The sequence below is a fragment of the Mercenaria mercenaria genome, chromosome 2, assembly GCF_021730395.1.
Source record: "Mercenaria mercenaria strain notata chromosome 2, MADL_Memer_1, whole genome shotgun sequence".
Lineage (NCBI taxonomy): Eukaryota > Metazoa > Mollusca > Bivalvia > Venerida > Veneridae > Mercenaria > Mercenaria mercenaria.
Genome location: NC_069362.1, coordinates 56966600 through 57099945, shown reverse-complemented (window position 1 = coordinate 57099945; position 133346 = coordinate 56966600). Strand labels below are relative to the sequence as shown.

Here is a 133346-nt window from a genome sequence, read left to right as displayed (position 1 = left end):
ATATCACTTGTTACACTTACTATCCATTAAGGTCATATCTTTTGTGTTTTATATTTTCTTATGACAAATATAAATAACAATTTTTAGCCTTTTTATCAATGATGGTACAATATCAAGCTAGTATGCTTAATAACACAATCTCATATTCATCGCATTTCAACTTTCAACAGATTCTTTTAAACGGACAGATGTGCATTTATAAGGAATTTTCAAGAGCTCTAAAAAGGGCAAGGTACCGCATTGTTAAAAGTGGGGCAGGGTACATATTGCGTGTTGCACACCTTTTGTCTACAACAATCAAAGATATATTTCCATGGTTTGGGGTTATAAATGTATCTTTTGTAAGTTACTGCGTAGTGTATTATGGTGTGCAAACAATCTTTATGCAGAACATGCAAACAATCTTTATGCAGAACTTAACATTTTATGATATTTCTAATCAAGAAAACTTGTAAGACAAAAATAATGACTGCAATCATAAATCAAACAGTATTTATTAATCATAAGCATGTTATATAAACAAACAGAATTTTGTTTGGTTTGTTTGTTTTTCATCTGAACAGGCCTGGGATTCAGTCAAAATCCAAAAGCCTGAAAATCTACCTTCTACAGCCTGAAATCCCCATTTTAAATAGAGTTTATACAAGTAGGGAAATTCTGGCAGTCAAAAGCCTGAAATCAGGACCAGTCCTGAAAAATCACAGGCCTGTCTGAATTCACAGGGAATTTCTTCTAGTGCAAAATTTTCATGAAATTCAGACTGAATACATTTTCAATAAATGTCATTATACTTTCATAATATTACTGCCCATATCGTTGATACTCATGTAAAATGCGCAGTTTTATGACCTCCCGGACCAACCCCTAATCGTTAGCACGTAGTATTCACAGGTATACCCAATTTTTCAACTTCAAAATAAATTTATTTATGATTTTCGGCATTATGTGAAAGGGAAACTACTCTCAGCGCTAATTGTCTACAATAAAATTTAAGATTGCCGTTACATTCCGTAAAAGATCGAATGTTTGTTTGTTGTTGTTTTTGTCCTTAAACAATTCCAATTTCATGTAAATTTAACATTATTTTGATGAAAGAAATAAAAAAATCATAGAAATAACGATACTAAGTAATTAAATATCGAGTATCATCTCCAACCGAGATATAACTGTGAACAGCAAAACTGACACCTTGCTAAAATCATAATTAAAAACAGTATTACTCAAAATACGGCGGCAATTGAAAGAAAAGTTTGAAATAAATTAAAAATGTCGAATAACTATCGCAATTACCGTTAATATTATTTGATAATGTTAATCTCATTAAACGTCTGGAGAATAGCCATTTAAAACAAATGGGTCGCTGATATTGAAAAATTTGTTGTCATCGATAATTGGAGCAATTAAAATAAACATCAGTGGATTTCCATTGAAAATGTGCTTTCTTTAATAACTGATCGCATCTGTCTCCCCGCTCCAATTAACTTGCACGCGCGTCATAACATTATGTAATATACACACCTGTCAAAACATGCGTCATCATATCAGCTGATTACTTTCTATCGTTTTTTTCTAGCGTGAGAATATCCGAGACACGCGAAACGGAAACCACGCTTCCGGATCAAATACACAACTCCGTGGGGGAAAAAATGAAAATATATGTGGAGCCATAATGTTTCGCAACTCGAGATTTTTTGGAGCCACTTTAATCAAAGTTTGAGCCAGTGGCTCCAAATGCGATAGGCAGCAGACGCCGTGGTTCAAGTTCAGGCTAGTGAAATTGGTGTCGGGCTTGGAAAATTTCCTATCAGGTAGCCCGAACGGGCAAGTGGATTCAAATCTGAATTTTGTACACTTCTAATTTGTGACTTTTCTGGGACCTGTGGAATGCACTAACGGACTATTTTAATAGTATATTAAAATATTTAATTAATGACGACAGCGCCTTGTATTTAGTTCGTCCATACCTTCTAATTTATTTCTTTCATCGAGGTTCATTGGTCAAGCTTCATGTATAATACGGTCAATTTCATTGGTCATCATTATGTATTTAAGAGGCCCGCCGGGGTTTTCGCGCCAATTAGTAGTTTCTTTGTCAGAAGTGTCACAAGCAGAAAAGTTTTATAGTAGTAGTTAATCAAATTAAGAAAAAATTATAAAGGATTTTTAACTGGTTGCATTTATAAAACGAAGATAATGTAGTACAAAACAGGAGGAAATTGTGGAGTGTTATTTAGGGAACGAACATTGATGTCCCAAGAACTGTAAGAACTTTGTTTTAAATTTGTACGTTGTGCAATATCTGTTGAAAAGCACTCAACGATGAATAGTGATAAGTTGAGAAAAGGCACCAGAAAGATTATAAACGTATGCAAGAAGGCACCGCAGAAGACGAGTTGTCGTCTAGCAGTATGCAAATGGCTACCGGCGAAAACGAAGGACGGGCCTTACCGGCTTTTACATCACCAGGAAAAATCGGTTTGATAGAAGAAATTCCTGAAGGTCCAGAAATCGCTTCAGGATATGAATCTGACGATGCGGAGACGATGAAAAAAGAACTAGCGCTATTAGAGCAAGAAGAGAGTAGACTGCGAAAGTTGAACGAGAAGGCAGTGCTACGCCAGAAACTGGAGGAGAAACGAGCGGAAGTGAAGAAATTACAAGGTTTGTCAATTTCTAAACACATTAACGTTCCAGATATCAGTGTCAGCTCCAGTAAATTAACTTTAAACGACTTGAGACAATCTAAACCTCTTAAAAAGATAGTCAAGAAAGAAAATCAGGCCTTAGGCTTAGACGAGACAAGTGAGAGTGACACTGATTCGGACAGTTCAAGTAGTTCGGACAGTACAACATCTAGTGGTGAAGAAGAAACAGAAAGTATGCAAGTGGGTACAGTTAATGTTAAGAAAAATAAGAAAAAGAAAAAACATAAAAAACACTCAAAAAAATCTGGTATTGCAATAAAATCATCAGATAAAGTAAAAAATCGGCAAAAATATCCACATTCGCAGTTACGTTATGAGTTTGTCAACCAACACATGTCTTTTCACAGTTTAGATTTACATTTATTTGTAGCAGGGGAACTTGAAATAATTTCTGACAAAAAGATAAAGACTGAAGAGAAAGCTGGTCGTCTTGCACTTCTTAAAAGAATGATGTATTTACATGCTACACATGATTTTAAGCTGTTAAAATCATATTATGCAGCAGTATTAAGAGAAATAGAGCTAGGAAGTAAGTCATGGGCAGATGATTTTACGTATTTAGAGATTGTTATACTAAATAATAGCTCTTCAGCAAACAAGGGCTTCATACATCAGAGCGCCAGGCTCCAAAAAACTCAAATGTCAGCCGCAAACAAAAGTCCGAAACAATCAATCGAACAAAACGAAGAGGCTCAAGTCTGGTTTTGCTCGCTTTATCAGCGAAATAGATGTAATCACAAAAATGCTCATACTACAGTAGTTAAAGGTAAACTTAAGTATGCTCAGCATATTTGTGCTACATGCTGGCAAAAGGACAAGGTTAAATTACAACATCCTGAAAGCTCCACATCTTGCCCACATACTTTAGCCTGACTTGGTCAATTAGATATACAAATGACAAAGGGGGATAGTGTAGTAGACATTTTCTTACCAAAATATTGCGTACAAAGAGAAAAACAGAAAGTTGTATTAAATAACACAGAGTCTCATATATGCAATCATGCGCAATCCTGTCAAATTTGCAGTGAAATAAAACATTGCAAATCCTTTGCACAAGTAAAGGAAAAAATCAGGTTACACGAGACAGTAAAAAAATCTGGAAAATATAATTTCGAAAAATGTCGAATCAGGGTAAATGAACGTATTAATACTAAATATATGCGCACTATGTTGAAGTTATTCAGTTATTCTGATTTGATAGTTTGTGATTTCCTAGAGTTTGGTTTTCCTTTAGGCTTCTCAGGGAATGAAAATTCTTTTTCGCCAACCAAAACTAATCTGAAAATTTCCTATCAGGTAGCCCGAACGGGCAAGTGGATTCAAATCTGAATTTTGTACACTTCTAATTTGTGACTTTTCTGGGACCTGTGGAATGCACTAACAAACACCATAAAAGTGGTTTTGATAGAGTTTATAAGGAGTTTTTACTGTGTTTATTAGGAAAAAAATGTTTGGGCTAGTATCAGCGAGACAGATTTTTTGGCATGAATTCTGGATGCATTGGCCGAGAGGGCTAAGATGCTTTCCTACAGAGGTGAAGGCCCCCAGTTCGAATCCTTGCTACTCCCATTGCGGTGTGTCCTTGGGCAAGGCACTTTATCAAGATAATTTGCCTCAATCAACCCAGCTGTAAATGGGTACCAGCAAACTGCTTGGGGGCGAGGTATAATTGGTTTTAACTGTTCTTAATATAGGGCCGCAGAAAAGCTCTAGAGAGCTTATGTAAATTGTTTCACCAAAGCGACGGTAAATAAAATTACCTTTTTAAATTTTACCGAAATTATTTTTTTTAGCTATGCCAGGGCACTTACTTGGTTCTTTGCCATAGTACCGTGAAGGGTCATATGGTCCGTGGATACGAGCGTTGTATTCTGGATGATACGGGTTGTATGGTGACGGATATTTATTTAAATTGATCTTAAATTTCGGTTGAAGTGGGTCTGCAGACATCTTTCCCCGGTCACCTCCAAAGGGCTTGGATACACTTGATTTTTTATTGGTGTTGTTCCTAACTTTCGTGGCGTACCGTACCATACCGTACATGTTGGTAGCCAGCACTAATCTGAAAATGTCAGAATTATGCACCTCGTTAAAATTTGATAAATACTATTTATGCGAAAAGATTCCCTATCAATTGCTGTCAAGCTATTTACGTCATCTAATAGGAATTGTCGAGCCACTTAGTAACCAAACAGCTTTTCCTGGAATTGCACTGTGTGAGTGTTTCATGTACACCGCCGTTAAAATTCATCTGCGGATGTCTCTACATTTTTGGCGAGGGCGGAGTATACTTGTGCAAATGTTGACTTCTAGCCAATCCTGTGCTAGAGGACTCGAACGGTGACATGCATTTCCACTACCGTCAACGAACAGGCTTATTGAAACTGAGTCAGCAACATTAACATTTTTGTTAAGTTGGGCGACCTGTTGAGTTTCCACATTTTCTATTCTAGATTTAAGGCTAAGCTTACACATGTCCTTGAATCCTTGAACTTAAATAGATTTAATTTCTACAAACACCATTTCCCTTTGGTTTTAAATGATAACATCTATCAAGAGGGAAATATGTCAATTTTAAGATTCCAACTCTGATATTTTCTCTTCATATTCCTATATACATGTGTGTGCCTGTTTGTAGGTCTTGTGTGCGTTTGTATGCTATGGATTAAGGTTTGGGGAGGCTGTATTTTTCAAACATGTCAAGCATTTTATGCCATAAAATCTTTTAATTAACAAATATAACAGCGATCATATAATTTATGGTTTTATTTGGTTCTATTCTATTCTATAGTCAGAATGGATAAATAATTTGGTAAGCAAGATTTCTTCCCCTTTAATACTCTTCATAATGAAAGTCAAATAAATATTAAAATTTACACATGAATAACTTTGTATTCATCCGCCGATAGTTTAAATCAGCTGTTTTGCTGGGACTACTTTACAGTTTTTGTTTGACACGATACTATACACATCGTTTTAGAAAATCTTTATTAGTTAGTAATAATTGATTGAATATTACTGATTCATATAAAATAGTTTGATCTTTGGTATCGTGTCATGCATTTAGATCTAATAAAATTCATTTGATTATTTATTCTATTTGTTGTTTTGAGAACTGGTTATGAGATAATTTCCAAGTTAGATATTCATCCTTGTTTTTCAATCAATTGATGATAATGTTAGCAAATGGAATCAGAAAGAAAGTGCATAACCTACCTGACTTACTGAACAGAAAGAATATAGTTTTAAAATAATGCATGCTTCCATGAAATTCTATGTATCAAACCTTTCCTTGTCACATCCTTAACCCAAGTCGTCACTTCAAAAATTAAAGAAAGGTACACGAAAAAAAATCAAGGACAAATATCAAAAAGTTTACTGAACTGTACATAGATAAAGTTTCAAAAACATTTTTATAATATGATACATTAATACACAGATGGGTTGTATAATGAATAGAAAAAAAATATGAAAACTTATCAGTTATCGCCACTGGATGAAACAAATATTGTGAAACATCACGTAGGTCAGTGTTTCAATTTTCAAGTCAGAATTGGCGACAATAAATTAAAGCCTCCCCCCACCACCACCCGCTCCTCCCCTCTTTATTAAATCCCCAAAATGCACAAAAACAGCTATGAAGCTCGATACATTGCTAATTCAACGTTATGCACTACAATTTATATTTCATTTCTTTGACTTCGTTTCTAACCGCATGCAATGAATCAAAAGCATTTTTCTAACAATACATTTAACAAATACACCCTTGTGGACATGTGATCGGGCATTTGATGCGTTATGGCTTTTGATGGATAACATATTTTTAAGATTTGCCAGTAAAATACTGTTAAGTAATTGGCATCCCAATGGGGGCTAATTGTGGCCCACACATTGCTGATTTACTTTTATATTGTTTTGAATGAGATTTTATGCATAATTTGTCCACTGAGACAATTTGACATTATTAAAGCTTTAAATGGCACCTTAAGGTACCTTTATGATATTCTGAATATGGACAATCGATATTTTTCAGAAATGATGAAATTATATGCATTATAATGCAAAAACATCTGTGCTGATTTGTTGTTGTTTTTTTTTTGCATTACTGAATAACCAATTATCATGTCATACCTTTTGTTACGCCTAAGAGTAACAATTGCTGGTTACTTAAAACACTAAAGGTAATAGGAAAACAAACCAGCAACTATGAACAATAACATAACTGATTTTGAAATGTAACAATTTAGATTCCTTGAAAATGTTAACTAGCTGTAAAGTCCAATTATGATATTCAAGAACACTCAAAGTCCTGGCCTGGTCAAATTTAAATTCAGTCTGTATCAATTCCAAATTTATCATACAATCCAAACTGAATTTAGTATATCCAAAGAATATAAATCCTCTATTTGAAAATATATTTTAAGTCCACAATTTTAATGAAAACCCATCAAATATTAAATGTCCAAAGTGGTAATACTTTGTTAAGAAATACAGGAAAGTTTTTCAGTAAGATCTTACTTTTGAAGAAATACAATACAAACCTTAAAACATATCTTAAATTTAACCTTGGTCGTGTGTGCGTCTGCGTGCTGGGTTGGCGTTCGGAGCGTGGCTTTCCCTGTTGGATATTTATCCTTGTTTCTTAGACATCCGGTATATTTTGAGGATGTAATTTATTCTTTTAGTCAAAATATGTAAAACATGTTAGAAAATTTACTAAACATTTAAAACGCAATGCATGTTTGGTGACTGACACTTCCACAGTAAGTCACGTCACTTTCTTATTTGATAATGCAATGATGCGATGACTACTCTATAATATGCTTTCTTCCGCAATTTATATAGTTTTCTTTATACATAAGTGACAAAATGTCTGACTGTATACAGTTGTGTTTTTCTGTTCCTTTCGGGCATTTTGCATAAGCTGGTGCTAGGGTGGCGTCTATGGATGGATCTACAAAGTTGTCCTGAAGCATACTTATGAAGTCCTCTCTCGAATTTGTTTAAACAGGGACTCTTAATCCTTTGCCACTTAAGGACCGCTAGAGCTAAGAATAAAAGATAACCTTTTCTCATGAACTGCTTGATGGATCTTCATCAAACTTTCTGTAGCTTCGCTGTAAGATCCGCATCTTAAGTTATTATAATGGTGGTACTCAGTCACCCTTTGGAATCCCTAGAGCTTAAACCAGAATTATATTCTTTTTATGACTCCTTGATGGATCTTCACCAAACTTTCTTTGTAGCATAAGCCCCACTCCCTTCATCCAAAATTTGTTCAAACGTGGGAGAGGGGGTGCTTGATCTCTTTTAGGAACTGCTAGAGCTTGAGACAAAAAACAACAACAACGTAAAACGACTGCTTCTCATTAGCTGCATGAACCATTTTAATCAAACTTGGTCTACAACATCCTCACCAGGCCTTCTCTTCATTTTGTCAAATAGGGGCATTTAGCCTTTTTTTGGGACCACCAAAGCTAATAAAGGAGTACCCTTAAACAACTTCTCGTCATAAAGCGCTCGATCTTCATCAAACTTGATCTGAAACATTCTTATGAAGTCTTCCTTTAAACTGCTTCCAATTGAGCACTCGGCCTTTTAAGCGTACACTAGAACTAATAAGATAAATGTTTAAGATGACCCTTCCCCCCCCCCCCCCCCCCCCCCCCCCACACCCCTGAACTACTTAAACATGGTCTGTAGCATTCTTGTAAGTTCCTCTCTCAAGTTTGTTCAAATTTGGGCACTTGGCCTGTTATTTATGTTTTACACTAAACACAGATATGGCCAGTCATGAGTCAGTGTGTCACATGTACATTCAAGGTCATAGAGTCAAAGTCAGGTTAGCGACTTTGTGCCCTCTTGTTACTTGCCCTCCCCCTTCTCCTCCCTTGTATCCCATCTCACTTTTTAATATGCGTCATAGAATCAAAATGCATTTGTTGGTGGATATTTGAAGAAGGCAGTTTATTATATCTTTCCAATACAGTTTCTGTTTGTGGTTGTCTGCATTGGAATGTGAGGTCCCGGCTGTGTATTGACCGTGCTCAATGCTTTTAGGAAGTCTACCCTTACTTATTACCGTAATTCTAATATGTTGCTAAGCTATATCTGATGAATTTTTGTGTTCAGTAAATGCTACTGTTTTGTATGAAGTTACTGTTGCTATTTAAATGCATTCCGATGTTGTTGTTGTTGTTGATGATGATGATGTGTGGGCGTTGTGCCGACACAAATATTAAGAATAGCCGTTTCAAAGATGGCGACAAAGATGTAATTTTAAATTAGAGCATTTGGCGCACATGAATTAGTGACATATAACAGAAATTTCTCTTTCTCGTGCTTATGGCACGCCTAGATTTTATTAAACATGACTACTAAATTTTCTTTTTACTTGAAAAGACTTAAGATATATTTATACAAATATTATGGTATTAAAACAAACAAAATTATTTTTATCCTAAAACCATGTTCTGTGTATATGAGTATTTATCAAGCTTGTATAAGTATAGAAACGTTCACATTGAAGCACTGGCACCGGACCAGAAAGAAAATACCTCTGTACATGTTATACCTTTCTAACCTAAAACGCACAGTTCGGTGAATGGGTACCTAGCATATTGAATTAGCGGTAATTTATCTTCCAATCGTGCACCAGGCACATTGTCTCAATATTTCATATTGCAGAGGTACTCCACATATTTTATGCGTTCGTCAACGTTACAGAAAAAACTTGCGTGAACTTCCCTAATGAACACCCGGTCTAGAGGTCACAGCAGTGTGCACATGTTTGGCGAAATGTAAACAAACAAAAACAGAATGCAAAAAATTCACAGTTTTACAATAGAACTCGAAATGATCAATGAAATTCATCTTAGATATGATTTTGAATTTGAAGTCATACATTAATATAAATCTTTACTGTTTATTTAATTCATATTGCACTTTATACTGCATAATACACAATTTAGCGTACACGTGTAGTTAAACGACGACTGACATATATTTTCACATCAGCGAATCAGAATGGTTTTGTAATCTAGACCAGAACTTCAGTAGGGAAGTTCAAACAAGTGTTTTGTGTAACGTTGAAAAAACTATAAACTATGCGTTGTTTCTCTAAGATAAAAAATAATGAAGAAATGTGACCGGTACACGATGGAACATATAACATGCACAGAGGTATTTTATTTATCAATGTCAATACTCCATAATATTGCAACTCCACCATAACCCCGAGGCATTTGTATAGGAGGAATTGGATCAAAATAATCACAGCCTCTACCTACATATTTAACTTTCCCCCCAAGTTCACCCAGGAGATATTGCTCACACTGAAAAAGCCAAGTTTCTTGTAGTAATAAAATGTCTGATTTTAAACAGAGTTCGCGTATAGCTTCTACATTAGATTTCACATTTTTACAATTATACGAGCTAATTTGCAATACTTGATTGTTTAATTTCACTATGTCTTGTTTCTGAGTCCCTGGCCTATCTCTAAAAAAGAGTTCGAGCTCTTTCTTTCATTTCCGTTACTAATAACCTGGACGGAATGTTGATTTGTGATATATAATGGTGAGATGACATCCCGCGAGTTGTCATCACACTGCCTAATTGTATTAGCAGTTCTACAGTCAGATACATTTAAAGCGGTTGTTCTAGTCTGTAGATGGTCAGACCGATGAGTTTTCCCTTGTTGTGGTTGTGTCATAGGACGCGAAACGCGTTTTATTTCTTTTGGCCTTGTAATTGTTGTCACGTTGTATTTGAATCTATTGAATAAAATATGAAATCTAAATATCAGATGTACTACCTGTTATTCATTCTTGATCTTGACCAAAAGTCCCGTTATCGCCCTATTTACTTACTTCTACTTCTACTTGTTACTAACCTGTCACCCGTAACTAAATCTCCGATGTTCGGGTATGTTGTGCGATGCCCCATTGCACTTGATATCTTGACATTGGATTATATAGTTACATTATACGTCATAATATATATGATAATAAATATCTAGGATATTTACTTATTTGCAGGTTAGTTATACTTTTGTTACATTCTGTTAACCATAAAGTATCATTTCAGAGTTTAAGTCAGTAATATGGCTCAAACATAAGCTATTTTTCATATACTTACCTGTTTACCTGGAATCTGTACACAAAGCCTAGATTTGTTACGTCATTACCATATATACATGTATTTTAACCTTATGTATAATATTTTATATATTTTTTGATGGCACTTGATATCTTGACATTGGATTATATAGTTACATTATACGTCATAATATATATGATAATAAATATCTAGGATATTTACTTATTTGCAGTTATCTATACGGCCAGACGGCATCACGAACCCGAACAAATAATTGCCGACTGGGCTACGTCGACAGTTGACCATTCAGTTGATCCTTACTTGAACTAGATCCATGACCTGATTTAGTGCTTTGCTTCTTTGAATCCTGTTTATATAGTATTTAACCAGTTAATGCCACATCTAACTTGTCTTTTGGAACTGAAATCTCACCCAGCAATTTGTGCGGAATTGTCAGTTTTACATTCTCAGTGTTAGGAGTATCAGAAGTATTCATATCATTTGAACCACGCAAAAAAGTCTGATTACTTCTCGACTGGCTACTTATTTTTAAAGTTTCTTTATTCACAGAATACGCAAAATTTTGTTGAGTCACAGGGATTGGTTCATTATGTTCACTACAAGTGTTAACATTCACATTTGAGGCACCAGTACTATCTTCCTCATTCTGAGTCTCTGAATAGGTTTGTTCTTTATGGGTAGACTGTAAATCTGATGTTACTGCATCGCAATTCAGGATGTAATCAAGTTTACCTAATTGTTTATCAATCTGCATCATTACAAAGTCAGAAATTTTGTTGTGAATTCTCAGAACTAGATTACTCTTATCAATAGGTTGATGACCCTTATCAGACATAGATGGGGAATTTCCTGTCTTATACTGCTGTGCAGTTTCTAGCATCTCAACTCTTTTTACATATGTTTTCAAGGTGTTCTCTAATTCATTGTTCTTCATCTCTAATTGTAAAGCGTATATTTCTAGTTTATCCACCCGCCCTAATGTGTCTTTAAGCTCTTTTTGTTTCAATTTTACCTCATTTTCTAACTTCCGCAGTTGTGTATCTTTTTGTTTCAACTGACTTGATTTTAATTCATTAAGTTGATCAACAGTGCAGTCTGTTTGAGTTGCTAAAGACCATTTTTTGTTAGATTCACCATTACCATTTCCTATATTACGAGTTTGATTTTGATCTACAGCAGGAAACTGATTGTCATTTACATCACTAGCATTGTACAGAGAAGTATTCAGCGATCTGTTCAATGAAACCTGCACAGAGAAAGCAAGTCACTCTATTATCTGAAGTTTCTTCCATACAAGTGAAGTGGCAATCGGACTGGCAGTGATCACAAGTAGTATACTCATCAGCATCAACTGACTTATTACAAACGATACAGAGTAGTGGGCTTTCTACTTCTTCCATAAGAATGTCTTTAGCAGGATGCATCGAGATTGCTCTGCATGTGGGGATAAGTATTTCCTTAGCACATAATTTACAGTTGAAGGGTTTTTCAGAGGCAGCCTCAATTATTTCAATGCTTTCTTTAGAGAGCTTTGCACATCTATAGTGGATCCAATGTTTACCAGATTCACAGAACACACTCTTAGTTCTACAGTTTTTTCCACATTTAAAACACGCAATACTATAGTCATTGTTTGCATCTCTGTCACATGGCGAGGCGTATAATTCCGATGATTGCGATTAGGAATGGTACCTGATTTGGACGATGTCGAGTTCCTATGTAAAAATTTCTGGATTTCACAAGCTAACAGACTGTTTCATGCTATTTATATTTACTGGTCTACCTTCAAAAGTTGCAGACAATATAATATCTTGAATAACTTTCAAATGACTTTCAACAAATTCAACTGCATTTTTGCCATTGACAAGAAATCTACTAGATGTCGGATAGATATTGACTGTATAAGAACTGTCAGTTTTAATACAATAATGCACAATGTTCTTTTTAGTTTTATCTGTACCATGAGTAACACAAGCACCCGTATTACTAAAGAAAATCAAAATGGCTTCTTTCAAAAGTTCAAATGTGGTTGCGTCTGCTTCAATTACAATATCAAGACCATCATTTTTATAATCAATCACAAGACTTTCAGTTCGCTTTGCAGCCTCCAGCTTTTTGTACAAGGATTTCTCTACATTTAACTGATATTTGAAGGTTTTATCTCCCTCTGTCTGTAAACGCGTAGATTCCTTACTACTACTACTTCCCTTTGTCACAAGTGCCATCACTCAAGCTCTAGGTACTATCCGTGCAATATATCAAGTGCATCAATAAAATCAAAACAGCTAAAAGTCAGTAAAATTATGGCGGCACACAATCTAGTATTCAAAGTCACTACTGAAAAATTCAGTTAAAACTTGGTAGTTAAAAAGTCATAAAAGTTCTTCAAAAAGCCGATAGTAAGACTATAATACAAGGGAAGGATCTGACATCCGACCTTCCAGCAAGCAAACCAACTTTTCAATGTCGATTTCAATATGGCCGCCACGCGGCACGAGACAAGCTCAAATAAAAGTTGGAATTTTTGTCCTTTCTTTACATGATATTTCAATAAAAGTACATAGGCTGATAAAAGTAACTGTCAGGCATATAAAAAAACACTAAGAACAGTTTAAAACACTAATAAAACTCTTCAAATAAAATATTTTCCACGTCCCAATACTTTTCCACGGGTACCACTCACTTTATGTACCAGACACTTTATGTACCACTTTGACACTTAGTGTACCACCTATATATTATATAGTAATTGTATCTCATAGTGTAGCACTGTGAATATGTGATAATTACCTGTGAAAACAACTTTGATTTAATCAGCTTAAGTCCATAGAATGTTAACATTTCTATGGGAAAGAGTTAAATTTTACCTTATTAATTATGAAAATTAACTTTTAAATTTAGTAAAAAAAAATTTCAGGTAACATAAAATGTAACATTTTCATCAAATTTATACAAAAATGATCATCCACTATATCATATATGTGGTACATAAGGTGTCCAAAGTGGTACATAAAGTGCTGGTACATAAAGTGTCTGGTACATAAAGTGACACATTCCTTTTCCACCACCAGCCTTCACCAGCGCCCTCTTTCAACATGTGATTTGGCCAAATTCTCTCCTTCAAACAAGCGCGCAGACATGTTTATTTACACTAGCGAAACATTACGCTTCACCGGTAAAACAACAACACGGAAAGGAAAGGGATAGCTAGATAAGGATTTCTCCACGGAAAGAAGATGACAGATTCGTGGTAATTTATTAGAACTTTGATCCTTTCATATTGAAATTATTTATCGAAACATATATAACATCAATTATTCAAATAAATGTTATAATAATATTTTATCAACATTTCTATGTATGGCATACCCAATTTTTTTTGGAGGGCGGCTGTGGTCGGGGATATCTTGGTTGGTTACGGATTCAGCTGAACAGGAATCCCGTATGAAATGCCATCCAGGGCTCCACTTGTACATTAAAATATTTCTTATCCATTTTTCTCAAAATTGATCTGAAATAATATATAGGAAGTGTCTAGCCGTCCGGTAACCGGACGCCTAGCCTGCGTTGATTTACAGTCAACTCATCCCCTAGTCAACTCGTCCCCCAGTCAACTCATCCCCGATTTGGTCATTTCGTCCCCCTCTGCGATTTCAAATTGGTCATTTCGTCCCCCTTTTTCGGCCCCCATTTTTTAAACGTATTTTTGAAGAAAAAAAACTAAACATGATAAATTAAGTTGTTTTTTTTTCTTTCAAATAAGTATATTTAATGCTAAAAATATACATAAGTTTTCGTTTGTTTTAAGAACTTTTTGCATTAAAAATGATCGATTTAACAAGGAGGATTTTATGGGGTTTTTAATCGTTTTTTTTTTCTTTGTTTTTGTAAGTCTGTTATGTTGGACAACATGATTGTTGTTTAAATATCTGTATTTGATGCTGCTTATTTTGGAACTCTTGAATAAGATCAAACTTTTTATTAAACTTTTTTATAACAAATAATTTCCTCACTCCAATGAACTATAAACGGAAATTTTGACACATTTCATTCGGTCAGTCAACAACTTCTCATGCAATTAAATACCATTAACACCTTTCAATCATTCCAATCAACGACTTTAAATGTGATTAATAACCTTTAACACCTTTCGTATGTAGGTATAGAGTTATATGCTCATTCTACTTTTTTTTAGAAACTCCTGTCTCCCGACTTTTGTAGTTTTTCTTTTTATTATAATTTTAATGACAAAAATGAATATATAGCATGTTGGTTATCTTTAGTAATACATATGTGACAGATATTAGTTGTTTATTTATTTTTAATTGTATTTCTAATTAAAACTTTATTTTAGTATGACCAGGGATAAGGATTTATTGCTCTCTCTCTTTTTACTATAGTTTTTAAAAAGTTAATTAGATTTTCTATTAGATTATATTTTTATTACTAAGGGCGTATTGTATTTATGTTTTTTATTTCATTTCAGTTAATTGTCTTATATTTTCAGTATATTTCTTTTATTATTTTTTCAAACCTAATTATTTAAAATTAACACATTTCCAGCATAACTCCTTCAAAACTCAAGATGATTTTAAATACCAGTTTTCAAAGTCAAAGATATAAAAAAAGAGCAAAAATGCCTAAAATATTAAGGGGGACAAAATTACCAAAGGGGGACGAATTGACCAAAAGGGGGACGAGTTGACTAAAATGGGGACGAGTTGACCAAATTTAAGATCAATAACTTGAGAACCACTTAACCCAGAATGTTGAAAGGCATCTTCTAGTTTTTAGCTCACCTGTCACATAGTGACAAGGTGAGCTTTTGTGATCACCCTTCATCCGTCGTCCGTCCGTCCCTCAACAATTTCTTGTCTGCACGATAGTGGTTTCATTTATGATTTTATTTTTACCAAACTTGCGCACAACTTATATCACCATAAGATCTCGGTTGCTTTCTTGAACTGGCCAGGTCCCATTATGGGTTCCAGAGTTACGGCCCCTGAAAGGGCCAAAATTAGCTATTTTGACCTTGTCTGCACAATAGCAGCTTTATTTATGATTTGATTTTTACCAAACTTGCACACAACTTGTATCACCATAAGATCTTGGTTCGTTTCTGGAACTGGCCAGATTCCATTATGGGTTCCAGAGTTATGGCCCCTGAAGGGGTCAAAATTAGCTATTTTGACCTTGTCTGCACAATAGCAGCTTCATTTATGATTTGATTTTAACCAAACTTGCACAAAACTTGCGTCACCATAAGATCTTGGTTCCTTTGTTGAACAGGCTAGATCCCATAATGGGTTCCAGAGTTATGGCCCCTGATAGGGCCGTAATTAGCTGTTTTGACCTTGTCTGGACAATAGCAGCTTCATTTATGATTTGAATTTAATCAAACTTGCACAAAACTTGTGTCACCATAAGATCTTGGTTCCTTTTTTGAACCAGCCAGATCCCATAATGGGTTCCAGAGTTATGGCCCCTGAAAGGGCCAAAATTTGCTTTTTTGACCTTGTCTGGACAATAGCAGCTTCATTTATGATTTGATTTTAACCAAACTTGCACACAACTTGTATCACCATAAGATCTCGATTCCTTTTTATACACCCGCAGGGACCTATTATGTTATCGCCTCGGTGTCCGTCTGTCTGTCTGTGTGTTGGTTAGCAATTTCCCTTCCGCTCTGTAACTCTTGAACCCCTTGATGGATTTCAGAGAAACCTGACACAAATGTTCACCTCATTGAAAAGACGTGCAGAGCGCTTGTTTCGGATGGCTCACTTCAATGTCAAGGTCACACTTAGGGGTCAAAGGTCATATGATTTTGTTTTGTGTGAATATTGCTCTGCATTTGCGTTGCATTGCAGTGCTTTTGTTTTTATTTGGCAGATCCTTCTTTTGTTCGCTTACAACAATTTTTTTTAAATACTTCCCTTTTATGTTATTATAAATAGCTTATTTAGTAACTTTTTAGCCCACCATCATCAGATGGTGGGCTATTCAAATCACTCTGCGTCCGTGGTCCGTCGTCCTTCCGTCCGTCCGTCCGTCCTTCCGTCCGTTAACAATTTCTCGTTATCGCATCTCCTCAGAAACAACCTGGGGGATTTTGACCAAACTTTGTCAGAATGATGTATCGGTACCCTAGTTGTGTCCCCCTGAAAATCAGACTGGTTCAACAATTTTTTAGTAAGTTATGGCCCTTTGTTTATTTCTATAATTTACATAGATTTATATAGGGAAAAACTTTGAAAATCTTCTTGTCCAAAACCACAGAGTCTAGGGCTTTGATATTTGGTATGAAGCATCATCTAGTGGTCCTCTACCAAGATGATTCAAGTTATTTCCTTGGGGTCTAATATGGCCCCGCCCCGGGGGTCACATGGTTTATATAGACTTATATAGGGAAAAACTTTGAAAAACCTCTTGTTCAAAACCACAGGGCCTAGGGCTTTGATATTTTGTATATGACATCATCTAGTGGTCTTCTACTAAGATTGTTCAAATTATCCCCCTAGGGTCAAATATGGCCCCGCCCCGGGGGTAACATGGTTTACATAGACTTACATAGGGAAAAACATTGAAACCACAAAGCCTAGGGCTTTGGCATTTGTAATGTAGCATCATCTAGTGGTTCTCTACCTAGTTTGTTCAAATTATCCCCCTAGGGTCAAATATGGCCCCGCCCTGGGGGGTCACATGGTTCATATAGATTTTAATCTTCTTGTCAATAACCTACAACATTCAAATTTGGACCACATGTATAATTTTGAGTGGCAAGATGAACCTTGACATGAGTTGACCTTGATCTTGACCTAGTGACCTAATTTCACATTTCTGTAGCTACAGCCTTCAAATTTGGACCACATGCATAGTTTTGTGCACTGAAAAAAACTTTGACCTTGACATTGACCTAGTGACCTACTTACACATTTTTGAAGGTACAGGCTTCAAATTTGGACCACATGCATAGTTTTGTGTTCCGAATTGGAATTTGACCTTGATTTTGACCTGCTGACCTACTTTCACATTTCTCAAGCTACAGCCTTCAAATTTGGACCACATGCATAGTTTTGTGTACCGAAACAAACTTTGACCTTTACATTGACCTAGTGACCTACTTTCACATTTTTGAAGGTACAGGCTTCAAAATTGGAACACATGCATAGTTCTGTGTTCCGAAATAAAATTTGACCTTGATTTTGACCTAGTGACCTTTCACATTTCTCGAGCTACAGCCTCGAAATTTGGACCACTTGCATAGTTTTGTGTTCTGAAGTGTAATTTGACCTTGATTTTGACCTAGTGACCTACTTTCACATTTCGTCCTTGAAATTGATCTAGTGACCTACTTTCACATTTCTCAAGCTACAGCTTTCGAATTTGGACCACATGCACAGTGTTGTTTACGGAAATGAAATTTGACCTTGAGCTAGTCAGTAAGTCTTGAAATTTGGAACACTCAAAAATGGCACATTGGTGGGCGCCAAGATCACTCTGTGATCTCTTGTTTATTATTGGCCATAGGGAAAAACCGAGACCACTTTTCTGTGGTACAACATGGATGGTACCTCAAATTTTTAGGTGTATTTTGACATAACTGTACCTTGTAAGAATTTTTTCATTTTGGTTAAAGCAATGGTACTCAGGTGAGCAATATAGGGCCATCATGGCCCTCTTGTTTATTATGTCTCCCCCTCTCCCCCCTCTGGGGGAGACATATTGTTTTTGTCCTGTCCGTCCGTCCATTCATTCGTCCATACATATGTCACACTTCATTTCCGATCAATAACTGGAGAACCATTTGACCAAGAACCTTTAAACTTGATAGGGTGGTAGGGCTGCTGGAGTAGACGACCGCGATCGTTTTTGGGGTCCCTCCATCAAAGGTCAAGGTCACAAGGGCCTGAACATTGAAAACCATTTCTGATCAATAACTTGAGAACCACTTGACCCAGAATGTTGAAACTTCATAGGATGATTGGTCATGCAAAGTAGATGGCTCCTAATGATTTTGGGGTCACTCTATTAAAGGTCAAGGTCACAGGGGCCTGAACATGGATAACCATTTCCGATCAGTAACTTGAGAACCACTTGACCCAGAATGTTGAAACTTCATAGGATGATTGGACATGCAGAGTAGATGACCACTATAGATTTTGGGATCACTCTGTTAAAGGTCAAGGTCACAGGGGCCTGAACATGGAAAACCTTTCTGGTCAGTAACTTGAGAACCACTTGACCCAGAATTTTGAAACTTAATAGGATGATTGGACATGCAAACTAGATAACCCATATTGATTTTGGGGTCACTGTTAAAGGTCAAGGTCACAGGGGCCTGAACATGGAAAACCATTTCTGATCAGTAACTTGAGAACCACTTGACCCAGGATGTTGAAACTTCATAGGATGATTGAACACGCAGAGTAGATGATCCCTATTGTTTTTTGGGTCACTCTATTTAAGGTCAAGGTCACAGGGGCCTGGTCATGTAAAATCATTTCCGGACAGTAACTTGAGAACCACTTGACCCAGAATGTTGAAGCTTCATAGGATGATTGGACATACAGAGTAGATCACCTCTATTGATTTTGGGGTCAGTCTATTAAAGGTCAAGGTTACAGCGGACATAAAATGGAAATCCATTTCTGGTCAATAACTTGAGAACACTTTGACCAAGAACCTTCAAACTTCATAGGGTGATAGGACTTACAGAGTAGGTGCATGGCCCTATTGTTTTTGGCCAAATTATGCCCCTTTTACACTTAAATTTTTTTAACAAACTTCATTTTCTGGACATAACTTTGGTACTATATAAGATAATGACTTGAAACTCAAAATATATCTTTACCATCATCATCTGCATTTGTTGTACAATCCTTATAACTCTAATTTGTGTATTTGATGGAATTATGCCACTTGGTGTATCTTCCTTTTATAGTAGAGGTCTCTTATTCAGACATATATTCATTTTACTGTCAAATCCCCGAATAATGGAGTGCGCTGTCTTACGGACAGCTCTTGTTACTAAAGCATCTTCTAGTTTCTTGTTTCTTGTTGATATAGCATGGACCATATACACCTGTAGCAACTTATATTGAGTGCTGATTTCTATTTCAGGTTGACAGAGTATGACAGATGTGTCCAACTTGGACAGGATATTATGCAAAAGATCAATGAGAGAAATAAACACAATAGAACAAGTAATCCTTACACCAAGGTATGTTTGTTCCATTGGAAGAAATTCAGCACATTGGTGCTTCAGTAAAATAACCAGATGTACATTTATCAAAAATTTTAACACCACTTTAATTAACGATAAAGGGAGAGCGCAGCTTACGTTTCTCGATTGCAGGCGGGGCATATATGTTCTTTGTGGTGATGATTTAATAGAAGACATTGTGTCAGAAGTCATTTTGTTCTAAACCTCTGATTCATGTAAAGATGTTATAGCAGTTAACCTGCAGAGAACAGGTTAGTACTGGTACAGAATCCAGCAACACTGGCTAGGTTAACTGCCAACTGTTACATAACTGAAATACTGTTGAAAAACACCACTAAACCCAAAACAAACAAACAAACAAAAATATGTAGTGGGTGTTAAAAGTTCCAATCTGTATATTTATAAAATCATTTACATAATAATTGGAACTTAGCTCTCAGTGCAGAGCTTTCTTGTGGACTTGAGTATGGAGCTTTTTTACAAACTGAATGTGGAGCGTTCTCACAGACTGAGTGGAAAGATGTCTCATGGACTGAGTGCAGAGCTTTTTCATGGCACGAGTGGGCAGTTTTCTCACAGAATTTTAGCAAATTTTCTCATGGACTGAGTTTGGAGCTTTCTCATGGAATAAGTGGGGAGTTTCCTCATGGACTGAGTACAAAGATTTCTCAAGGACTGAGTGTAGAGCTTTCTTATGTGTTATGTATTTATATTGTAGTATTATTGCTTGAATTAAAGGTTAAGATAAAGATATAAAAAGAAAAGACTTAAGTAAATTTGTACAATTACAGCATGTTTTACATAATATTGTTGTATAAGTTTGTTTTTTTTTCATTGCCGTTGAATGGACCTTGTTGCAATATGAAATTGAATGTCAGATTTGATTTAAAAATGATTTTTATAAATTAAATAATATGTCAAAAGATTTTAAGGTATTAAAAAATAAGTCAGTAACATATAGCAAGGCAAACTTGTTTCTCTTCTTAAACTATAAACAAAATGCAGTACTGGTACTGATGATAAACCCGGACAGAAAATGAGGTTTTTTACCTGTAACCTTTTTTATTAGCTCATCTGATTTTTTGAAAAAAAATGATGAGTTATTGTCATCACTTGAGCGGTTGTCGGCGTCGGCGTCGGCGTCTGCGTCGGCGTTGCCTGGTTAAGTTTTATGTTTAGGTCAGCTTTTCTCCTAAACTATCAAAGCTATTGCTTTGAAACTTGGAATACTTGTTCACCATCATAAGCTGACCCTGTTAAGCAAGAAACATAACTCCATCTTGCTTTTTGCAAGATTTATGGCCCCTTTTGTACTTAGAAAATATCAGATTTCTTGGTTAAGTTTTATGTTTAGGTCAACTTTTCTCCTAAACTATCAAAGCTATTGCTTTGAAACTTGGAATACTTGTTCACCATCATAAGCTGACCATGTACATCAAGAAACATAACTCCATCTTGCTTTTTGCAAGATTTATTGCCCCTTTTGGACTTAGAAAATCAGTTTTCTTGGTTAAGTTTTATGTTTAGGTCAGCTTTTATCCTAAACTATCAAAGCTATTGCTTTAAAACTTGCAACACTTGTTCACCATCATAAGTTGACCCTGTACAGCAAGAAACATAACTCCGTCCTGCTTTTTGCAAGATTTATGACCCCTTTTGGACTTAGAAAATATCAGATTTCTTGGTTAAGTTTTATGTTTAGGTCAACTTTTTCTCTTAAACTATCAAAGCTATTGCTTTGAAACTTGCAACACTTGTTCACCATCATAAGCTGACCCTGTACAGCAAGCAACATAACTCCATCCTGCTTTTTGCAATAATTATTGCCCCTTTTGGACTTAGAAAATCATTTTCTTGGTTGAGTATTATGTTTAAGTCAACTTTTCTCATAAACTATCAAAGCTATTGCTTTAAAACTTGCAACAGTTTTTCACCATCATAAGTGGACACTGTACATCAAGAAACATAACTCTATCCTGCTTTTTGCAAGAATGATGGCCCTTTTTAGACTTAGAAAATCATGGGTAGGACAATATTTCTATTACACTAAAAAAAATCAGATGAGCGTCAGCACCCACAAGGCGGTGCTCTTGTTTCTGCAAATTGTTATCAATGATTGGTATCAAATTAAGATTAACATTTGCTGAAATGTTTACATAATTCAAATTTATATTTAGTTAGCAAACTCACATGAAGTGAGGCCCTGAAAGGGGTATGTGAAATGGGGACTGTATGAACGTAGACTGATGATAAATTCGACCACTTTGTCATTTAAAAAAATTTCCTCATAGTACTTCATTGAAACTTTCCCAAAAATTCAGCAACATTCATTCCGGATCAAACAATGAAAAGTGACCCAATGTCAGGCCTTTATGTATTGCCAGTGAGCATGCGTAATAAACACCCTCTTCCCCAGTAATTTTGGCTACATATTTTGTTATACAGATAAATGTAAGTCATTTATTTATACAGAATATTTACCAATTTTGGTTTTGTTTACACCAGTTTGTGTTGTAAGTGGTGGCTATTAGATGGTGTGTTCAAGTACATGTATTTAAATAACCGATTGCAATCGAATAATTCCAAGGTGGTCGACATTATCATCTGTCCGGGTTTATCATCAGTACCAGTAGGTAATTGTATGAACATAAATGTTTGTCTGTACATAATAAGATAAATCAGATGCAAATTGTTTTTCCTTTCCAGTTGTCAGCTCAGGTCCGTTCTTCAATGAAACAGTTCTCTGGAGATTTACAAAGACTAAGAAATGGTCTCATCCGTGCCACATCATCCTATCACATGTATCCTTGAAGACAAATCTTTGCAGCATTCTTTTTGGTTGAATTTTTCAGAATGATGATTGTTGGTTCTTTTCCCAAATTGGAAATGTATTTTGTACATTTTTTCACCCACCCCTAAATTTCATCAAGGAATTTTCAGATAACTTTGGTTTAAAGGTCACAGTTTCATAATGGGCCATGGCATGTCATTTGAAAGTAACAGATCTTTAGGGTCAAGGTCCATGTCACAAAAAAACCAAAGTTTTAATATTTCAAGAGATTTTCCTTCATATGAAGAAATTTTAAACTAGTTTGGCATAATCATTTGATAGAACATTATGTGGGCAGCTTTTTCACAGACTAAATTGGGAGCTTTGTCTTGGACTTGAGTGTGGAACATTATTTGAATTTATAAAAGCTGGTCAATATATGGAAGAGAGAGTAAAATTTGAAGGAAAAAAAGTTTTTGTGTGTGGGGGCAAGGGCATGGGGGTTGTGTGTTGGCAGTAACCTGATACTAATGCACAAGAAACTGAAAGTGATATATAAAATGTTTGGAATGTTGGGGTGGGTATAGTGTTTTATTTTATGCTAACTGGTGAAATACTGAAAAATATCAGTGAGTTATTACTCTATATCACTCATAGTGCTGAACTTCTTTTTTTTCATATTAGATTATCTTCCTTGAAATGTATTCTTTAATTACCTCCCTTTGTTGCCTTTAACATTAGTTTTAATTACTGGTACTGTATGATTATGCTAATACTCAAGCCATACATGAGTCGTGTACAGCTAGACAATCCTATATAGAACAAGCCAGCTATAATAAAGTTTGCAAAAGAAATAATTATATTACTCTAGAAATGTTATCTTGGTTGCTTGGCCTTGCCATTCATGTAACTATACTATAGATATGTGTGTGCTCCCTCTACTTTTCACTGGTTCACTATGGTATGGTAGATTTTACTGGGGACAGCACATTTAGTTGGTTGTTGGTCTATATATGCTGGATATACTTTAACTGTCAATCAGAACACAGCGTGAAGTTGACAGACGCCAGGTGATGATAGATAACCTTACAACTAAAGAAAAACAAATTGAACAAGCATTCCGTAATGAAGCAGGAGAATCAAGGTAATTGCAACAGATGTTTCCAGGTGCAGCACATGCAACAAAAGCAAATTTATCATTGATTGTGCCAGGTGTAACATATGAAATGTGTCAGTGGTTGTGCCAGATGTTGCATATACATTGTACAACAAAATCAGATTTATTATTGATTGTGCCAACATTTCTCATCCGATCTTCACCATACTTGAACAAAATGTGTTTGTCAATCAATGAGTCCTCAGCCAAGTTCTATAACTAGCCAAAATAGCCCAGGCATTTCAGAATTATGGCCCTTGAAATACCGAAAATCGCTCTGTATCTGCACTCTAAGTCATTGGTGCATGGTTGATGCCAGTATCCACTCTCTAAGTCATCGGTGCATGGTTGATACCAGTATCTGCTCTCTTAGTCATTGGTGCATGGTTGATGCCAGTATCCGCTCTCTAAGTCATTGGTGCATGGTTGATGCCAGTATCCGCTCTTTAAGTCATTGGTGCATGGTTGATGCCAGTATCTGCTGTCTTAGTCATTGGTGCATGGTTGATGCCAGTATCTGCTCTCTAAGTCTTTGGTGCATGGTTGATGCCAGTATCTGCACTGTAAGTCATTGGTGCATGGTAGATGCCAGTATCGGCGCTCTAAGTCATTGGTGCATGGTTGATGCCAGTATCCGCACTCTAAGTCATTGGTGCATGGTTGATGCAAGTATCCGCACTCTAAGTCATTGGTGCATGGTTGATGCCAGTATCTGCACTCTAAGTCATTGGTGCATGGTTGACTCAGATACATAACTATTCAGATGATTAGGCAGTTGTGGGAGACATGGGCTTTTCTCAAAGGCATCTCTAGTTGTAAATTAAATGCAATGCATATTTCTTAACAATTCAGTTAATGTATAAACTATACATGTAGTTGTATCATGTTATGTGTGCATTCATTGACACAGTGACTACAAGTCACAGGCAAGTGTATAAATAGATACCATAGTTAGCATCAATTGTTGAAACAAGTAAACTGAGCAATTTCTGATGTTTGAATGATATATATGTACTACAGGTATAACTTAATGACTGGAGGATCGGACCCGAATGATTCCTGGGGTTTTAAAGAAGAGCCAGAGGACTTGAGATCAGTGGGAAATATGGAAATAAGGGTTCAGCAGCAACAGATCATACATGGTATACTTTTTAACACTATTCATATGTTTGAGTGCCACATTGTGAATATCATGTATCACAAAGGCCCCTATGTCAACACATTATTTTACCTCTTACACAATTCTAGCATTTTCACTAGTTCAAAGGTAATGACTTAGTACATAGTATATTTCATACCGGTGGGCCGGTGGTCTAGTGTTAACATGCTGGACTGCCAATCCAGAGGTCCGGGGTTCGAATCCTGGTCCAGGAACTGGACATTTCTGAGATGCTCTTGAGTGTCTCCAACCTGACTTAAGAGGCCTTTACTGGTTTTTCCCAGGAAAGACGGCTTCGCATGTATCGGTGCTATACACCGGGCACGTTAAAGAACCAGACTGTCTACTCGCAAAGAGCTAGGCTAAGTTAGCCAGACAGGCCTGTATCTCCCTCTGTTCTCTCTGTCTGTTCTGGGGGTTTTATCTCACTCTGTCCCTCTTGTCAGATCGCTCTGTGTCTGTACTAGTAGAGGATGAATTTCGCGCCCTGTGTGGTTTACTATATGTAAAGCGCCTTTGAAGGTCTAAAAATAGAAAAACCTTGTGACCTCTTTAGAGGCCATTCTTGTGAATGGATCTCCATAAAAATTGGTCAGAATGTTCATCTTGATGATATCTAGGTCAAGTTCGAAACTGGGTCATGTGTCCTCAAAAAATAGGTCAGTAGGTCAAATAATGAAAAAACGTTGTGACCTCTCTAGAGGCCATATTTTTCATGGGATCTGTATGAAAGTTGGTCTGAATGTTTATCTTGATGATATATTAAATATATAGGTCAAGTTTGAAACTTGGTCAACTGCGATCAAAAACTAGGTCAGTAGGTCTTGAAATAGAAAAACCTTGTGACCTCTCTAGAGGCCATACCCTTGAATGGATCTTCATGAAAATTGGTCAGAATGTTCTCCTTGATGATATCTAGGTCAGGTTTGAAACTGGGTCACGTGACTTAAAAAACTAGGTCAGTAGGTCAAATAATAAAAAAACCTTGTGACCTCTCTAGAGGCCATACTTTTCATGGGATCTGTATGAAAGTTGGTCTGAATGTTCATCTTGATGATATCTATGTCATGTTTGAAACTGGGTCAACTGCGGTCAAAAACTAGGTCAGTAGGTCTAAAATTATTAAAATCTTTTGACCTCTCTAAGAGGCCATATTTTTCAAATGGATTTTCAGGAAATTGATCTAATTTTCACCTTGAGATATCTAGGCAGTTTTGAACTGTCACTGCGGTCATAAACAGGCCAGTAGGAAAGAAAATAGAAAAATTTTGTGCCCCTCTCAAGAGGCCATATTTTTCATGAGATCTTCATGAAAATTAGTGAGAAGTTCACCTTGATGATATCAAAGAAAGTTCAAAACGGGGTCACTACCTTCGAAAACTAGGTCAATGGGTCAAATAATAGAAAAACTTGTGACCTCTCAGAGACCATATTTTTCAATGGATCTTCATAAAAAATTGGTCAGAATTTTTATCTTGAAATATCTAGGTCAAGTTCAAAACTGGGTCATATGACTCAAAACTACGTCGCATGTCAAATAATAGAAAAAACGACATCATACTCGAAACTGGGTCATGTGGGAAGAGGTGAGCGATTCAGGACCATCATGGTCCTCTTGTTTCAAGAGTGATGGCCCTTTTTAGACTTAGAAAATCATGGGTAGGACAACATTTCTATTATACAAAAAAAAATCAGATGAGCGTCGGCACCCGCTAGGCGGTGCTCTTGTTGAACTTAGAAATCAGTTTAATTTTTCATACCAGTCCATAATTTGTCTAACCTGTTTGTCATATGGCTTCGAAACTTATTCTACATATTAGTCTACATATGTAAGCAACTTACTACATAACTATCGGTAGGACAAGGACTTTAGCTCAGCTATGGCTCTTTTTTGACATAGAGATTACCGGTAGTTAAGTTTGGCATACCATTCCATATTTTGTCTAAACTGTTTGATATATGGCTTTGAAACTTTGAACACTGTTACACATTGCCATGTAGTGCAAGACTTCTCCAAATCTGCAAATACAGGTACATTGTTTGTCTTATCAATTTTTCTTCCTTTGTCTGAAAATCTCTGGTTATATTTTGTCCCCATACTTCCATCAATTCTTTGAGTAGTTGAGCTCGCTGTCAACAGACAGCACTTGTTATTCTTATTATAAAATAAGTAAAAATAAAATGCATTGCAGCTCAAGACCAAGGACTTGAAGCATTATCAGAAGTGATATCTAGGCAGAAACACATGGCATTGGACATTGGTAACGAGGTTGACAGTCAAAATGGTAAATATACTGCTGTAGATAAACTGTTTGCTGGAACGAGGTAGACAGTCAAAATGGTAAATATACTGCTGTAGATAAACTGTTTGCTGGAACGAGGTAGACAGTCAAAATGGTAAATATACTGCTATAGATAAACTGTTTGCTGGAACGAGGTAGACAGCCCAAAATGGAAAAATATACTGCTGTAGATAAACTTTTTTGCTGGAACAGGTAGCAGTCAAAATGGTAGACAGTCAAAATGTAAAATATACGCTGTAGATAAACTGTTTGCGGGAACGAGTAGACAGTCAAATGGAAAAATATACTGCTGTAGATAAACTGTTTGCTGAACGAGGTAGACAGTAAAAAAGGGTAAATATACTGCTGTAGATAAACTGTTTGCTGGAACGAGGTAGACAGTCAAAATGGTAAATATACTGCTGTAGATAAACTGTTTGCTGGAACGAGGTAGACAGTCAAAATGGTAAATATACTGCTGTAGATAAACTGTTTGCTGGAACGAGGTAGACAGTCAAAATGGTAAATATACTGCTGTAGATAAACTGTTTGCTGGAACGAGGTAGACAGTCAAAATGGTAAATATACTGCTATAGATAAACTGTTTGCTGGAACGAGGTAGACAATGGTAAATATACTGCTATAGATAAACTGTTTGCTGGAACGAGGTAGACAGTCAAAATGGTAAATATACTGCTGTAGATAAACTGTTTTGCTGGAACAGGTAACACAAAATGGTAAATATACTGCTATAGAAAAACTGTTGCTGAACGAGGTAGACAGTCAAAATGGTAAATATACTGCTGTAGATAAACTGTTTGCTGGAACGAGGTAGACAGTCAAAATGGTAAATATACTGCTGTAGATAAACTTTTGCTGGAACGAGGTAGACATCAAAATGGAAATGTACTGCTGTAGATAAACTGTTGCTGGAACGAGTAACAGTCAAAATGGTAAATTATACGCTGTAGATAAACTGTTTGCGGAACGAGGTAGACAGTCAAAATGTAAATAAAACTGCTATAGATAAACTGTTTGCTGGAACGAGGTAGACAGTCAAAATGGTAAATATACTGCTATAGATAAACTGTTTGCTGGAACGAGGTAGACAGTCAAAATGGTAAATATACTGCTATAGATAAACTGTTTGCTGGAACGAGGTAGACAGTCAAAATGGTAAATATACTGCTATAGATAAACTGTTTGCTGGAACAGTATAATTTCATTGGATCAGTTACTGAGTGTCTTTGGATGCTGCGTTTAGATTACTGAAGGACCCCACATTTAGTCCACCTCTAAATTAATACCACCTCATTTAGACAACTTTTTACCAGAACAGAATTATTTCTTCTTTATTTCAGTGGTAGCAGACCCTTTTAAAAAGACCACCCTGCCATTTGCTAAAATGACCACTTGTTTCACTCCCTTATAACCCCATAACTCATCTAATAAGACCACTTTTTCACTGTTTTTTGTCTGCCAAGTGAGGGGGAAAGAAAAGCAGTAAAATCCTGTGTAATGGGAGATAGTGTCATTCATTTTTTGTTTGTTAAACTTTTAAATCACCAAATATTGTATAGAACAAAGAAAACATTAAAATGCGCAGCTTACATGATGGACTTCCCTTTTCAAGCCGGTCAACATTTCATTTACAAGTCTGCCAGTCAGCAATGTGTATGAACTTTCCTTTACTGGTCGGTACATTTGAAAAACTGTCAGGTATAAGTCAGAAAATATCTACTCACTGAATTTTTCAATTCATTCACGTAGAAAATGTAACAGAATTATAACATTCAAATGTAAGAACGCCAACTTAAAACCTACCTGAATATATCTGTTTACAGTTGAAACCTACCTGAATATATGTTTACAGTTGAAACCTACCTGAATATATCTGTTTACAGTTGAAACCTACCTGAATATATCTGTTTACAGCTGAAACCTACCTGAATATATATATTTACAGTTGAAACCTACCTGAATATATCTGTTTACAGTTGAAACCTTGAAACCTACCTGAATATATCTGTTTACAGTTGAAACCTACCTGAATATATCTATTTACAGTTGAAACCTACCTGAATATATCTATTTACAGAATTAATTGATGATATAACAGACCATACAGACAGGACAGGTCAGAGGCTGATAAAAGAAACACGCCATATAAGAATTGTTGATAGAAAATCTGCAACGTGTTGTAAGTTAGCAAATTAATGTCTAAATTTATGCATTTATCAATATTTTGGCTTCCTTGGCCGAAAATATAAAGTTAAGTACTATGAATGTTCCATCTCTCTGTACGGCAAAGGTGACCTAAGTGGTAGAGCATCCACACGTAGTGTGTCTGCTAGGTCTCATACCAAGTCACATCGAAGGTTTTAAATAAATGATAGTAATAGCTTCTTCATTTGTGCATTAAGAGGATAGTTCTATGACTGGTCAGCCCTGAGTCAGTATAATGTGACTGGGATAGTTCTATGACTGGTCAGCCCTGAGTCAGTATAATGTGACTGGGATAGTTCTATGACTGGTCAGCCCTGAGTCAGTATAATGTGACTGGGTAGGATATCCTGTGCCTTTTGTGTTATTTTTCCTCCTAATGAGTCAACCCTATTAAGTAGGCATTTTGCTCACTGCTGATTGTAAACACTGTTGATATATGACAGAAATACTGTTAAAAGACTTGTATCTATGAACATTTTTCATTATGCTTTATGGAATTTAATGGAACTTACTGTATCATTGACTTATTGTAGTTATTTTTTTTTATTTTAGGTTACTGGGTGTTTATTATACTTCTGTTTGTGGCCATACTTGTGGTGATCATTGTTCCATATAAAGGGAAAGGTGCCTAGCTGTCAGTATACCAGAACAGACATTATATATACTGTATATTTATAAATATGTCAAACTGGCCACAACTCTGATAGAAGAAATGGTTCTATGGTATGATTTCATGATGATTTTTATGCATGGGAAGATGAAATATGTCAAGTTCATTTTTGCCATTTAAAATTAGTCCAGCAATGTATAAATTTAGTTAGGCAACTGAATTTATTTTCATGGTGTTTAAAGAACGTGATTATTGAATGTTCTTTTTAAAGAATTGTCAAACTGATTCACTAACTTGTATTCATTTGCTGAAAATTGTGATAGATACAAACTGTAATAATACTCAGTGGTACTTCCATAGAGTATATAACTGTCTTTGTTCTTAACAACTGTTTCATTTTCACTAAAATATTTGCATACAGTCAAGGACCGTGTTAGTATTATGTAAACAGCCTACCCAAATAGAGAAGGAAAATTGTGTGAGCATTTTGCTATATACCTGTAATTTTTCATATATGAATATGCAGTGCAAGTTGTAAGCTATTTGATTTGAGTGTATGATCCAGGATTTTCATCTTCTGTACAAAAATCAATATGAGGGCTATGTTAGAACAGCTTCTTCTGTTAAAGTTATGACCAGTGTGAACAACAAAGATGTGCAATGTTAATCTTACACTTCCACTGAACTTGTTTGGGGAAGAGAACAAACATAGAAGTGAATATTTATTTGACTTAAAAAACAAGAGATAAATATAAGTTTTTTTATTCCATAGCTCTTTATGCAGCTAAATTGTATATGTGTGGTAAAGTAAATTTTATTTATATTTGATTTGTCTAACATGGTGAATGAAATAATTAAGTTGGTCTTTCATACATATGAACTCTTGGCTTTGTGTGAAGAAATTGTTTTTCACAAGATGTGCCAAGAAAATAGAGAGATTGAAAATATAGGAATTTATCACATGTTTGACGTTGCTGGAGTGAAATAAAGCCATTACATAAATTTGATAATACACTAGTGTAATAAAGCTTTGACGTCGACATCGTTTAAAGTATCAAGAGACGTTGGTCAAATTGACTTGTTTATAATAATTAAAAAGGTAGATTTTTTATGTTTCAGCTGGAAAAGCTAATATGTGATAAAGAGAATATTACATTTGTGACTTTCCACATTGAATTTATTAAACTCTTTTAACAAAATTGATAAAATGCTCAGCAGAGCCTTGCATTTTATTATTTTATTCAACTTGTTTAATAAATTCAGTATGAAAAGACACTCCTGTAATATCCTCTATCTATTAAATGTCTTACTCATCTCTCTCATTCTTGTAACTTATGTTATATATAGAGTCACTAATTCTGTCTCCCACATGTAGTCAGGAAGACATATTGATATATAAAGTGCTGTCAGCCTGTCTGTCACAAAGTCTATCCATGCAACTCCTTCGATACCACTTGTGGATTTATACCAAATGTCCCAGGAGTGATCATTGCCAAGCCTAGTTATGCATATCATTGGCATTTTATGCTTTGATGATTTTCAGCGGAGTTATGGCTCTTGATTCATCAAATTTTTTATGATGTTTTGGCCTTTTCTCATATTTTTGGGCGGATTTCCACCAAACATACCATGAGTGACCAGAGTCAAGCCTCATTATGCACATTTTTGGCATTTTCAGGTTTGATGATTTTCAGTGGAGTTATGGCCCTTGATTCATAAAATATGATGTTTCAGCCACTTGCCTTTAATTATTGGGGGGGGGGGGGGAATTCCACTAAACCTTTCAGAACTTCTTAGTACCAAGTCTCATTGTGCATATTGCTGGTATGTTCCTGTTCTGTGATTTTCAGTGGAGTTATGGCCCTTGATTTGCCGTATTGTCCAGGTAACTGCTCCAAAACCACCTGTTAGAATTACACCAAACTTTACAAAAATGATAATTACGAAACCTAGTTGTGTATATTTTAGGCATGTCCCAGTTTAATGTTTTCAGCAGAGTTATGGCCCTTGATTCATCTTTTTTTATGTTTTAGCCACTTCTCCTGTATAATAGGGCAGATTTCCACTAAACCTTACAGGGGTGATCAATGCTGAGTCTTATTATGCATATTTTTGGCATGTTCTGGTTCAATGACTTTCAGGTGAGTTATGGCCCTTGATTTGTCATATTTTACATTGCTTGCTGTACATAATTAGGCTTATTTTCACCAGACCTCACAAGTCATTAGTGTGAAGCGTAGTTGTGCACATTGTCATTTTGTTCTTCAGTCATGAGACTCCTGACCCTTGATTTATCAAATTCTTTGATCTGTGCTACTTCTCCTATACAATTAGTTGGAATTCCACCAAACTTCACAGGAGTTAACGCTGTGAAGCCTAGTTGTGTATATCATTGGAATATTATGATTCAGTGATTTTCCCTTATGACCCTTATTTGTGACATTTTACAATTAGAATTTTGGCATGGTATGTGGTTGGAGACAAATTTTTTTCATGAAAAACAACCTCTAGTTATAAAATTAAATTCTATATCTTCTTGTTTAAATTTTCTCATCTGTCAGAAGTGCGTCAGAATCCTGAGATGAACCTCTGGTATATTTCTTTTTTATATTTTTTGAGGTGCATTGATAATAACCACCTTGAGAGGTTTCAGCCAGTCAGTGTTTTCCTATAATTGACATTAAGGCGTTGCCTAAGCAAAATACCTGCTAACAGTTAATAAATGATACGAAATGGCTGTGGTTGATAAGATCCATTATTTAGAAATACAGCACAATTGATAAACTTTTTCCTGATAATTTGCCATCAGTATTGAAAGGGGAATGGTCACATTTTTTCATGGACGATTTTAATTGTTTTGCTTAGATATGTCATAAAATGTTGCTGATTGGCTGACACCTTCAACCTGCAATGTAAACAAATAAAAGAAATCAATTAAATGTGCAAGCAGTTCAACCATTCCTGAGCATTTGTTGAACATTGACTGACATTTATGGACAACATAACCATTTATTAGCTATTTATATGTTTTTTTGCTCGAGTAACATTAATGCACGTTAGTTTCATGTTGTAACATCTGCAGATTTCTTCGGGATGCCTTACCTGGCTCGGGAACCAGCCAGTACCTGGAGGTTCTGCAGATGTTATAACACAAGAAAACATGCATTGTCCTTACATAAACCGCATTCAAGCTCTTGCAAATCCATGAAATTTATCAGCAATTCTTGGATGATTGGCCGAAAGTTCCAACATAGTTTATACACATCTAAACAAACATCTGTAACATTCATCCTTATATTCATAATCTTTACAGTAGCCTAATACAAAAATTTGTGTGTTTTTTCATGAGTATCAGAAACTCACAATAGATGTCAGACTTGCTATCCTTACAACATCTAGATAGAACAACCAAAAAAACCAACATGTATTTAGTTGAAATTTGCCTTATAATAAAAATACAGTTCCTGATTTTCACTTTGTCATACTTTTGATCATTGCCAGATGAAAAATGAGTTTAAACTATAACTGATTTCTTTTTGAAATTTTGATTTCTGAGGCTGAAATATATTTTTTAAACAATGCCATTTTGATCAGAGATGTTAGTCCCTAATTGAAATCTGGCGGAAAGTGTCGCCATTGATATTATTGCAGAGTGTTATAATACATTGAGATAAACATTTTCTTCCTTCTTTACAAAACACATAGTAAATTGAAGTATATGATATAGATAGTGCATGTGATCATTATTTTGTGCTCTTTTGTAAATTGTACATATATTCATATCTTGACACAAGGATCATTGTTAATCAAATTTTATTAAAATAAAATACTTTGTTATAAATTTGGTTGTATTTAGTCTTACCTTAATTGAACAAGATTGATCCTGTTATTTCTAGGAGCTCATAGGAGCTTTACAATATTTGACTGACGTATTTTCAACTTGACTATTCAAAGAAGCAATACAGCTCTTACACACTTACTTTTGCCTGCATTTGTGTCTACATCAACATTGTGATTACTTACATTTTTGTGCCTCCATGAAATTTTTTTGGGGATGCGTGGGGGCACTTGCATTTATAACCCTTGTCTGTAGCCATCCCCATTTGTCTGTTCATCCGTCCAAATTTCTGTCATGCTAACCTCAAAAAGTATTTGACCTCGAGTCATCAAACATAGGATTGTTATTCAGCATGAAGTTGTGCACCTGTGGTTTTGTTTGTGATTTCCCAGTGCAAGGCCAAAGTAATGCTCCTTGACAGTCAAACATATGCTTAAAAAGGGCTTAACTCCCTGAGGCCGATATCATAATATACATGCTGCGGCGAGATAAGAATTGCCACCTGACGTCGAAGAATATTATCTGATCTTATCATAATCACACTCGCATGCAGTCAATTGAAAATCTCCATGGAAATATTTAACATTGGTTTAAATCAAACTTTTATTTTATAAAATCTCCAATTTTGGGAACAAATATTTAATATATCCACTTTCGTCCGATTTTATATCCAAATAGAATAAAATTTCACTTCGAAACATTCACCTTTTTTTACACTGCGTTTAATAAATATTTGAACATTTTCAATTTTATTACTTTTTTTTTCACATGTAAACACATTAAATTCCAATATAGAAATACATTATTAACACAGAGTATTTACATCGGGATTACTAAAAAATAACACCCATTTTTGAGTGAATATCGATGGTTTATTCTGATGTATAATTAATTTCTAAACTGACACAAATGTTGTGTTGACTAACTAAACAGTAAGTTGTAATATTACACCCATCTTGAAAAATTTAAATTACATTTACAAAAAGCGTTTATTTAACATATTTTTATGTATAAACTTGTTTTGCTGTGTTGTTTTTTATCCATTTGAATTTAATGCGACGTAATTTGTAACGAATATTTCAGCTTTCTAAAACTTAACATTTTTCGACCATTCATTCTCTGTTTAATAAATTTCATCGTCGGAATCATGATCCGATGGAACTGGTACGTTAAAAGCAGCATGATAATGAATATTTTCTTCAATGTAAGAAAAAAGAAATATCTCTAGCAGCCGACATTATTTAAATCTTTTCAAATACAGTATGAACGAAAAACAGCGGGGTTTGTCTTTTTTTAATTTCCTTTACGCATACTTACAAACATTTTTTTAAAAGGGAAAATAATTTTTAGCAAATTAATAATTATAACATCTAAGAAATAATAGCCGTATGCAAATGATTTTGCTTTTATCAGGATTATCAAAAATTAAACAAGTACGTGACGCAATCAACATGATCTCGGTGCCGGAAATATACTCGTCAATCGCCGTCTTGGGGAGTCCTGAAACGCGCGTTATATCGGATATCACGCTACAGGGGTAGAAAATATAGCGCCTTTAGTCGCATATCGGCCCTAAGGAGTTAAAAATTTGTGTTCACGCATACCTAAAAAAGTATTTGACCTAGAGTCATGAAATAATCAAAGGGCAATAACCCAGTAAAAAAATCATCCGACCAGAACATGAAGTCGATATCTGCATCCTCTCTTAAGAGTGAAGCTTCCTATGAAGTTTAAATGAATTCAATCCAGCGGTTGCTGAGGAAGGCTCCGGAGAAGAAATAGTACTATTGTGTACTAACGTTGAATAATCAAAGGGCAATTACTCAGTAAAAAATCATCCAACTGGAACGTGAAGACAGCATGTGCATCTTTGGGAGTGAAGCTTCCTTATAATGAAGTTTCAATGAATCCCAACTAGTGGTTACTGAGGAATACTTCGTACAAGAAATGGTATTATATGTTGAACACTAAAACAACTCTGTGAAAAATCATCGGACTGGAACATGAAGACAATAAGAGCATTTCCTCTAAGAGTGAAGCCCTTATGAAGTTTCGATGAATTCCATCTGGTATTTGCTGAGGAATACTCGCACAAGAAATATGGTACATGTAGATCTACTTTAAATTCATGCAGTATACTATATGTTTAAATAATCAAAGGGCAATAACTCTGTGAAAAATCATCTGACCTGAACATGAAGACAACTTGCGCATCTACATTAAGAAAATATGCCCATCTCTTTAGAATGAAGCTTCCTATGCAGTTTCAATGAATTCCAGCCTGTGGTTACAGCTGACAAATTTTTTGTGTTTCTTGAAAAACAAATCAATGTTCTTTGGTGTTTCAATGTAGCCCTAATTCAGCTTTTAAAATTAATGTCTTAAGACTGAAAAAAACTTAAATTAAAATTGAAGTCCTGAACTAGGGAAAATTTCATCTGGCACCTGTGCAGTTTAAGGAATGGATCTCCAATCACTTGTATAGGAGTAGAAACTGAATAACAATTAAGTAGTAATCCCCATAGGGGCAAACACATAATCCCTAATTTAAGTAATTTTTAAATATAACCTTCTTTCTAGCTTTTAATTAAAATATTGATTATGTGTCTACAAGTGAAATTGAAAAAAAAAATGTCATATTTCCAACCAAAGGCTCGTCACGGTACCTACATTACAGTAATGATTTATGGAACAAGGTTCTGTTCGTGAATCAAGTGCAGCCTGTTACACGGTTGAAAACAACAACAACAACGATTGTCTGCAAAAAAACCATCTATAGAATTACTTAAACACCAGAAACAACACACTTTAGCATCACCAATGTCTGTTAGTGATCCACTGCTGAAGAAACTGAAAGGTATGTACCGAGGCAGTGTTGTATTTTTCGTAGTTATTTTCGTGTATGTATTTCAACTGTTCCAGTTGCCGGAAAGAATCAGTCCCCGGACAAAAACAGTAACACGTTATTTGTGGGATTAATTATGCCAAATTTTGATTTTCATAATTAATTCATTTATTTTCATGTCAAAAAGGAGCATTTTTACAGATAAGTGTATCAAACATGATTTGTCCAGTAGTAGAGACAAAAGCAAACCGCAAACTATATCGGCCGATCTCCCTTACATCCGTTTGTTGCAAAGTAATGGAACATATTATCCACAGTCAGGTCATGCAACATCTTGATACCTACAACATACTATCAGATGCCCAGCACGGATTTCGGTAAAGACGATCCTGCGATAGCCAGCTGATAGTCACACTCCAAGGCCTAGCATCAGGAATCGATGAAGGGGAACAGATAGATGCCATCTTGCTGGACTCAGAGCTCTCGTTTGCCTTTTGGGACTGGGGCCAAGGTCCATGCAAGGGGGGAACAAATCTAAACAATAAAATTTTAAGGCCATCTATCGATATAAATCTGGTATAATAATAAAAATAATAGAATAAAAAAAAAAACCTGAATTCTGTTAATTATAAACTCTGCTGAATGAATTCTGCCAAATATAAAAAAACCTTTTTCAGACATCACACTTTGTTTTTTTTTCTCTGAGCCACTGAATTTTCGGAAACAATAAAATTTTAAGGCCATCAAGTAAACTGCAAAGTGCTTAGCACTGATGTTCTTGGACTTGAGGGGGGAATTTTTTTGAAATAGGGGGAAAAAAACATACTATTTTGAGGGGGGAATGGGGCCAATATTCGGCCCCAAATTTTGCCTGGGACTTCAGCAAGGCCTTTGACAAGGTCCCGCATCACCGCCTGTCCCTTAAACTGCACCACTATGGTATCCACGGCAACACCCTGACAGAGCTTTCTGTCCAACAGAACCCAGAAGGTCATCGTTGAAGGACAACAGTCAAGTTCAGCCGATGTATCCTCAGGTGTCCTCCAGGGAACTGTACTGGGGCTCCTGTTGTTCCTCGTGTACATTAATGAGCTACCGCAGAAAGTCTCATCCACATCACGACAGCCTCCTGTATCGGGAGATCCGCAATGTCCAGGACACCCTAGCTGTTTCTACAAGACCTTGATCGGCTACAGCAGTTGAAATCTGATTGGCAGATGTCATTTAACCCTACCAAATGCGAAGTCATACGCATCTCCAGGAAAAGAAATTTCATCAAAGCCTCCTATTCCATCCATGGCCATAACCTGAACTTCACCAAAACCAGAAAATACCTTGGAGTGACCATAGCAGACAACCTGACCTGGAATGCCCACATAGAAGACAAGACGAGAAAGGCCAACAACACCCTAGGCTTCTCCGCAGAAACCTGATCAGGTGCCCTAGAAACACCAAGGCCCAGTGCTACACCAGCCTAGTCAAGCCCATACTGGAATATGCCTCGCCAGCCTGGGTTTTTTTCTTACAGGGGACTTGGCTACATGATTATCTTGGTATTTTCTTTGAAATTTTGAGATTTTCAGTGATCTTTTTAACGCTTATGGAAATATTATTTTGCTATGAACACTGGTTGCAATCATGCTGTGAATATCAGGCAAACATACCCATGAACACTCTTGATGAAGTAGATACAATGATAGTGAGATATTCATTTGCATGAATCGTTCACTTTTCACATGCAAATCATAGCTTTGTCAGGAACAAGTAGCTGCAAACTTTAATCCTGCTAACAAGTTACTGCAAACTTCCCGCAAACAAGTTGCTGCTAACATCCTGCAACCTTGTTGCTGTGAACATCCTGCAATTTTGTTGCTGTGAACATCCCGCAAACAGGTTTCTGTGAACATGTTGCGAACAAGCTAAGAACTATGACTAACAAGCAAAACCCAGACAGAAATTGCCCTCAAAATAGCATGTACAGAACTAGTGCAAAAATAGATAAATTGATAGGGATTATCATTATGAACATAAATTTATTCTATTAACTCAGCACTGTACATGGCTGTGACAAAATCAGATTGCCGGTGTCTAAACTTTTTCATATTATAGTACTTGGTGTATTTTGAATTTGTATGAATTCTGATTTTTAATTGCAATTCATAATATGACGTTTAAATTAGCCTTACCCTTTTTTGGGGTTATTGGGATGACTTTTTTATGATCTGATTTTTTATAGTTGTCATTCCCTTTAAAGCCTTACCCGTATCTGCATTTTACTGTTAGGAAAACGAAAACTTTAAAAAATCCAAAAAAGTCATAATATACTGGTCAGACTTACTTGCTTTAATAAATTAAACATTAAAAATTCTTTAGAAACTTCATATGGTTTGAATTTAATCCCTAATTTTAAAAAAAGAGACTTAAATCTTCAAAAATATATGTGGGCAGGTGCGAGGAGAATATCACCCTGACACCGGTTTTAGTAACATCAACTGACGATATGACAAATAAATTACAGAAATAAAGCACAAAATATACATTCATAAATTGTCAGCGAGGCAAGTTTATGCTTTAATATCAACATAAATTCGTTATCAGAGATGTAATAATTACAAATACTTTGTGCATATACCAGAAAACATTCCCAATGGATTTTATTTGGGGATTTCCTAACAGAAATATGCAGAATAAGTTTGGCCGTGACGGAGACAGCAACAGTCAGAAGTTGTCACGCTGTCCCGAAACATCCTATTACATTGTGTATTTGGACTACGTATAAATATGTGTATTTATTTCATCCCTGTAACATTTTTGCTTCACACTGTTTATAAGTTATATATATGACTACAAATCGCTCATAGTCAATTTTACTTTTACATCTTAGTTACCAAATTTATGTAGCTAAAATTGTAATTTTTAGCTCCACTATTTCGAAGATTAGGAGGGCTTTTCTACTCGCCCCAGCGTTGGTGTCGACGTTGGCGTGAGCTTTCTTGGTTAAAGATTTTCGGCAACCTTTGTTTTTCTGTCATATTTTTGTTACTGTTGCTTATATCTTGCTGTAACTTCACATAAACATTGTCCAGCATACAAACAAAGTAAGTGCAGGGGCTGGGCCCATAATACCCAAGGTCAAGGTCACCAAGGTGTTACACTTAGGTTATTTTTAAGGTTAAAGTTTTTCGGCAACCTTTGTTTTTCTGTCATATCTTTGTTACTATTGCCTATATCTTACTGTAACTTCACATAAACATTGTCCAGCCTACAAACAAAGTAAGTGCAGGGGCTGGGCCCATAATACCCAAGGTCAAGGTCACCAAGTGGTTATACATGGAATTATTTTCATGTTAAATTTTACGAAAGCTTAGTTTATAGACATATCATCTTTGGTACTTTAAAAGATACTGACTTGAAATTAAAAATATTTCTTTATAATCATCTTCATGTGTGGTTACAATCTCCATAACTCTAATTGTATTTTTGACAGAATTATGCCCCTTTCATACTTAAATTCTTTGATAAATTTAATTCCATCAAAATAAAGAATGTCAGTACCCCGTCCATACTTGATCTTTAACCCCTCTGAGTAGTAGGGAATTTTTTTTTATCTTGGTGTATCTTCCTTTTAAAGTAGAGGTCTCTTATTGACACATAAATTCATTTTACTGTCAAATCGCCGATTAGTGGAGCATGCTGTCTTACGGACAGCTCTTGTTTGTCATCAATTAAGATGAGTAAGAAGGCCAAGAACCTCTTTTCTTGCATAATATCCAGCACTTACAGACAAGGGATGGCACCTGCAGGCGGTGCTCTTGTTATTATGTTGATAAAATTTTTTTAAGAAACTGCTTAAGAATTGGTGCTCATCAAACTTGATCAGAAGCAATGTCCAAATCTCCATTTTTTATGTGGAAAATATGTCAGTTTAGTAAATAAAATTTTCAGTCCAATAGCTTATTTATTAAAAATATATTGCAGCTTTTGTACTTGCATTACGTTCCAAGGCTGAACCAGTAACAGACTCGCACACACTACTGTGTCCATTATGTGAGAACATCGAAAGCATCCTTCTTAAGGGACTCAAAGGTAAGTATCATTTTACATGAAACACAGCTTTCAATGATAAATAACATACTTAAAGCATTCTTATACTTGTAATAACAAACTGTTTTTAAGTCAGGATTACATTTTGTATTCACCTCAAAATTTATTCCAATTACATATACATTGCTTTGGTACACAAAATGTACACACTTCTAAAAAATGAGTAAGATTGTTCTTTTTTGTTTAAAGAAAATAAAGATCATTGATTATATTACTTCAGCTAACATTTCATGGCTTGGCTCAAGTAAAACTGAATACTGGACATGGATATCCAAAATTCCAGCACTGTTGGAACAAAATAGGTAAATACAGTCGAGTCCACTTAATACGAACTCGCTTGATACGAATTTTTGGCAATAACGAACAAAACCCGGATTCCCCGGCTGAGTCCTTCTATTTCTTTGGAAATTTTTTTCGGTAATAGCGAACTCGCTTCATACGAATTTTCGGGAGATACGAACCATTTTTGGGAAATCCCAATGAGCTAAAATGTTACAAGTTTCCATTTTTTTTTATACAAACATTTTTTGATGTCGGCGGCCATATTTTTTGCTCCGCTGATCTTTAACAGTTTGAATCCGTATGTACAGTGCTGATATTTAGTCGAAGTGATTATCACCTGTTAATCGATAAATACATAAAAAGAGATTAACAATATGCATGCAGTTATTTTATTCATCACGATCGAGTTCAAGTACCAAGTAATAGGTTATTTAGCAAATTTAGCGATAATCACTGTCATTTGTACACCTGTCCAGAAAAATAATAATTTCATATACGTTTCCCCGTGTACTATATATGCTAGATCTATATGTGCTATAAACACTTGATGAATCTATACATTTGTACATTAAAATTTATTTTTCATACATTTTTACGTGTTTAAGTTTGAATTTTGTTGACTTGTTTCACTGTTAACTGAATACCACTCACCCTTTATCAAGTAAAACTACTAATGAACATCTATTAACTAAATGTATTTTATTTATCGGAAGCTATTCACCGGCGATAACCGGTGATACTGCCCAACTTGCTCGGGCAAATTATCCGGAGTCATACAATCGTTAATACGAAATTTTGTTTTATACAAGCATATTCCCAGGTCCCGAAGAGTTCGTATAAAGCGAGTTTGACTGTAGATACTTTGTAACAGCTTTTCAGTAATTGTCAGTCTCAATGACAAAAGTATCATCATCAGAAATTTCATGTACTAGTACATATTATAAAACTGTCTGCAGAAAATGTCCCAAGTTGTTGCCTTTTAAGCTCACCTAAAACAAAGGTTCAGGGCAAGCTATTGTGAAGGTTCTGTGTCTGGTGTCGTCTTCCATTTTTCATCTGGCATTAATTTTTAGCTCGACTATTCAAAGATTAAGGAGGGCTATTGCATTTGCTCTAGCATTGCATCTTTGTTGGTTAAAGTTTTTTAAGAAGTCTAAATATCTTTTTTATGATATTCAATTGAAACTTGCTGTACTTGCAAGACAATGTTCATTAGTATGAGAAATATTTGGATAAGTTCAGTATCTTCTTCAGTATTTAAGATATTCAGAGTGACAATGTACATTAGTTTGACAAGATGCGTAACTCTACCTGCAGTATTTCTAAAGTTAGGCTGTTTTTTAACTTTTAATATTTTTAATTATTGTGATACTACTATGTAAAAATTTCACACTAATCTTTCGAGTTATATTCTAACACGATCTGCAGCAGTTCCTATATAAACATATAGCGAAATCGCCTATACATGAATCTACGATAAAATATAGCTCTTCCATTCCACCCTACGATTGTAACATGACTGTGAGTTTCTACTCTGCTTCCATATATGCCGACTAAATACTCAACCTTTCACAAATTTTCTGAAACAAACAATTTCTAACTGATTTTATTTGTTTTATTTTTACCGAAGAAAATGGGTTTTAGCCTGTAAGTTATCAACTTCAACACCATGCATCTATATCTGGTTTGTGCCTAGTTTACAATTTCCCCCATTGTTTGGTACCACAAATGTCAACTAGATTCTACTTTGACAGTAAATAAAATTTTAATTCATGTTCCAATCTTCCAGACTAAAGTGTTTACGTGTTTATATGCCGCAATGTTCTGGTTGTATGTTCAGTGCCATCAAAGTAGGTGGGCGTGTACTATTTTTAGAAACTGCTATATAAACTTTGAATGAAGTATTTACTTCTGATTTCTATATCCGATCTTAGATGTTATTGAAAATAACATTTTCACAGCAGTAACTACTTAATACTGTAGATAAAATTTACTGAATATAGGAAAATTCCGTTTTATGCAGCGCTTTCCATTCATGGAGAGGTTTTTATAATTGCATATGGCCAGTTGAGCTAAAATGTAGTGCTGTAAAATGCGAAGAATTTGCGTGGTTAGAATCGAAATAATAAGTATTAAGTATGTTTCAATAATTTGATCAGTTAATAAAATATGAGCAGTCATTCGGATGCGAATATTAAATCACTCGTGCTATGCACTCGGGATTTAATTATTATGCATCGGAACTCCTGCCCATATTTTATTAACTGATAAAATATACTAGGTACATATTTATCATTTCTTAAATAGAAGGTTATGGCATCAAGTCCCATAACTCTTAGATGAATTTCAACAAAATGATCCCCCTTCTTAGATTGAAGTTTTACTTACAAAATGCTGTCTTCAAAGTCAATGCAAAGTTATTGAGGTAGATAGATCATTATGAAAGGTGCTTGTCCTTAGATAGATCATTATGAAAGGTGCTTGTCCTTAGATAGATCATTATGAAAGGTGCTTGTCCATAGATAGATCATTATGAAAGGTGCTTAATTGTTTTATGGCAAAGTTGTGCCCCTTTTAGACTTAGAAAATGCAGTTAAAGTTTTGCATGGAAATTACTCAAAAATTAATGCAGTTACTTGGTTGAAACTTCAAACAGATGTTGGGTGTTACAGAGTGTAATTGAACAAGATCACAGAATGAAGTCCCATTACTCTTACACAAATTTGGAAAATGTACCTATTCTTAGATAGAAAATCTATTTTACTGCCTTTGAATTATCGGACATGCTGTCATGAGACAGCTCGTGTTTTACTTTAAAGGACTTCTTCTAATGAACCACGTGATTGACCTCAGGGTTTTTCATGCGGTTCTGCTTAACCTTTTTTTAGGGGCCGCAGAAGCTAAAGTAGTGTTTCTGTTAACAACTGATTTTCATGAGCTCCTTAATTTATCTTCACCAAACTGTAGCATCCTTAGATGGACCTCTCTCACTTGCATTCAACCGGCTGTGTTTGGCTCAACAGGGTTCACTAGAGCTAAAGACAGAAACTCTTTTTAACAACTTTTTATCATGAACAGTGTGCTGGATTTCCAGCTAACGTAATTGATATGTGCTTAGTAGAAAATTCTTAAAGATCCACCACTGCATTCTTTTCTTTCCATGATGGTAATTATACATGATTTGCATAAAAAAACTTGAGAATAAAAGTATCTAGTTGCAAACTTAAAGTGACATAATTATATTAGGCCAAGACAATGTGTTGACTGTTTTTAATATTTTATTGAATTAATGTAGCAGCATTGATGTATTAAGTTAAGTTTAGATCACACTTTGTTTCTACAGTTTAAGACAGTTTTTTATCTATGTTTTGAACTACACTGAAAAGAGATTGTTTGGCTAAGTTTGTAGATAAAGTTATGAAACTACATTAATTCAGGATGACCTGGTTGTCTGTGACCTCTAGATGATTTTGGGGACCAGTAGGTCAAATATCAAGGTCACTGTAGCTAAAATGTTTTTGATCAAATAACTGAAAACACTTAAGGAGGTCAGAGGTCAAGGTGACATGCATATTTGTGATAAAATCATTTTACTGTTTTTGTAAAAACTGCATATAGAGGTAAGACCTTTATCATAATTATGATAGTAGTTTATTGTTCCACACCAAAATCAAATTATCTTGTTTTCACAATATAAATAGTGCTGATATTTTCACCATACCATGGGGCCTCCATGGCCGAGTGGTTAGGGTTGCTGACTTTTAATCACTTGCCCCTCACCAATGTGAGTTCGAACCTTACTCAAGACATTGAATTCTTCATGTGAGGAAGCCATCCTGCTGGCTTTCAGAAGGTCTTTGGTTCTACCCAGTTGCCCGCATATGTTATGAAATAATGCACGGAAGGGCACCTGGGCTCTTCCTCCACCATCAAAACTATAATTGTGACAGTGTGATGTTAAACCCAACAAAAACAAAACAATAAATCACCGTACCATATTTAGCCATATGATCATATTTCTGTAGACAATCCTATATATCATTGAACACATTGTGGGTAACAGCTTGCACTGAGAACTTAGCATATCAGGTTAGAAATATTTTACAGGAACATTATTTTCCAAACTTCCCTTGTATAACAGCTTGTGTTTACTTACACTTAAGATTGACAGAGCTAGGGCAATCTTGAACTGCTATTTTATTTCATTGTCATCCCTTAACAAAAATTGTATGTTTCTTCTTTACAATGTCATATTGATCATTTTTTCACAGGGTAAACCCACTGTTATCTATGTCAATTACTGCAGTGAAAAAATGTGAAAAGGTAAGTGAGTTTTGAATAATTTGCTTCCTTAATTAATAAAGGTTGAATAAACAGTTTCAAATAAATAATGCTAACAGTGAAAAAGCAAGATAAAAACAAGCAAATTCGATGAATTGGGATCCCCTGCCGAATGGGTTTGTGGTGAGGAATGGCAAATTAATATATCCAGCAAAAAGTTAAGGATGTTACTAAGAAGCAAATAATTCATTAGTCGGGATCAGTTTAACAGAAAACAAATGTTTTAAGTGTATTTGATAAATGTATATTACCTCGATCCTGACTAATGAAATTATTTTAAATGGAATATATTTTCTGTAATAAGTTAGCTTTTAGAACTATATGGAGTTATTTGAAATGTGAGCTTGAAGTGTAACTAGAACGAAATACTGTATTCGAGTAGTTTGGCACCAAGTGTCGCTGTTTAACAAGTTCATGTACATTTGAACTTAAAAGAACAGATGTCCCTAAGAGAGCACAATCAAGTAAGAAATCTGGAATGTGGGTTGTGGAGAGGGGTGGGCGCTATTTATTACTTCATTCATGGAAGGTTTGAAAAAAATTGGAAAAAAATTGGGTGTAGTGGGTGATGAGGGGTGGCTGGGTGAGGGTACAAAACTTCACATGTTGATAATAAATATTGATGGAAAATAAAAAATGAAAGAAAAAAAAATGTTTGGGAGGGTGGGGGTGTGGGGGGAGGGGTGCATGATCGTGGGTGGTGGGGTGACTGGGTGGAGGAGCGAGGTGGGCGGAGAGTACAACTTTTCATGTTGATAAATATTCAGTTTGAATTTTTTTTTGGGGAGGAGGGGCGGGGTGGGGGGGAGGGGTTGAGAGGGGGAAGGGGTGTGACCAGGGTTGTGGGGGGTGACCGGGTGTGGGTACACAACTTCACATGTTGATAATAAATGTTCATGGAAAAAAAATGAAAGAAGTTTAATGAATTCCTACCAATTGGTTAGTTTGTTATATACAAATATGTGGAATTTTAAATAAAGGGCAATAACTTTAAAGTTACTAAAGAGATCCTGACGAAATTGTGTATGCACTACTACATTATGGTGATCTAAATTCAATTTAAGTTTCATAGTTTTAGGTCAAATGTGTCACAAGTTATGAAGCAGAAATTGCCATATTTTTAATACCCTATATAGTTAACACTAGAAACTTCTAAGGGCCATAACTCTGGTGTTACATGGGCAATCTGACTGAAATTTGACAGGCCGCATTTCCCCATAGTGGTGAACATGTATATTTATTTGAATATTCCCAACCATTTTCTAGGTATGGCTCCTGACAGATGGACGGACGGACAACGCCAAAACTATATCCCTCCGCCTATGGCGGGGGATAACAAGGTTGTTCAGACTTGGAGTCTGTACATAAAGGAAAACATCTTCAGTTGCCATCAATAGTATATAAATTTGTTAGACCACTATATTACAAGGGCTAGACCAGTAATTTTACTGGTTTGTCCACAAACTTTGTTTTGAGTATTTCTTCTTCATGCATGGAGGGATTTTGATGTAACTTGGCACTGATGTACGGTACAGGTACGATACGGAGATTAGGAACAACCAATTCGCACGGTGTTGGGGTAAATATTGACCCGTCTGAAAAAACTACAGCGAGCGCCTTTAATTGATCATCTGGCTGACTCATTGATTGATTATTTAGCTGACATTTTGATTAATAATCTAGCTTACTCTCTTTGATTGATTATTCAGCTGACTCTGATTGATAATCAAGCTCACTCTTTGATTGATAATCAAGCTTCATCTTTGATTGATGATTTAGCTGTCTTTTTGATTGATAATCTAGCTGATTCTGTGATTGATACTCTAGCTTACTCTTTGATCTTTGATAGTCTAGCATACTCTTTGAGTGATCATTCAGCTGACTCTTAAATTGACAGTCTGGCTAAGTCTTTGATATTTGATAATCTGACTGACTCTTTAATATTTGATAATCTGGCTGACTCTTTGATATTTGATAATCTGGCAGACTCTTTGATTGAACATTTAGTGTACTCTCATTGATAATCTAGCTTGCTCTTTGATTGGTCATCTAGCTGACTCTTTGATTGATCATCTAGTTGACTCACTGATTGATTATTTAGCTTACTATTTGATGGATTAGCTAGTTGACATTTTCATTATAATCTAGCTGACCCATTGGTTCATCATTTAGTTGACTCCCTGATTGACCAGTTAGCTGACACTTTGATTGATCATTTACTTGACTGATTGATCATGTAGCTTACATTTGACAGATCAGTCAGTTGACTTGTTCATTGATCATCTAGCTGACTTTTTCATTGATAATTTAGATGATTCAATGATTGATCATCTAGTTGACTCATTGACTGAACATTTAGCTGACTCTTTGAGTGATCATTTAGTTGACTCATTAACTGATCATTTAGTTGACTCTTTGAGTGATCATTTAGTTGGCTCATTGATTGATCATTTAGCTGACTCTTTCATTGATCATTTAGCTGACTCTTTGAGTGATCATTTAGTTGACTCATTGATTGATCATCTAGTTGACTCATTGATTGAACATTTAGCTGACTCTTTGATTGATCATTTAGTTGGCTCATTGATTGAACATTTAGCTGACTCTTTGAGAGATCATTTAGTTGGCTCATTGATTGATCATTTAGCTGACTCTTTCATTGATCATTTAGCTGACTCTTTGAGTGATAATTTAGTTGACTCATTGATTGATCATCTAGTTGACTCATTGATTGATCATTTAGCTGACTCTTTGATTGATCATTTAGTTGACTCATTTATTGATAGGTTAACTTACTCTTTTATTGATCACCTAGTGGACATTCAACTTTATTTGTTAAAGCTGACTTTTTTCTCTGTATTTTATGGAAGACTAAACGTGACAGAGGTAGAGGAAGAAATTTTGTAAGGATTGCACTAATGAAGAAGTTGTTGGTATCTGTTATTACATTTATGAAAGACAACACAGAATTTGCACAGGTATATATTTTAATATTGAGCTTTGTTTATATGTTAACATATAAGTGAAAAATAAATTTGTTAATTTCAGGGTTGATTCAGGGTGGGCGGTGGGCGAGCGGGCTGCCGGCGTCCAAAGGCATGTCCGCTCTCTTAGTCAAACATTTTCAATCCGATCTTCACCAAACTTGGTGACAATGTTTGTGGGCATAATATCTTGGCCAAGTATGATAACCAGCAAAATCGCCCCAGGCACTCATGGATTATGGCCTTATACGCCTGTCTCTGAAAGAGTGGGGCGTATTATATGAACACCAGTGACGGGCGGGCGGGCAGACGGTCGGCGTCCAAAGGCATGTCTATGTCAAACAGTTTTCATCTGATCTTCACCAAACTTGGTTACAGTGTTTGTGGGAATTCTTGGATTATGACCCTTGAATTACTCGAAATCTGCGAATTTAGCCTTGTCCGCCCTCTAAGTCGAATAGTTTTCATTCGCTCGTCACCAAACTTGGTGACAATGTTTGTGGGCATAATATCTTGGCCAAGTTCGATAACCAGCCAAATCGCCTCAGGCACTCTTGGATTATGGCCCTTAAATTACTCGAAAAACTGCAAATTTAGCATTAATTGTCCGCTTTCTAAGTCAAACAGTTTTCATCTGATCTTCCCCAAACTTGCAGATAATGTTTATGGGCATAATATCTCGGCAAAATTCGATAACCAGCCAAATCGCCCCAGGTACTCTTGGATTATGGTCCTTGAATTACTCGAAATTAGCGAATTTAGCCTTGTCCGCTCTCTAAGTCCAACAGTCTTCATCCAATCTTCACCAAACTTGCTGACAATGTTTGCGGGCATAATATCTCGGCCAAGTTCGATAACCAGTCAAATCGCCACAGGCACTCTTAGATTATGACCCTTAAATTAGGCCAAGTTTGATGACGGGCATATTTTGTGACAGTCTAGCACTCTTGTTACTGCTTTTCTAAAAGTAACAAGTTCATTTCAATCAAACATGTTTTGGAAATGGTAAATTTCAACTAAATATAATTGACGCTCATTAATATGACTTGTTCCAAGATTTTACTTATTAGTTATACTTATTTGTTCTCTGTTAAGTAACAGTGAAACCAGAAACATCAATGTTTTTAGCTCACCTGTCACAAAGTGACAAGGTGAGCTTTTGTGATCGCGCGGTGTCCGTCGTCCGTCGTCCGTCTGTGCGTCCGTAAACTTTTGCTTGGTCACGTGCCGTCAAAAACTAGGTCAGTAGGTCTAAAAATAGAAAAACCTTGTGACCTCTCTAGAGGCCATATATTTCACAAGATCTTCATGAAAATTGGTCAGAATGTTCACCTTGATGATATCTAGATCAAGTTCGAAACTGGGTCACATGCCATCAAAAACTAGGTCAGTAGGTCTAAAAATAGAAAAACCTTGTGACCTCTCTAGAGGCCATATATTTCACAAGATCTTCATGAAAATTGGTCAGAACGTTCACCTTGATGATATCTAGGTCAAGTTCGAAACTGGGTCACGTGCCATCAAAAACTAGGTCAGTAGATCAAATAATAGAAAAACCTTGTGACCTCTCTAAAGGCCATATTTTTCATGGGATCTGTATGAAAGTTGGTCTGAATGTTCATCTTGATGATATCTAGGCCAAGTTCGAAACTGGGTCACGTGCAGTCAAAAACTAGGTCAGTAGGTCTAAAAATAGAAAAACCTTTTGACCTCTCTAGAGGCCATATATTTCATGAGATCTTCATGAAAATTGGTCAGAATGTTCACCTTGATGATATCTAGGTCAAGTTCGAAAGTGGGTCACATGCCTTCAAAAACTAGGTCAGTAGGTCAAATAACAGAAAAACCTTGTGACCTCTCTAGAGGCCATATTTTTCATGGGATCTGTATTAAAGTTGGTCTGAATGTTCATCTTGATGATATCTAGGTCAGGTTCGAAAGTGGGTCATGTGCCATCAAAAACTAGGTCAGTAGGTCAAATAATAGAAAAAACCTTGTGACCTCTCAAAAGGCCATATTTTTCAGGGATCTGTATAAAAGTTGGTCTGAATGTTCATCTTGATGGAGAAATGTGCACTCTTTCTTTAGCAGAGGAAAACTATGCTCCTAAAGTCACACAATGTTTCTGCTGCAGAATTCAAAGCTCATAGTCTATAATTATTTCCTGTTATGACCCATTGTTGTCTTTCTTATACCTTCTTAAATTTATACAATGTTGATCTTTTTCAGTTGCATTACGATGGATTTGACTCAATCATAGGGAATGAAATACTTACAGGTCAGTGATGTAGCCTTTTAAAATGTGTGTGTGTGTGTGTGTGTGTCTGTCAGTCTGTCTGTCACAAATCTTGTCTGCACTTAAGTCGAACATCATTCGATCTTCACCAAACTTGAACAAAATATGTTTGCCAATAAGTCCTCGGCCAATTCGATAACTAGCCAAATCGGCCCAGGCACTTTTGAATGATGACCCTTGAATTACTGATCGGAACCACTCACCCAAACAATCAAAACCACTTTGTCGTAACCATTCACCAAAACCACTTTGTCGGAACCACTCATCCAGTTTGTCAGAACCACTCGCCCAAACCACACAAACCACTTTCTTGGAACCACTCACCCAAACCAGCCAAACCACTTTGTCTGAACCATTCACCCAAACCACCCAAACCACTTTGAATCACTAAATGCTTAGGCAGTAGTGGGAGACATGTGCTTTTCTCAAAAGCAGCTCCAGTATTGATATATGATTTTATTGTTTGAAAATCTGAAGGTCAGTTGTTTTTCTTATGTTGTTCAGACTTCTAACATCTTTTCTTGTACAGCCATCTAGCTGGCTTACAGAAGGTCGATGCTTATAACCAGATGCCTTAAATGAGGCTTCTTAATCATCCTCCACCAGAAAAAGTCAGAAAGTCAATATATGACTTAAATTTTTGTCTTTGTTTTGATGTTACATAACTTAAAGGAAGTTCTGCATGTTTGATTAATAGAAAGTGATGGAGTAACGTCATTTATCTGGAAGACCTGGGCCCATATTCATAAAGCTCCTAAGGGAAAATTTCCCTAAGGGACTATCTAAGGGAAAAGTTCCAAAGCATTTTGTGGACAATCATTGGGATATTTGGAATGTCTAACAATATTATCTCATAGAGTCTGGCACTTTTCTTTTGCGCTATGTTGTTTAGGAAATTGTACAAAGTTAAGGATTTTCCTAAGTTTTCTCCTTAGGAGCTTTATGAATATGGGCCCTGGAATAATGCATGTAAGATGTCTTTTTTAAGGTCAGTTTTGGCAGTAGATAGGTTTTGATTTAAAAGAACTCAGAAGAAGAACATAAAATAAGCAGCAATTTAAGGATATTTGGCAAATTGTAAAAAAAAAAAAAGGAACACAGACCGATACATTTAATTTGATGATATGATAGAAAATAGGTAAATCTACAGCTATAAAGAGAACATCAAAATAACATTTAGAACTTTTTCTGTATGTGAAAATGTCATCAAAAATAATTATTTCCCATAGAAACCCATTGTGAAAATTTAGCAGAGGAGCAATATTTTCTAATTAATTTCGTTTGGATACAGTGAAACCTTTAAAAATATGGTTTAATAGAATTCTATATGTATTGTAGAACAGTTCTGTTTCAAATATGCAGAACTACCTTAAAACCAAACAAAAAAAAGTGTTTTCCTTGTGAATACAGGATTCCTTCAAATCTAGGTCATCTATGTTAGGGGCCTCTGTGGCAGAGTGGTTAAGGTAATCCGTGCAGAATTCTGGTTGCCATGGTAAACAATATTCTTCTCAAAAACTGCTAGTCTGATTTTGCAATGTTCCTTGGGTGACACTACTTAATTCCTTTAAATCATTTGATTTCATTAATAAATTTGGTTGACCTGTTTTCAGTATATGGATATATTGAAACCTTTGAAACTCTTCTTCTTTGAAACTGCTGTCCTATGTAAAAATAAATAATTTTAAAGTAGTGTTCCTTGTGACTACTAAATTCTGTCAAATCTTTGATTTCATTAAAGAACATGGCCATTAGTGCCAGGCTAGTTTTTCGTTTTATATTATGACTATGAAAATTTTTCTCTGAAACTTCAAGCGTGGGAGGTCATGGGTTCACATCCCTGGCCACATCATATCAAAGAGGTGAAAAATTGTATCATTAGCTTCCTCGCTTGGAACTCTTCATTAACAGGATAGTTCTAAGGATTGGTCAGCCAGGTGTCAGTTTAATGTGACTTGGTGGGGTATCATGTCACTTGTCTACTGCCTCATATTCCAATTAGGAGGCAGATAAAGATTGGCATTGTGCTTACTGCTACAAGTAGACACTGTTGTTTAGATATATGACTGAAAAATTCCTTAAAAAAAAAAGAAGCTAAGCCCAAACACACTCACACACACATAACATACAGCACACACTTCTTTGAAACCACTGGGCCTGATTTTGAAAAAAATTACACAGCATTGTTTCTTATTCTTTCAGATCATTCTGTTTCTTTAAAAAGCATGGATATCTGAGGGCAGTGCTAGTTTTCTCTATATGGTCATATGGAAAACTTAAAAATTCCTCTCCTCTGAAACTGCTGGTCCATTTTCAAAACGTTTCTATAGTGTCCTGCTTTCAAAGTCTTTCAAGCCATATGTGGGAGTGGGGCTAGTTTTCTCTATATGGCTGTATTGAAAACTTAAAAAAAACAACTGCTGAACCAAATTCAAAATAATTTTTCACTGATCTCCAACCAGTTTCCTTCAAGCCCCACCTACATTACGCACTTCCACCTCCACCCCCCTCACCACCATTTTTTAGCTCGACTATTCAAAGAATAGGTAGAGCTATTGGACTCACCCATGCATCGGCGTCCGCGTTCCAATTTGGTTAAGTTTTTGTATGTAAGCTGGTATCTCAGTAACCACTTGTAGGAATGGATTTAAACTTCACACACGCATTTACAGTGATAAACTGACTTACATTGCACAGGTTCCATAACTCTACTTTGCATTTTTACAAAATTATGCCCCTTTTTCGACTTAGCAGTTTTTAGTTAAGTTTTTGTATGTAAACTGGTATCTTAGTTCCCACTAATGGGAATGGGTTGAAACTTAACACACTTGTTCACTGTGATGATCTGACATGCGATGCACAGGTTCCATAACACTACTTTGCATTTTTACAAAATGATGCCCCTTTTTCAACTTAGAAATTTTTGGTTAAGTTTTTAGCTCACCTGAGCAATGCTCAGGTGAGTTTTTCTGATCGCTCGATGTCTGGCGTCCGTCGTCTGTCTGTCGTCTGTCTGTCAACATTTAGTTGTGTATGCGATAGAGACTGTATTTTTCAACTGATCTTCATGAAAATTGGTCAGAATGATTACCTTGATGAAATGTAGGCTGAGTTCGAAAATGGGTCATCTGGGGTAAAAAACTAGGTCACTAGGTCAAATCAAAGAAAAACCTTGTGTATGCGATAGAGGCTGTATTTTTAGCTCACCTGAGTTTTTCTGATCACTTGATGTCCGGCGTCTGTCTGTCTGTCGTCTGTCCGTCAACATTTAGCTTGTGTATGCGATAGAGGCTGTATTTTTCATCTGATCTTCATGAAATTTGGTCAGAATGATTACCTTGATGAAATCTAGGCAGAGTTTGAAAATGGGTCATCTGGGGTTAAAAACTAGGTCACTAGGTCAGATTAAAGAAAAACCTTGTGTATGCGATAGAGGCTGTATTTTTATGCCCCCGAAGGGAGGCATATAGTTTTTGAACCGTCTGTTGGTCCGTTGTCTGTCGGTCTGTCAGTCTGTCTGTCAGTCTGTCCGCAATTTTCGTGTCCGGTCCATATCTTTGTCATCGATGGATGGATTTTCAAATAACTTGGCATGAATGTGAACCACAGTAAGACGACGTGTCGCGCGCAGGACCCAGCTCCGTAGCTCAAAGGTCAAGGTCACACTTAGACGTTAAAGGATAGTGCATTGATGGGCATGTCCGGTCCATATCTTTGTCATCGATGGATGGATTTTCAAATAACTTGGCATGAATGTGTACCACAGTAAGACGACTTGTCCCGCGCAAGACCCAGCTCCGTAGCTCAAAGGTCAAGGTCACACTTAGACTTTAAAGGATAGTGCATTGATGGGCATGTCCGGTCCATATCTTTGTCAGAATGATAAACTTGATGAAATCTAAGCCGAGTTCGAAAATATGTCATCTGGGGTGAAAAACTAGGTCACTAGGTCAAATCAAAGAAAAACCTTGTGTACGCGATAGAGGCTGTATTTTTCAATTAATCTTCATGAATTTTGATCAGAATGATTACCTTGATGAAATCTAGGCTGCGTTCGAAAATGGGTCATCTTGGGTCAAAAACTAGGTCACTAGGTCAAATCAAAGAAAAACCTTGTGTATGCGATAGAGGCTGTATTTTTCAATTAATCTTCATGAATTTTGGTCAGAATGATAACCTTGATGACGTCTAAGCCGAATGCGAAAACGGGTCATCTTGGATCAAAAACTAGGTCACTAGGTCAAATCAAAGAAAAAACTTGTGTATGCGATAGAGACTGTATTTTTCAATTAATCTTCATGAATTTTGGTCAGAATGATTGCCTTTATGAAATCTAGGTCAAGTTCGAATATGGGTCCTCTGGGGTCAAAAAGTAGATCACTAGGTCAATTCAAAGGAAAAGCTTGTATATGCGATAGAGGCTGTATTTTTCAATTGATTTTCTTGAAATTAAGTCCAAAATGATAACCTTAATGAAATCTAGGCAGAGTTTGAAAATGGGTCATCTTGGATCAAAAAGTAGGTCACTAGGTCAGATCATAGAAAAACCTTGTGTACGCGATAGAGGCTGTATTTTTCAATTGATCTTCATGAATTTTGGTCAGAATGATTACCTTGATGAAATCTAGGCTGAGTTCGAAAATGGGTCATCTGGGGTCAAAAACTAGGTCACTAGGTCAAATCAAAGAAAAACCTTGTGTACGCGATAGAGGCTGTATTTTTCAATTAATCTTCATGAATTTTGGTCAGAATGATTACCTTGATGAAATCTAAGCTGAGTGCGAAAACGGGTCATCTTGGGTCAAAAACTAGGTCACTAGGTCAAAGCAAAGAAAAAACTTGTGTATGCGATAGAGGCTGTATTTTTCAATTAATCTTCATGAATTTTGGTCAGAATGATTGCCTTTATGAAATCTAGGTCAAGTTCGAATATGGGTCCTCTGGGGTCAAAAAATAGGTCACTAGGTCAATTCAAAGGAAAAGCTTGTATATGCGATAGAGGCTGTATTTTTCAATTGATCTTCCTGAAATTAAGTCCAAAATGATAACCTTAATGAAATCTAGGCAGAGTTTGAAAATGGGTCATCTTGGGTCAAAAAGTAGGTCACTAGGTCAAATCATAGAAAAACCTTGTGTATGCGATAGAGGCTGTATTTTTCAATTGATCTTCATGAAATTTGGTCAGAATGATAGTCTTGATGAAATCTAGGTCAAGTTCGAATATGGGTCTCGTACTCTGGGGTCAAAAATTAGGTCACAGGTCGAATCAAAGATAATACTTACTTATACTCAAGATTTTTGCTCCAATTTTAATGATAATTTGTCAGAATATTTTTTTTCCATGAAATCACTAGGTCAAACATATTTACACTGTTATGGTGTGTTATGGTGTGTTTCTCAGGTGAGCGACCTAGGGCCATCTTGGCCGTCTTGTTATATGTAAGCTGGTATCTCAGTTCCCACTAATGGGAATGGATTGAAAATTCTCACACTTTTCACTGTGATGATCTGACATGCAATGCACAGGTTCCATAACTCTACTTTGCATTTTTACAGAATTATGCCCCTTTTTTGACTTAGCTGTTTTTGGTTAAGTTTTTTTAAGTTGATATCTCAGTACCTACTAATGGGAAAGGATTGAAACTTCATCCACTTGTCCATTGTCATAAACATTGTACAGGTTCCATAACCCTGTTTTGCAATTTTACAAAATTATGCCCCTTTTTATACGCCCGTTTGAAAAACGGGACGTATTATGGGAACGCCCCTGGCGGGCGGGCGGGCGGGCGGCATCCACAGACTTTGTCCGGAGCATATCTTCTACATGCATGAAGGGATTTTGATGAAACTTGGCACAGTTGTTCATCATCATGAGACGGAGTGTCATGCGCAAGAACCAGGTCCCTAGGTCTAAGGTCAAGGTCAAGAATGTCTTTGTCCGGAGCATATCTTCTTCATGCATAGAGGGATTTGATGAAAATTGGCACAATTGTTCATCATCATGAGAAGGAGTGTCATGCGCAAGAACCAGGTCCCTAGGTCTAAGGTCAAGGTCACACTTAGAGGTCAAAGAATACAAGAATGAAAACTTTGTCCAGAGCATTTCTTCTTCATGCATAGAGGGATTTTGATATAACTTGGCACAAATGTTCACCACCATGAGGCGGAGTGTCATGCGCAAGAACCAGGTCTCTAGGTCTAAGGTCAAGGTCACACTTAGAGGTCAAAGGATACAAGAATGAAAACCTTGTCCGGAGCATTTCTTCTTTATGCATAGAGGGATTTTGATATAACTTGGCACAAATGTTCACCACCACGAGACGTAGTGTCATGCGCAAGAACCAGGTCCCTAGGTCTAAAGTCAAGGTCACACTTAGAGGCCAAAGGTCAGATACAAGAATGACTTTATCCGAAGCATTTCTTCATGCATGGAGGGATTTTGATGTAACTTGACACAATTATACACCATCATGAGACGAAGTGTCATGCGCAGTTCCCTTCTTTAGAATTACTTCCCTTTGTTGTTACTATAAATAGCTTATATTGTAACTTTTTCATTACTAGTCGTAGGGAAAAATCAAGACCACTTTTCTGTAGTAAAACATGCATGCTACATCCAATTTTGAGGTGTATTTTGACCAGTCTCTACCTGGTAAAGATTTTTATGAGGACTTACAATTTTTTTTTTGATTTTTTTTTTTTTTTTTTTAAGATTAACTTCCCTTAGTTGTTACTATAAATAACTTATATTGTAACTTTTTTATAATTGACCGTAGGGAAAAACCAAGGCCACTTTTCTGTGGTACAACATAGATGTTACTTTCCAATTTTAGGTGTATTTTAAGGTATCTCTACCTGGTAAGGAGTTTTTTTGTGGATATAGAAAAACAAAACACTTACATTTATTACTATACAGCCACAAAATTAAAATTCCATTTGCAAATACATGTGCTAGAGTAAAGAAATTTGCTGTGACGGGCATATATTGTGACATTCTTGCACTCTTGTTTGACTTTTATATTCATTCAATTGACAAGACTGTTCAACTTGAATAGTCGAGGGTTGCTGTCCTCAGACAGCTCTTGTTTAGTCAGCTCACCACCACATTTAATTACCTGTAACCCCAGCCTCCATAAATAGATTTTGCTACTATTTCCTGACATTGTCTATCATCATCCCACTCAGTGAGTATCTAGGGTCCTTATGGCCCTCTTGTCTTTAAATGTGACTAGTAGTATTTTCTATCAGTTTGTCTTTTGTCTCCAGTGTTTATATCATTCTTCATGTGATGTGTATAGATCTCATGAATATCGAACAATTTTTAGGAAATATATAGCACTGTCCTGTCAGATTATTTATTTACTCCTGTCTGTGTGTCTGTCTGTCACAAAGCTTGTCCGCACTCTGTCAAACATTTCTCATCCGATCTTCACCAAACTTGAACAAAATGTGTTTGACCATAAGTCCTCGGCCAAGTTCGATAACTAGCCAAATCGGCTCAGGCACTTTGAATTATGATCCTTCAATTACTGACGGAACCATTCATCTAAACCATCCAGACTTCCCAGACATTACTGATCGGAACCAATTATCCAAACCACCCAGACCTCCCAAAAATTACTGATCGGAACCATTCACTCAAACCACCCAAACCACTTTGAATCACTAAATGATTAGGCAGTTGTGGGAGACATGTGCTTTTCTCAAAAGCAGCTCTAGTTTTATTAGCTCACCTGTCACAAAGTGACAAGGTGAGCTTTTGTGATCGCGCGGTGTCCGTCGTCCGTGCGTCAGTGCGTCCGTGTGTCCGTAAACTTTTGCTTGTGACCACTCTAGAGGTCACATTTTTTGTGGGATCTTTATGAAAGTTGGTCAGAATGTTCATCTTGATGATATCTAGGTCAAGTTCGAAACTGGGTCACGTGCGGTCAAAAACTAGGTCAGTAGGTCTAAAAATAGAAAAACCTTGTGACCTCTCTAGGGGCCATATATTTCATAAGATCTTCATGAAAATTGGTCAGAACGTTCACCTTGATGATATCTAGGTCAAGTTCGAAAGTGGGTCACGTGGCCTCAAAAACTAGGTCAGTAGGTCAAATAATAGAAAAACCTTGTGACCTCTCTAGGGGCCATATATTTCATAAGATCTTCATGAAAATTGGTCAGAACGTTCACCTTGATGATATCTAGGTCAAGTTCGAAACTGGGTCACGTGGCCTCAAAAACTAGGTCAGTAGGTCAAATAATAGAAAAACCTTGTGACCTCTCTAGAGGCCATATTTTTCATGGAATCTGTATGAAAGTTGGTCTGAATGTTCATCTTGATGATATCTAGGTTAAGTTCGAAAGTGGGTCACGTGCGGTCAAAAACTAGGTCAGTAGGTCTAAAAATAGAAAAATCTTGTGACCTCTCTAGAGGCCATACTTGTAAATGGATCTTCATAAAAATTAGTCAGAATGTTCACCTTGATGATATCTAGGTCAAGTTCGAAACTAGGTCACATGCGGTGAAAAACTAGGTCAGTAGGTCTAAAAATAGAAAAACCTTATGACCTCTCTAGAGGCCATATATTTTATGAGATCTTCATGAAAATTGGTCAGAATGTTCATCTTGATGATATCTAGGTCAAGTTCAAAAGTGGGTCACGTGGCATCAAAAACTAGGTCAGTAGGTCAAATAATAGAAAAACCTTGTGACCTCTTTAGAGGCCATATTTTTCATGGGATCTGTATGAAAGTTGGTCTGAATGTTCATCTTGATGATATTTAGGTCAAGATTGAAAGTGGGTCACGTGCCTTCAAAAACTAGGTCAGTAGGTCAAATAATGAAAAAACATTGTGACCTCTCTAGAGACCATTTTTTTCATGGGATCTGTATGAAAGTTGGTCTGAATGTTTATCTTGATGATATCTAGGTCAAGTTTGAAACAGGGTCATGTGTGGTAAAAAACTAGGTCAGTAGGTCTAAAAATAGAAAAACCTTGTGACCTCTCTAGAGGCCATACTTGTGAATGGATCTCCATAAAAATTAGTCAGAATGTTCATCTTGATGATATCTAGGTCAAGTTTGAAAGTGGGTCATGTGCCATCAAAAAGTAGGTCAGTAGGTCAAATAATGAAAAAACATTGTGACCTCTCTAGAGGCCATTTTTTTCATGGAATCTGTATGAAAGTTGGTCTGAATGTTTATCTTGATGATATATAGGTCAAGTTTGAAACTGGGTCAACTGTGATCAAAAAGTAGGTCAGTAGGTCTTAAAATAGAAAAACCTTGTGACCTCTCTAGAGGCCATACCCTTGAATGGATCTTCATGAAAATTGGTCAGAATGTTCACCTTGATGATATCTAGGTCAGGGTTGAAACTGGGTTACGTGCCATAAAAAACTAGGTCAGTAGGTCAAATAATAAAAAAACCTTGTGACCTCTCTAGAGGCCATACTTTTCATGGGATCTGTATGAAAGTTGGTCTGAATGTTCATCTTGATGATATCTAGGTCAGGTTTGAAACTGGGTCAACTGCGGTCAAAAACTAGGCCATTAAGTCTAAAATTAGAAAAATCTTTTGACCTCTCTAGAGGCCATATTTTTCAATGGATCTTCATGAAAATTGATCTGAATGTTCACCTTGATGATATCTAGGTCAGTTTCGAAACTGGGTCACATGCAGTCAAAAACTAGGCCAGTAGGTATAAAAATAGAAAAACGTTGTGACCTCTCTAGAAGCCATATTTTTCATGAGATCTTCATGAAAATTAGTGAGAATGTTCACCTTGATGATATCTAGATAAAGTTCAAAACAGGGTCACGTACCTTCGAAAACTAGGTCAATAGGTCAAATAATAGAAAAACCTTGTGACCTCTCTAGAGACCATATTTTTCAATGGATCTTCATGAAAATTGGTCAGAATTTTTACCTTGATAATATCTAGGTCAAGTTCAAAACTGGGCCAGATGAGCTCAAAAACTAGGTCACTATGTCAAATAATAGAAAAAACGATGTCATACTCAAAACTGGGTCATGTGGGAAGAGGTGAGCGATTCAGGACCATCATGGTCCTCTTGTAGATATTTACATATACAGTGGAAACCCCCTAAACCGGACAAGCTTGGGACCGACTAAAAACTCCAGTTTTCAGAGGATTCCGGTTTTGAGAAGATATCTTTGATTTGTTCTGTAAGAGACGTTTATATAGCTGCTGATGTGTTTCTGCTGTATCATACAGGTGTTGTCCTGTGGTACACTATGAATGTAGTTAAATATTTGTAATTTTATGTTAATACTCTAAGAACCATTTTGTATTGTACGAATGGTATGTTTTCCATATTCATAATTGTATATTGACAAAGGCAGATAACTGCCGATTTTCAAATAAACTTGACTGACTTGACTTGTAATATTTTATGAACATTGCTCAAACTGTGAAACTGCCAAGGGTCTGTTTTTTTTAGGACTCACAGAATTGTTAATTTTGTTTAATGACAATGCAGTCTTTCAAATTTTATTGGCTACAAACAAAAATAAACTTATTTGGTTAATCTCTTGTAATTATTTAATGTTTCTTGGGTGTCGGCAATCAATCTTTTATTAACAATTTGCTGACAATAACATGCTGAATTGAAAAAAAATATGTTTATTAGTTTATTGAGTAATTGAGCACGGCCTTTTTGTGCATAATTTTGTGTAATTATCACCTTTGCATATTTAATTTGATTGATTGAGTTTAAAATTGTAAACCGTTAACGTGGTAAATTACTCTTAATCTATTCTTTCATAGTCAAATCGGATAATAACCTTCAGTGAAATTAATCAATGACAAATTACCCTGGGCATAAATGAAACGCATCATTAACTTGCAATTTCATATTTGCACATTTCTAACCTGCAGCATCTGAGTCATGTACTTAATACATGGCTTTGAAAACTCTTTGCAATACACTTGTCATTGAAATTAGTTTGACCATAGGCCATGGAAATTAGGTCTGGTTTTGGGAGTTGAAAATGACTAAATTTCTGCTGATTTTCGTCTGGTTTCCGGAATCTGGAAGATCCAGTTTAAGGGAGATAGTTTTCTTATAGAAATAGAAGGGGAAAATTCAGGACCAACAGAAATGTCCGATTTTCGGCAGATTCCGGTTTTAAGGAAGTCTGGTTTTGTGGGGTTTCCACTGTACATAATTATGTATATGTCATTGATGCGGGTCTACATGCTGGATTCACAAACCTAAAACACAACATTACAGTGTACTTGTGTCGGGTCAGAGAAAATGTTTCCTGAAGTCTTTTATAATGAAGAAGCAAAGACCTAAAGCTCATTAGAAAAAAAAATTAGAGTTTTGTCGAGCCCGCTTGCGGTGACCTCGATATAGTTGTCACTTTTGGCGGGTCGGTGTAGGTGTGTGCGCCAGTGTGTGCGTCCGTTTGATTTTGTCCGGACCATAACTTTTACATGCATGGACCAATCTTGTTTATATTTGGCATGAATGTTTACCTCATTGAGAAGGAGTGTCATGCACAAACCACATGTTCCTATCTCAAAGGTCAAGGTCACAGTTGGAGGTCAAAGGTCAAATTGAAGTTTGTCCGGAGCATTTCTTCTTTATGCATGGTGAGACTTTGATGTAACTTGGCATGAATATTCACCATTATGAGACGGAGTGTCATGCGCAAGAACCAGGTCCCTAGGGTCTAAGGTCAAAGTCACACTTAGAGGCCAAAGGTGCTGGCAGGCTCGACATTCTGCCCGTGGGCATGCAGAATGTATTTCTAGTCCTGAGATAAATGACATTGTTAACAGTATATGAATATTATTGGAGAGCTGATATGCTAGTGTGAGGAGGGTGATTGTCATCTTTTTATTGATCATTGTGTTGTATTTAAACATTTCAGAGATATTCCTGTCTCTGTTACATGAATTGCAACAAGTCACATTTAGTCTTCAGTTAAAGGTAAGTTTCATCCACTGAACTTGGTCTGTACATAATTTTGATAACTGTAAGAATGAAATTGACCACATTTTGAATTACATTTTATACATTGTGTAAAACATAATTGCTCTGTTATGACTTGAAGGTTCATAAGGCCTTTATTTAAATTGTTGCTTCCACAGATTCCATTATAAACATAAAATATAATTGTTATTTTCATGTTAAATCCTATTTCCAGTCATTGTTTTGGCATACTGTGAAATCACGTGCAGGCTGATCTTGGTCTGCACTGTTCGCTATTCAGTCAGTAAATTTTCAGTGAACACCCCTTCAAATAATAAATGGTTTTGCCCAAATTGAATGATAGACCAGTCCATTTTAGAAATTCAGCAGGGTAAATGTTAATATAGTAGGAAATGTTATTGCATCCATTGTTTTAATTACCTACCATTATGACTTTGACACTATACGTTCATGTTTATTTGAAAGTAGTGTTTTTCTACCCATTTAATTATGCATATTCACTAATTGGGCAGCTGCTTTATCTGTTTTTAACATAGAATTAAAAGCCTTATGAAACTTTAAATTAAGTATCTTGAATCTCATCAGATGTATTGTTAGTGGAAGTGGAAGTATGTATATGTTGGATACCACCTGTGGAATGTTGTTAGGAATTTTTTGTGACTTTTTTAGAACAAAATGTATTTACTGTGTATAACATAGTAAAAGTTTGTATTCATTTGACACTTTGCAGAATGCAAGTTTTCTGGATATATGCTGGGATCTGCCTGTAAGTTAAAAGCTTGAAACTATTCATATTTGAACTATAAAGGTTGAAATTTTATTCTCACTGTTCATTATGCCCCCCTTCGAAGAAGGAGGGGTATATTGTTTTGCAGATGTCTGTCTGTCTGTCGGTCGGTATGTAGACCAATTCGTTTCCGGATGATAACTCAAGAACGCTTGGGCCTAGGATCATGAAAGTTGATAGGAAGGTTGGTCATCACCAGCAGATAACCCCTATTGATTTTGAGATCTGTATGTGAAAGGTCAAGGTCACAGTGACCCTGAACAGTTAAACAGTTTCTGGGCGATAACTCAAGAACGTTTAGGCCTAGGATCAGGAAAATTGATAGGGAGATTGATCATGACCAGCAGATGACCCCTATTGATTTTGAGGTCATTAGGTCAAAATTCAAGGTCACATTGGCCAGGAACAATTAAACGGTTTCTGGATGATAACTTGTGAACGCTTGGGCCAAGGGTCATAAAAGATGATAGAATGGTTCATCATGACCAGCAGATGATCCCTATTGATTTTGAGGTCAGTAGGTCAAAGGTCAAGGTTACAGTGACCCAGAACATTTAAACCGTTTCCAGACAATTACTTGAGAATGCTTGGGCCTAGGATCATGGAACTTGATAAGGAGGTTGATCATGACCAGTAGAATACCCCTATAGATTTTGAGGTCAGTAGGTCGAAGGTCAAGGTCACATTGAGCCGTAACAGTTAAACCCTTTCCAGATGATACCTTGAGAACGCTTGGGCCTAGGATCACGAAACTTAATAGGAAGGTTGATCATGACCAGCAGATGACCCCTGTTGATTTTGAGGTCAATAGGTCAAAGGTCAAGGTCACATTGAACCAGAACAGTAGAACTTTTGTTACAGTGAGCAAATAATTTCTGTTCCATGTGCAGTTACTGAATGCATCAATGGGGGCATTTCGTGTTCGACGAGCTCTTGTTATTTATTAATTTTGAAAGAAATTCATGTGCACAAAATTTTATGGTTTTGGCTTAAGGGGCTATATCATGTGGGTTTGTATTTATGGATCTCTACCTTTGAACCTAAAATGAACGGAAATATTACTTTTTCACTGAGATTGAATTTGACCCTGCGATGTATTCTACGAAAATAAGCCATGTATGATTTCACAGTAAGTAAAACTGAGAATATGAACTATAAGTTTATTAGCTCACCTGAGCCAAAGGCTCATGGTGAGCTTTTGTAACTGCTCAATGTCCGTCGTGCGACGTGCGTCATGTGTCCGTCAACATTTTGTAAAAAAATCTTCTTCTTGAAAACCACAGGGCAGAATTACACCAAACTTCAAAGGAATGATCCTTGGGTGGCCCCCTTTCAAAATTATTCAAAGAATTGAATTCCCTGCAGAACTCTGGTTGCCATGGCAACCAAAAGGAAAAACTTTAAAAGTCTTGTGGTCCAAAACTGCAAGGTGTTATCTAATGGTCCTCTATGAAAATTGTTCAAATTGTGCCCCTGGGGTGAATAGAGGCCCCGCTACGGGGGGTCCCAAGTTTTACATAGACTTGTATCGGAAAAAACATTGAAAATCTTCTTGTCTGAAAACCCCAAGACCTAGGCCTTTGCTATTTGGTATGAAGCATTGCCTTGTGGTCCTCTACCAAGATTGTTAAAATTATGCCCTGGGGTGAAAAGAGGCCCCGCCCCGGGGGGTCCCAAGTTTTACATAGACTTATATAGGAAAAAATTTAAAAATCTTCTTGTCTGAAAGTTCAAGGCCTAGGCCTTTGATATTTGGTATGTAGCATTGCCTAGTGGATCTCTAACAAGATTGTTCAAATTATGACCGTGGGATGAAAAGAGGCCCCGCCCTGGGGTTCATTTGTTATATGAGTTATATAGGAATAAATACTTCAAAAATTATCAGATCATATTTCCTAGACTGTTTAATTATAATTACCTAATGACCCCAAGCAATTAGGAGTCACTTGACTGTGACCTTGACCTACTGACCTACTTCCTTGTTAGCTCACCTGTCACAAAGTGACAAGGTGAGCTTTTGTGATCGCGCGGCGTCCGTCGTCCGTCGTCCGTGCGTGCGTGCGTGCGTCCGTGCGTCCGTAAACTTTTGCTTGTGACCACTCTAGAGGTCACATTTTTCATGGGATCTTTATGAAAGTTAATCAGAATGTTCATCTTGATGATATCTAGGTCAAGTTCGAAACTGGGTCACGTGCCATCAAAAACTAGGTCAGTAGGTCTAAAAATAGAAAAACCTTGTGACCTCTCTAGAGGCCATATATTTCACAAGATCTTCATGAAAATTGGTCAGAATGTTCACCTTGAGATATCTAGTCAAGTTTCGAAACTGGGTCACGTGGGGTCAAAAACTAGTCAGTAGGTCTAAAAATAGAAAAACCTTGTGACCTCTCTAGAGGCCATATTTTTCATGAGATCTTCATGAATATTGGTCAGAATGTTCACCTTGATGATATCTAGGTCAAGTTCGAAACTGGGTCACGTGCCGTCAAAAACTAGGTCATTAGGTCTAAAAATAGAAAAACCTTGTGACCTCTCTAGAGGCCATATTTCTCAATGGATCTCATGAAAATTGGTCAGAATGTTCACCTTGATGATATCTAGGTCAAGTTCGAAACTGGGTCACGTGCGGTCAAAAACTAGGTCAGTAGGTCTAAAAATAAAAATCCTTGTGACCTCTCTAAGGCCATATTTCTCAATGGATCTTCATGAAAATTGGTCAGAATGTTCAGCTTGATGATATCTAGGTCAAGTTCGAAACTGGGTCATGTGCGGTCAAAAACTAGGTCAGTAGGTCTAAAAATAGAAAAACCTCGTGACCTCTCTAGAGGCCATACTTTTCAATGGATCTTCAGGAAAATTGGTCAGAATGTTTTCCTTGATGATATCTAGATCAAGTTCGAAACTGGGTCACATTGGGTTAAGAAATAAGGTCAGTAGATCTAAAAATAGAAAAACCTTGTGACCTCTCAGAGGCCATATTTTTCATGAGATCTTCATGAATATTGGTCAGAATGTTCACCTTGATGATATCTAGTCAGGTTCGAAACTGGTCACGTGGGTCAAAAACTAGGTCAGTAGGTCTGAAAATAGAAAAACCTTGTGACCTCTCTAGAGGCCATATTTCTCAATGGATCTTCATGAAAAGTGTGTAGAATGTTCAGCTTGATGATATCTAGGTCAGTTCGTAACTGGGTCATGTGCGGTCAAAAACTAGGTCAGTAGGTCTAAAAATAGAAAAACCTTGTGACCTCTCTAGAGGCCAATTTTTTCACGAGATCTTCATGAAAATTGGTGAGAATGTTCACCTTGATGATATCTAGGTCAAGTTTAAAAGTGGGTCACGTGCCTTCAAAAACTAGGCCATTAGGTCAAATAATAGAAAAACCTTATGACCTCTCTAGAGGCCATATTTTTCAATGGATCTTCATGAAAATTGGTCAGAATTTTTTATCTTGATGATATCTAGGTCACTTGTGCTCAAAAACTAGGTCACTATGTCAAATAGTAGAAATAACGACGTCATACTCAGTTCAACACTGGGTCATGTGGGGATAGGTGAGCGATTCAGGACCATCATGGTCCTCTTGTTTTTTAAGATACAGCCATGAAATTTGGATGACATGTACAGTTTTGCACACCTATCATAAAACTGACTTTCAGTGACCATGAATGTGCCCTACTGACCTACTTTATTAGCTCACCTGTCACTAAGTGACAAGGTGAGCTAGTGAGACCGCTTGATGTCCGTCATGCGTAGTGCGTAGTCCGTCGTCCGTCTACAATTTCTAAAAAAAATCTTTTTCTTGAAAACCACTGGGCAGAATTACACCAAACTTCACAGGAATGATCCTTGGGTGGCCCCCTTTCAAAATTGTTCAAAGAATTGAATTCCATGCAGAACTGTGGTTGCCATGGCAACCGAAAGGAAAAACTTTAAAAATCTTCTTGTCCAAAACCACAGGGCCTAGGGCTTTGATATCTGGTGTGTAGCATTATGTAGTGGTCCTCTAAAAAAATTGTTCAAATTATCCCCCTAGGGTCAAATATGGCCCTGCCTCGGGGGTCACATGGTTTATATAGACTTATATAGGGAAAACTTTGAAAATCTTCTTGTACAAAACCACAGGGCCTAGGGCTTTGATATTTGGTATGTAACATCATCTAGTGGTCCCCTACCAAGATTGTTCAAATTATCCCCATAGGTTCAAATATGGCCCCGCCCCGGGGGTCACATGGTTTATATAGACTTATATAGGGAAAACTTTGAAAATCTTCTTGTACGAAACCACATGGCCTAGGGCTTTGATATTTGGTATGTAGCATCATCTAGTGGTCCTCTACCAAGATTTTTCAAATTATCCCCCTAGGGTGAAATATGGCCCCACCCCAGGGGTCCCAAGTTTTACATAGACTTATATAGGAAAAAAAGTTTTAAAATCTTCTTGTCTGAAACCACAACACTTAGACCTTTGATATTTGGTTTCAGACAAGAAGATTTTAAAACTTTTTTTTGTTTTTGCATTGTCTTATGGTCCTCAACGAAAATTGTTCAAATTGTACCCCTTGGGTGAAAAGAGGCCCTGCCCTAGGGGTCCCAAGTTTTATATAGACATATAGGAAAAAGCTTTAAAAATCTTCTTGTCTGAAACCATATGACCTAGGCTTTTGTTATTTGGTATGATGCATTGTCTAGTAGTCCTCTACCAAAATTGTTCAAATTGTGCCCCTGGGGTTAAAAGAGGCCCCGCCCTGGGGTCACTTAGTTATTAGCTCACCTGAGCAATGCTCAGGTGAGTTTTTCTGATCGCTCGATGTCTGGCGTCCGTCGTCTGTCGTCTGTCGTCTGTCGTCTGTCGTCCGTCGTCTGTCAACATTTAGCTTGTGTATGCGATAGAGGCTGTATTTTTCAATTAATCTTTATGAATATTGGTCAGAATGATAACTTTGATGAAATCTAGGCCGAGTTCGAAAATGGTCATCTCGGGTCAAAAACTAGGTCACTAGGTCAAATCAAAGAAAAACCTTGTGTATGCGATAGAGGCTGTATTTTTCAATTCTTCTTCATGAATTTTGGTCAGAATGATTGCCTTGATGAAATCTAGGCCGAGTTCGAAAATGGTCATCTCGGTCAAAAACTAGGTCACTAGGTCAAATCAAAGAAAAACCTTGTGTATGCTATAGAGGCTGTATTTTTCAATTGATCTTCATGAAATTTTGGTCAGAATGATTACCTTTATGAAACCTAGGCCGAGTTCGAAAATGGGTCATCTTGGGTCAAAAACTAGGTCACTAGGTCAAATCAAAGAAAAACCTTGTGTATGCGATAGAGACTGTATTTTCATTTAATCTTTATGAATATTGGTCAGAATGATAACTTTGATGAAATCTAGACCGAGTTCGAAAATGGGTCAACTCGGGTCAAAAACTAGTCACTAGGTCAAATCAAAGAAAAACCTTGTGTATGCGATAGAGGTGGTATTTTTCAATTAATCTTCATGAATATTGGTCAGAATGATAACCTTGATGAAATCTAGGCCGAGTTCGAAAATGGATCATCTCGGTCAAAAACTAGGTCACTAGGTCAAATCAAAGAAAAACTTTGTGTATGCGATAGAGGCTGTATTTTTCAATTCTTCTTCATGAATATTTGTCAGAATGATAACCTTGATAAAATCTAGGCCGAGTTCAAAAAATGGGTCTCTCGGGTCAAAAACTAGGTCACTAGGTCATATCACGTAAAAACCTTGTGTATGCTATAGAGCTGTATTTTCAATTGATCTTCATGAATTTTGGTCAGAATGATTGCCTTTATGAAAATTAGACCAAGTTCGAAAAGGGGTCATCTGGGTCAAAAACTGGGTCCACTAGGTCAAATCAAAGAAAAACTTTGTGTATGCAATAGAGGCTGTATTTTTCAACTGATCTTCATGAAATTTAGCCAGAATGATTACCTTGATAAAATCAGGCTGATTTCGAAAAGGGGTCATCTGGGGTCAAAACTAGGTCCCCTAGGTCAAATCGAAGAAAAACATTGTGTATGCAATAGAGGATGTTTTTTTCAATTGATCTTCATGAAATTTGATCAGAGTGATTGCCTTGATGAAAACTAGGTCGGTTTTGAATATGGGTTATCTGAGGTCAAAAACTAGGTCACTAGGTCAAATTAAAAAAAATCTGTGTATGCGATAGAGGCTGTATTTTTCAGTTGATCTTCATGAATTTTGGTCAGAATGATTTCCTTGATAAAATCTAGGTCCCAGTTTTGAACATGGGTCATCTAGGGTCAAAAACTAGGGCATATCTAAGAAAATGCTTGTTTTATCGCAAAGACCAAATTTTTGGTCCAATCTTAAGAAAAATTTGGGCAATATTTGTTTCCATGAAATCACTAGGGCAAACATGTTTTAAAACTGTTATGGAGTGTTCTTTGGTGAGCGACCTAGGGCCATCTTTGGGCCCCCTTGTTATGTGAGTTATATAGGGAAAAATACCTAAAAATCATCTGATTTCCCATTTCCAAGACTGTTTAATTATAATTACCTGATGACCCCAAGTAATATGATGTCACTTGACTGTGACCTTGACCTTCTGACATACTTTCTTGTTTTTTAAGATACAGTCTTGAAATTTTGATGACATACACATTTTTGCACACAAATCGTAAAACTGAATTTCATTGACCATGAATGTGACCTACTGACTTTCTTAATATTTTATCTTCAGTTTGACATATGAAACATGTAGCTCATATTACTCAGGTGAGCGATCCAGGGTCATCATGACCCTCTTATAATATTTTAGCATCAGTTTGCCATTTGAAACATGTGGCTTATATTACTCAGGTGAGTGATTCAGGGTCATCATGACCATCTTGTTCTTGTTCAACAATTTTAGAAGACAAAGGAACTATGCTAAAAATGGTTGGCAAGATAACATCACTGCATAGATAACCTCGCTGATTGAATACTTTCTCTTAATGTCAAGTTAATTAAATACTTTCTCATAATGTCTATTCAGACTCTACAACTGGTGAAAATCTTGTCTAAATCTGTAAACAATATATTTACAATGACCTAGAATTTTTGTTTACAAAACTCACTGTCAAAATAACTGAAGGATTTGGCTGCCTTATGAGGGCACCTACAAGTTTCTAGAATATATAATTATGTATTTATCCAACATTAAAGAGTGGTAAGAAACAAGCCCATGCATGCTTTAAGTGATACATGAAATCTAACTAACGATTTACGGTTGTTTTCCCATCTAACACAACCTGACCAAGTGTTAGTATGTCAGTAGCAGTGCTGACCTTATGAGTAAATAAATAGAATTTAAGGGTTCAAAATATACATAAAACTGCCAACAAATTGTAAAATATTGCCAGTAATAATTTTTATCGCTTTTTTTTTAATGAAAATACATCAGGTGCTAAATTTTATCTTCCCCTGCAAAAAGACAAGTATTAGATACTTCTTTATGTGCCTTATAATAGATCATGTCTTTTTATCCCCCCTTCCGAAGGCCAGGAATATTGTTTTGGAGACAAATTGGCCTTGTCTGTCTGGCTATTCTTCCATCCATCCGAATTCGAAAAGTATTTAAGCTAGATTATCACCAAACCTCACACAATTATTGACCTTTAGCCTGCTGGCGGCAAGTGATTCTGCCTTCGCGACCAGTGCAGACCAAGATCAGCCTGCACAGACATGCAGGCTCGTCTTGGTCTGCACTGTTCGCTATTCAGTCAGTAAATTTTAAGTAAACACCCCTTCATATAAAAAATGGTACTGACCAAAATGAATGATAGAATCAGTCCACGTTAGAAATTTAGCAGGGTAAAAGTTAATTAACACATGACCTTTGCTCACATGTAGTATTATTCCCCTTGACCCAGTAAAAGCAGAGTTTTTTCCCCTTGATTTGTTAAAAAAAATATATATGTATTTCACCTAAAATGACCAAACCCACACCTCACATTATTATTAACTAGCATATGACCTTTGCTCAAATAGTGTATTATCCCCCTTGTTACAGTACATGTTTGCTCAAATAGTGTATTATCCCCCTTGTTACAGTACATGTTTGCTCAAATAGTGTATTATCCCCCTTGTTACAGTACATGTTTGCTCAAATAGTGTATTATCCCCCTTGTTACAGTGCATGTTTGCTCAAATAGTGTATTATCCCCCTTGTTACAGTACATGTTTGCTCAAATAGTGTATTATCCCCCTTGTTACAGTGCATGTTTGCTCATGTAGTGTATTATTTCCCTTGATACAGTAAAAGCACAGTTTATCCCCTTGATTTAGTTAAAAAAATGAAAATGCTTATACTTCTAAAAGTATTTCAGCTAAAATCACCAAACCTCACATAATTATTAAGTAGCACATGACCTTTGCTCAAGTAGAGTATTATTCCCCTTGACTTGGTAAAAGTGTTTTTCCCCTTGATTTGTTAAAAAGAATTGAAAATGCTTATAATTCAGAAAGTATTTTAATTATCAGAATCTCTTTAGTATCTGCAGAGTTATTGGCCTGTAATAATTTTGTTTTAAGATTCACCAATTCCCACAGATCAAAATAACCCATTGAATGATTTTCATGAAATTTAATACAAATATGGATCACTATAGGGCATAGCTTTTCCCCTTGATGTTATAAGAAATAGGAACTAACAAACCATTGCGTGGTCCTTTTGTACAAAAATTGTGTAATCCTGGAAATTAAATGTCTTTCAAAATATAGGATTCACAAAACAACTTATTCAGCAGAGGATATAAATTCACTGAATTTGCTTGTTTTGAATATAATTTTTAGGGTGGTTTTTGGTAAAAGTAACAAGCAGAAATTTTTCTTGTTGTGCAGAATCATGAACTATTTACACAGATGAGTAAAACATTGCCAAAAACCTTTAATTTAGTGTCAAGGTTACTTGCGAATGCTCATTTTTTCATTCCACACTGTCCCTCAGGTAGGGAGAAATCCGTCTTACACAGGCAGGCATATAAGATCCTTATAATCTCCTGTTTCTAATATTGAGGGGAGAAAGAGCTTGATTGTTTCACTACAAAAGTGAACTGAAGCAATCATTTAAATGAATTTGTTTTGTTGGGTTATAAGTCACACCAGTTGCAGATCATATGGTGATGTTTCCAGCTTTTTAGCTCACCTGAGCACGAAGTGCTCAAGGTGAGGTGTCCGACAAATTTATAATCTTACTGGTAGCCCATTGGGCTACCAGAATTTTTTTCTGGTAGCCAGCATTTTTTTGTAGTTGCCGAAAAATTTAAACCCCGAATGTATAAAATTGCTCTATCCGAAACCAACTTACTGAGATGTGAGAATCAAAGGGGTCTGAAACAATGTTTGGTTAAAAATTTAAAAACATCAGAATTAGCCTTTGTGTTTGTTTCCAGTTCCGCAGACACATTCCTGTCATATTAGTCTAGGTTTTTTTGGAAAAGGGCCCCCTGGTCAAATTTGGAATTTTTTCACATGGTGAATTGTCAAAATTAATCATATTAGTTTAAAACTTTATTTTCAAGTTTTATGGTAAGCATTCAGATGCATTAAAAAATCTTAAGTATCCCGAGGTGAAACTTAGAGAATTTTTTTTCCAAGTTGCTGGTTCTAGACAGACCTTGCAAAAAATAACTACTACTTTGTCCTGTTCAAACTTTTGTTTACACTCAGTAAGTTTCCACGCCAATAACAACTTCATTTTCCAAACAGAAGAGTGACTGTGTGCATTGGAGGGGAAAAATCGGGTCGCGAAAATATGTGACATTTGATTTTAATGGTGTTAAAACTGTCATCACGCTTCCGTTGCTTTATTTAATAAATGGTAATGTATTTATGTGTTTTGAGATGTTTTTACGTACAAAACATACAATTTTCTGGCAGAATCATGTATTTAATTTTTGCCAAGGTGCAGACGGTCATGTCGCTAAAAATAGAAACGAGTTGGTTTTTCCAGTATTTTTTTGGATTTACAATCAAAATTGGATATAAGTTGGGATTTATGGTCATTTGTTGTTTATTGCAAGCTATAATAGAGGAAACAACCAGATGTTGATTTTGTAAAATATACAATGACCGGGCTACTAAAGCTTTAAATTTATGGTTGCCCGGCGTGCTTACTTCGGGATTTTTTTGGTAGCCTGACGAAAATTTCTGGTAGCCTGCGGGCTCCGGGCAATGGATTTGTCGGACACTGGCTTTTGTGATCGCCCTGTGTCCAGTGTCGTCCGTCGCCGTCAACAATTTGACTGTTAACACTCTAGAGGTCACAATTTTGGCCCAATCTTAATGAAACTTGGTCAGAAAGTTACCCTTAATAAAATCTTGGACGAATTCGATATTTTGTCATCAGGGGTCAAAAACTAGGTCACCAGGTCAGATCAAAGGAAAAGCATGTTAACACTCTGGAGGTCACAATTTTGGCCCAATCTTAATGAAACTTGGTCAGAATGTTACCCTCAATAAAATCTTGGATGAATTCGATATTGGGTCATCTTGGGTCAAAAACTAGGTCACCAGGTCAAATCAAAGGAAAAGCTTGTTAACACTCTAGAGGTCACAATTTTGGCCCAATCTTAATGAAACTTGGTCAGAATGTTACCCTGAATAAAATCTTGGACGAGTTCGATATTGGATCATCTGGGGTCAAAAACTAGGTCACCAGGTCAAATCAAAGGAAAAGCTTGTTAACACTCTGGATGTCACAATTTTGGCCCAATCTTAATGAAACTTGGTCAGAATGTTACTCTCAATAAAGTCTTGGACGAGTTTGATCTTGGGTCATTTGGGTTAAAAAACTAGGTCACCAGGTCAAACCAAAGGAAAAGCTTGTTAACACTCTAGAGGTCACAATTTTGGCCCAATCTTAATGAAACTTGGTCAGAATGTTACCCTCAATAAAATCTTGGACGAGTTTGATATTGGGTCATCTGGGGTCAAAAACTAGGTCAGCGGGTCAGATCAAAGGAAAAGCTTGTTAACACTGTAGAGGCCACATTTATAACTGTATCTTCATGAAACTTGGTCAGAATGTTAATCTTGATAATCTTTAGGTCAAGTTTGAACCTGGATCATGTGGGATCAAAAACTAGGTCACCAGGTCAAATCAAAGGAAAAGCTTGTTAACACTCTAGAGGACACAATTATGACCATATCTTAATAAAACTTGGTCAGAATGTTAATCTTAATGATCTTTAGGTCAAGATCAAATCTGGGTCAGGTGGGGTCAAAAACTAGGTCACTTAGTCAAATCAAAGGAAAAGCTTGTTAACACTAGAGCCACATTTATGACTTTATTTTCATGAAACTTAGTCAGATTGTTAATCTTGATGATCTTTAGGTCAAGTTTGAATCAGGGTCATGTGGGATCAAAAACTAGGTCACCGGGTCAAATCAAAGGAAAAGTTAGTTAGCACTTTTGAGGCCACATTAATGACCATATCTTAATGAAACTTGGTCAGAATGTTAATCTTAATGATCTTTAGGCCAGCTTTAAATCTGGGTCAGGTGGGGTCAAAAACTAGGTCACCGGGTCAAATCATAGGAAAAGCTAGTTAACACTGTGTAAGCCACATTTATGACCATATCTTAATGAAACTTGGTCAGAATGGTAATGTTGATGATCTTTAGGTCAAGTTTAAATCTGGGTCAGGTGGGGTCAAAAACTAGGTCACCAGATCAAATCAAAGGAAAAGCTTGTTAACATTTTAGAGGCCATATTTTTGACTGTATCTTCATGAAACTTGGTCAGAATGTTAACCATTATAATCTTTAGGTCAAGTTCGAATCTGGGTCATGTGGGGTCAAAAACTAGGTCACCAGGTCAAATCAAAGGAAAAGCTAGTTAACACTAGACGCCACATTTATGACCATATCTTAATGAAACTTGGTCAGAATGTTAATCTTGATGATCTTTAGGTCAATAGGTCAGGTGAGCGATACAGGGCCTTCATGGCCCTCTTGTTATGATAGTGGAAGACTCGAGGTTCCCATCTGGACTTTATTATAGGCACCAGGGACCACCTTGGTAGAACTGTGAACTTCTGTAAGCTAGTTGGATGGCTTCTTCACATGAAAGAATTCTACACTCCAAGGGAGGTTTCAAACACAGCGTCAAGGGGCAAGTGATTCAAAGTAAAAAGAACTTGACATTTTGGCCATGTGGCCCTTCATTTAATAGAGAATATGGACTTCATTCATGAATTCAGACTGAATGATTTGAAGTTCATTATTTTATGCACTTACTTCTATGGTAAATATGATTTTAACATTTTCAGGTTAATAAACAGTATGAGTTTGTGCCGTCTGATGACCTTGGACTTGATATTAGGTATGTTGCTCTGAAATAGACTATTTAAGCATTACAGGTTAGAATCAACCAGAATTCTTTTATTGCAGCTTACATGTGAACGTGTTTAGTATTTTACTGTTTGAAAACCAGTTTCAGAGAGCATAAGATTGCTCTTTTCTGTCTGTCATCCGGTCTGTCCACACTTGTGTTTGGTTCATCCATCAAATGTTTCCCCAAATGAGATGATATATTATGTGCAAATCCAAATGCCTTACTCTAAAGGTCGAGGTCACACTTGGAGGTCAAAGGTAAGCAGGTGTTTTTTTACTGTTTCATGTCCAGTCCATTAAGGTATTAAAAAATTACTTGGTACAGAATGTTTTCTTAATGGGACAACTTGTTTTTGCAATACCCAGATCCCCAACTTAAATGTCAAAGTGACACTTGGCAGTTAAAGGTCAACAGGTATTTTTCCTGTCTGCTACTTAACTAACCCTCCATCAAGGGATTTTGATATTACTAGGCCTAAGTATTCACGACTATGAGACGATTTATCTTGCACAATACCCAGATCTCTAGCTCAAAGGTCAGGATCACATTTAGTGGTCATGTGTTAACATGGTATAAACAGCGTCTCAATAACTCTTCCATCCTTTAAGTGATTATTATGTTAATTGCCACAGATGTTTCCCATAGTGAGACAAAATGTCGTGTACAACACCAAGACCCCTGGCTTAAAGTTCAAGGTCACACTGACTTAGAGGCCAAATAACCGGTTTTTATTTTCCCTATATGCAGGTTTGATTCGATTTCATGCAGATGATTAACCAGCTTCAAAATTTTGAAATCGTCCCAGCCCTTTTTTTTTAAATAGATATTAAAAGCAATTAACTGTATTTTCAGGTTTGCAAATTGTTATACATGTAATACAATATTGTATATACATCATTGACAGATATCAAATCATTAGGTTATATTGCTGCTGAGATGATTAACCACCTTTCAGAAGGAAGCTTTGTATTGCATGATGACAATACTTCATTCATTTGTTTTAATAGAACTATAGCATCTTGTAGATATCTCCTTTACAAAAAAGTGATAGCTGAAATTCAGAAAAGAAAAAGAATAAGTAGAGTAACTTCTCTGGTATCCTCAGATTATTTATACTAATGGCACAAATGGGTTGCCATAGTTAAAAAAGAAGAAAAATACTTTATTCTAGCATAAAACTGCTGTTCTTGTCACTTTTTGGGGGTGTTTTAACTGGAGAGAAAACGTGTGTTAACAGTGAGATTCTCGCGCTCACATGCTGTTATAACACCTTTTTGTATATGCGCGTTCCGTGGCAGAACGTAAACGTATTACGGCCCCAAAAGGGATAATTCAAAAAGAAATGACGTCAACGTGAAAAAACAACGGATATTCCCGCGCATTTCATGGAAATTTAATGACGTTGAGGGATAATGTATTCATTTATTCGGGTTTTTTTTCGCGTTTTATGCTAGAATAGCGTTAGCACATGCTATTTTCGTGTTATAACATCTTCAGAATCCCTCGGGATACATTGGTATCCCTCGGGATTCTGCAGACGTTATAACACGAAAAAACATGCGTTATCCCTACATAGCAACATTGTTTTCGTTACAACTTTTTTATACGCCCGTTTGAAAAATGGAATGTATAATGGGAACGCCCTTAGCGGGCGGGAGCCTCCACAGACTTTGTCCAGAGCATATCTTCTTCATGCATGGAGGGATTTTGATGAAACTTGGCACAATTGTTCACCATTATGAGACGGAGTGTCAAGCGGAAGAACCAGGTCCCTAGGTCTAAGGTCAAGTTCACAGAGGTCAAAGGTCAAATTCAAGAATGACTTTGTCCGGAGCATATCTTCTTCATGCATGGAGGGATTTTGATATAACTTGGCACAATTGTTCACCATCATGAGACAGAGTGTCATGCGCAAGAACCAGGTACCTAGATCTAAGGTCAAGGTCACAGAGGTCAAAGGATACAAGAATGAAAACTTTGTCTGGAGCATTTCTTCTTCATGCATGGAGGGATTTTGATATAACTGGGCACAAATGTTCACCACCATGAGACAGAGTGTCGTGCACAAGAACCAGGTCCCTAGGTTGAAGGTCAAGGTCACACTTAAGAGGCTAAAGGTCAGATACAAGAATGACTGTCTGGAGCATTTCTTCTTCATGCATGGAGGGAATTTGATGTAACTTGGCACAATTGTACACCATCATGAGACGGAGCGTCATGCGCAGATCCCTTCTTTAGAATTACTTCCCTTTGTTGTTACTATAAATAGCTTATATTGTAATTTTTTCATTACTAGTCGTAGGGAAAAATCGAGACTACTATTCTGTAGTACAACATGCATGTAACATCCAGTTTTGAGGTGTATTTTGGCCTGTCTCTACCTAGTAAGGATTTTTATGTGGACTTAGAAATTTTTTGGGGGATGTTTTTTTGTTTTTTTATTTAAGATTAACTCCCTTAGTTGTTACCAAAAATAACTTATATTGTAACTTTTTTTTATAATTGACCGTAGGGAAAAACCAAGACCACTTTTCTGCAGTACAACATAGATGTTACTTTCAAATTTTAGGTGTATTTCAAGGTATCTCTACCTGGTAAGGAGTTTTTTTGTGGATTTAGAAAAAAACAAAAGAATTACAATAATTACTACACAACCACAGAATTAAAATTTCATTTGCAAATACAGGTGCTAGTATAAAGAAATTTGCTATGACAGGCGTATATTGTGACATTCTGACGCTATTGTTTTATAATAAATTGTTTTATTATATTTTTAAGAGGGAAAGTGCAGTCCACCTTTTTGTACTTTTTTGATTTCTTCTACAGACTGAGATTTTGACCTTTCAGAACTGTGAAAGGATATCCTCTAGTAACACAAGTAGATCCAAACAGTGTTGCTGGAGAAGATGTAAGCCTGTTTTCTGTCTTTCTGATTTTAATTGAAAACAAATATGGAGTATGCCAAGCAGTTGCTTTGTGCTGATAAGTACTGAATATATTGTATCTATTTTCTATACTGTTGAGCAAAAAGACCTTCAGTAATTTGAAATAGTGACAAGTAATGATTTACATATCACATAGTTTAGTGAGGTTTGTGATTTTAGCTGTTTAGAGTGATACATTTTTTCAGATATTTAAGACAAGACATTTACCTTCCATATTTGAAAAAAGACAGTTACCTGAAAAAAAAGAACTAGATATTACATATTCTGGGTTTGCAAGCATGTGTGAAGAGAAGCATTCTGTCTAGTTATATGAAGAAATCATACCTGTGTAAATGTTTACAGAGTTAAAAAAAGTCACATTAAATATAGAATTTCAAGTTTGTGTGGTTATAAAAGAGGAAAGTTTTAACAAGGTAAAATTGCTAGTATGTATATATGTATATTATTTAACAAAATAATGTTTACATTGCAGGGCAAAGTTTGTGTGGGAGATGTGTTAGATGAGATGTGTGGAGCAAGCCTAAGAGGAGTTGGAAAAAGTGGGGTAAAACTACTATATAGAAAATAATGTATTTTTTATGCCCCCTTCAGACTAAAAACCTCAATTAACAACATTTTTTGTCCTACACCTCACATAAATACATGAATGCCCCAATTTAGTTCATACTCGCATTCAACAAACCTTGTGGCAAGACTAAGATACTTATATCCTTAGGACGGCGGGCACATTTTTATACAATCTCGCCAGGCATGCATATGTTTTTGACAACACAGAATATGAAGTCAGACACCTTCAGCTTTTCATACTTAAAAAGGGTGACAAATGGTACTGGTAGCTCCCTTGCTTGACACTCGGGTTGTACCAAGAGGTAGTATAAGCCCAGGTAAGTATCTATTACTGGATACATAGTTTGTTGCACAAGAGCTTCGTAGCTCATGTTGTCTGTTGATTTTATATGCAACGTTAAATAAAGCTAACCTTTACTTTTTCAAACTCAGGAGGGACCAAAAGGTAAATAATTTTGTATTTTCTTGTTATCACCATACTATTTTGCCTCCTTAACATAAAACAGCTTTGAATGATGAAATTTCCCTAGTTTTCCTTCCTTGACTAACTTTTATATGTTTTACGTATGTGGCCTTGCTTTTGTGTGGAAGTGGAATTATTTGTCAGGTTAGAAAGAATGAAAAAGTAACATATTTTATGGTATTGCTAACACTGTGAAATTTAAAAGAAGTGTTATTTTAGTGTAAATGGTAGAAAATTGTCACATAACTGTAATTAATTACATGTGGTAGTACCAAAATATAGATTATTAAAAATAATTCAATTGTGCTTTTACCCTAAGTTTTGAATCAGGAATGACCTTCCCTGCTTGGCAAGAATCTTTGTAGGCTTTTGAATACTATATCTCTATTTAAATCTTGGATTATCAACCTTGTATGAAATGTTTGCCTGCATGTCTACTGCACATGTACGGATATGATCTTGTAAACCTAGGATACTTGTAAACCTGGGACACTTGTAAAAACTGGGATACTTGTAAAGCTGAGATAGTTGTAAACCTGGGCCACTTGTAAAAACCTGGATACTTCTAAACCTGGGACACTTGTAAAAAATTGGATACTTGTAAACCTGGGACACTTGTAAAAACCTGAATACTTGTAAACCTGGGACACTTGTAAAAACTTGGGTACTTGTTAACCTGGGACACTTGTAAAAACTTGGGTACTTGTTAACCTGGGACACTTGTAAAAACTTGAATACTTGTAAACCTGGGACACTTGTAAAAACTTGGGTACTTGTTAACCTGGGACACTTGTAAAAACCTGGGTACTTGTTAACCTGGGACACTTGTAAAAACTTGAATACTTGTAAACCTAGGACACTTGTAAAAACTGGGATACTTGTAAACCTGGGATACTTGTAAAACTTGGATACTTGTAAACCTGGGACACTTGTAAAAACTGGGATACTTGTAAACCTGGGACACTTATAAACCCGGGATACTTGTAAACCTGGGACACTTGTAAAAACTGGGACACTTGTAAACCTGGGATACTCAAAGCAATGAAATAAACGTGATGCATAAAGCATTCCTGTCAAGACTGTGGCTACAGATTGTATTGTTGTAATATCCTAATCCTAACTTGTTCTACAAAATTTAACAGAATGGTGTGTATGTTTGAACTGAAAGTAAATAAAATGTATCTAAATATCCTTTTAAAAAATCATGTCTGAATAACTTTTGACACAGAAATTTTATTAGTAGTCTCTTTTAAGATTGCAAGAACCTCAAAGAAAATTTCGTTAAGCAGAAAAATATATTGAATAGTAATACAACATGTAGAATGGCCGCAAGAGACAATATTCAAAACACTGAACATTTCTTGCTACCCACTTGCCATATTTTCTTTTATGTTCAAGATTGTACACTGTCAAAGAGTTAATGCAATTTGTGAAACATCATGTTTTTATATTAGCAAATGAAAACACTGTTTCATTGACAATGCATCTTTATTTGCAAGTATTCAAGTTGAAGTTTTAAACAGAACTTTGTTTATGTTTTAGGTGTATTACATCTTTCATCAGCATGAAGGTCAGCCAGTGCAACTCAGTGTGATAAAGGTAGATATGTGATAACATTTGTTGTTGTTTGTACACAACTTTTAAATTAAGCCAGCCATGTCGGCAAGGTTACTAATGAAGATGTAATAGCAAACATAATTTAGATTTCACTGTCTCTTCTTACCATCAAAACTCTGTATTGTTTATGAGTTCTTGTGAACGCCATGAGATCACACATGCAGTTTTACTGAAAGGGTCACCCTTAAATTAGTGCACCAGTGTTGTTTATATGAAAATGAAAATGATTCTCTTTCTATACAAAATGTGGAGTGAATGTAAATATTTATAGGTATTTAACTATTGAAATTTGTACAATTCAAGTTACCTTAATGTGATATTCACAGTGTGTACTGGAAAATTTCCCTTTCTGTCACAGGCACAGAATAAAGATGGAAGTTTATATGGTCCTATAGGCCAGTTGAGAGGGATTGTAGGAATCAATGATGGTGAAAAATCGCCATCTACACCAGACACCAGCTCACCTTTAGCAGACTTTGAAGACCGTCTTCCACCTGAGGCAATTCTACCAGAGGAGATAGTAGATGAGGTTCCAGTACATGATTCAGAAGGGAGGTAGGCTAGATTATTTTGTCTCTCACACCACTGCAGTGGGAGACATACTGATTTACTCCTGTCTGTATGTCCGTTCGTCTGTCACAAATCTTGTCCGCGCTCTAAGTCGAACAGTTTTCATCCGATCTTGACCAAACCTGAACAAAATATGTTTGCCAATAAGTCCTTGGCCAAGATCGATAACTAGTCAAATCGGCAAAGGCACTTCAGAATTATGGCCCTTGCATTACCGAAAATCACTCTCTACACAGATGCCAGTACGCTCTCTAAGTAATTGGTGCATGGTTTACTCAGATACATAACTATTCAGAAGATTAGGCAGTTGTGGGAGACATGTGCTTTTTTCAAAAGCAGCTCTAGTTTTATACTATAGTACTTTAGAGAAGGACAACCTTATAGGCTAACTGATCCCTTTTACATAGTTGCAATACTGTATAGAATAACATTAAGTTTGTAGAAAACTAATAAAATATTCAAGCTTTACAATGTTAAGTGCACTGTTAAATAAAGATTTCCTGAATATACATTTAACTTTCTTCACTGAACTTGCATTATGTTTTCAGGGCAAGCTATAAAACCATATATCTTGGGAAGTCCTACCTAGGCAAGGTAAGTCTTTGTAACATCAAACTCACATTATCCATTCCAATTATATTTCATATTATAAATCTTTGTTTGATGCACAAAATGTGCGAGTTTCCTTAATTTTGGCTTTACAAGATCCAGACACGTAACAATTCTAAATATCTCCAGGGATAGTACTAGGAATTTTTAGCTCAACTATTCCAAGATATGTTATTCTACTTGCCTGGGTGTCAGTGTTAGAGTAGTTGTCACATTTCGATTAGTTTTAGGTGTAAATTCATATCTCAGTAGCCTAGTGGTAGAGTGTCCGCTTCGAGTGCGGGAGGTTCTGGGTTCAATCCCCAGCCGCGTCAAACCAAAGACGTAAAAAATGGTACTAGTAGCTTCCTCACTTGGCGCTCAGCATTAAGAAGGATAGTGCTAGGACTGGCCAGCCTGGTGTCAGTATAATGTGACTGGGTGGGGTATCATGCCATGTGTCTACGGCATGATATTCCAGTGAGGCAGCACTACAAAGTTGGGCATTGTGCTCACTGCTACAAGTAGACACCGACGTTTATATGACTGAAAAATTGTTGAAAAGACGTTAAACCCGAACACACACACACACACACACACCCACACCCACACCCACACCCACACACACACACACACACACAAATTCATATCTCAGCAACCATTGCTTGTATTGGATTTGAACTTAGTCAAGCTCTATCAGAGTAAGAGCTACCCATTTATTTGATCGAAACTTAACACAGACATCTTTCATAGTGAATATACTTACAAACCCAAGTCAGACAACTGTTGTTTGATTTTCATTGCTCTTGTTTGACATTTGAAATTTGGTAGAAGTTTTGCATACAAATTGCTATCATTGCCATAATAAAATTTAAATTTATTATAAGATAATTCCTTAAGATAAGTCTTGTTATATTTTCTGGTCCTTTGAGAGCGTCGAGTCCATGCAATAGATGTATAATAGAGATCCGCTTAAGCCGGTGCTAGGGGCATAAGAGGTGTTGCACATTTCATTACTTCCCATGAACAGACTTAATCAAATGGAGTTTGCTATTATTCTTTTGGTTGCATTCTATTATTATGTCTCCCCCAGGAGACATATTGTTTTTGCCCTGTCCGTCTGTCCGTCCATCCTTCCGTCCGTCCGTACGTCACACTTCATTTCCGAGCAATAACTGGAGAACCATTTGACCTAGAACCTTCAAACTTCATAGGGTTGTAGGGCTGCTGGAGTAGACGACCCCTATTGTTTTTGGGGTCACTCTGTCAAAGGTCAAGGTCACAGGGGCCTGAACATTGAAAACCATTTCCGATCAATAACTAGAGAACCACTTGACCCAGAATGTTGAAATTTCATAGGATGATTGGTCATGAAGAGTAGATGACCCCTATTGATTTTGGGGTCACTCCGTCAAAGGTCAAGGTCACAGGGGCCTGAACATTGAAAACCATTTCCGATCAATAACTGGAGAACCACTTGACCCAGAATGTTGAAACTTCATAGGATGATTGTTCATGAAGAGTAGATGACCCCTATTGATTTTGGGGTCACTCCGTCAAAGGTCAGGGTCACAGGGGCCTGAACATTGAAAACCATTTCTGATCAATAACTAGAGAACCACTTGACCCAGAATGTTGAAACTTCATAGGATGATTGGTCATGAAGAGTAGATGACCCCTATTGATTTTGGGGTCACTCCGTCAAAGGTCAAGGTCACAGGGGCCTGAACATTGAAAACCACTTCCGATCAATAACTAGAGAACCACTTGACCCAGAATGTTGAAACTTCATAGGATGATTGGTCATGAAGAGTAGATGACCCCTATTGATTTTGGGGTCACTCCGTCAAAGGTCGAGGTCACAGGGGCCTGAACATTGAAAACCATTTCCAATCAATAACTAGAGAACCACTTGACCCAGAATGTTGAAACTTCATAGGATGATTGTACATGCAAAGTAGATGACCCCTATCGATTTTGGGGTCACTCCATTAAAGGTCAAGGTCACAGGGGCCTGAACATTGAAAACCATTTCCGGTCAGTTACTTGAGAACCACTTGACCCAGAATGTTGAGCTCAATAGGATGATTGGTCATAAAGAGTAGATGACCCCTAACGATTTTGGGGTCACTCTGAAAGGTCAAGGTCACAGGGACCCGCACATTGAAAACCATTTCCGGTCAGTAACTTGAGAACCACTTGACCCAGAATGATGAAACTTCGTAGGATGATTGGTCATGCAGAGTAGATGAACCCTAACGATTTTAGGGTCACTTTGTTAAAGGTCAAGGCCACAGGGGCCTGAACATGGAAAACCATTTCCAATCAATAACTTGAGAACCTCTCGACCCAGAATGTTGAAACTTCATAGGATGATTGTTCATGCAGAGTAAATGACCCTTATTGTTTTTGGGGTCACTCCGTTAAAGGTCAAGGTCACAGGGGCCTTAACATTGATAACCAGTTCCGATCAATAACTTGAGGACCACTTGATCCAGAATGTTGAAACTTCATAGGATGATTGAACATGCAGAGTAGATGACCCCTATTGATTTTGGGGTCAGTCTATTAAAGGTCAAGGTCACAGTGGCCTGTTCATGTAAAATCATTTTTTGGAAATAACTTGAGAACCACTTGACCTTCAATGTTGAAACTTAATAGGATGATTGGACATGCAGAGTACATGACCCCTATTTATTTTGAGGTCACTTGATTTAAGGTCAGGGTCACAGGAGCCTGAACAGTGACTTGAGAACCACTAGGCCACGAGTGTTGAAATTTAGCGGGATGACTGGACATGCCAAGTAGATGATCCCTATTGCAGCCAACCATCAGTGTCTCTCTGACTTTTGCTCCTGACCCCTATTGACTTCTTGCCTATAGGACTTTGCATTGGGGGAGACATGCGCTTTTTTACAAAAGCATTTTCTAGTTCTTTTTTGGTTGCATTCTGTGCTTCAAGCGATCTTTTTACAGATTTTATTTTCAAGTTATGGCCCTTGTTCCACTTAGAAGTTGTCAAATAGTCGAGTGCCCTGTCTTCAGACTTAAGACAGCTCTTGTTGTGTGTTCTGGTTTCTCAATGTCCACTTGTTGAAATGGATACTTTACAATTTGTTCACTATGATAATCTGACATGCACTGCCCAGGTTCGATATTTAAACTCTATTTAGCATTTTAACAAGGTTATGCCTCTCTTTGGACATTGCAATTTTTATGCCCCCAGCATCTACTGATTGTCCTGTCCGTTCCTACGAGGTTAACCAAATGAGACCGTTTCGTCTAGCATCAATACCCCTTACTAGAATGACTTGATACTAATGCAGATGTAACCTGTGACCATTCCTCATCTTCAGACTTCACCTGACCTCATTTTGGACTTAGGTTGCTTTATATGGGCCATCTCTTGGTTAACCAAATGGGACCGTTTCGTCTAGCATCAATACCGCAATTTCGTGTCCGGTCCATAACTCTGTCATCCATGAAGGGATTTTAATATTACTTGGCACAAATGTTCCCCATGAGGCAACTTGTCATGCGCAAAACCCGGACCCCTAGCTTAAAGGTCAAGGTCACAATTTGAGGTCAAATGTCAACAGGGCTTTTTTCCTGTCTGGTCCATAACTCTGCCATCCATGAAGGGATTTTAATATTACTTGGCACAAGTGTACCTCATAATAAGACGATGTGTCATGCACAACTTTCAGTCCCCTAGCTCAAAGGTCAAGGTCACACTTGGCAGTCAAATGTTAACATGGCATGAACAGGGTCTGTTTCGTGTCCGGTCCATAACTCTGCCATCCATGAAGGTATTTTAATATTACTTGGCACAAATGTTCCCCATGATGAGAGGATGTTCATGCGCAAAACCTGGACCCCTAGCTCAAAGGTCAAGGTCACAGTTGGAGGTCAAAGGCCAATAGGTTTTTTTTCCTGTCCGGAACTCTGTCATCCATCAATGGATTTTAATATTACTTGGCATAAATGTTCCCCATGATGAGACGACATGTCATGCGCAACACCCAGAACCCTAGCTTAAAGGTCAAGGTCACACTTGGAGATCAAAGGTCAGTGGGACATTTTTCCTGTCCAGTGTATAACATTGTCATGCAAAACAGGATTTGAATATTACTTGGCACAAATGTTCACCACTATGAGACGGAGTGTCATACGAAAAAAGAGCCTGGTCCCTAGATCGAAGGTCACGGTCACACATAGAGGCAAAGGTCAGATACAAGAATTACTTTGTCTGGAACACTTCTTCATGCATGGAGGGATTTTGATGTAACTTGGCATAAATGTTCACTACCATGAGATGGATTGTTGAGTGCAAGAAACAGGTCCCTAGGTCTAAGGTCAAGGTCACACTTAGAAGTCAAATGCCAAATTCAAGAATGACTTTGTCCGGAGCATTTCTTCTTTATGCATGGAGGGATTTTGATATAACTTGGCACAAATGTTCACCACCATGAGGCACTCTTGTTTTTATGCCCCCGGCATCTACTGTTGTGGGAGGCATATAGTGATTGTCCTGTCCGTCCGTTCGTTCGTTCGTCCATCCGTACAAGGTTAACCAAATGGGACCGTTTTATCTAGCATCAATACCCCTTACTAGAATGACTTGATACCAATGCAGATGTAACCTGTGACCATTCCTCATCTTCAGACATCACCTGACCTCAGTTTGACCTTGACCTTGACCTCATTTTGGACTTAGGTTGCTTTATATGGGCCATCTCTTGGTTAACCAAATGGGACCGTTTCGTCTAGCATCAATACCGCTTACAAGAATGAATTGATACTAATACAGATGAAACCTGTGACCATTCCTCATCTTCAAACATCACCTGACCTCAGTTTGACCTTGACCTCATTTTGGACTTAGGTTGCTATCGACAAGGATGCCAGTTAACCAAATGGGACCGTTTCGTCTAGCATCAATAAATTGATACTAATGTAACCTGTAACCATTCCTCATCTTCAAACATCACCTGACCTCAGTTTGACCTTGACCTCATTTTGGACTTAGGTTGCTTTTATCGACAAGGATGCCACTGGGGGCATCAAACGTTTATTGAACGCAGCTCCTTGTTCAGAATTATGTCCCTTTGTTGTTACTATAAATAGCTTATATTGTAACTTACTTATCACAGGCCGTAGGGACAAATCGAGCCCAGTTTTCTGTGGTACAACATGCATGTTACATCCAATTTTTATGCCCCCGAAGGGAGGCATATAGTTTTTGAACCGTCTGCCCGTCTGTCAGTCTGTCGGTCTGTCAGTCTGTCCGCAATTTTCGTGTCCGGTCCATATCTTTGTCATCGATGGATGGATTTTCAAATAACTTGGCATGAATGTGTACCACAGTAAGACGACATGTCGCACGCAAGACCCAGGTCTGTAGCTCAAAGGTCAAGGTCACACTTAGACATTAAAGGATAGTGCATTGATGGGCGTGTCCGGTCCATATCTTTGTCATCGATGGATGGATTTTCAAATAACTTGGCATGAATGTGTACCACAGTAAGACGACTTGTCGCGCGCAAGACCCAGGTCCGTAGCTCAAAGGTCAAGGTCACACTTAGACGTTAAAGGATAGTGCATTGATGGGCGTGTCCGGTCCATATCTTTGTCATCGATGGATGGATTTTCAAATAACTTGGCATGAATGTGTACCACAATAAGACGACGTGTCGCACGCAAGACCCAGGTCCGTAGCTCAAAGGTCAAGGTCACACTTAGACATTAAATGTCATTTTTCATGATAGTGCATTGATGGGCGTGTCCGGTCCATATCATTGTCATTCATGCATGGATTTTAAAATAACTACCCATGAATGTGTGACACAGTAAGATGACGTGTCGCGCGCAAGACCCAGCTCCGTAGGTCAAATGTCCTAAACTCTAACATCGGCCATAACTATTCATTCAAAGTGCTATTGGGAGCATGTGTCATCCTATGGAGACAGCTCTTGTTAGGTGTATTTTGACCTATCTCTACCTGGTAAAGAGTTTTGTGCGGACTTATATAGAGTTGTTTTGCTTTTTTCTTTTACTATAAATAACTTATAGCCTATGATACCTTTTCGATAACCGGCCAAAAAAATGCTATATGAAAACATCTATAGGTTTTTATATGCACAAATTTTAATCCAAGTGTTTTGTTATAACATATTGTATATATAGTACAATATTGTTTATACATTATTGACAGATACCAGTTCATTATGTTATACTGCAGTAGAGAAAATTAGGTGCCTTCCAGTAGGGGACTTTGTATTGCATGGCAATACTTCATTCACTTGTTTGCCTTGCAGCAATTATTCTATACGGACATTTAGGGATTATATTAATAAGCTCTATCATTTATGGAGCATGTATTTAGAAAATGGTACTGTCCTCTTATTGTGCTATTTAATGCAAAAATTCAAGAACATTCTAAGAATTACAGAGACATGTGTACTTTAAGATTCATAAATGATATCAGTTGTATAGCAGTAGATGCAATGTCTCTTTGCACTTCTGCTAAACACTCATACTTTTCTTATGATAATAAGATTGAACATCAATAGACCACATTTGTGTGCCTGTAGAAAAAATTGATTGTGTTAATTGATGTACAATACTTGATGATAATTGTCGTAATGTATCAAGACACCAACCAGTAATTTGCTCACTCTCGTTACCTTTAGTAATAGACAGGAAAGATGACATTAAATCTGAATCGCGTATTCATTGGAGTAAGGTTACTAATGATGAAATAAGCTGTTATATGAAAACCCTTAACAATACAGAGGAATGGCTACAAGCTCGTACCAGAAAATCGAATCTAGTGATGACACTGATAGTGACTCAGTATGGACTGATTGTGTCAGCTGTTACTTCAGCATCGTCAGAATCAACCAGAAAGTGGAAGTTTAAACCTTTTCTGAAACAATATTGGAACGAAAATCAGTCGTTAATACTATTAAACAGAGTCTTGAAAAATGGCTTAACGCTGGAAGACCAAAAATGATAATTTATTATTCTCCGAGTACAAACAAGCAAAGAAAATTTTTCGGCAAGTACACAGGCTAAGTGTACAAAAATTCCTTGAAATGCAGAATGACAAACTTGACACATCAGCAGAAATAGATCACGATCTCTTCTGGCGAATTGTCAATTCAAAACGAAAAGGCAAAGGCACGAAAGCGGGCTGTGCAATTCAGTTCAGCAACATTTTGTACAGGGACCCTGTTGATGTAACTGAACAATGGAAGCTTAATTTATTTTGAAAATTTCTAACAACCAATGGATAACCCAAACTTCCATGAGGGGTTGAAAGCACATGTTCGGCAGCCGTTAGTGATATAAAATCACATTTAGACACTGTTATTCTGTCATTAAGTGTACAAATTGCATGAAAGTAAAATCAACCCTTTGACTTTGAGATGTTTTATCAATCTGTGCTCAAATATGCACAGTTGTGTATGGAACCAGACAGGGTGAGAAGGGCTCTCCTATACTCTGCCTCCTATACATCAATGGACTCATTTTGGAACTTGAACAGTCAAAACTCGAATTTTGCTTGTATAACATGGCCTACTGTCGGAGATGACATAGTACTTGTATCACTTTCAAAACATAGCCATGATAAAATGATTGATATTGGTTACTGTTACTCAACAAATTCGCTATTTTGAGTATAATACTACAAAATGTGCCATTGTGGTTTACGAGTCAAAGACAGAATTTGAGAAAATTACTAGAACTTGAACAATTGGTACAAAATCAATAACAGTGGATACCGAATATGTGCATCTTGGTATAACACTTAATAAATACTCACTCTTAAACGATAACACTCACAACGCTAGCACTAAGCTTCGGGGAACTCTACTTAGCGTAACTAATATCGGGATTAATAATGGAGACTACGTTAACCCACTGACCCTATCAAAGATATATAAATCAGTAGTACAACCTAAAGCATTAATTTTTATGGTTGTGAAATTTGGATTTAAATGACTAATTCTATCACATTGATTCTCGAACGTGCTCATTGTTTTTGTCTAAAATATATACAAAGGGTACCACTGCATGCAAATAATGACATAGCTCTGTTTTCACTTGGATTACATTCCATAACAACAACAACAATAGACTATGAAAGCTGCAGTTTCTAGGACAGCTTTGTAGGCTACCAGGTAGATACTTAGCAAAACAGATTTTTACACAAAGGCTATTTCGTTATACCAATTGTACAGAAAGACAGTGTTTAGGGTTTATGCCAGATATTTTTAAGATCCTGCAAAAATATAATTTTATAAGTTTTATGAATGTTTACATAGACACCTCAAATTTTCCAAGCATAGGAGCATGGAAGTCAGTATTACAGCACTCCGTTTTCCAGCAGGAACAAGAAAAACACTTTGGGGAACCTGTGCCAGCTTATAACAGTTGAACAGTATATGAATATTTTTGATGTGAAAGGTACATGTATTTTCTGGACAATTAGTAGGAAATATCTGTCAGCAAAAATATACTGCTTTACAGTTACAAAGTGCTCTCATTTAATAAGATGGAGAGGTGCAAAAAATGCAATTTTACTGTGGACAGTTCAAACAATACATATGTTTTTCCAATGTAATGAGACGGTCCGTTCATGCCTACGGTCAAAACTTCGCGGTCTGTAGTGTACGTTCTTTTAAGACGTTCATATTGAAATCACCTTTGAGTCAGATCATGGACTTACTGGCCGGTTTATATTGTGCCGATAATGATATAATCATATTAGATGTGATAGAAGCATGTCGTAAAATGCTAGTTTAAAAAGTCACTGAAATACACTGGTATGTATTGTACATATGAGTGACAACTGGATTTGTGAAAAAGACTGTATGGGATTTGTATGTATATATTTGTATATATATACAAAAATGTGACTACGAATTCAGTTGAAGGTTGTTTATTGATTACCCTTTTTATGCCTTGAATTTCGTTCTGACAAAGCATGAATAGAAGAGTGATATCCATCCATATGTTGTTAAAACCTAATTTAAGAAAGATTGTGCCATATTGACTATATAAAGTTAAGTATTTATATTTGTTTAGTATTGTAATTGATATTGTTTGTTTACGCAGAATTTGCTTATTCGGTACAATTCTATGTCATTATAATATTGGTTGCTTATCTTATCCTACTAAGTTGTACTTGTCTGTATTTTGTCATGTTTATGCTCTTTGTATATCTAGTTGTATTACTTATTATACCACCACAAACAAAGTTTTGGGGTGGGTGTATATAGAAGTGAGCTTGTCTTTCGGTTGGTTTTCATGGTTTCCGGACAATAACTCATAAAATGCTTGACAGATTTAACTTATTTTTGGTACACAGGTGTAACATGGTAAAATACAGGGCAAGTTCGACTTTGGCTACAAACCACCAATTTTTGATGTGGTTATGGCCGCAATTGCCAAACTCATGATTTCTGGACAATAACTCATGAAAGGCTTGACAGATTTAAATAATTTTTGATACTTGGGTGAAACATCATAAAATACAGGTCAAGTTCCACTTTGCCTAAAAACCACCATTTTTAGCTTGACTATTCAAAGAATAGGTAGAGTTATTGGACTCACTCATGCGTCAACGTCCATGTCCCGATTTGGTTAAGTTTTTGTATGTAAGCTGGTATCTCAGTAACCACTTATGGGAATGGATTGAAACTTCACACACTTATTCACTGTGACAAACTGACTTACATTGCACAGGTTCCTTAACTCTGTTTTGCTTTTTTACAAAATTATGCCCCTTTTTCGACTTCGAAATTTTTGGTTAAGGTTTTATATGTAAGCTGGTATCTCAGTACCCACTAATGGGAATGGATTGAAACATCAAACACTTGTTCAATGTCATAATCTGACATGCATTGCAGAGGTTCCATAACTCTACTTTGCATTTTTACAAAATTATGCCCCTTTTTCGACTTAACTGTTTTTGGTTAAGTTTTTGTATGTAAGCTGGTATCTATGTACCTACTAATGGGAATGGATTGAAACTTCACACAATTGTCCATTGTCGTGAACTGATATGCATTTTACAGGTTCCATAACCCTGTTTTGCAATTTACAAAATTATTCCCCTTTTTCAACTTTTATTAGCTCACCTGTCACATAGTGACAAGGTGAGCTTTTGTGATCACCCTTCGTCCGTTGTCAGTCTGCACGATAGTGGTTTCATTTATGATTTCATTTTTCTTGAGCTGGCCAGATCCCATTATGGGTTCCAGAGTTATGGCCCCTGAAAGGGCCAAAATTAGCTATTTTGACATTGTCTGCACAATAGCAGCTTTATTTATGATTAGATTTTTACCAAACTTGCACACAACTTATATCTTCATAAGATCTTGGTTCCTTTTTTGAACTGGCCAGATTTCTTTATAGGGTCCAAAGTTATGGCCCCTGAAAGGGCCAGAATTAGCTATTTTGACCTTGTCTGCACAATAGCAGCTTCATTTATGATTTTATTTTAACCAAACTTGCACTCAACTTGTATCACCATAAGATCTTGGTTCCATTATGGGTTCCAGAGTGATGACCCCTGAAAGGGCCAGAATCAGCTATTTTGACCTTGTCTGCACAATAGCAGCTTCATTTATGATTGAATTTAATCAAACTTGCACAAAACTTGTGTCACCATAAGATCTTTGTTCCTTTCTTGAACCGGCCAGATCCCATAATGGGTTCCAGAGTTATGGCCCCTGAAAGGGCCAGAATTAGTTATTTTGACCTTGTCTGCACAATAGCAGCTTCATTTATGATTTGATTTTAACCAAACTTGCACACAACTTGTATCACCATAAGATCTCGATTCCTTTTTATACGCCCAAAGGGACGTATTATGTTATCGCCTCGGTGTCCGTCTGTCTGTCTGTCTGTTGGTTAGCAATTTCCCATCTGCTCTGTAACTATTGAACCCCTTGAAGGATTTCAAAGAAACCTGACACAAATGTTCACCTCATCGAAACGACGTGCAGAGCGCATGTTTCGGATGGCTCACTTCAAGGTTAAAGTCACACTTAGGGGTCAAAGGTCATATGACTTTGTTTTGTGTGTATATTGCTCTGCATTTGCGTTGCATTGCAGGGCTCTTGTTTTTATTTGGCAGATCCTTCTTTTGTTCATTTACAATAATTTCTTTTTTAATTACTTCCCTTTTATATTACTATAAATAGTTATTTAGTAACTTTTTTATTATTGGCCGGAGGGAAAAACCGAGAACACTTTTCTGTGGTACAACATGGATGGTACCTCCAATTTTTAGGTGTATTTCTACATATCTGTACCTTGTAAGAATTTTTTTTTTCTTTTTGGTTAAATTTCTTCTCTTTGTTGTTTGACCTTTTTGTCCTTAAGTGCAATGATAACAGGTGAGCGATATATAGGGCCATTATGGCCCTCTTGTTTTCATTCAACTGTCAAGGCTGTTGAAAAGTCAAGCATTGCTGTCCTTCGACAGCTCGTTTGACGTTGAATGGCCCTTTTCCAACTTAAAATATGCCAAATTCATGGTTTCTTGACTCATGAAAGGGTTGATAGATTTTAAAAAAAATTGATACACAGGTGTAACATCATCAGATATAGAACAAGTTCGACTGACATTGGCTGCAAACCACAAATTTTTCACATAGTTATCAACTATGGCCACAACTATTTTTTATACGCTTGTCCAGGCACTTTCTTTGAAACTAATGGTCGGATTTTGTTGAAATCTCTCCATGACCACGACTAATTTTTGTACCCCCCGACAACAAAGTTGTAAGGGAGGGTATACTGGTTTCATTGTACCCCCCGACAACAAAGTTGTAAGGGAGGGTATACTGGTTTCAGGTTGTCTGTCTGTCCGTAGACACAATCTTGTGCACACCATCTCTCCTCATCCCCTTGACACAATTTAATGAAACTTCACACAAGTGATCAGTAACAACAGTAGTTGTGCATGGGGCATGTTAGGTTCTTTCAGAAAAAAAATTTGCAGAGTTATGGGACTTTGTTTTTTGTTACTGTACTATATACATAGACACAATCTTGTGCGCACCATCTCTCCTCATCCACTTGACACAATTTAATGAAACTTCACACAAGTGATCAGTAACAACAGTAGTTGTGCATGGGGCATGTTAGGTTATTTCAACGACAAAAATTGCAGAGTTATGGGACTTTGTTTCTTGTTAACATACTATGTACATACAGTCTGCATATGCAGTTTTGTGCGCGCCTAATCTTCTGAACCGTTGCACACAATTTAATGAAACTTCACACAAGTGATCAGTACCAACCCTGGTTGTGCATGGTGCATGTTACGTTCTTTTAGATAAATATTCTGCATAGTTATGGGACTTTGTTTTTTGTTACTATACTGTATACATACAGTCTATATACATACAGTCCACATAATTATGCAGTCTTGTGTGCATCAAATTGCAATGTACTGTGTCAGTGTAAGTGGAGGGGTGGGGGGGTGTACATTCATCACCTTTAGTGATAGCTCTAGTTTACGCTTGTCCAGGCATTTTCTTTTAATCTAATTGCGGGTTGCCATACTTCTGGCGGTATTGTGGGGGTATTATTCGTCACTCCTCTGACAGTTCTAGTTTGTATTGGTTATTGTTTGAATATTTTTGCCATGATGCTCTCATATCTGTAGAGGTAATAAAGAATCTAATTATCTGACAAGAATCATTTTTTATGATAATTTCAAAACTAAGATATTTTTTAAAATTTCAATAGTTTCTTTTACCAGCCATGGAGTTCTCTAGAATGATGTAAGATATTCTCTTGAGTAGAAGGAGAAATCAGGGAAGGTAGATCAAACTGTAATTAATACATTCAGTTTATTTGGAGCTATTTCATATCCTTTCAGTGTTTTAAAACAAACAAAATAAACTCCCCTGTATAAAATAAAGACTCCCCTCTACAATACAACCCACCTGTCTGCAGAACAAATAAAACAAAAGTAGATTTAATCAATATACCAGATGGTTGTTGCAACTAGAATCCAAGAGAGTGTTGATTAGGTTGAGTATGTTTACCATGTGTCTGTCTGCCTATCAGTATGATACAATATTGATAAAGCAAATGTTATAGAAATTGATATAGAGGGATCGAAAATATACTTTAACTTAAGACAGGTAAACAGATGGAATTCTCTGGTTATATTTCCAGCAGAGGCCAACCATGACTCCAATTTTTTATGTTTAAAAATTGGTATAATCTGTTTCAGGAAACTAGCCAAGTTAATAAAGAAGTTTGTGTTAGCATGAAATAATGAGAGTAGTATTTGTTTACAGGATGGTAGAGTCAATATGATAGAACAAGGTGTGGCTGAAATGATCAACAGGTCAATGGAGAAACAAGTAACTGTGTTTATATCATTTAGTAGTCAGCATTATTTTATCAAGATCATCAATTTGAAAATGGTATTGTGATTCAGTGAATTAATTTGTTCATCAATAGTCCTTTTATAGCCAAGGTGTTGAAGACCTGTGAGGCATATAGTGCTTGAACTGTCCGTCAACTGTGCCAACAAGTGTCTTCCAATGCAAATGAAACATGGTATATTTCAACAACATGAAGTAGCATGCACATGGTTTCATTACTGCTTTATATACACACCAAAACTGCTCTACACATTGTATTAGTTCAACATTTGCATGTAAACTTAAGTCTCTGTAATGTCTCACTAATCAGCAAGTTCTGTTTTTATTCCCGCTGAAGGTGGGCATATTAAAATCACCATTCGTGTGTGCTGTCGTCCGTCTGTGTGTTGGTGTAAATTCTTGTCCGGGCTGTAATTCTGCCAACCGTAAAGGGATTTTGAAATAACTTGGCATAAATGTTCACCATAATGAGACAACATGTCTTGTGCAAGACCCAGACCCCTAGCTCCAAGGTCAAGGTCACACTTAGAAGTCAAATGTTAACATGTGTCTGGTTCATAACTCTGCCAATTATCAAGGGATTTTGAAATTACTTGGCATAAATGTTCGTGCGCAAGCTGTAAAGTCAAGGTCACACTTAGAGGTTAAAGGTTAACATGGTCTGTTTTTTGTCCAGTCCATAACTCTGCTATTGAGATGGTGTGTCTTGCGCAAGACCCAAATCCCTAGCTCCAAGTTCAAGGTCACACTTAGAAGTCAAAGATTAACATGGTCTTTTTCTTGTCTGGTCCATAACTCTACCATTTATCAAGGGATTAGAAAATAATTTGACACAAATTTTAACTATACTGAGGTGTGTCGCACTTATGACCAGTCTCTCTCATGTCAAGGTCACAAAATGATTCATACCTAAACTATTCTTGCATATTTTGTGCAGACAGCTGTAGCATTCTTGGGCACACTTTGGGGGCATTTGTCACAGCTCTTCGTTTAAACTGATTGGGACCAGAGAAGCTATATATTTGCTCTGTGAAAGTTAACTGCAACACAAAGATACAATGGATTTATGGAGATAGTGTGTATTAAGGCATATAATTAGATTTATAGCAGTAAGCTTTCCATACATAAGATCTGCTAAGATACAAGTTCACAATATAAATTTTTAATGGAGAAAAAATAAACGAATCACCACCACAATACATGGACCAGTTACAGCAAAGAGCCTAGCTGTGCAATACATGGACCAGTTACAGCAAAGTGCCTAGCAGTACCACAAGACATGGACCAGTTACAGCAAAGTGCCTAGCAGTACCACAGTACATGGACTAGTTACAGCAAAGTGCCTAGCAGTACAATACATGGACCAGTTACATCAAAGTGCCTAGCAGTACAATATATGCAGTACAATACATGGACCAGTTACAGCAAAGTGCCTAGCAGTACAATACATGGACCAGTTACATCAAAGTGCCTAGCAGTACAGTACATGGACCAGTTACAGCAAAGTGCCTAGCAGTACAATATATGCAGTACAATACATGGACCAGTTACAGCAAAGTGCCTAGCAGTACAATACATGGACCAGTTACATCAAAGTGCCTAGCAGTACCACAGTACATGGACCAGTTACAGCAAAGTGCCTAGCAGTACAATATATGCAGTACAATACATGGATCAGTTACAGCAAAGTGCCTAGCAGTACCACAAGACATGGACCAGTTACAGCAAAGTGCCTAGCAGTACCACAGTACATGGACCAGTTACAACAAAGTGCCTAGCAGCACAATACATGGACCAGTTACAGCAAAGTGCCTAGCAGTACAATACATGGATCAGTTACAGCAAAGTGCCTAGCAGTACCACAGTACATGGTCCAGGTACAGCAAAGTGCCTAGCAGTACAATACATGGACCAGTTACAGCAAAGTGCCTAGCAGTACAATACATGGACCAGTTACAGCAAAGTGCCTAGCAGTACAATACAGGGACCAGTTACAGCAAAGTGCCTAGCAGTACAATACATGGACCAGTTACAGCAAAGTGCCTAGCAGTACAATACAGGGACCAGTTACAGCAAAGTGCCTAGCAGTACAATGCATGGACCAGTTACAGCAAAGTGCCTAGCAGTACAATACAGGGACCAGTTACAGCAAAGTGCCTAGCAGTACAATACATGGATCAGTTACAGCAAAGTGCCTAGCAGTACAATACAGGGACCAGTTACAGCAAAGTGCCTAGCAGTACTACAGTACAAGGACCAGTTACATATTCACAACAAACCATTTAATGCTTCTTCTATGTACATACACACTGGATTTCAAATCTCAGTAATCATGCCTCACAAATCAGCAGTAACATTCATGTTTTTTTAATATGCCTGTTTTGAAAATTGGGATGCATAATGTGATTGTGCCTTTGTTTGTCTGTCCACCAACTGTGTCTGGAGCATAACTTAAAAATCATTCATAGTATTGACTTCAAACTCAGCAGTAGAGGGCAGGGAGATGACATGCAGACCGCAAATACAGGTATGTAGATCGAAGTTTAAGGTCACACATGGAGCTGAAAAGTCATATCTGTCTGTTACATTTCATATCGTGATCATAACATTATAACAGTTCGAAGTATTGACTTCAAACTTGGCATATGTAGGTAGCTGGAAGATCAATTAATAATATTCATCATATTTTCTAACTGGAGCATAATTTAATATCTTTTGTGAAGGATCTTGCCGCAGAATGCCTGTAAAAATTGTGAAAATGAGAAAAGACCTTATTGATAGTTCAGTAACTGTCAATGAAAAATGAGAACAGTTTGATCTAGGGAGCTTTAGCCAATATTTAGTTCAAAATAGTACACATGTGAAGTTGAAAATGTGTAGTTTTTCAGCTGATACGTGTTGGTCAATTAACTAAGTCAGTGTTCCTTACAAGTTCCAAATTGTTCATTGCAAGTAACAGACAGCTCCATCAGATAAGTCAGAGACTGAGAACAAATGACCAAAGACTTTTTGTGGCTAGTCAGTCATCATAGTGATTGCCTTGCCAGTTGCCTGGGATTTGTACCTATGTGTTCTACTTATTCAGACAGCTGAACAGAACTGTGCTTAAAGCATTCAGCATAAACTTTATTTCTTTATAGACTTTTTAATCTGCATTTTTTTGTTAGTCCAACTGAGCAGAAAGGGCTCCTGATGAGCTGTTGTAACCCCCCTGTGTCTGTCATTGTTCATCTTCAAATACTGTAAAAATCATTTAATTGCGTGGGCATGAAATTTCGTGGTTTTGGTCAAAACTGCAATTTCATGGGGATATGAATTTGTGGATTTTAACTTTTGAACATAAAATGAATGGGAATATTACTTCTTCGTTGGGATTAAATTTTGTGGATTGACTCAACCACGAAATCCACGAAAATTAGTCCCCCACGAATATTAATGATTTCATAGTAGTTTACAGTTTGAGACCAGAGAAGCTATATATTCAGCTCTGAAAGCTAACTAGATCATGAGGATACAACGGATTTATTTAGAAAAAATTCTAAAGTAGCATTACCTTGAATATATACATATTTTGTAGAATGTCATCCTTGAGCTTGGAGAGAAAGAACTATATATTACAGAGGTGACATCTAATAAGGTAATTTGTTTATGTTAAATATTGTCATGAGGTGGATTCTGAAAATAAGTTCTGTTAACACCTGCATTCTTAAAAGTATTCAAAAGTAAACTGATCTACACAGCTTACTTGAAAAATGCTTTTAAAAGTTTACATGGAAGTTACTTTTATACATGTATTGAAATTTTCACTAGAATCATATTTAGGAAAGTATGTTGCTTTATTGTTGTAAGGCCATGCCAGTTTGATTAATAGTTTGTTGGAACAATGTCATCAAAAATGTCATCTTCAGAATAAAATTCATCTGCTTTCATCTACAAAAAATCTGTTGAAATTTTTTCACTGTGAATAATATTCAATAATGAGTTTTCAACACAAACTTAAAATGACCCTTGCCTGTAAAAAAATGGCCCGGGCTAAAGCTGGGGCTGTTTCTTCTGAAAAATAAACAGAACATTACATTTTGAAGCTATTGACTTAACTTTTAAGACACCTTAATTTAGACTATTTCCAGTTCGTGATTGCATTGTGTAGAAATAGTGGTTACATGTTATCGTAATTTTACAGAAGTGAACACTTCATATAGATCAACTTGTCTTGTAAGAGACATATAATGCATATGATCTTGAAAAATGTCAAGACTTCATATAGCCAAGCGGCTGGAGTAGTTGACTTTGATTTACTTGCCCATTGAGAAAGATTAAAACCTTAATTTTAGACAGTCTGCTGATATAAGATAACATAGAGAAGAGGAACAGAAAGGCACAATAACCATAACTCTGTCCTAAATAATGAAAGAGTCATCTCCCTTTTTGCACCTTTTTCAGCACACTAAAGAATTGAACCGAAGGGTCATGGTAAGCTATCAGAATAGAAGGATTGTCCAGTATCCAGTGTCCATCATCCATAAACATCTTCTCCTCTGAAACTACTGGTTAGAATTACACCAGACTTGGTCTGTAGCATCCTGTCAAGGTCCTCTCTCAAAATAATTTTAGGGGCCGATAGAGCTAAAAATAGAAAAAAACAACTTGTAACGACTGCTTCTCATGAATTGCTGGGTGGGTCTTCATCAAACTTGGTCTGTAGCATCATTATAAGATCCTCTTGCAGTTTCGTTCAAATGTGGACATTTGGCCCCTTTAAGGGATCCTAAGAGCTGACAATAGACCTTTGAACTACTTCTCATGAACTGCTTGATAAGTCATTGGAAGGTCCTCTCCTAAATTTTTGCAGATGGGGGCCACTAAAGAAATACGAAAATATAAATATCTTTAAACAACTTTTTCTCATGTACTGCTTGATGTATCTTCATCAAACTTGTAACATCATTATGAGGTCTTCTCCAAATTATATAGAAATGGGAGCACTCTGGACCCCTTTTAGGACCTCTCCAAATTTTATTCAAAGGGGGGCACTTGGCCACTTTAAGGGGCTGCTAGAGCTTAGAAGAGAAATACTTTTAAACAACTCATTCTCATAAACCTCTGGATGGATCTTCATCAGACTTGGTCTGTAGCAGCATTATAAGGTATAAATTGGGGCAGTTGGCCCCTTTCAAGTGCTGCTAGAGCTAAAAATAGAAATACCTTAATACAACTTCTCAATAACCGCTGGATGTGTCTTCATCAAACTTTGTAGCATCATTAGGGGCAATTGGCCCTTTTTTAGAGGTCACAAGAACTAAAAATTGATTGTTAGATCTTCATCAAAATTGGTCTGTAGCATCATGATAAGGTCCTCTTACAAATTTGTTCAAGTGGAGACACTCGAAGCCTAGAGCTAAAAATAGAAATGCTTTTAAATTACTTCTTTTCATGAATTGCTTGATCGATCTTCATCAAACTTGATTTGTAGTAACATTATAATGTCCTCAACCAACTTTGTTCAATTGGGGACACTGGGCCTCTTTTATGGGCTGCTAGAGCTAAATATAGAACTACCTTTAAAATATTCTTTTCATGAATTGCATCATTATAAGGTCCTCTACCAAAATTGTTCAAATGGGAGCACTTGACCCCTTTAACAGACAGTTAGAGCTAAGAAAAGAAATACCTTAAAACAATTTCTTCTCATGAGCAGTTAGATGAATCTGCATCAAACTTAGGGTGTAGCCTCATCATAAGGTCTCTGCTGGGTCACTTTTAGAGGCTGCTGTAGCTAAAAATGGAAATAACTTTAAATATCTTCTTTTCACGAATTGCTGAATGGATCTTCATCAGATTTATTTGTAGCATCTCTGTAAGGTCCTCTCTCCAGTTTGTTCAAGAGAGGGTGTGTGGCCCTTTTAGGGGCCACTAGAGTTAAAAATGGGGAAAAAAATGTAAACAACTTCTTATAAACAGCTTGTTGGATCTTTATGAAACTTCATTTGTAAGGTCCCCTAATGGCACCTCTTGGTCACTTTTAGGGGCCACTAGAGCTAAAAATAGAAAAACCTCTCATGAATCGCTTGATGGATCTTTATCAACTTTGTCTGTAGCATTATAGTAAGGTCCTCTCCCAAATCTGTTCAAATGGTTCTGCTTGGTCCCTTTCAAGGGACACCTGGGTTAAAGATAGAAAAAAAAACAACACTTTCTTATCATGCATTTTGATCTAATTGTAACACATTTAAGGGCCATCACAGCAAAATATAGAGAAAACCTTCATCAACTTTGTCTGTAGCGTCATAGTAAGGTCCTCTCCCAAGTCTGTTCAAATGGTTCTGCTTGGTCCCTTTTAAGGGACACCTGAGTTAAAGATAGAAAAAAACAACACTTTTTATCATGCATTTTGATCTAATTGTCATTGTAAGGTCCCCAAATGGCACCTCTTGGTCACTTTTAGGGGCCACTAGAGCTAAAAATAGAAAAACCTCTAATGAACCGCTTGATGGATCTTCATCAACTTTGTCTGTAGCATCATAGTAAGGTCCTTTCCTGAATCTGTTCAAATGGTTCTGCTTGGTCCCTTTCAAGGGACACCTGGGTTAAAGATAGAAAAAAAAACACACTTTCTTATCATGCATTTTGATCAAATTGTAACACATTTAAGGGCCATCACAGCAAAATATAGAGAAAACCTTTCTATAACTTTTATCTTTTATTTCAATGAATTTCATGAAGAATGTTCACCAAACTTGGTCAGAAGCAAGGTCAGATGATCAAGATTCTCTTTAGATGAACGGCAAAGGCCCATTTGGGCCTCTTGTTTGTAAATGTCCCTGTATGGCATTTTATAGTTCTGTTTACTAGCCGAAGAGAATGACATGTGGCCACCCTTGTGCTCATATTGTGAAACCTTAGGTCACCGCTACCCTCGTAAAAATCTTGCTCTTTATTGTGAAACATCAGGTCACTGCCGTCTTTATTAGACTATGAGCCAGAAGGGGTTTTGCTCCCCCCACCCCCCCAGGGAGAATTTTGTGGACCATATTTTTTTGAAACTCCAATGTGTGGTGAACATTTTGGCATAAAGTTTGCAACTGGCGAGTGGGGCTTTTCTCCGTAACACCACCTTAAAATATGTTACCCTCAAAACCAATAATTTTTTCATCAATTTTTACAGACGAATGGTACCATTATGTTAGTAAATCATTTCAAGTTTGCATATTTTATTACAAGGTGTATACTAGATGCTGCAATCTGATAAAATTTCAATATCTAAAATGTGATGTTAAAGAAGAAAAATATCGGAAAAAGATACGTTACCCTAAAAAAGGCAACATTTTTGGCATGAAGTTTTTATTGCAAATTTAGATGACCAGGTAATTAGAAATTGAAGTTACTATTAAAAAGTTCAAAGTTTAGCAAAAACAATGATATATAGATTGCTAGTATAAGTTAAGGGAAAGCATACTTTTAGCGATTCTTAAAATGTAACGTCATTCTTCCAAAATATGCTAATTTTCAGTCATACCTACTTCAAACATGTTTTTCATAAAAATGTTCTATCAGTTTTATATTGACATTCTTTAGTTACATGTAATACAACTATATACTTATTTATCAACAAACCTCTAACTTGTAAGATGTCTTACATTGAATTCTACATTACATTTTACGTTACCAAACATACAAATTATATTGTATGTCTTCATTTTCTTTTAAACACACTTTATCAGTTGAAAAAAAAACAACAATATAATTCTGTTCTCAACAGTATAGTTTTGCATTTCAAACTGAAGGTTTAACTTAAAACACGTATAAATATATCAAATTAAGTTACAGTTTACGTTACCGAACAAACTAACTATATCTCTTGTGTTCTGTTACCTTAAATATACTGTAGCACTTAGAAAAAGCATATCTACAATTCAATCAAAATATGTTTTAACATAGCTTTGCATTTTAACTTTAAACCCATGTATTTAAAAAACAGTCTACGTTACAATTTACGTTGTACGTTACCTAACCTATAAGCTATACATTTTCATGTATTCTGTATTGTGAACATACACTTTATCTTGGAAAAATAGCAAACTTACAATAATTTTTTTTGGTTTTAAATATTTTGCTTTTAATTCTAAACACATTCTAGAACCTTATTTACATGGTCCATGATTACACCTTCACGAGAACACTATGCAGCCAAACATTTTTTAAACAATTGATATATATATATTCAGCTATTTAAGCACATTGAAGTGACATAATATATACAGACATTGCCCAACACAGTGCTCTATAAAGATGCTAAATTTAAAACAGGCATATCACGATATTTAGAAATCTTGTGCATGTTTATGCACACACATTTTACATTTTGTTAACTGCTGTATGTTGTAACTGTGATTGTTTTGAATGTACAGTAGATTCATTCATCAGCATAGACTTCATCCAACATGTTGTCAATCTCAACTGTATCCTTAAGTAGATATACCATGTACATGTATCTTCTATGAAGCCGGTATCCAGTAATGGTCATGACGGGAATACTGTGACTTTCTTTAATACGATATGTATATATTGATGGTAGTTCAATAAGACAATTATAGGAACTGCCTCAAAATATGATATTCTGCAAGTGAAATTAATGTAACTCTAGTAGGTAAAGTAAAGTGCATTTGATTGCCCAGTCTGAAGGCAAGTTCTTACAAAACTAACTCTTTTGATGGCAAATATGGGACTTTAAAGTTTTATGGGTGGATTCCGTTACCAATTGACAAGTTTATTCCAGACAGAGGACCTATTTGATTTCCAGTCATTTGAACCTCAACTGGTTTCTAGAGAACCTAAGGTCAGAGACAAATAACACTATTGGGGAATATTGTTACTAAAAGTCAAGCCACTTGTGTGAAGTTCGGAGGCCACTTTCTTCCAAAGGTTTGTGTACCTCATACTAGCAACCCTATTCAACATCAACATCAAAAGCCCGCTTGAGTACTGCCCTTCAATCACACTGGGCAGTTGCCTTTTAATAATGTTGGGTACCAACAGTCAATCTATCATTGTTTTGTCTAGGTCATGAGGGCATTTGTCTAGGTCATGAGGGCATACAGGTCTGGTGGTTGCCACCACTAGAAACCTTATTGTATTCGGTACCACCTTCTCTAACAGGGTTTTATCTTCCTGCATTTAACCTAAGTGCATGTACATCAAGTCCATCTCCATGACAGCAACAGTTACTATGGAACAAATATATGTTGAGCAATACTTGTCCTGCTTCGCAAACTGCAGTGTCGTTGTTTGGGGATCAGTGTCCATGTCTATTTTACTAATTCCTTCATTCCGAGGTTGGTAGTTTACACTACCCTTACTGTGCACATTTCGGGAGAAAGGGTTGGGTTATGACAACAATTACTGAATGGACCTTGCTCCTGAAACTATGGCTTTACACAATTATGGAAACATCGACTTGGAGGGGCTGGGTCTATGGGATGTGTTCATGTCTCCTGTTCTGATGGATAGACCAGTAGGGGCACGTTGTGCCAGAGTCTCACTTATTGGTCTGGTTTTGGCTTGCTTACCCTTACTCAGTAAGTGGACGTGTGGATTTGGTTAAGTGGCGGCAAGATCAACTTATCTCCAGTGTGAGACTGCAGTCTCTAAAACTGATGGTAGATATGGCTGTGCAGCCTTTATGTAACCACAACATTCTTTGTACTTGGTTTGAAACACGAGTCCCTTCCAGATGGGTATTGGTATTTCGGGACCTTTTGAGGGACCTGTCTGGTTTAAGCAATAGAGATTCTTGGGCTGGAGGCCTAGGAAAGGGACTTCGGGCCATGGATCATTTACTTAAGACCCTCGTTTAGATATGTGTCAGCAGAGGCAAAGCCCAGTACAGCAATAGACGCAGAAACTGTGTCCATCTGTTTGAAGTCTTCCCAGCTTCCTGGGTATCCCAGGTTTATCCTTGTGAAAGATGCAGAAGCTATGTCCATCCGTCCGCCAAACTTTCAAGAAAACCCAAGTTTCTCATATTTGTATGTTTTACTAGGTATCTTGACTGTGTTTTAGAAATATAGGTCAGAATGAGTATCCCATAGTACACATTAGTATGGGTATTCCAGCACGGTAATAATTTGGTACATTTCTCCGTGCAACCCAAGAGTTTATGAACTAATGCAGTATGTGTATCACCTGGTATACATTAGTGTCAGTAATATGGTCCTTGCTCTGGGTATCCCAGGGCCTTGATAAATTGGTATTTTTTCCAGGCATGCCGGAAGTTTATGAACTTGGGTCAGGGTATCCCATGACCTTAAGTTTTGTTATTATAAGATATGTGTGGAATAACTGCTTCAGTATAGTAATTAACCATCCATTGGGGAATCTCGTCTGTTTTAAGAAGGAAGTACTTGTGGTCTGCTTCGCATTAGATGTATGATTGTTATTAGCAAAACCTCCATGTTAATATCCAGCAGGGTATCCCTGTTATGTCTGATTCTGCAAGGAATCCATTTGTGGCCTCCCAAGCCCTTATGACCCGCTTTATAGAACAGGGCTGGGGGAGTGTAGTGAGAATGCTGTTAATGGTAACCAAGGTCACTGTCAGAGGTCACAGGAGAAACAGCAAATCAGCGAGGAGGATCGACATCACATGGCTAGGAGGATCAATCGTTTACGAGGAGTATCTCCTCTAGACCAAACTCTATTGTATACAGTTGTATTTATCATCAACAACCGAAATCTAAGGCCATCTGCCTTTTAGCGTTAGAAACCTCTTCCACCCCTAATAAGAGTGTATAGTGAATACCATTTTTCACTTCAAGCTCAATGTCACACTTAGTCGTCAGAGGTCATACCTTAGGACTAATATTGCTTCGCATTGCGGTGTCTATGTTATTTGATTATACTAATGATAATTATGATATGCAGTCATACTGGTACATTCAAAGAGCTATATATTCTTAATATACATTTAAATAATATTTCTAATGAATTATAAAATCTATATACATTTATTTGATAATATTGTTCATGTCTGGTGATGTTTATTTATAGTCCAATATATATTATTTTTAAAATCCTGACCATATAGGTAACACCAAAATTTTAAATATTTTTTCTTTAACACATATTTGGAAAGGTAACATATCATATGTGACATATTGAATAAGTTAACTCTAGGGACAGTTTTATTATATATAAATTTAATTACTGAACTGTGTATTGGCCATTATCAGTATTTTACAGCTTAAAAAATCATCATTGTTGATATATTTCTATGTTCTAGTAATTTCAAAAGAAGTAACGTAAGTTACGGATAATACATAACATCTATTCACCTAAAATGATATGAACATATGATAATTTCTATTTTAAATACATAAACATATCTAAGCGTCTTGTTTATTACGAATAATTGTACAACAGGCATGTTTTTAATATTGAATTAACATAAATAGTGAATTAAATGAAAATTTGCATGGTAACGTATTTTAAATCTCCGTAACTCGTTAAAGCCCCAACGGAAACTTGCAAACTTTTGTCTGTGAATGCCAACTACCATAAGGTTTAAGAAAATCATAGTGTTGAAAATTCCCCCTGGGGGGGAGCAGGGTCAATTGTCAGCTCAAGGTCTATATGAAATATCTTGTTTATTTCAGGTGCTGGTTCAACATTTATATACTGAAATATCAGCATGTGGCCGGAGGACAGATGCTTTGAAAAATTTTGCATTTATAGCTGGGTAAGTGTGCAAGTGATTTGAAACATTTTTCATTTGTAGCTACGTAAGTGCATGAAGGACAGATGCTTTGGAACATTTTGCATTCATAGCTGGGTAAGTGGATAGAGGTCAGATGCTTTAAAACAGTTTGCATTCATAGCTGGGTAAGTGGATAGAGGACAGATGCTTTGAAACATTTTGCATTCATAGCTGGGTAAGTGGATAGAGGTCAGATGCTTTAAAACATTTTGCATTCATAGCTGGGTAAGTGGATAGAGGACAGATGCTTTGAAACATTTTGCATTCATAGCTGGGTAAGTGGATAGAGGTCAGATGCTTTAAAACATTTTGCATTCATAGCTGGGTAAGTGGATAGAGGACAGATGCTTTGAAACATTTTGCATTTATAGCTGGGTAAGTGGGTAGAGGTCAGATGCTTTAAAACAGTTTGCATTCATAGCTGGGTAAGTGGGTAGAGGACAGATGCTTTGAAACATTTTGCATTTATAGCTGGGTAATTGGGTAGAGGACATATGCTTTAAAACATTTTGCATTCATAGCTGGGTAAGTGGGTAGAGGACAGATGCTTTGAAACATTTTGCATTCATAGCTGGGTAATTGGGTAGAGGACAGATGCTTTGAAACATTTTGCATTCATAGCTGGGTAATTAGGTAGAGGACAGATGCTTTGAAATATTTTGCATTCATAGCCTGGTAAGCGGGTAGAGGACAGATGTTCTGGAACATTTTGCATTCATAGCTTGGTAAGTGGGTAGAGGACAGATGCTTTGAAATATTTTGCATTCATAGCCTGGTAATTGGGTAGAGGACAGATGCTTTGAAACATTTTGCATTTATAGCTTGGTAATTGGGTAGAGGACAGATGTTCTGGAACATTTTGCATTCGTAGCTTGGTAAGTGTGTAGAGGACAGATGCTTTGAAATATTTTGCATTTATAGCTGGGTAATTGGGTAGAGGACAGATGCTTTGAAACATTTTGCATTCATAGCCTGGTAAGTAGGTAGAGGACAGATGCTTTGAAACATTCTGCATTCATAGCTGGGTAATTGGGTAGAGGACAGATGCTTCGAAACATTTTACATTCATAGCCTGGTAAGTGGGTTTGAGATAAGTTGCTTTGAAACATTTTGCATTTATAGCTGGGTAATTGGGTAGAGGACAGATGCTTTAGAACATTTTGCATTCATAGCTTGGTAAGTGGGTAGAGGACAGTTGCTTTGAAACAGTTTGCATTTATAGCTTGGTAATTGGGTAGAGGACAGATGTTCTGGAACATTTTGCATTCATGGCTGGGTAATTGGGTAGATGACAGTTGCTTTGAAACATTTTGCATTTATAGCTGGGTAATTGGGTAGATGACAGATGCTTTGAAACATTTTGCATTCATGGCTGGGTAAGTGGGTAGAGGACAGTTGCTTTGAAACATTTTGCATTTATAGCTGGGTAATTGGGTAGAGGACAGATGCTTTGAAACATTTTGCATTCATGGCTGGGTAATTGGGTAGAGAACAGTTGCTTTGAAACATTTTGCATTCATAGCCTGGTAAGTGGGTAGAGGAAAGATGCTTTGAAACATTTTGCATTCATAGCCTGGTAAGCGGGTAGAAGTCAGATGCTTTGAAACAGTTTGCATTTATAGCTGGGTAATTGGGTAAAGGTCAGATGTTCTGGAACATTTTGCATTCATAGCTGGGTAAGTGGGTAGAGGACAGATGCTTTGAAACATTTTGCATTCATAGCCTGGTAAGCGGGTAGAAGTCAGATGCTTTGAAACAGTTTGCATTCATGGCTGGGTAATTGGGAAGAGAACAGTTGCTTTGAAACATTTTGCATTCATAGCCTGATAAGTGGGTAGAGGAAAGATGCTTTGAAACATTTTGCATTCATAGCCTGGTAAGCGGGTAGAAGTCAGATGCTTTGAAACAGTTTGCATTTATAGCTGGGTAATTGGGTAAAGGTCAGATGTTCTGGAACATTTTGCATTCATAGCTGGGTAAGTGGGTAGAGGACAGATGCTTTGAAACATTTTGCATTTATAGCTGGGTAATTGGACAGATGCTTTGAAACAGTATGCATTTATAGCTGGGTATTTGGGTAGAGGTCAGATGTTTTGGAACATTTTGCATTCATAGCCTGGTAAGCGGGTAGAGGACAGATGCTTTGAAGCATTTTGTATTTATAGCTGGGTAATTGGGTAGATGACAGAATGATGCTTTGGAGCATTTTGCATTCATAGCTGGGTACAAAAGCTTGTTAATGCTCTAGAGGCCACATTTATTACCCTACCTTCATTATCCCCCGCCGATGAAAATGGGAGGGGGGTATTGAAATGGCGTTGTCCGTCCGTCACGTCCGTGCATCCGTGTGTGCGTGCGTGTGTCCGTCCGCAGCCATTTCTCAGTAACTAGCAGGTAGAATTTCATGAAACTTGAAATAAACATGAACCAACATACTGCGATGATGCCCGTTAAGTTTTTTTTTGGATTGGTCGATTTCCCTTAGAGTTATTGCCCTTGATTTAATGAAAAATGCCCAAAAATGTCCGTCCGCAGCCATTTCTCAGTAACTAGCAGGTGGAATTTCATGAAACTTGAAATAAATATGAACCAACATACTGCAGTGATGTCCATCAAGTTTTTTTTTGGATTGGTCAATTTCCCTTAGAGTTATTGCCCTTTATTTACTGAAAAATCCACGTCTGCAGCCATTTCTCAGTAACAAGCTGGTAGAATTTCATGAAACTTAAAATAAATATGAATCAACATACTTTGATGATGTATGTCATTTTTTTTTTTCAATTGGTCAATTTTCCTAAGAGTTATTGCCCTTTAATTATTTGAAAATCTACAGATTTGTACATAACAAACCAACCAATTGGTAGAATTTCATAAAACTTCTTTCATTCTTTTCCGTGAACATTTATTATAAACATGTGAAGTTGTGTACCCACACCTGGTCACCACCTTGCTTTCGTCACACCCCCTCCCCCGACCAACCCCCCCCCCCCCCCCCAAAAAAAATTCTTTCCTTTTTATAATTATTTTTTTCAGACTTTCATGAATATTTATCAACATACAAAGTTGTACTGCTCCCCCACCTCACTCCTCCACCCAGTCATCTCCCTCCCCCCCCCCACACACACACACATTTTTATTTTTTTTCATTTTTAATTTTCCATCCATATTTCAATATTTATAATCAACATCGATGATCAATGACAATAATCGATGTTTTGTACCCTCATCCAGTCACCCCCACTGCCCCTCCTCCCCCAACCAAAAAATAGCATTCATTTTCTGTTAAATTGATTTTGACAAATGAAATTATTTGCTTCTTAGTAACATCCTTAACTTTTTGCCGGATATATTTTTTTGCCATTCCTGACCACAAACCCTTTCGGCGGGGGATACCAATTCATCGAATTTGCTTGTTAAACTTGGTTAGAATGTCGATCTTTATGATTCTAAGGCCAAATTTAACAGGTGACACGCTTTTTTGTTCTGCAGACATGTGGGGAGTTTGTTTTGTTTGTATTGCAGAGGGGAGTCTTTGTTTTATTCTGGGGAGTTAATTTTCTAATCCACCCTTGAAGGATTTCGAAGAAACTTAAAGTAAACGTTCACCTCGTCCAGACAAATGCAGAGCGCATGTTTGGGATGGTTTGTTTCAAGGTCAAGGTCACACTTACGGGTCAAAGGTCATATGACTTTGTTTCGTGTCCACTCTGTAACTCTTTAACTGCTTGAAGGATTTTAAAGAAACTTGGCACAAATGTTCACCACATCGAGACGACATGCAGAGCACATGTTTTTGTGTGGCTCGCTTCAAGGTCAAGGCCATATTTAGGGGTCAAAGGTCATACCTTAGGGAGTATATTGCTCCACATTGCGGTGCTCTTGTTTTTTCTGTAATAGGGACTGAAAGATGGCTTGTGTTTCTTTCTTTAGAATTACGAGTAATGTTGGGGATCAAAATTTTGAAACTCTTCCCACAAATCTGGTACCAGTATTTTTATTATACCCCCACAAACGAAGTTTGGGGGTATATAGGAGTGAGCTTGTTGGTCTGTCGGTCCGTTGGTTTTCATGATTTCCAGACATTAACTCATGAAAGGCTTGACAGATTTAAATAATTTTTGGTCACAATGAATTTGAAGTGTAATTTCCTTACCTTAGAAGAAATTGAAACAGGAAAAAGGCAAATAAAAAAATACAACAGAAATTAAAATAAGTTCATTTGAAAACATTTCTTTAATTTACACAAAATATGCAACATATTTCTTATTTATATGAAATTTAAATGAAAACCGACTATCGGAAATGAAAAACAGGATAGTTAAGAATAACCAAGAATAACCAGTTCCAATTCACTAACATGGGAAATAATTGACTAGCCAGGAAAATTGATGAGGGGGGAAAGAATTGACTAGTTAGTTTTTTCCCCCCATAAGAATGATCAAGAGTAACCAGTTGCGATTGGGGGGGGGGAAAAATTGACTAGAGGGGGAAAGAACTGACCAGTCAGTTTCTTCCACGGGGAAAAAACTGGGGAAAGAACTGACTGGGGAAAGAACAGACTGTTACACTGGAACAGTTAAACGGTTTCCAGATGAAAACATGAGAACTCTTAGGCCAAGGATCATAAATTTTGGTACACAGGTGTAACATCATAAAATACAGGTCAAGTTCAACTTTGAGAATAGTAGGTCAAGAGTCAAGGTCACAATGACTGGGAACAGTTTACCGGTTTCCGGATGGTAACTTGAGAACGCTTGGGCCTAGGATCATGAAAGTTCATAGGAAGGTTGGTCATGACCAGCAGATGACACCTATTGATTTTGAGGTCAGTAGGTAAAGGTCAAGGTCACAGTGACTCGGAACTTTTAAACCGTTCCCGGACGATAACTTTAGAACGCTTGGGCCTAGAATCACAAAACTTAATAGGGAGGTTGATTATGACCAGCAGATGACCCCTATTGATTTTAAGGTTTGACTTTGACATTGGCTAATACTTCTGTTACAAGGTCATATTGTGGGGGTATAATTCCTCACTCTTGTGACAGCTCTAGTTTCATTTTAACTTACTATGAGAACTATTTACACTTTTTATTTCAGTGAGACGTATTGCAGTTTAGCAAAAGAATTTTATTGCCATGTATTTGAAGCTGTTTCACCAGAGGAAGTAAGTTAGATTTTTTATCATACTTTTCCTTGGAAAATTAACTGTTAAGTTAATCATAAACTGTTTGTCTATATATGCATGTAAAGGTGTGATACAAAATAATGGTTGCATTGATTATACAATGCTTTTGATTTCTTTCTTGATATGCTTTTAAAGTATTATCTTGAAATTTGCACATCTGTCTGTCTTTCTGGCCATCTATCACAAAAGATTGTCTGGACTACTCCTCTGAAACTACTGGTTGGATTTCAACCAAACTGTGTAGGAATTCTCAGTACCATGGCTAGTTTGAAGTTGAAATGCATTTTGGTGAAGATATTGCCCTTTAAAGGTCAGTTGAGATAAGTCTTGCCCTGTTGTGAGTGTAAAAGGATGTCTATACTAACTATCTACTACTGATTAGTAGTATATGAAACTTTTTTGGTGTATTGCATCATCATAAAGAGATAAAGAAGACTATTTTCATTTCATTGTATACATATATTTAGTTTTCTGCTGTTCTGTGCTCAGTTTTGATGAAATAGTATTTGAAACTTTTCGATTATTAAATGTCTTTCAAGATTGGGTAGTTGTTAATGTGGCCTCTCCCTTTGTAGGAATGTGTAGTGCCAAGGTTAATTTTGCATATGAATTATGTCAGCATTTCCTTGTTGAATGGGTTATGGCCTCCTAAGGTCAAAGTCAAGATGACAGCATACTTAATACCTACTTTCTTCTTGAGGGTCCATTTATGTGGTGCATAATTATGTTTTGCAAACAAAACTTGTTTAATTTTTGTTGTTTAGATATAGTTGTATACAATTTTTTGTACCTTTTTGGTCATTTGAAAGGGTCAAATTATATGGTTTATTTTGTCTTTTTGTCTGACTCCAAACACATGTTTTTAAAACCGCTGGATATTGCATTTTAAATCACCTTTTCATTTAAATGAAGGGGTATAGGAAGTCATTTTACGAAAATCAGTCTCTGGTTTACTTATATTTAAATTTGTTATTCATCATACTACGTGTGATAGAATAACTGAAAATATGTTTTACAATACAGTACCTTTTAAATTAGTTGAATTTATTTTACAGCCATTATAAATTAACCTCTTTTTCAGGCAAAAGTTATTCTGTGCACAATTGGTATGTACATTCTTTCTTATGTTTTAGTTGTTATGTTTAGAAGGGGTTATAAGGGTATTTGGCCAGGCCATAACTTTGTACTTATAACTTTAATTCAAACTAAGTTTACAAGTTCATATTTTTATGACAAGGTTGCAGCTAGAAGTGTGCAGTAAGAGTCCTGTTTTGGGAGAGATCCTCAAGGTGATAGGGCATAGGTATTCATTATAACATTATCACTGTCTGTCTAGCGGTGTGCAGTATGAGCCCTATGTTGGGAGAGATCCTCAAGGTGATAGGGCACAGGTATTCATTATAACATTATCACTGTCTGTCTAGCGGTGTGCAGTATGTGTCCTATGTTGGGAGAGATCCTCAAGGTTATAGGGCACAGGTATTCATTATAACATTATCACTGTCTGTCTAGCGGTGTGCAGTATGTGTCCTATGTTGGGAGAGATCCTCAAGGTGATAGGGCACAGGTATTCATTATAACATTATCACTGTCTGTCTAGCGGTGTGCAGTATGTGTCCTATGTTGAGAGAGATCCTCAAGGTGATAGGGCACAGGTATTCATTATAACAATATCACTGTCTGGCCTATTTAGGGAGAGATCCTCAAGGTGTCTGTGTCTGTCTGTCTGTCTGTCACAAAGCTTGTCCGCACTCTAAGTCGAACATTTCTCATCCGATCTTCACCAAACTTGAACAAATTGTGTTTGACCATAAGACCTCAGCCAAGTTCGATAACTAGCCAAATCCGTCCCAGGCACTTTTGAATTATGGCCCTTGAATTACTGATTGGGTCCACTCATCAAAGCCATTCAGAGAAACTAGACATTTTTCAATGGGGTCCACTCATCAAAGCCATCGAGAGAAACTAGACATTTTTCAATGGGGCAGTTGTGGGAGACATGCGCTTTTCTAAAAAGCATCTCTAGTTATAACATTATCACTGTCTGTCTAGCAGTGTGCAATATCTGTCCTGTGTTGGGAGAGGTCCTCAAGGTGATAGGGCTTAAGTATTCATTATAACATTATCACTGTCTGTCTAGCAGTGTGCAGTATCTGTCCTATGTTGGGAGAGATCCTCAAGGTGATAGGGCATAAGTATTCATTATAACATTATCACTGTCTTTGATACTCATTGTTCATTATGCAGTCATCAAGTTTGATGTCAAAGGGGTCAAATAAGTCTTCATTTTGCTATTTTCTTTGAAAATCATGTCTTTGTTTCCATTGTGAAGTATTTAGATATGAAACACACATGCAATGTGGTGTTCCTTAAATTAGATTTGTTTGGTTGGTTCATGTATGTATTTTAAGTATAGTCCTTACAATTGTGCTGCATGTTTTTATCAAATTAAATGGGCGTTTCTGAAAAAATCACAATTTTGATAAAATTTTCGCAAAAAGAAGTTTTCTACAGTGAAGATTATAATGAATCTTCACGCAGTCATAAATAAATATTATGGTCCATAATATGTTGGAATGTATAGGTCAGTTATAGAGATATTTGCCCATGATGAAAGAGATCCACAAATCACACACTGATTTAAAGACATTAATTGGAATTTAGTTTTAAGATTATTTGGAATTATTTAACATGTCAAACATTTTAATATCATATTATATCTTTAGAAAGATGTTAAGGTAGTAATGTTGCCATTTCGTTAAATCTACTTAAGGATGCATTAAAATAATTTTCACTTCCATATACTGAGTCCGGGCTTTATTCTTTTATGTTATCAGGATAAATGACGTTATGCCATTACTGTAGGTTTATCAAGCATGCAAAACATATGGATTGTAAAATGAAATTTCTCAGCTTTGATCTGGGACTTGGGTTCCTATTGTTGTTTCCTTTAAGATGGTTAAGAATACACATTGATATAAGAATGAAATTTGTGTTTGACAGCTCAAGGCTTTGACAGGACACACCTGATGACATGATATGCACAGATACAATGTTGGATGTACCATGGTGGAAACCGAAGAAATGTGATTCTTGGAGATCTGAACTTTAAATATTTACCTACGCAATACCTTTACTTCTTTGCTTTTACAGAACCTTTATCTTTAATATTATTTACAAAGAAATACAGTCTTCACTTTTTATTAGCTCACCTGAGAACAAAGTGCTCAAGGTGAGCTATTGTGACCAGTCAATGTCTGTCATCGTCCGTCAACATTTGCCTTGTTAACACTCTAGAGGCCACAGTTGTGACCCAATCTTTATGAAACTTGGTCAGAATGTTTGTCTTGATAATTGTTAGGTCAAGTTTAAAACTGGATCATGTGAGGTCAAAAACTATGTCAGTAGGCCAGGTCAAAGGAAAATCCTGTTAACACTCTAGAGTCTACAATTTAAGTTTGAAACTCATGAGAGTCATCAGAATGTTTATCTTGATGATTCCACGGTCAAGTTTAACAGTCGAGCAATATAGGGTCATCATGACCCTCTTGTTCATTTGATGTGCATGAAACTGGGTCAGAATGTTTCGCATGAGTTTTTATCTTGGTCAGGTAGGGTCAAAAAGTAGGACACTAGGTCAAATCAAAGAAAAAGCTTGTTTACACTCTAGGGGCCACATTTTTTATTCTATCTTCATAAAACTTGGTCAGAATGTTATTATGAATTCTTGAATGATTTTTAATCTGGATGACATGGGGTTAAAAACTAGGTCACTAGGTCAAATCAAAGGAAAAGCTTGTTTACTCTCAAGAGTCCACTTCTTTGGTCCAATCGTAATTAAAATTGATCAGAATATTTGTTTCCATCAAATCATTAGGTCAAACATATTTACACTGTTATGGTCTGTTACGCAGATGAGCAACCTAGGGCCATCTTGGCCCGTTTGTTACATATTTCAGTTACATGTGTTGTATGTTGAAAGTAATCCTTCACTATTTATAGTTCACCTGAGCCAAAGGCTCATGGTGAGCTTTTGTGACTGCTCAATGTGCGTAGTGCGTCGTGTGTCCGTCAACAGTTCCTAAAAAATCTTCTTCTTGAAAACCACTGGGCAGAATTACACCAAACTTCACAGGAATGATCATTGGGTGGTCCCCTTTCAAAATTATTCAAAGAATTGAATTCCAAGCAGAACTCTGGTTGCCATGGCAACCAAAAGGAAAAACTTAAAAAATCTACTTGTCCAAAACCACAGGGCCTAGGGCTTTGATATTTGGTATGTAGCATCATATAGTAGTTCTCTACCAAGACTTTTCAAATTATTCCCCTAGGGTCAAATATGGCCTCGCCACGGGGGTCACATGGTTTATATAGACTTATTTAGGAAAAAACTTTAAAAATCTTCTCGTCTGAAACCACAAGACCTAGGCCTTTGATATTTGGTATGTAGCATTGCCTTATGGTCCTCTACTAATGTCCCTAGGGTGGAAAGAGGCCCTGCCTTGGGGGTACCAAGTTTTACAAAGACTTATATAGGAAAAACTTTAAAAATCTTTTTGTCTGGAACTGCAAGGCCTAGGCTTTTGATATTTGGTATGTAGCATTGCCAAGTGGTCCTTTACTAAGATTATTTAAAATTATGCTCCTTAGATTAAAAGAGGCCCCACCAAGGGAGTCCCAAGTTTTACATAGACATATATAGGGAAAAAAATTAAAAAAATTTCTTGCCTGAAACTGCAAGGTCAAGGCCTTTGATATTTTGTATGTTGCATTGCCTAGTGGTCCTCTACCATAATTGTTCAAATTATGCCCCATGGGTGAAAAGAGGCCCTGCCCTGGGGTACCAAGTTTTACATAGACATATATAGGAAAAAAAAATTAAAAAATTTTCTTGCCTGAAACTGTAAGGTCAAGGCCTTTGATATTTTGTATGTTGCATTGCCTAATGGTCCTCTACCATAATTGTTCAAATTATGCCCCTTGGGTGAAAAGAGGCCCTGCCCTGGGGGTACCAAGTTTTATATAGTCTTGTTTAGGGAAAACAATTAAAAATCTTTTTGTCTGAAAGTTCAAGGCTTAAGCCTTTGATATTTGGTATGTAGCATTGCTTAGTGGTTCTCTAACAAGATTGTTCAAATTATGCCGCTAGGGTGAAAAGAGGCCTCGCCCAGGGGGTCACTTGTATATGATATATATAGGAAAATATACTTAAAAAAATTATCTGATCATATTTCCTAGACTGTTTAATTATAATTACCTGATGACCCCAAGTAACTAGGGATCACTTGACTGTGACCTTGACCTAATGACCTACGTTTTTGTTTTTTAAGATACAGCCTTGAAATTTGGATGACATACACAGTTTTGCACACCGATCTTAACAGCATAGAAATCAGACCCCGTCAATAACTTTCGATAAAAATTTCAATATTTATCTTTAATGTTCTTATTGTGACCTACTGACCTACTTTTTTGTTTTTGAAGCTACAGCAAAATGACTTGGGCCACATGTATAATGTTTGATACAGATTTCAATTCTCATCTTGAATAGTCTTTATCCTGACCTGCTGACCTACTTTCTTGTTTTTGAAGATACAGCATGGAAATTTGGACCACATGTAGAACTTTAGATACAGTTTTCAATACTCATCTTAAATATTATTAATCCTGATCTATGGACCTATTTTCTTGTTTTTGAAGCTACAGCAAAGAGATTTGGACCACCTGTAAAAAAATTTAACAGATTTCAGAACTTATCTTGAAGAATCTTTACCATGACCTTCTCACCTAGTTTTTTTTTGTTTTTGAAGCTTTGGCAAGCAGTTAAGCTCAGGTGAGCAATATAGGGCCATCATGGCCCTCTTGTTCATATTGGAGGTACATAAACGGATCAGTACCATAAACAGCTTCTGTAATTGGGCTCCCTAAAAAATTTAGAGGAGAGGCACAAAGGTCTGTTGTTGTCCATTCGTCCATTTTCCATAATTAGGCATCCCACCCTTCAAAGAAAGAGGGGTATATTGTTTTGCAGATGTCTGTTGGTCGGTCCATAGACCAGTCGGTTTCCAGGTGACAACTCTAAAACGCTTGGGCCTAGAATCATGAAAGTTGAGGTTAGTTTTGACCAGAAGATAACCCCTATTGATTTTGATATCATAGGTCAAAGGTCAAGGTCACAGTGACCCGGAACAATTAAACCGATTTCCAGATGTAAACTTGAGAACGCTTTGGCCTGTGATCACGAAAATAAATAGGGAGGTTGATCATCACCAGCAGATGACCTCTATCGATTTTTGAGATCAGTAGGTCAAAGGGCAAGGTCACATTGAATTTTTTTGCAAAATAACTAGAGAATGCTTTGGTCTAAGATCACATTTGTTACGGAGGTCACTTATGACTAGTAAATGGCCCATAATTATTGAATTAGCAATTAGCATTGATCTTTAGTATCATTATAAGGTCCTCTCCAAAATGTGTTCATACTGGGGCACTTGTATCCCTATAGGGACTGCTAGAGCTAAAAACAGAAGTACCTTAAAATGATATCTAAACATTCACCGGTTGATGGATCTGTAGCATCATTATATGGTCCTTTTCCAAGAAGTTTGTTCAAATGGGGGTGCTTGGCTCCTTTCAGGGGCTACTAGACCTTGAAGTAGAAATACCTTCAAAGGACTTGTTATTTTGGACTGCTAGATGGATCTTCATCAAACTTGGTCTGTAGCATGATTGTAAGGTCATCTCCCAAATTCTTTATATGGGAGAGCTTGATCCGTTTTAGGGGCCACTAGAGCTGAAAATAGAAATACATGTAAAGGACTTCTTGTGAACTGCTTGATTGGTCTTCATCAAACTTGGTCTATAGCATCAATGTTATCAATCAATTTATTCAAACGGGGGCACCCAGCCCCTTTCAGTGGCTGTTAGAGCTGAAGATAGAAATACGTTAAAATAACTTCTTGTCATGAACAGCTTCATTGGTGTTCACCAAACTTGGTAAGTAGCATTATTGTAAGGGTCTCTTTCAAACTTGTTCAAATTGGAGCTCTCATCACCCTTTGAGGGGCCACTAGAGTTAATTATAGGAATACCTTCAAACAATTTCTCATAAACCACCAGATGCATCTCCATCAAACTTGGTCTGTAGTATCATTTTAAAGAGACCATCAAAAGTACCATCAGCCTGCTGCAGTTGTCTGTTTTTTTCCACCCATTTTTAGCTTGACTATACGAAGTATAAGGAGAGCTATCCTACTCGCGTCAGCGTCAGCGTCTTTCCGCATCCCCACCTTGGTTAAAGTTTTTTTTACACTTTCTCTTTTTTCAATTTATCTCTGTAATTACTTGATGGATTTGATTCAAACTTAAAATACTTATTCCTCATCATCATCCACATCATCTTACATAAGGGCCATAACTCTGGGGCCAATATATCATGAATTATCCCCCCTTTTCATTTAGATTTTCAGGTTAAAGTTTTGATGCACTTCCACTCTACCTCTGTTATTACTGAATGGATTTGATTCAAATTTAAAATAGTTGTTCAACATCATCACCCACATCATATGACACAAGGTGCATAACTCTGGCACCATTTTTTCATGAAATATTCCCCCTTTTTACTTAGAATTTCAGGTTAAAGTTTTGGTGCACTTTCACTCTACCTCTGATATTACTGAATGGATTTGATTCAAACTTAAAATAGTTGTTCAGCATCATCACCCACATCATATGACACAAGATGCATAACTCTGGCACAAGTTTTCATGAATTATTCCCCTTTTTAATTAGAATTTCAGGTTAAAGATTTATGCACTTTCACTCTGTCTCTGTTATTACTGAATGGATCTGATTAAAACTTAAACAATTGTTCAACATCATTACCCTTATCATATGACACAAGGTGCATAACTCTGGCACCAATATTTAATGAATTATGCCCCTTTTTGCTTAGGATATACTTATGTAGTGTTTTGATACATTTTATCTTTACCTCTCTTATTACTTTAAGTTGATATTTTTGACATAAACTCAGGCTATTGTGCAATATCTTCATCCACAATTGGAGTCATTAAACACTCCAGTGACAGCTCTAGTTTCCTCAGATGTGCACAGTTTCACTATCCAGCATCGAAATAGTTGAGCGCGCTGTCTCCTGTGACAGCCCTTGTTTTAAAACCTAAGAACCATATAGTGTTTGAACTGTTTGTCATTTGTCCCACTAGTTAATGTAATTTATTTACTTCTACTGCCTCTGCAACTTTATCCAACTGGAGCCTTCTTCCTCTAAAGGTGCACACTGCAAGTTTAAATGAGCAATCTAGAGTTATGGCCGTCCTAGTTTTGTTGGCATAATGGACACAAGGCCTTATAAACTGATATTTGGGAAAATGGACCCACAAGTATCAAGTATGATGGCCATGGTAATTGGCATGTAGTTTCAACATTCTAGGTCTTCTTCTTGGCGTTTACCGCCTACACCGTCACCCCAGATCCAGCAATGAAGGATGCCTTCTTCAGGTCCTCCATATTGCCATGCACTTTGATCCTCATTGGGGTCCTGTTTGACCACACACTTTTTCTTTGGTTCTCCAGACGTGGACATCTCTGCAGAATGTGCTCAGCAGTTTGTTGTTCCAGGCCACAGGGGCACATCGGAAAAGGAGACAATTTAAGCTTCGTGCACATGTGGACATTTAATCTGTTATGTCCTGTGCGAAGTCTAAAGATGATGACTTGTTCCCATCTGTCTAGTAGGTAGTAGTCATCCTTGATGGGCCTTATGCTTTGATCATTGTCACCTTCTTCTCGTGAGTAATGGCATTTTGTGGCTGGTTATCTGTAGCTCCAAGTTCGGCTAATCTGTCTGCATTCTCATTTCCAGCTGGAGGAGCTGGCTTCTTCATACTACATACTTCGGGAAGATCAGAAACAAATAGTATTCCAACCTGAAGGCACTGTACCAACTATAGAGCAGAGGTTGAGGCCATCAAACAGGCTACTAAACCCATTGAGGAGTCTCCAGAGAGCTGCCCCAAAGTGGTTATCTTCACGGATGCTCTGTCAGTTCTTCAAACACTAGAAAATTCTAAACAAACATCCATCTCCAGGGCACTTTTCAGCCTATGCAAAACAAGAGTTGTGTCCTTAAAATGGATACCTGCACACTGTGGTGTACCTGGAAAAAAACATTCTGGGTCAAATGGTTCTTAAGTTTTTGACCCAAAACTGTTTTCCATGTTCAGGCCCCTGTGACCTTGATCTTTGATCTAGTGACCTCAAAATCAATAGGAGTCCTCTACTTGGTAAGCCCTATCCCCTAGGTTCCAGGTCAAATTGTTGATTTGATTGGAAACGGTTTTCCATGTTCAGCCCCCTGTAACCTTGACCTTTGTTCAAGTGATCCCCAAATCTATAGGGGTCATCTATTTGGAATGTCCACTCATCCAATGAATTTTCAACATTCTTGGTTAAAGTGGTTCTGAAATTATTAATCGGAAACGGGTTTCCATATTCTGGTCCCTGTGACCTTTACATTTGAGCAAGTGACCCCAAACTCAATAGGGTTCATCTATTCTGCATGTGCAATCATCCTATGAAGTTTCAACATTCTAGGTTAAGTCGTTCTCAAGTTATTGATCGGAAATGGTTTTCAATCTTCGGGCGCCTGTGACCTTTACCTTTGATCGAGTGACCCCCAAAACAATCGGGATCATTTACTCCGTAAGCCCTATCACCCTATGAAATTTTAAAGTTCTAGGTCACGTGGTTCTCCAGTTATTGATCGGAAATGAATTTGGACAGACGGACAAGGCATAAATAATGTCTCCCGCAGTGGGTGGGTAGCTGGGATACATAATTTTCGTAGTTAATACTTGAAGGTCCATACTTGAAATTAATTTCAACCTAGAGTTCTCTAACTTGGTAATTAAAGTACGTTGATGAGAATGATACCTTGTCTGAAGTTTCAATCCAAGATATGGAGTTGTTACTGAAAAACAGCTTGACAATTATCTGTTCGCAAAAAGTTATATCGGGAAAGGGCCATGATTAACATAAAATTCAACCAAGAGTTATCTAACTTCATTATTTCAGTAGATCTGATGACTTGAACGTTCAATCCAATACATATTGCTGTTGCCAAGATAAGACATTGTTGCACGCAAAACTTTAATCAAATTTTCTAAGTTAAAAAGGGCCATAATCTTAATTAAAATCAACCAGGAGTTATATAACTTGGTTATTTCAGTGGGTCTGGTGACTAGGTAATAATGGTGGCCGGGTCGTGGGTATCCTAATTCATTTAAATTAAAAGAAATAGATATTCTGAAGTTATCAAACTTACCATGTGTTATGCAAGACATTGAACTAAAATGTTGATATCTTTTCTATTCTCCTGTTTTCTTGCATTACATCATGATGGGGAAACATGGCGGCCAGTGTCGGAAACGTATTCACAACCGTTCCATTTTCCGTGTAATCTTGCCTGCAAAATTGAACAAAAGACATGCTATAAATAATAACAAACGACATTTTATAAGTAATAATTGGCAAACGATTGTTGTGAACGTAAAAGTAAAATTTGTTTGTTTGATGTAGCTCCACCTGTAATTCAGCCGTGTACTGGCAGTCAGTTAAATATACCCAAAGTTCCATAGCAGTAGTAAAAAGTTCTCCGCAACAAAACAACTTCCTAATGAAAGTTAGTTGTGCAGGGGTGATATTGGACAAGAAATGTTTACAACACACGTTTTCTCCATATTCATATTAAATCACCAAGCAACTTCCTGTTCCAGCAAAATGTTACGAAATACGTCTGCAACATGTTTAGTGGCATAATGAACTGAATTGAAATTAAAACAAGACTAGAACAATTTTGTTTGATCAAACACTTAAGCACCTTAAATTCTAAATTTCAAGAAATATGGTTGAAGTCTAAAAGATACAATACTTGATACAATGGCTACATCATTTGTTCAAAAGCCGGGAGGCAAGTCATTAAGTACATGACAACATTACCTTGGCGGAAAGTGTTTCGTATCTGCGGAGAACTGGCCTTTTGGAGTTTTCTCAAGTACAATACGTATGCTCTTTATAGGTATTTCATTCACTAAAGCCTAACCTTGCTTTCATATTCTGTAAACGTTCAGAAAACAAAAGCTGTCTCATGTCAGCACGATCGGCTATTCGGAGGCTTAAAAGTAAAATGGATTTTCTATTTAAAAGTATGTATATTGTCCAAATTCATGTGAAGTTTCAAACAAGTATCTGCAGTAGTTTTGGAGATGCAACACTTAACCTACATTTCCCCAAGTCCAAAAAGGAGCAACACTTTGCCGAAATAACATTCAGAGTTAAGGGTTATGCACACCACCATGTTTTATGCACCTCAAAAACTTGTATAAAGTTTCAGCTCAATATCTGCATCGAGATCGAGAGCAATTTGAGTGTAAAACTTCAAACTAGATTTTCCAAGTCCAAACAGGGGAATAATTTTGTTAAAATTCATGTATTAGTTATGAACTTTATGCCGTAACCCTATGTTATTACCTGAAAAATATGTGTGAAGTTTTAACAACACGCGGTATTGTACTCTTTGATAAAGGGGCAAAACTCTAGAAAACTGCAAGTAGAGTTACGCATCTTGTCACACTAATGTACACTGGCACTATAAAGTACAGGAAGTTTCAGTTTAATATCTGAAGTAATGGTGAAGAATATTAGACTTCATAAAAACCTTTAACCAACGCCGATGCGGTTGCAGTAACCTTCCTTATTCTAAAACATATTAGGTGTATAATTTCAGTAACTACGGACGTACAATTGTTATTTCAAGAAATGTTTACAAGTGAACATTACATAACGAGCGGAAAATAACATCAAAAAGCGCCAAGTAACCCAACACGTGGCAAATAACGTCAAAAAGCAGAAGACTGTTTTTCGAAGTTGCGAAAATGCCAGCAAATAATAATTGAAAACAAATGCTTTTTTTATGAATAAGTCTGCTGTACTTGAAACATTTCATGCGCTCATAAAACTACCGAATGGTTTGCTACTGGTTCGAATCCCCGAAAGACATGAGTCAGTTCATCACTTTCTGTCTTTCCTTCGTCGAAGCCAAATATATCATATTGTATTTTATACTATGTTACCGAATATTAAAAAGTAAAACATATTCTACTATTTTAAAGATATAAGCTACTAAGGGACTACTTTTGTTATTCCGGAAAATGTTTCTGGCGTATATTTCCCCTTGACTTTCCGACACATGTCATGAAGCAACAAACAGATGTCACTCAGATACGTTTCATATGGCTGCAGACTTGAAATGTTCTCTTATTTCGTCTGAAATACAGAACACAGAAAATTGAAAATTGTCCTTTAGAGCAGAAGAAAAGTTTTTTAACGTTAGGCCATCTTCATTTATTTGAATTATAATTATATTATTGAATATAAGAATTAACTGAACTGGTTTACATCTATAAAAATAGTAAAGGGTGTTATTAAGAATAGCTCTTTAAATAGCAGTTTTCATCTGCTATAAAGAGCTATGATTTTCATCTGCTGTACAGAGCTATAGTTTTCATTTGTTATAAAGAACATTGATTTTCATCTGTTATATAGATCTATGGTTTTCATCTGTTATAAAGATCTATGGTTTTCATCTGTAATATAGATCTATGGTTTTCATCTGTTATAAAGAGTTATGCTTTTCTTTTGAAATCTGAAGCATGCAATCAATAAAAATACCTGATTCAAATACTTTTATGTTCATTGTTTTCCCCTATGGCTCTCAAATGTCAAATGTGTGGTTGGGAATATTCTGACCAACGTAAGATGTATTTGAACATCGTGAGGTAATCAGTCATTCATGAATTATTCCATGTCCACTTAACCGACTCTACCTCTACAAAACTAAGTATACACGTTATCAACAAAGGAAACATGATCGTCTGTTACCTTAATGTATGAACATTTATTACCCTCGTCTGTTACATGTATGATCGTCTGTTACCTTAATGGATGAACACTTATTACCCTCGTCTGTTACCTTCACGACTGAAGAGCTGTTAACCTTTAACCTTTCATAGATCATCGATTGTCACATTTCGTTCGTTGCTTTCATTGGTGATCATCTGTTACCTAAACCTGAAATCATCTGTTACATTAATCGCTGATCATACTTACTGTATGATTTTCTGATATTTTCTGTTGCATGCAACAGCGATCATCTGTTAAATACGCCTTTGATCATCTGTTCATCAGTTGCCCTCATCTGTGTTTCATACTGGAAATCCTCATGACAATATGGAAAAGAAACAATATATTTAAGTGTACATTACCGATGTTTTATTTGTCGATAAAATTTTTAAAGTTCCATCGTGCCTTTAATTTCATGTCAAAGAAGATAGTATGCATATGGTTAGGAAAGCTCTACTTTTAATATTGTGCACAAATCAGAGTAAAAAAAGAATGAATTTAATAATTGTGACGTTCAGCAGGCCGACTCTTGGCTGGAAGACATTTAGTACGTTCCGTTTGGTGTAGCGATCTTTGGCGGGACGACATTCGGCGTGGTGAAGTTTGGATGGTCGACATCCGGCGGGACGATGTTTGATGGGGCTGATTCAGCGGTGCAACGTTCGGCAGGCGACGTTTGTGGGAGATGTTTGTCGTTGCAACATTCGGCGGGGCACCGTTTGTCGGTGCGACGTTCGGCGGGGCGACGTTTGATGGAGTGCCATAACGACGTTCGGCAGGGCGACGTATGGCGAGGCGACGTTCGGCTAGGCGCCATACCGGTGTCTATCGTATGGTCGCTGCCACAGAACCAAATAACGAAATGACACAAATCAGCAAACATATAATAACGCAAGTATGAGTCTTAGAATTTCATCTCTTAACGAGATACTCGACTCCACCTAAAATTGCTAAGTCAAAAGAAAGGCATAATATTTTGAAAAGGCAAAACAAGAGTTATGGGACATGTGCACTGCATGTCAGAACAAGTGTTAAGAATACAGTTAATAAGAATGTAAAGTTTCAGGCAGTTCCCATCAGTGGTCACTAAAATACATTTAACTTTAAGAAAAAGTAAACTAGAGATGTTGCATGTCAGACAATGACAGTGAACATGTGTGGGTAGTTTAAAGCCATTCCAACAAGTTTTTATTGAGATACAAGTTTATATACAAAAACCTAAGCAAAATTTGCTTTCAAGAAAAGTGCTTAACTTTATGATGAAGAAGACAGAGTTATTTATTCTGTATATTTCATGTGAGATCATCATAATGAACTAGAGTGTAAAATATGAATCAGACAGAACCATATCGGAAGAGTGCAATAGCTGCACACATTCCTTGAAAAGCCGAGCCAAGAACCCAACATGAAAGTCCGTGTAATATGCGCATGACACCTTCATGGTGATCATATATACCAATTCAGTTATAATTTGATGGAAACTGTAGTTGGAGTCCAGTATACAAAGAAGTGTGAGGAGCTACAGGATGGACGGACAGTTCAACACTATATGTCTCCTGGATCTTCGACTCCGAGAACAAAACAAAAATTACCTTGACATCATTAAAAGAGAGGCCAAAGCAAACGCTTCTTTCTTTAAAAAACATTTTTGTTCCTACTTTCCAGGTTTCACAATTAGTATTAATTACATGAGTGAACATTAAATTGTTCCTTTTTAATATTAATCACCGAGACCTTTCTCAGAAACGGCCAAGCTTCCAAGATGCTTTAAATCATTTTTACAAAATTAGTTTTCATGTCGACATTTCATACTAACTAAGGTCATCTAAAAACAGCCATATCAACAACCAGGGTTTAAAAGTTTCAAAGCTTCACATTTTTCTGAAATTCATATTTTACTGGAGAGGGTGTTAATAAGTGTTAATTTTAGATAGTATCCAAGTACTATGAGTTTAATGTCAATGAGTTGAGCTGGAGAAATGTCTATGAATATAGCCCTAAAGGATTGCTCTTTTAGAAAGAAAAATACTCGAGACATTAATTTTCTTCTATTTTTACAAAGGTAATCATCGCAGATACGAGTACAATGAAGCCTTGACAAGCCGCTGGCGGCTAGCATCATCATTATCACCGACACCATCCTGTCACAATGATCAAGTGCCTTTCATAAGTACTGAAAATGAGAACGCGTATATGTTGTTGTCCGTTCAAGTTGTTGCTGCTCCTTAAACAAGTTCTAAAGCGCTTCATCCACATATAATTGGTCGAAACAAATTCATATCTTCGCGTAAGAGCTCAATAAATAAGGGACGTTTCGGCATACAGGCATCATAGCATGAATGGCTGTTGTCAGTAGATAACCCTAGTTGTTTTAGCGATCAGTCGGCCAAATTTCTCGGTTAAAATGACCTTCCATGCTTAAAAAGGTTCCCACTCAGTAACGCTTTGGCTTACAATTGTTTATAGGATGTTTGCCTTTGGTTAGAAGATGGTCCCTATTGTTTTAGGGGTTAGTAGATGAAAGGTCAAGGTCACAGTGACATCTAGACAGAAAACGGTTTCTGCTCCGTATTTAAAGATCAATTTGCTTGGGATTGTTGCGTGTTGTGAGCATTCTTTTTACCGACCTGTACTTGAGTATCATAGACAAATGCTCACTGACATTCTCTATCGGTCGATTCCGACACAGGAGTTCACTGGTTTTCTCTGCCGATCTGTATTTATAAACAAACTATGTTTCATTTCTATCGCTGAGTATACATATACCAAACACCCGACATTGTAGGGTGATTTGATGTCATATTACCGTTAATATGATTTCGGCCAAAAAATATACTTCATAGTATAAAACTTCCGAAATTATTCTTAAACTTGTATTTTCTGGTAGCTTTTTTTTTTTATATCTTTGCATTAAGTTAGATTGTGTTGAGTTAAGAGAATCATAAAATTTAGGGAAATTAAACAGTTCCTAATTTTTCACCATTTCTGTTGCGATCAACACACTGGATAACCGGCTATCCCTACGTCTGATTGATAAATGAACCCGGTAGAAAACAACAATCCCTATTTAAAGATTGATTTGTTTCATTGATTTCTACTGATACAAAGCCAAGCCTTACAAATCAAGGCATGGGCATCAATCGCCAAGGAGAGCATACACCTCACGGCCTCGCGATCCGAAGACTTCGCTCTCCATATTGAGCTAAGCGGGCGGACCATGGTTTGGAGTATTTCAATAAAATGGTAATCATAAAAATGCGACCCTATTTCTGGTCAATAACCTCAGTAAAGAATAAGGTATTGCGACCAAACATTTGTATGAAATGCCATGGTTTTAGCTGTATTTTGTGTTGCTAGAGTCAAGGTCAAGATCATTGCTACTAAAAGGTTAGAAAATATTTTTCACATAATTTATAAAAGTTAGAAATGTAATAAGTAGACCAAACCTGGCAAATAGGTAGTTTTCATAGAGATCAATGTTTTTGGCTGCATTTTCGGCAGCTTGGGTCAGGAGCATTACTACTGCAGTATCCTTCGGAATGTCCAGCTTTATCTTTACATTTTTATTTTCATGTCCAGCACGCCTCATTTTATTCAAAGAATTCATTTGACCTTGTTTTTCATGTAGAGCCTGGAGAACATGAGGACAGGTATACTACAGTAACTAAAGTTATAAAACTGCTTTTTGTATTAAACTGCTTCATGTTATTTTTGTAGAAACGGGAAAACAGACTTTCATTACATGAAAATATTAGATAATACCTGGTTTTATCAGCATACTGTGCTTAATTCATAGTTTACGACCAACTGAAGCAAACACAGACAAATAGAGGTCAATCTTATAATCTCGTGTGAAATTCAATTATAGTGGACTAAGGAGCAAAGGAAACTCCGTATCTTGCATTATTACCAGAATAACAATATTTATTGACTCACATGGGAGGAATATACAGCAGCTCCAATTTCACTTAACCGCCTTGATTTATTTGTCATTCTTGTTATACACAAAATTCGCTAAATGATAAAAATATGTGCAGTACTGGTTCATTTACATTATATTAACATCAAACCTTGGTGATTTTAAACATTTTTCATGTAAATTATTTTTATTTTGGTACACTTCACGCACAATTGATGAAAAGAAAACTCATCAGATAAGACGATGTGCGGAGAGCCTTGGGATTTTACAAACACGACTTAGACATTTCTAATATCATTGCATGTGACAGGCTCTTAACCATGTTTTTGTAACCTCAGTCATTTGGGACAAAAATTCACTGTATCCATACAGAAAGAAATAAAACTACACAGAGAGAACAACAGTAAGGATAAGGGACTTTTGCCTAGAGGCCGCAGGTGGTGTGTGCTAAACGTTTGGAGAATTCTTGTCGAGTCGCATGAATATTTTGAATACATGTGTATGCATCAGCTTCAGTTACACCAAATACATACAATCCGGCCTAACAGTTCCCTTAATTTTGTGAACAGATATTCAAAGGGATTCATCTAACAAAAATACCTGACAAAATTCTTGTCTGAGTGTAATAAATAGCGCAGAATACCCACTGGTTATAAAACACAGGGAGTCCCGGCAATTTATTCTTTTGGGAGCCATCGCTTTTAATAAAATACAGTGGGCTCACTTGAGAGCCCTGATAGTTGACTAATTAGTAAAACAGCGAGTGGACACACACTTAATAAAACAAAGTGGATTCACTTGAGAGCCGTAGTAATTTATAAAACACAGTTGACTAATTAGTAAAACAGTGAACTCACAGTTAATAAAAGACAGTGAACTCACTTGAGAGCCATAGTAATTTATAAAACACAGTTGACTAATTAGTAAAACAGTGAACTCACAGTTAATAAAACAAAGTGGATTCACTTGAGAGCCGTAGTAATTTATAAAACAAAGTTGACTAATTAGTAAAACAGTGAACTCACAGTTAATAAAACAAAGTGGACTCACTTGAGAGCAGTAGTAATTTATAAAACACAGTGGACTCATTTGAGAGCCGTAATAATTTATAAAACACAGTTGACTAATCAGTAAAACAGTGAACTCACAGTTAATAAAAGACAGTGAACTCACTTGAGAGCCGTGGTAATTTATAAAACACAGTTGACTAATCAGTAAAACAGTGAACTCACAGTTAATAAAACAAAGTGGACTCGCTTGAGAGCCGTAGTAATTTATAAAACACAGTGGACTCATTTGAGAGCCGTAATAATTTATAAAGCACAGTTGACTAATTAGTAAAACTGAACTCACAGTTAATAAAACACAGTGAATTCACTTGAGAGCTGTAGTAATTTATAAAACACAGTTGACTAATTAGTAAAACAGTGGAAACACACTTAATAAAACACAGTGAACTGACTTGAGAGCCGTAGTAATTTATAAAACACAGTGGACTCATTTGAGAGTCGTAATAATTTATAAAACACAGTTGACTAATTAGTAAAACAGTGAACTCACAGTTAATAAAATACAGTGAACTTACTTGAGAGCCGTAGTAATTTATAAAACACAGTGGACTCATTTGAGAGTCGTAATAATTTATAAAACGCAATTGACTAATTAGTAAAACAGTGAACTCACAGTTAATAAAACATATTGAACTCACTTGAGAGCCGTAGTAATTTATAAAACACAGTTGACTGATTAGTAAAACAGTGAACTCACAGTTAATAAAACATATTGAACTCACTTGAGAGCCGTAGTAATTTATATAACACAGTTGACTGATTAGTAAAACAGTGAGCTCACAGTTAATAAAACACAGTGGTCTCATTTGAGAGTCGTTTTAATTTATAAAACAGTTGACTTATTAGTAAAACAGTGGACTCACACTTAATAAAACACAGTGGACTCACTTGAGAGCCGTAATAATTTATAAAACACAGTTAACTAATTAGCAAAACAGTGAACTCACAGTTAATAAAACACAGTGGACTCATTTGAGAGTCGTTATAATTTATAAAACACAGTTAACTAATTAGTAAAACAGTGAACTCACAGTTAATAAAACACAGTGGACTCATTTGAGAGTCGTTATAATTTATAAAACACAGTTGACTAATTAGTAAAACAGTGAACTCACAGTTAATACAAGACAGTGGACTCATTTGAGAGCCATAGTAATTTATAAAAGACAGTTGACTAATTAGTAAAACAGTGAACTCACAGTTCATAAAAGACAGTGGACTCATTTGAGAGCCCCGGTAGTTATTAAAACACTGTTCACTAATTAGAAATACAGTAGACTCACAGTTGATAAAAGACAGTGCACTCGTTGGAGAGTCCTAGCTGGCAGTTAATAAATCACAGTTAAATATTTAAGGGCTCTAGGTGTTAGTAAAACCCAGTGAAATCAGCCCTAGCAATAAATGAACCACAATGGACTCACTGAGCGGCCTTGTGAGTTAATATTGTATGGTATATCACATAGCTCATTGGAGTAAATATAGTGACCTCATTCAAGTTTCCCCTTTCAAGAAGTTGATATACTTCAATGACCTCATTGAAAGATCCTGTTGGTTAATAAACTACTGTGGACTCACTGAAGGATCATAGGCATTGGAAGTAATCAACCACAGTGTGCTCATTATAGGCCTAAGCTGTTCATAAACCACCGTCATATCGTATAGCAGGATGCTTTTGACGACCCTAACAGTGAATAAGCAAAAAGATTCATTAAGTGGCCTGTAGCAGTTAATTGGAAGACTCAGCTGTAAGTAGTCCATAGTTCATCGGACGGCTCAGCTGCAAGTACACCACAGTTAGTTCATAGGAAGGCTCAGCTGTAAATGCACCACAGTGAATTCATTGGAAGACTCAGCTGTAAGTACACCACAGTTAGTTCATTGGAAAGCTCAGCTGTAAGTACACCACAGTGAATTCATTGGAAGACTCTGCTGTAAGTAAACCACAGTTAGTTCATTGGAACGCTCGGCTGTAAGTACACCACAGTTAGTTCATTGGAAGGCTCAGCTGTAAGTACACCACAGTTAGTTCATTGGAAGGCTCAGCAGTAAGTACACCACAATTAGTTCATTGGAAGACCCTGCTATAAGTAAACCACAGTTAGTTCATTGGAAGGCTCGGCTGTAAGTACACCACAGTTAGTTCATTGGAAGTCTCAGCTGTAAGTACACCACAATTAGTTCATTGGAAGACCCTGCTGTAAGTAAACCACAGTTAGTTCATTGGAAGGC

General features: G+C 36.6%; 3 protein-coding genes across 5 annotated transcripts in view; 2 read left to right on the top strand and 1 right to left on the bottom strand.

Moving 5' to 3' along the window:
* The window catches only part of LOC123564005 (putative ATP synthase subunit f, mitochondrial), a 19124-nt gene extending 14428 nt beyond the window's left edge, over nucleotides 1-4696 (bottom strand). The window contains exon 1 of the mRNA XM_045357247.2: nucleotides 4517-4696. Within this exon, the coding sequence (XP_045213182.1) occupies nucleotides 4517-4655 (139 nt within the window). The 5' untranslated portion in view covers nucleotides 4656-4696. The remainder of the gene's footprint in view (nucleotides 1-4516) is intronic.
* A 9240-nt stretch (nucleotides 4697-13936) lies between these two features.
* On the top strand, nucleotides 13937-34096 carry LOC123564004 (syntaxin-8-like). 3 transcript variants are annotated; one of them, XM_053536657.1, is made up of 9 exons: nucleotides 13937-14073; nucleotides 19947-20046; nucleotides 22756-22850; nucleotides 23862-23963; nucleotides 24996-25117; nucleotides 27327-27403; nucleotides 28577-28592; nucleotides 29515-29616; nucleotides 30195-34096. In XM_053536657.1, exons 1-9 carry the CDS (start codon nucleotides 14060-14062, stop codon nucleotides 30272-30274), a joined length of 708 nt encoding a protein of 235 aa, XP_053392632.1. In that variant the 5' UTR covers nucleotides 13937-14059; the 3' UTR covers nucleotides 30275-34096. The 3 variants fall into 3 exon arrangements, with proteins under 3 accessions (XP_053392632.1, XP_053392631.1, XP_045213181.1); XM_053536656.1 differs by lacking the exon at nucleotides 28577-28592 and adding an exon at nucleotides 28192-28207; XM_045357246.2 differs by lacking the exon at nucleotides 28577-28592 and having other exon boundaries at nucleotides 27327-27419.
* Nucleotides 34097-36805: 2709 nt separating this feature from the next.
* On the top strand, nucleotides 36806-116332 carry LOC123564003 (uncharacterized). The gene is made up of 20 exons (XM_045357245.2): nucleotides 36806-36947; nucleotides 40914-41021; nucleotides 41260-41341; nucleotides 45593-45644; nucleotides 48533-48640; nucleotides 50876-50924; nucleotides 62831-62889; nucleotides 63623-63658; nucleotides 75975-76027; nucleotides 78887-78947; nucleotides 79457-79528; nucleotides 81557-81613; nucleotides 81990-82186; nucleotides 82750-82795; nucleotides 96121-96186; nucleotides 99788-99847; nucleotides 107862-107944; nucleotides 113060-113126; nucleotides 114229-114253; nucleotides 116151-116332. Exons 1-20 carry the CDS (start codon nucleotides 36911-36913, stop codon nucleotides 116183-116185), a joined length of 1353 nt encoding a protein of 450 aa, XP_045213180.1. The 5' UTR covers nucleotides 36806-36910; the 3' UTR covers nucleotides 116186-116332.
* Nucleotides 116333-133346: the final 17014 nt, after the last annotated feature.

What these genes read in the sequence shown, in the direction of transcription:
- LOC123564004 (XM_053536657.1), top strand. An exon ending in CAAGTAATCCTTACACCAAG is followed by an intron (nt 20,047 to 22,755) that starts GTATGTTTGTTC and finishes TTTCCTTTCCAG; the next exon opens with TTGTCAGCTCAGGTCCGTTC. An exon ending in AATGAAGCAGGAGAATCAAG is followed by an intron (nt 23,964 to 24,995) that starts GTAATTGCAACA and finishes TATGTACTACAG; the next exon opens with GTATAACTTAATGACTGGAG.
- LOC123564003 (XM_045357245.2), top strand. Translation starts at nt 36,911, where the DNA reads ATGTCTGTTAGTGATCCACTGCTGAAGAAACTGAAAG. An exon ending in CCTTCTTAAGGGACTCAAAG is followed by an intron (nt 41,022 to 41,259) that starts GTAAGTATCATT and finishes ATATTACTTCAG; the next exon opens with CTAACATTTCATGGCTTGGC. An exon ending in ACAGTGTTGCTGGAGAAGAT is followed by an intron (nt 78,948 to 79,456) that starts GTAAGCCTGTTT and finishes TTTACATTGCAG; the next exon opens with GGCAAAGTTTGTGTGGGAGA.